Genomic DNA, 142,432 nt, shown 5'->3' with positions numbered 1-142,432 from the left:
TCCCTGGTGCTACATAGGCAAGCATACCGGGGGGTCTCCTGATTCTTTGAGACCTCCTTGTCCCATCAACTATTCCTTCAGTTTCAGACACTCATTGGGACACCTCTGGTGTACATGACGAGGCTTCCCCCGGTCTGTCACTCGTGCCTTCCTGCAAACCGGATCCCTCTGCTCAGCTTCATCCCCAGTTACTGTGGAACCTACACCCCCTTTCTGGTCCAGCTTCAAGCCTGTCTGAGCACCGCTAATCCCCCCCAACACACCCAGGATACCTGCCTCAGTGTGGGAAAGGTTGGGAATCTCTTCCTCAGATTTTGGGTAGTTGGCGAAAGGCAGCATATCTCACGACCCCTTTTCCTCATCCTCCGAGTCCTTCTGTCTCTCCATGGTGCCGCAGAGTCCTCTTACTAGGTGCAGGGACCAGGTCAAGCTCTGGGTTAACTCGCAACTCTTGCTCCAAAGGTACAGGGTGCTTCTGATGCAGAATCCTGATAGTGCGTAACTTCCAGCTGTGAGCCAACGTTTGCTTCCCAGGTAGCCCCAGATTCTTTATGAGTACTCGGTCTCCAGGCATGCATTAGGAGAACCTAACTTTTTCATCATACCTCCTCTTATTTCTTTGATTCTGCTTGGTAGCCGAGACCTCAGCTAATTCATAAGCCTTTTTCAGCTCCCTACTCATATTGGACACATATTTCAGATAAGTCTTCTGCGGTAGATCTTCCTTGCCAGTCTCAAAACAGAGGTTGACGGGCAAACTTTCCTCGCGCCCAAACCCTACCATAACTTCCCTGTCTCACCGGAACGTACCGAAGGAGAACTCCACAACTAACAAACTCTACCCGATCTACACCATTTGTTCGGGGGAGATGCCAATTGATATTAAAATTTCCCACCATGAAAACTGTTATTTTTATACCTTTCCACGATCTGTTTCCCTATCTGCTCCTCGATATCCTGGGCGGCCTATAAAAAAACACCCAGTACAGTTATTGACCCCTTCCTGTTCCTAACGTCCACCACCGAGTCTCCGTAGACAATCACTCCATGACGTCCACCTTTTCTGCAGCCTTGACACGATCTCTGGTCAACAGTGCCACGCCCCACCTTTTTGCCTCCCTCCCTGTCCTTTCTGTAACATCTAAAACCCGGCACTTTCCTGCCCTTGAGCCATCCAAGTCTCTGTAATGACCACTACATCGTAGCTCCAAGTTCTGATCCATGCCCTAAGCACAACCGCTTCGTTCATAATACTCCTTGCATATCACACCAACATTATTTTCCAGTGATCCATTATCAAAGCTTACCTCCCTTTCACTCTGTATAACTGAAAATTAATTTTGGTATTCTGCTTTATATTATCGGATAGTCTGTCCCCATATTTCATCTTTTTCCTTTATTATTGCTTCGTATCTGCCTTTTGTTGAAATTTAGAAGCTTCCCAATCATCCAAGTTCCGATTTACTTACCTGCCTTTCTGCCATTTCATTAGCAATTATGTAATCCTTTACTTCCCATATCAGCCACGGTTTCCTGCCACATCCATTTGGGAACTTCTTCCTCTGCGGGGCATATCTATCGTGCGCTTTGAGAACTATTCCCAGAAACTTCAATCATTTCTCTCCCGTTATCCCCGCCAGTATCTCTCTGCAATCTACCCAGGCAAGCTCCTCTCTTATGCCTTTGAAATTCCCTTTATTTCGTTTCCAGACAGATACAATGTGAGTCATGCTTCTCCCTCTCAAATTGCAGCAACATTTCAGTCACATTATGATTCCTAAATGTACCCTCTCATTCAGCTCTTTCCTGTATTCCCTGCCCTTTTGAATTCTGCCTCTATTGTGCAATTTAACTCTTCAAGTTGCATGCAGGTGTACCAAATTATTGGCTTGTCCTTGCGTGCACTCATGTTACATCCATCATCTACTTGTAATCCGCCAGGCCCATCCTCAACTCTATTATACTGGTTCACAACCCCTGCCGTATTAGTTTCAACCACTCCCCGCAATTCTAGTAACCACCCCCACAAGAATATTGGTCCCACTGGGATTCGTGTATTACTCGTTCTTTTTGTGCAGATCATGCCTGCCCCAGAAGAGGTCCCAATGATCAGAAATCAAAATCTTTTGCCCCGCTTCAAGTCATTAGCTACACATTTGTATGGCAACACGTTCTATCCCTATCTTCAATGTCTCGAGGTATAGGGAGCAATTCCTAGATTACTATCCTTGAGGAAATGGTTCTTAGTTCTTTCCTAACTAGTCGTATTCCTTTCTCATGTTCTCCTGTCTTTATCTAGCTATGTTGTTGTTTCCATCATGTACCAGGACTTCTAACTGCTCACCCTCCCTTTTCAGGATGTTGGTCACGCTCTTCGCTGAGTATTTTCTAAATGTAGATCAATAGAAAAATCGAGGAGAAAAGGGACTTGTACGTCCTTGTGCAGGTTTCCCGAAAGTTTAATTTGCAGTTCATGTCTGGTGGGCAAGACAAATGCGATGTTAGCATTCATTTCAAAGAGACAAGAACATAAAGAAAAGGAAGAATGTAAATTTGAGACTTTTGAAAGGAATGGAGAGGCCTCACAAACGACAGTGGAGGCCAGGTCATTAAGGTAAAGGCTAAGATTCTTGATTACTCAGGACATGAAAAGAATCGGAGAGATGGATGTAGATGAGGGATTTAGCGTAGATATATCAGCCATGGTGAAATGGGAAATCGATGGGTCTAATGGACAAGTTCTGCCTCTATATCTTATGGTCCGATACTCTAAATTTGGGTGAATAAATATTCACTTTCAAATAAGATATCCCTTCGATCCTTGCAGGAAGTTAATTCAGACATTGCAGGCGCCTTGGCAGAAGTATTTAGGATGTCTAAGCCACGTGTGAGGTGCGAGGGGTTAGCTTCCATATTTGAAGAAAGTCTCTGACGATAAGTCGGGGAGGCAGGTGAACCTGACGTCTGTCGTTGTTAACTTATTGGAAGACATTCTAAAGGACAGAATACATAAGTCTTTGTATTTCAATGGCAATATTTCAAACTGGGATTGCAGATGACACCAAGTTTCAGAGTGTGATCGGACAGCGAGATAGTTCATCAGAACATGGGGCGTGAGTGGAGCAGCTGGATATGGGGGTTTGGACACGTTGCCAATGGAGTGTCATGCAGACAGTTGTGAGGTGTTGCACTTTCCCAGGAAGTACCAGGCTAGGGAGGGAACTTCTTCAATCCGAGGGCAGTGTGTGTGTGGAATGAGTTGCCAGAGGAAGTGGTGAATGCAGGTTTAATTGCAATATTGAGCAGAGACTTGGACAGATACACAAATGGGAGGAGTATCACAGGCAATAGTCCTATTGCAGGTCACTGAGGCTAGGCCGGAAAACAGGTTGTCAAAGTTTGGAAGAACCAGCCATTCTGCTTATGTGTGTGGTGTTCTATAAATCTACATCCTATCCGTAAGAACGTCTGCAGTAAATTCCCTACCTCTGAATGGAGTCCAGCTTTGCCAGGATTATTCATCCCCTTTCTTAAACAATAGAGTATCATTCATCGTCGTTTTTCTGAGATGTTGTTCATGGCTCGAGAGAACACAAATATATCCATCAAGTCCCTGTAATCTCATCTCTTGCCCCTCTCAATAATCTGTGATGTATCACACCAGGCTTCTGGGAATGATTCACTTTATAGCTCTTTAAGAGACCAAACAGTAACTCTTTAGTGGATAAGTTCAGGATAGGAAAGGGTTAGTTATAAACACTTACAGCAGGGCAAAGAACCTTCAGCTCTGTGGCCACATGACTGAGATGTAAATTCAAACAAATTCTTGCCCGACAGGAGGTGGGAGAAACGGAGGCGAGTCGGACTATTTTGCGGGGCACCTGCTCGTCATGCAATAGGTAGGCAGAAGGGCCATTGCCATTGCGGAAAGGGAACGGTCTCGTCTAAAACGTCCACTCTCTTCCTGTCAATTGATGCTGCCTGTCCTGAATAGTTTCTTTAAATGCTGCATTCAGTTCATCATATACAAGGAATATTTTCTGCTGAAAGTCTCCAGATGAGATTTCCTGTATTGTGAGGTCTTGCCAGATTGGTCAGTGTGTTCTACAGCGTTGATCTACAGATGGATCCTCGGACAGGAGTTCATAAATCACTGAAAGTAGCTGCACAGGATGATGGGTAGCGGTCACGAGTAGTCGAGGCACTGAGTTCCAGTGTGAGGTAGTTACTCCGCACTTTAATGGATCTCTAGTTTAATCGCACCTGAACTGTTGCAATTAAATTATAGAAAAAACGTTATGGAGGTTTTGGACGGTGGTATACAAGGTTATTGCCTAGATAATGAGAAATCAGACAGTTTTTGGATTTTCTCAGCGGCAGCTGTTGAACTGAGGTTGTGGGGTGGGGAGGCGCGTAGCCATCTGGGAGTTGTAATTATATTTCCTTTGCTCCTATTTCGCTCCTCAACTCTGTTCCTCAGCCACAACAAACATCGCCCGAAGAGACTAACCGCGGGCTGGCGACCACCGACCGAAGCAAATCGATGTACTCCACAAAGGCGAGGGAGCAGAAGTGGTTGTGCTGAGTTTGGGGCAGATTTGCACGCGGCCTGTCGTAGCTCAGATCCACGTTTTCCCCAGTTGTCAGGGACTGAGATGCCTGTCGTCAAATATGAATACATACGACGGTTAGTTCATATGAACATCAGTCAGGGAGAGTGATCTTGTACACAGATAAACAAAACGATGATAGTTTCTTCTCTTCCCAGTCGGAGAAGAGACTATGAAATCAATGGATCTATGTCGGCATGACAGTTCTCTTACTCATGGTGCTTTACAGCTGGATAAAATAAAGTTTGTGATGTTTAGAACCGACCTGGTGAATTCTGCTGTTCAGTCGTCACATCAAACTGTGGAAATTGAAAGTATTTTGAAACCTGCAGAAAAGTATCTTGTTATAACTGATGTTATGTGGGAAGCAGTAAATGAAGCACTGAAGCGTGCGGTGTCTGAATCCCAGTCTACATTATGGGAATAAAATATTGCAGTGCTACGCGAGAAGCCCGATTTCCAATGTTCCATACTCTAAAAAACATTATATCTGACTTGCGGAATCCTCCCGATGTTATGTGTATTCAGGAATCCTGGTTCTCGCCACGAAATTCAATATTCATAATAATTCTGATACAGTTAGAGATCCAGCTTTAGTTTTGAACATATTGGCTGTCGTGAGCATGTTGGACGTTATGGGTGATGAAAGATCCGGGAGTGACATTTGCCTGTCTTTATAAGCCGTTGTTTAGATTTATATCACGGTCAGAAGCCACGGTGAGAACGTGATTTTTTTTGTTGAAGCAAATTGGGAGGAGTTTAAAGCTTTATGTGATCAGCGTCGGTCAGGGCTGAAGGTTGAGTTTGATGTCGATTTTTACAATGAAATGGAATTTCACATTATTCATCCAACAGTATCGAAGGTGGTTCCTATTAAAAGGGAATTCATGGGAGAAAGGCTGCACCATGGTGGACTGAAGAATGCATAGAAACAATTAGGGACAGAATTAAAGAGTTCAGGCAAGTTAAGAACTACCAGTGACCTTATCAATAATAAAAAAGGCTACAGGCTGTGCTGAGGAAAGTGTTGAAGACTATGAAAAGTGTTTACTGGAGGGCATATTGAGATTATTCTGGAAGGGATATTAAATTTAGGGAACTTTGGCTAATGATTAAAGGAAATGTGGAGTACGGTTCGTAATGATCCTGATATTTCAGTACTGATTGATGAGGCTAACATGATTGCTACTCAAATAGAGAATGTTGAGTTATTGGCTGTGTCATTTGCCGCGATTCATAAACAAGATAATTTAAGCGAAGAGGTTAAAAATGCAGTGCGTACACTGGTGTGTTGGCAGTCAGGTGTAGCAATGATAGTATCAGTGGTTAAGTTGTCCATGTGTGAATTTAAGAGGGCTATTATTAATGCAGGTCAGACGTCTCCAGGAAAGGATGATATATGTTAGTGTATGATTAGACATAAGAAATCAAACTCTCTTGAGCTAATATTAATATTTTTGATTAATATTTGAATGTTAGGCAATCATTCTTCCTCGTGAAAAATGGAAAAACTTCAATAGTAGGGAAATAAATTTGTGCCGAGAAAATTTACACGGACTGTTTGCTGGGACTTGATGTTCGAAACACGATGGGACATTTCATTGATGAATACAGTGTGATATGTGTTATACAGTTCGGGAAAATGCAGACAATCCTTGTCCAATGTGTTTGTGTAAGACCCGTGCTGGGGATAAGTAATAAAACGACAGCAGTTTGCTAGCTGGCGTCTGACACACAAACACAGAGAGAAGTCACAGAGATACACAAAAACGAACAAAAGCGCCTACACACACACACACACACACACACACACACACACACACACACACACACACACACACACACACACACACACACACACACACACACACACACACACACACACACACACACACACACACACACACACACACCTACACGTTCCAATCTAATCTGCCTCGGCAGCTCTCCGTAAGTGACCTAATTTACTCCAATATTTTGTGTCTGGCAAATGGTTCCTTTGAACTGCATTTGGAAACACATTTAATCGGCAGGTCACCCGAAGGTTCAGTGACGTTAATTAGGACAAATTGAACCTCACAGATGTTCTATAATTATTTCACGCAATTACTTACAATCTGTCAGCATGGGGATTGCACTTGACTGCCGTAATTATCGTGTAAATAACTTAAAAATCTCTAATTTTAAATCTGTTGAAATCTGTCCCTTTGGAGTTGCTGAATGGTATTAAAAACCTCAGGCATGTGCTGCCTCAGTATGACATTCCGAGTGATCGTCTGAAGCACGGGAACAAATGACTACACAGAGAAAATGTCTACAATTTTGGATACGTACTTGAGTGTGGAGAAAATATTGTACCTGCTCATTGTCGTCATTGGCGTTCCTGGTGAGTCAGCAGAGCAACTCTCGTTCGGTATTTCTGTGTGCTAGCCACTGTGAATCTGTTCATGACCATTTTGCACGCTGCTAAATTTCTGACCGTTGTACAAATATATATCAGTGATAACAATCCTGTCAGTTCAACTTTCTGAATTTTCATATTTAATGACAGAGCAAAACTGAATCTCTGTCTCTGCACTTTTTAATATATTTTTTAATTAATTTTAAGAGAATTAAATAAAATGAATAGAATAACAGAGTAATGAAAATTACTATTAGCCCTTCCCCCCTTAACATCCCTGTTAAAAAAAAGAAAAAAGAAAGATGAAAAAAAGGATTTCCTCGATATCGGAGGATCCCCACATGCTCCATGGAGTACAAAGTAACTTTAGTATATATCTTTATTTTTTTTTTCAAATAACTAATAATTTTATCTTCAAAGGACGTATATATTTAATCCTTTTTGTAGATAGGGGTGCCAAATTTACAAAAATATATCAAATTCGTTTCTTAAATTATAAGTAATTTTTTCAAGTGGAATGCAGCTATATATTTCATTATTCCAACTGTCCATAGTTAAGTATGAATCTGGTTTCCAAGTAATTGCAATAACTTTTTTGGCTACTGCCAATGCAATTTCTATTTTAAAAAATTCTGATATTTATTCAATTTAGGTTTCGGTATTATCCCTTCAATATCGCCTAATAAAAATAATATTGGGCTATGTGGCAGTTGTATTCCAATAATTTGTTTCAGTAAAAGTCTTAGATTTATCCAAAAAGGTTGAATTTTAAAACAAGACCAAGTAGAGTGTGAAAAAGTACCGATTTCTTGATTACATCGGAAACATTGGTCAGATAAATTTGGGTTTAATCTATTTATTTTTTGTGGTGTAATATATACCTGATGTAAAAAAATTGTATTGTATTAATCTAAGTCGGACATTTATTGTACCTGACTCTCCTCTGACTGGAACGGACTGGGACATTGTCCCGGCCTTTAATGACACCATATCCAGAGCTGTCCCAGTGTTGCTATCCGGGAAGGTGAGACAGGGCGGCTTTTAATGTGACTCAGTCTAAATTTGCAACAATGATGGGGACAGGCAGCTCTCTAGCAAGGGTGATTGGGAGAGTTTTACATTGTTAAGTCACTGTTTCTGAGTTACTGATCAGGGTGAACCGTGGTCCCATGTTTCACGTCTCCCTGTGGGGTCTTTAGAGACGGATTCCACAGCTTGTTGGTCAATGACTGGGTCTGATTACCTGAACCCATGTCCAGAATTTATCCACTGACGGAGCCACTCATTCCTGGTTACTAACGTCGCTGCTTTCGCGCTGAGACACGTCATGAATTGGAACACGGCTTCGTCCTGAGGACGGTCTCGGCTACAAACGAGAGTTTGTTCAATTCAATGGATGCTGCCTGAAGTGCCACCTCCTCCAGTATCCTTTATCGGCCCCATCAGATGCAGAGTTTCCAGAGGCCTGATCAGTCACGGTTAAATCTGTGAAATCGGCCACATCACCAACTGGATTCGGGAGACCACAGATCGTTGCTGTTCATACTGCTCGGTTTTCTCGCCGCCGATTCCTCAGCTCGTCCTATCTCCATATTGAAGAAGGCAGGTCAGAGACACGATAACCCGTGTCTGATTTCCACCTTATAAAGTCTCTAGCCCCGGATCTTTATCTGAATCTCGATCCCGTGTTACGACCCGGAGAATGTGCAGAGGGTAATGTTCTCTTCCTTCGCTCACTCTCACACTCACTCTCTCTCTCTCTCTCCAGTGAATTTTATGACAATTGTAATACTATACCGCGGAAAGTGCGGCCTCTCTACTTGCACCACTCGCTACCTTTTAGCCATGGCAACAGCGGATCTCCTGACCATTGTCATCGAGGTCATCTTGATTCAAACGAACGTGCATTATTTCCCGGTGAATTTCCTGGACATCACCCCTGTGTGCAGTGTTATCGATGTACTGAGGTACTCAGCCAGTGACTGCTCTGTCTGGTTCACCGTCACTTTCACCTTTGATCGGTTTGTAATTATTTGCTGCACGAAGCTGAAAACGAAATATTGCACCGGGAGAACTGCGGCTGTGGTTCTAACAACAACTGGCGTACTGTTCTGTCTGAAAAACCTTCCGCGATATTTCACGTGGGAACACTGGATGATCACCGACAATATTCCTTGGTTCTGTGTTGCCTTGGAGAATTACTTCACTGACCCCGGGTGGGTAGGATACGACTGGCTTGATACATTTTTAACCCCATTACTACCTTATGCTGGGATCATACTGCTCAACACTCTGACAGTCAGGCACATTTTAGTGGCCAGTCGGGTCCGTAAGGGTCTGAAGGGTCAGAGCAAGGGGGAGAACCGCAGTGACCCAGAGATGGAGAGCAGGAGGAGGTCTGTGGTTTTACTCTTCACCATCTCCGGCAGCTTCATCCTCCTGTGGATGACATCCACTGTAAATGTCATATATTATCTGGTTTTAGGAAAAGGAATCGATTTCAATGACTCTGAACGGATCTTTCACTACGTCGGAATTTTCCTGAGGGGTCTCAGCTGTTGCACGAACACCATTATTTACTCGGTCACACAGACGAAATTCAGGGAGCACGTGATCAGTACCGTAAAATATCCGATCACTTCTGTGCTTCAGTTCATTAAGAAAGCCACCTCCTGAGCACAAGTCAATGGCAGCCACCGTGCCCCCATTTCAGGCTCCAGCATGTCAATTTCACCCTCAGTTGTAATTCCCGGGCGGTTGTCTCATCGACTGACATCTCCGTGACATACATTAGTGGTGTGTGTGTGTGTGTGTGTGTGTGTGTGTGTGTGTGTGTGTGTGTGTGTGTGTGTGTGTGTGTGTGTGTGTGTGTGTGTGGGGGGGGGGGGGGGGGGGGGGGTGGTTAATTGTTGGCGGCAAGCCACCATCCTGCCGATCCTGTACCCCCGTGGCCCAACCAGATGTCAGTGAAAGAATTACTCCGGAATTTCGACCATCCATTGGTCAGCGAATATGTCAATCTTTTCCCATTCACTCCTATCAACCTCAGTCCGACCTTGTCGCACTGTTCAGTACTGTTTGGCTGATCGAATATCAATCAAACTAGGTTGGTCCGTCCCCTTGAATGAACAGTAACGTAAAAGAAAACAGGGCTAGATTTGAATAAACGCTGGTGGACACTCCAACCTCAAGGCGCATTCCTGCCACTAAATGGACTGTCATACGGTACTGGGAATTTGTAAATAAAACCTTCACTCAACAACACACAGAAAATGCTGGTAGAACACAGCAGGCCGGGCAGCAGCTATAGGGAGAAGCACTGTCGATGTTTCGGGCCTGCTGTGTTCTACCAGCAATTTGTGTCTGTTGTTGTTTGAATTTCCAGCATCTGCTGATTTCCTCGTGTTTGCTCTTTAAAAACCTTCACTGCTTATTTTATTTTCTGAAGAATGGTAAATTAACCCAAAATCCCTACAGATTATATTCAATGGGACAAAATGCTGTGAATTAAATTAAAATATCTTCCGTAACTTAAGAGCGTTTTTAAGTTAGAACTATTCACATTAAAAATTGTATTGAATCGTGAATTTTATTTCTTTCTATCTGATATGTCTCACACTGAAATAGTATGTGTGCAACTTTATCATAATGACAAAATCTACACGACCTAGAATATTGTTTTCCAACATGACATAAGGAATAATTAAGCCAAGAATGACCAAATCTAAGTCGCGTCTATATTATTCCTTCCCTTCTTGTTCAACCGCCTTTTCCCATCAACTTAAATTTTTTACTTATTCCGTAATACATTAAATAAATTACTATGATATGTTAACCATTTGATTAGACCCCTTGTACCCATTATGCCAAAAACCCATAATTGTTAATCCCACAAATCCTTTGCCTCTAATTTCTAAGTGGAAGGTCCATGTCCAGAGTTGAATTTTAACAGTTTTTCTGCAAAACAGTCAACCCGCTCCTTCCCCCAACTCCTCTGTGACCAAGGATCTTTAAGAAGCTGACAGGTAAATCCATACGTTGTATATGGAATTACATTTGATGATTTTATAACAGTAAATCTGAACTAGAGCAAGAATGAGCTTCAGCTCCGGAAAGAAGTTGAAGAATAGAATTAAGAGAGCTAGGGAAATCTGAATGTCTTGGTGATCAGGATTAAGGAAATGGTGGCCTGAGCAGTGTTGAGCAGGGTTGTATGGGAGACCGGCAGTTGGCCAAGCTGCAGGCCTTCCCCTCTCCACGGCACCGATGTTGTCTAAGGGAAGGGCACTAGGACCCATGCAGCTTGGCACCGGTGACGTCGCAGAGCAATGTGTTGTTAAGTGCCTTGCTCAAGGAAACAAGCTGAGGCTCGAACCAATGACCTTCAGGTTACTAGTCTGATGCCTTGCCAACACGAGATTAAGGAAAACCACATGGTAAAGTATGTGAACAGCAAGAAGTTGAGCCGTGTCAGAATAGGAACAGTCAGGTGCAGTAGTGGAAGCGTGTGCATGGAATCGGAGGAGGTAGCAGAGGTACTTAATGAGATTAAGAAAAAGGGTGTGTTCAGGCTTTTGAAAGGTATTAAGTTAGATAATTCACCGAGACCGGATGATATATACCACCGCCTGCTGTGGGAAACGAGGAAAAAGATTGCTGAGTCTCTGCTGATGATCTTTGCATCACCACTTGGGTGGAAGGAAGTACCGGAAGAAGGGAAAGTTGCAAATGTTGTTTTTTGTTCAAGAAAGGGATTACAGAAAACCCATAAAATTATTGACTAGTGACGTGGGTGGTTTGTTGGAGAAGATCCTGGGAGTCAGGATTCGTGAGCCTTTGGTGAGGCATAATTGGATTAGCGGCAATCAGCATGGCTTTGTCAAGGACAGGTCGTACATTAGGAACCTGATATAATTATCTGACAGTGAAACAAAACTTATTGGTGAAGTCAGGGCAGTGAAAGTACTGTGCATGGATTTCAGTATGGCTTTTGATAATGTTCCCCGCGCAAGGCTCATTCAGAAAGTAAGGAGGTGTGGAATCCAATGAGACCGTGTTATGTTTATCTTGAATTAACTTGCCCACAGAAGGCAAAGGGTGGTTATAGATGGTTTATATTCTGCATGGTGTATAGTGACCGGCGGTGTTCAGCAGAGATCTGCTCCGGGATCTCTCCTTGTTGTGATTTTTTTAAATGACCTGGAGGAGGAAGTAGATGGGTGGGTTAGTACGTTTACTTATGACACAACAATTAGCGGTGTTGTGGATAGTCCAGAGGGATGTCAGAAATTACAGCGGGACATCGATAGGATGCCGAACTGGGCTGAGAAGTGGCTGATAGAGTTCAGTACAGGTACGTATAAAGCGATTCATATCGGTATGTCAAATTTGAGTACAGAATATAATATTAATGAAAAGACTCTTGGCAGTGTGGAATATCAGCAGGAAATTGGGGTCCTTGTCCATCCAAAAGGTACTCAAAGATGCTGCGCAGAGAGTCAATGTTAAGAAGGCGTATGATCGGTGAGCTTTCATCAACCCTGGGATTGAGTTCGAGAACGTGAAGTACCGTTAAGTCTAAATAGGAACTTAGGTAAACCCCATTTCTCGTCAATTTACGCAGGAAGAATGTGGATAAATTAGAGTGCAAAAGAGATTTATAAGGATATTGCCTAGATGGAAACGTATTCCATATGAAATATGCAAAGTAAACACGACCTTTTCTTTTGGACCGACGTTTGAGAGTAGAGATCTATACGATGATGAGTGGTATTCATCGTGTGGATGGCCAGATGTCAGAGAGATCTGATGTCAGTGTGGGGGATGTCAGAGATGCGGAATAAATAAGGTCTTTTAAGGGGTTTTTCGATAGGTAGGTTGAGCTTAGTAAAAAAAAATGACGGGTATGCGGTAGAGAATTTTAGGCAGATTCTGGAGTAGGTTACATGGGTGGTATAACATTGTGGGCCGAAGGGTCTTTAATGTTCTGTAGATTTCTATGTTATATGTTCTATGTTGGACACCCTTATCATTATCCCACGATTGCACCATTACAGCGGGGCCTATGGCGACGGGGAGAAGAATTGGTGTTGCTTCGCCTCTGACTCGAGTACTCCAGTCCCCGCAACGAAAGCCGTGAACTCTTACTCCACCTTTCTAGGTTAATCAAGTCCTTCCAGAGGCGGCCGACCAGAGATGCTCACAGTTTTCCAGATGTGGTCTCAACAGTATAGAGCAATACAGCAGGAAATCAGGCCCTGCTGCTCACTGTGTCTTTCTGAACCAATCAACCTGGTCATTTGATGCCTTGCCAAATCAATCCTTTCAACCTTAGCTAGGTCCGCATCCCTCCATTCTCCACACATTCATCTGGTATCTGACAACCTCTGTCACATCTGCCTCTTCCAACGCCACTGTTCTGCATTACCTGCGCCCACCACGACGAGTATTAAAGTCAAAACTTTCAACGCAGATCTTCTTTGAATATTCTGAGTCAGGTTTAACATCACTATCTGACTAAAGTGTGTCTTTACAGCAGCAATGTCGGGAAAAGGTACAGAACATCCACTAAATTACACACTGCAGAAACAGTGGAAGAAGGGACTATTGAGATACTGTTCGTCCTTTCTCATGAAATATGTGCCATCTGATCTTATAAAGTTCAACCTTAGAGAATAGAATGCCGACTATCCACACTGTTTGTGTCTCTCAAATTCCTATAAAGTATGTCAGACATGTTCCAGTCTTAGGCGCTCCGGAGGAAATTTCCCTATATTGTCCAATCTCACGTTATTCAGGCAGTATCCTGATAAACCATTTCTCCTCAACATCCAAATCCTCAGCTTTAAACTACAGATTTATACAACTGACACAACTGCGTGACACTGGAATCAGCAACTGTGAATTATGAGCTCAGATTCAAAGATCCCTCTGCAGACCAATACAGTCATCTGCAGTGATTGGTGCTCCCGAGGTAGCGCCCCGTATACCGGTGAAATACGATGTAGGTTGGGAGACCATTTCACCGAGCACCTGAAAGAAGAGATATCTGCCATTGGCCACCCAGTTTAATGCCACTTCCCATTCCAATAAGTCAATTCCTGGCTTCCTCCACTGTCGCGACGTGGCCGTATTCAGGTCGGAGGAACGACACCTTATATTCTTTCGGGGTAGCCTCCAAGCAGATTGCATAAAGACGATTTCTCAATCTTCCGGTAATGGCACTCACGCACTCCTTCACCAAGCCCCATCCCCTTTACCGTCTCACTCCTTATCTCCTTGCCCGCCAATCGCTTCCCTTTGTGGCTTCTACCTGTTTTTCTTTCTGCCATCGTTTTCTATCCTCACCTATCAGACTCCCACTTCTCAAGCTCTGTATCTCTTTCACCAATCAGCTTCAGCAGCTATTTATTTCAACCCTTCCCCCGGGAAGCTCACTGGCCGATCTCTCTGAACGCTATCCATCCCGTCGAGTCACCTCTATTGTCACCTGCAGCAATGACACCCCATTTTCCATCTTCAACCCCACACCGCTCCCTCACTGAACCTTCGCTGACTGACCTCTCCGACCAACGCCTAACCTCCTACAAACAGCTCCGTATTAACCGTCAGCTCCCCTCCCCATCGCATCATCAAACCCACACCGCTCCCTCACTGGACCTTCGCTGACTGAACTCTCCGACCAACGCCCAACCTCCGACAAACAGCTCGTATTAACTTTAGCTCCCCTCCCCATCGCATCATCAACCCCACACCGCTCTCCCCCAGGCCCCTCGCTGACTGAACTCTCCGACCAACGCCCAACCTCCCACAAACAGCTCGTATTAACCTTCAGCTCCCCTCCCCATCGTATCATCAACCCCACACCGCTCCCTCACTGGACCTTCACTGACTGAACTCTCCGACCAATGCCCAACATCCCACAAACAGCTCCGTATTAACCGTCAGCTCCCCTCCCCATCGCAACATCAACCCCACACCGCTCTCTCCCTGGACCTTCGCTGACTGAACTCTCCGACCAACGCCCAACGTCCCACAAACAGCTCCGTTATAACCTTCAGATCCCCTCCCCATCGCATCATCAACCCCACACCGCTCCCTCACTGGACCTTCACTGACTGAACTCTCTGACCAATGCCCAACCTCCCACAAACAGCTCCGTATTAACCTTCAGATCCCCTCCCCATCGCATCATCAACCCCACACCGCTCCCTCACTGGACCTTCACTGACTGAACTCTCCGACCAATGCCCAACCTCCCACAAACAGCTCCGTATTAACCTTCAGCTCCCCTCCCCATCGCATCATCAACCCCACACCGCTCCCTCACTGGACCTTCACTGACTGAACTCTCCGACCAATGCCCAACCTCCCACAAACAGCTCCGTATTAACCGTCAGCTCCCCTCCCCATCGCAACATCAACCCCACACCGCTCTCCCCCAGGCCCCTCGCTGACTGAACTCTCCGACCAACGCCCAACGTCCCACAAACAGCTCCGTTATAACCTTCAGCTCCCCTCCCCATCGCATCATCAACCCCACACCGCTCCCTCACTGGACCTTCACTGACTGAACTCTCCGACCAATGCCCAACCTCCCACAAACAGCTCCGTATTAACCTTCAGCTCCCCTCCCCATCGCATCATCAACCCCACACCGCTCCCTCACTGGACCTTCACTGACTGAACTCTCCGACCAATGCCCAACCTCCCACAATCAGCTCCTTATTAACCGTCAGCTCCCCTCCCCATCGCAACATCTACCCCACACCGCTCTCCCCCAGGCCCCTCGCTGACTGAACTCTCCGACCAACGCCCAACGTCCCACAAACAGCTCCGTGTTAACCTTCAGCTCCCCTCCCCATCGCATCATCAACCCCACACCGCTCCCTCACTGGACCTTCACTGACTGAACTCTCCGACCAATGCCCAACCTCCCACAAACAGCTCCGTATTAACCTTCAGCTCCCCTCCCCATCGCATCATCAACCCCACACCGCTCCCTCACTGGACCTTCACTGACTGAACTCTCCGACCAATGCCCAACCTCCCACAATCAGCTCCTTATTAACCGTCAGCTCCCCTCCCCATCGCAACATCAACCCCACACCGCTCTCCCCCAGGCCCCTCGCTGACTGAACTCTCCGACCAACGCCCAACGTCCCACAAACAGCTCCGTATTAACCTTCAGCTCCCCTCCCCATCGCATCATCAACCCCACACCGCTCCCTCACTGGACCTTCACTGACTGAACTCTCCGACCAATGCCCAACCTCCCACAAACAGCTCCGTATTAAACTTCAGCTCCCCTCCCCATCGCATCATCAACCCCACACCGCTCCCTCACTGGACCTTCACTGACTGAACTCTCCGACCAATGCCCAACCTCCCACAATCAGCTCCTTATTAACCGTCAGCTCCCCTCCCCATCGCAACATCAACCCCACACCGCTCTCCCCCAGGCCCCTCGCTGACTGAACTGTCCGACCAACGCCCAACGTCCCACAAACAGCTCCGTATTAACCTTCAGCTCCCCTCCCCATCGCATCATCAACCCCACACCGCTCCCTCACTGGACCTTCACTGACTGAACTCTCCGACCAATGCCCAACCTCCCACAAACAGCTCCGTATTAAACTTCAGCTCCCCTCCCCATCGCATCATCAACCCCACACCGCTCTCCCCCAGGCCCCTCGCTGACTGAACTCTCCGACGAACGCCCAACCTCCTACAAACAGCTCCGTATTAACCGTCAGCTCCCCTCCCCATCGCATCATGAACCCCACACCGCTCTCCCCCAGGCGCCTGGCTGACTGGTTTCTCCGAACACCACCACACCCACCTAATCGCCTCCATAGGCACCTCCACCCCGCACTTCCTACCGTCAACCACACGCCACTTCCTCCCTAGACGCTCGCTAACCGGTCTCTCGAAACGTCCCCCATATCCTGCAATCGCTCCATAGCACCTCAATCACCCCCACATCTTACGACCGTTACTAATCGCATTTCCGAGCCTCCACCCTTACTTTAGCCTCAACCCTTTTCTCTCCCGGAACAGACATTTATCACTACCTACCGCTCTCACTCTCAGCCTTCTCCTCCTTGTCCCGTAGTGAATGCTCCTCTCTCCACAGTGAACATTAATGACCCTGAGTCCCACACACCCACCCGCCCCGTCCTCCATCCCTGGTGTTATTGTCTCCGAGTGAGACGGGTTCGGTGACTGGCCCCGTGGTGATTTACAACCCTGGGACTGGAGGTGGAGGAGCGTGGGAAAACAGTCTGCTCCGGAATGGGGGAGGCCCTGTCCGTTAACCGGCTAATATTCACCTAAACTCTGCCCACACCGACCAACGCTCCAGACCAGAGTACTCGCACGGCAGGTGATATCATCATTACGGGAGATTGTTTAGCCCGAAGGGCCCTTGAGATAAATCCGACTGGGGACATTCTCCATGTCGGTGTGCCCCTGCATTCCCACACCCCCACATCCCAGCCGGCTTCACCAGCATGTGGTAGTTGCCTCAGTGTGGCTCGGCGTTGGCAGGGAATGTTTCAGCAACTGCATTGTCTGCTCTGGGACTAGGCTGCTCTATGCGCTCGGTGGGGCTCCACAGACCTTCCAAAGGCTCGCCGGTACCGAATACAGCGAGTTTCTGTCAAGAGACGGAGACCAGTTTAATGCAAACAGCGTCAGCTTTATTGAGTTATGCAGTTGGATGCAGTAACGGTTGTACTACGGCGGGGTGGCGATCAGCGGATAATCTACAGTCAGTACCGATACCAGAGAATGCGAACACCGGAAAACTTTAACCCTTTCCCATAATCAGAGCACAGGAGAATTATTGTAGTTACATCGAGACAGCGGCAGATCACATCGCACACCCGCTGCCCGTTCTGCCCGGTGTGTGCACTGCTCCAGTGCCGACAACCCGGGCGGTGAGACAGAAGTGCCCAGTGGCCGCCATCTTCCCCATCTTCCCCGAGGAAACCCAAACATCCCTTAAAACCCCAAGCGTCAACCTGCGTGACTTAATGTTTTTAACGTGTTCCGGATCTCACACTTGCACCAGGAATGCAAAAGACCCGGGAGCAGGACACATCTGTCTGTTCCCGACATGGGCACTGCTTTCTCAGGGCTGCTTCCCTTATCAACGCGGTCCGATGTTCCTGGGTCAGTGGAGGACCATGGTGGCCGGAAGTCCGAGAACTGGGCTTCTAATCTAGCCACATTGCGGTTACTGTGAGAGTGGGTTATGATCCCTCACGTGTTGGTTACAGGTTGCCGAGGCCAGGCTGGGTGAACTGGCCAGTGCCGTGATTACTGAATAGCGGTATGGGAACACGTTGTTAGTGGAGAGCGTGCCGAAAGCGGTGATTGATACGAAGCAAGGCGGGCGATCCAGGGTTCGTCCTCACATGTGTGGGCAATCCATTTCGCCAGTGGCAGCGGACCAGACCTCGTTACTGAAAGGTGAAACAGAGAGAGGTGAGGAGAACTTTCCTCAGTGCAACCGCTGTCCCTTTATTGACGGGATTGTTTTGGTCAGCAGAGAACCGATCTGAGAAAGCGGCAGTGCTTGGCCGGGTGAGTGTGGAGAGCCTGCGGCACAGATGCTCTGGGCAACGCATTCCTACAGTTAGAGAGCATGGAATCTACGATCAGAAAAGGTTAAAATATCGCTAGGAAGGAGATTAAATACCCATGGCGTTTCCCACATATGTGGGAACTGAAGGATTACGTGTGTCACGACAGGACCGATCAGGAATAACTGAGGAAACATGGGCCTGGTTTCGGAGAGGTAGGAAAGGTCCTTAATGAATACTTTCTCTCAGTATTCACGATTGAGAAAGATCTTGACAAATGTGAGCAAACTAGAACAGGCTGATATGCCTGAACAGGTCGACGTTAAGTAGGATGATTGCACGCAGCATAAGGAATAAAATGGACGATCTGAAAATTCAGCTGCAGATTGGCAAACATGACGTTGTGGCTATCTCTGAAACTCGGCTAAAGGATGGCTGCCATCGGGAGCTAAACGTCCAAGGATATACGATGTATCGGAAAGATAGGTTAGTAGGCAGAAGGGGTGCTGTGGCTCTGTGTATAAGAAATAATATTAAATCATTGGAAAGAGGTGACATAGGATTGGAAGGTGTAGAGTCTCCACGGGTTGAGTTAAGAAATGGCAAGGGTAAAGGGGCCCTAATGGCAGTTATATACAGGCCTCCAAACAGCCTGTTGGTTTACCAATTACAGCAGGAGATAGAAGATGCGCGTCAGAAAGGCAATGTCATGATAATCATTGGAAATATTAACATGAAAGCGGATTGGGAAAAGCACGTCACTACTGGACCACAAGAGAGAGAATTTGCAGAATGTTTAAGGGATGGCTTTTTACAACAGCTTGTTGTTCAGCCCACTATCGGATCGGCTGTGCTGGTTTGGGTGTTGTGCAATGATCGGAGCTGGTAAGAGAGCTCAAGGTTAAAGGACCCTGAGGGAACAGAAATCACATTATTATCAAGTTCACAATGATATTTGAGAGGGAAAAATAAAATCCAATGTGTCGGTATGTCAGTGGAATAAAGGAAATTACAATGGCATGGGAGGGTAACTGGCCGAAGTTGACTGGAAAGGGACATCTGCAGGAAATAAAAATAAGAATACATTTTCAAAGGGAGGAAGGACACTACCGTGGCTGACAAGTGTAGTCATAGCCGAAGTAAAAGCAAAAGAGGGGGCGTAAAAGGAAACCACAGCTATTGGAAAGATAAAACAATGGGGAGGTTTTAAGAACCTGCAGAATTAAACAAAGAAGGTCATTTGGAAGGAAACGATGAATTACAAGAGGAAGCTGGTGACTAATATCCATGAAGATACTAATAGCTGTTTTAAGTACATTAAGGGTAAAAGAGAGTCGAGGGTAGATATAGGATTGATAGAAAATGACGCGGGAGATATTGCAATGAGAGATGCAGAGATGACAAAGGAACTGAATGCGTATTTTGCATCAGTGTTCACAGTGGAAGGCGTCTGCAGTATACCGGACATTCAGGAGCGCCAGGGAAGTGAAGTTTGTGCAGGAAAGATTACGACTGAGAAGGTGCTCAGGAAGCTACCTGCTCCTGGACCTGATGGAATGCACCCTCGGGTTCTGACGAATGTAGCGGGTGAGATTAACCATATAATCATATAACAATTACAGCACTGAAACAGGCCATCCGGGCCCTTCTAACCGGTGCCGAACGGTTACTCTCACCTCGTCCCACCGAACTGCACTCAGCCAATAACCCTCCATTCCTTTCCTGTCCATATACCTATCCATTTTTTTTTAAAGGACAATATCTAATCTGCCTCTACCACTTCTACTGGAAGCACGATCTACACAGTTGCCACTCTTTGAGTAAAGAAGATCCCCCTCGTGTTACCCCTAAACTTTTGCCCTTAACTCTCAACTCATGTCCTCTTGGTTGAATCTCCCCTAATCTCAATGGAAAAAGCCCATCCTCGTCAACTCTATCTATCCCCCTCATAATTTTAAATACCTCTATCAAGGCCTCCCTCAACCTTCTGCGCTCCACAAATAAAGACCTAACTTGTTCAACCTTTCTCGGTAACATAGGCGCTGAAACACAGGTAACATTCTAGTAAATCCCCTCTGTACTCTCTCTATTTTGTTGACATCTTTCCTATAATTCGGTGACCAGAACTGTACACAATACTCCAAATTTGGCCTCACCAATGTCTTGTACAATTTTAGCATTACATCCTAATTCTCAATATGCTCAATTCTTTAATTTATAAAGGCCAGCATACCAAAAGCTTTCTTCACCAACCTATCCACATGAGATTCCACCGTCAGGGAACTATGCATCATTATTCCTAGATCACTTTGTTCTACTGCATTCCTCAGTGTCCTACCATTTACCATGTGTGGCCTATTTTGATCAGTCCAAGCAAAATTTAGCACCTCACACTTAGCTCAATTAAACTTCAATAAATGAAGTTACAATCTATATCATCGCTGTGGTCACTTTTTTTTATTTTTGAAGGGGGCACCTGGATTTGAACCAGGGACCTCTTGATCTGCAGTCAAATGCTCTACCACTGAGCTATACCCCCACATTTTTAATGCTACAGATTGTGGAGGCATTAACGATAACCTTTCAAGAATCCATAGATTCTGGCGTACCAGATGACAGAAAAATTGCAAACGTTATTTCACAATTTAAGAAGGCCTGTTAGCCAGTTATCAGTGGTTGGGAAGTTGTCGGAATCGATGTTAGGGATGAGATTACGGAGTACCCGCAGGCACATGACAAGATAGGACAAAGCCTGTATAGTTTTCTGAAAGGAAACTCCTGCGCGACTGGTCTGGGTGCCGGTTACCACTGGTGATTCACCGGTGCAGCATAAGTGAGGAGCGGGTAGTGTCGAGGAAACAGAGGGCTTGCAGAGCGACTTAGATCATTTAGGGGAATAGGCAAAGAAGTGGAAAATGAAATACAATGTTGGAAATTATATGGCCATGCATTTTGTAGGAAAAAATAAACGTGCATACAATTATTTGGATGGAGAGAGAATTCAAAATACAGAGATCAATGGACTTGGGATTTATTGGGCAATATACCCTGAAGGTTAGCCTCCAAGTTGAAACGTTTCTGAGGACGTCGAATGCACCGTTGGCATTACTTTCTCGATGTATAGTATATAAGAGCAGGGATGTGATGTTGAGGCTCTATAAGGCACTCGTGAGACCACATTAGAGTATTGTGTGCAATTTGAGGCTCTTATTTTAGAAAAGGTATACTGCTATTGGAGATGGTTCAGTGAAGATTCACCTCAATGATTCGAGAAATGAAAGGGTTACCGTATGAGGAACATTTGGCAGCTCTGGGGTTGTATTCCATGGAGCTCAGGAGAATGAGCCGGATATCATATAAACATTCCGAATTTTAAAATGTCTAAACAGATCAGATATGGCGAAGTTATTTCCCATTGTAGGGCATTCTAGGACAAGAGGGCACAACTTCAGGATTGAAGGACGTCCATTTAGAACTGAGATGAGAAGAAATTTGTTTCGTCAGAGGGTGGTAAATCTGTGGAATTTGTTGGCACGAGCGGCTGTGGAGGCCAGGCCACTCGGTGTATTTATGTCAGGGATAGATGGGTTGTTGATTAGGCAAGGCCTCAGAGGTTATGGGGTGAACAGACAGCGTCGTGAGAATGATGGATGTTTGGGATCAGTCCATGATTGACTGGCGAAGCAGACTGAATAGGCCGTATGGCCTACTTTTTTCTTATATCTTAAAGTCTTAATACAAGATTTCAAAACCAACATAAAAAACAAAAGAGCAATTGAGTAATAAAAAGTACAATTGAGCAATATAAGTTGGAGGTTGGAGTACTGGAAAGGCATTATGAAGGTAAAGATAGAGTACGAAAGTAAGCTGACTAACAATATTAGCAAAGTTACCAAAATTTTCCTCTGATACATAAAGTAAGAAAAGTAGCGAGATTGAACATCGGATCGTTGACAGCACTGCTGGAGATGTAGCACTGTGGGACCTTGAAATATCGGACGAACTAAATAGTATTTTGCATCAGTCTTCAGTCTGGAAAACACCAGCCGCGTGATGGAAGTTATAGGTGTCAGGGGTATGAAGTGTGTGAAGTTACCATGACCGGAGAGAAGGTAAGTGTCTAACTCGTGTCTGAAGGAAGACTGGAGGGACCAGATGCTGTACACCCCAGAGTTTAAAAAGCGTTGGCTGAAGACATGGTGGGTTATTAGTGATGATCTTGCAACAACCACTCGGTTCTAGAATTTTTTCGGAAGAGTGGAAAATTGCAAATATCACTTCACACTTCCAGCATGGAGAGTCAGAAGACACGAAAAATCTAAAAAACAGGAAGATTCTAAGCCGCTCATTCTGACCACAGCGGATGAGAAGGTGTTGGCGTCAATCATTAAGGATGAAGTCTCAGACATGATGAAGTAGACCAGAGACAGCATGGTTCCGTCAAGGGAAAATTTGGCCTCAAAAATCTGTTGGAATCACTTGAAGACATAACAATCCGGCCGAGTTAGGCTCATTTGGTGTCCTCTACACCATACAGTCTCCCTCAGAGGTCTATGTGTCTTTAGTGAAAACAGCAGCCAAATCATAGTGAGGGACCTCGTCCGTCTCCTGCGGCATCGGGACCGAGGTGCCAAAACATCATTACTCTTGAAAACCAAGGTTATTCACTCTTGTTGTCTCTATCTTTATTTCTGAAAGGCCCATACGAGCTTTCTACGCTCCAATTTTCATTTCTCAACACGTCCCATGCCCCAGAAAACATCCTGCCTCAATCGGCAACAGATAAATGTGTTTCAATACCGTCCAAATTGACCTTCCCCAATGGAAAATCTCAACGCACGGACTAGAACGATCTTTTTACCATATTTACAATGAAACCAATGGCATTGTGATCACCAGTTACGAAGTGTTCGTTAAATCAAGCTTCTATCGCTTGTCCTGTTTCATTTACTTCACGATAGCAGATCAAGTATCGAGCACGCTCTCGTTGGTTCATCAACGCACAAAAGAAAAAAAATACCCTGAACGATCACCTACCCATCTTGTCCTTTACAAGTGTGGAATTAACATTCAACGTGCGGAATGTTAAAAACACCTACTCTCACAACCGTAATGCTCCTGCAATACACAGCGATTTCTCCACAAAGTTGGCCGTCTAAATACTCTTGACCATTGGGTGGTCAGTAATCTATCCCCATTAACGTGATCATACCTTTCCTTGTTTACGGTTTCACCCATTGCGCGTCTGTCCGTGCCTTTGAGCGCGTTAAACGACCCCGCGGAGGAGGGGGACCTGGATTAGCCGAATTCAGCATCTGCACTGACGGAAGACAGCCGAGAATTTTCCCTGACCATTAACTCTACTCTCCTCCTTTAGTCCATCCCGCTCTGTCACTTCTGAAGCAAAGGAACTCCGAAATACTGAACTGCCGGACCAGACTCTCCTGCAACCCAGTATCATTATCGGCTGAGATACCATGATTCCAGGTTTTGATCCAAGCAGTGAGTTCACCGGCTTATTCTCAGATACTTCTACCACTGAAACATACGCACCTCAGGCCACCAGTCGGACCTTGCTCAATGATTGCATTCCTGACGTTGTGTGAGATCTTATCAACATGTCTGCACAATTTCTGCATTAGCTGTTCTGGCACCCTGGTTCCAATTACCCTGTAAATGTAGTTTAAGCTTCATCATGCAGCGCTAGCTAACTTTCCGACACGATATTACTACACTTCCAGTTCACACACAAACCGTCTTTATCCACAGGTCTCAGCTTCCCTGGAAAAGAGATCCGTACTCGAAAAATCCTATGGCCTGTCTCCTATACCAAACCCTTAGCCACGTGATAATCTGTATCATATTTCCATTTCTCGCCTCATTAGGACGCGCCACGTGTCGCTGTCACAACCCCGAAGATCCTGCCCTCCTCCTCAGCACCTAACTCTCTGAATCTCCATTGCATAAAGTCGTCACTCCGATGTCATTGGTACCTAAACGGACCACAACCGCTGCCTGCTCACGCTCCTGCTGAAAAATATTCAAGATTTGATCCAAGTTGACCCTGACCCTGGCACCCGGGAGGTAACATACCATCCAGGAATCTGTCTTCCCCTTACCTTTTGAGTCAGAAAAACAGACTCAGTGCCAGAGGTCCGACCGCTGTGGCTTTTCCCTACCAGGTCATGCAACCACAAACCGCATCCAGATGTTTCTGATGGTGATGGCCATAGGGATAGTCTGCACTGCCTCTTTAAATCCTTTCCTCTTCCTGACTGTCCCACAGTTCCCTATGTCCTGCACCGTGGGTGTATCTACCACTCTATGTGTCCTAGTCCATCACGGCATAGGGTGGATTGTTGCAAGATGCAGCTGTGTGCACTTCTCGCGGGTGTCGTCATCAGGAACTCCGGAGGTATCCCCGCCTCCCACATCCCGCGAGGAGCCTTCAACTTAGACGGTGGCTGTACGCTTGTCCCTGTCTTACTTTAATGTGTTCTGTGCCTTTAACACTGGATCTGAGAACCAGAGCGAATTACGTTCTGTTAAGCGTCCCATCTCTCAGAAAGGCCGCTGCTCTAACGTCCAAAAGACCCTGTTTCCGTCTCCATTCTCAGATTAAACATTGACCTACAAACCTACATTCTGACTGTCATTGAACCTTCGCTTTATTCCAAATTCATCAGATTATTGGGCCCTATAGTCTACTTTCCAACATCCATCTGTAAAGCAGCGTTGCCGGCTATAATTGAACCTCCTGCGTTCAGTTTCTGTTGACATTGTTGCGATCAATTCCCACACAGTTTTTAGATTCAGTCCTGTCTATAAACGTTTATTTCTCCGCTTCCCTAAATGCGAAAGCGATGACTCTTCCAAGCGTTCTCATCCATCTCAACAAACGTCCTTCCCAAATTCTTGCCGAGACGCGTCTCACGAGTCTTCGAATTGTAATATTTTATAGCTTTACTTTACACAGAAGTTGCCTAACCTGAACAAACTGTAACACTCTCGCTTTCATTTCCGATTGGCAGGATGATATATGTGTTTGAGTGGATATGACTTTCCTTACAAATCAGGCATTTATTCCGTTCTCAAACTCACATCAAAAGTTGTCAGGGTGGCCGAGTGGTCTAAGGCGCCAGACTCAAGGGATGAAAGTCCTTCCGACAAACGGGAGTGTTCTGGTCCCAATCTGGGGTCGTGGGTTCGAATCCCACTCCTGACAAAAATTGTCTTTAAGAATTCAATCGAGGCGACGTTGTTTCTGCAAACAAAACCTGGGTTGTTGAGGTGGATTAGAAAAACTGTTGGAGGATAAGATTATGTTTTTGACACTGCTCATCGTATTGCAACAGGTCACCGAACACCGAATTCTGAGTGAGTGATTTATTCAGAAAAACATTTCACGGTGAAGCATCTCGTCCCGAAACGCCGACTGCTTACGCTTTTCCACAGATGCTGCCTGGTCTGCTGAGCTCCTCCTGGCATACTCAGCTATCAATATAGAAAAGTTTCTGAAGTGAAATCATTGGTTGTCAGATTATTCAATGGATGGGCATGTGAGCGTACATTATCACCTGTTGATCAAAGGTCTGATTGCTGATGGGTAGTAACTGTTCTTGAACGTGGTGGTGCGAGTCCTGAGGCTCTTGTACCATCTACCCGATGGCAGCAGCGCAAAAAGAGCATGGCAGGATGGTGACGACCTCTGACGGTGGATGCTGTTTTCCGATTACATCATTTTATGTGGATCTGCTTAATGTTTGGGAGTGCTTTTCCCGTGATAGACTGGGCCGAATTCACTAACTTTTTAAAGATTTTCCTTCAAAGGTACGGTATTTCCGTACCACGTCTTGTTGCAGACAGACAATATACTCTCTACGACACATCTATAGAAGCTCATCAAGGTTTTTGATGTCATGCTGAATCTCCGCAGTCTCCTAAGAAAGTAGAGGAAAGAGTTATACCAACAATTTAAAGTTACTGACGCGCCCCGCCTCTGATCCTCCAAGGAGAACTGGCTCAAGGACCTCTGGTTTTCCCTCTGCTGAGGACAACAATCAGTCCTTGGTCTTGCCGACATAGAGTGGTAGGGTGTTGGCATATCTTGTTTAAAACGATCCCCTCTTAGTTGAATTGTATGCCCTAAGAGGGGATCGTTTAAAGACATGTAAACCCTGGAATGGAGATAACTTCTGCGTACTCTACCATTATCTGTGCCTGAAAATCTAAGAAACTTCTATTAGATTCCCCCTCACCTCTGATGCTCCAGAGAAGAAGAACAAGTTTGCCCAAACTTTCGCTATTGCACAAACCGTCTAATTCAGGTAGCATCTTGGTGATGCTCTTCTGCACACTCTCCGAATCCGCGTCATGCTTTCTCTGGAGGATGGCCTGAACGGAGTGCAGCACAATTCCAGTGCTGTGATGCTGTACGCTCTGATTCCGCACATGCTCGGCAATCTGAGACCCTCTCATCAAAGCAGTCATTCATAATATTCTGAAATACAGATGTTTATCTGGCATGTGGAGAGAGTGCTGCAGGGGATGTCAGGGTGGCCGAGTGGTCTGAGGCGCCAGACTTAAGGCGAGTAAGTCGCTTCCTAGTAAACGCGAGTGTTCTGGTCTCCAACGCGTGGGTTCGAACCCCACTCCTGGCAAATACTCTGTTTTTCACGTGCTATTATTTATAATGCAATCACTGTAATTTTACTGCAGCGATCAAAGCGTAGTCTGTTTGGGAGTATGAGAAAGACGCAATTAAGATAAAGATTTTGTTTTAGTCACAACAGAGAGCAGAACAACGGGTTACATGAGTTTGATGAGAAAAAGGCCTCGTTGAAGAGTGTCTGTGTCACCTTCTTAACCGTGGCTGTTGTTTGGACAGAATGACATTGGGGCCATTCAAACACGTTGTTGGTCTCTATATCGAAACGGCATTTTACATTGTCGTTCTTAAGCGTACATCTGCCGTGGAGCTCCATAACGTGTGTTTAATACCTTTCTGCATTTGGGAATATCGGATTGATCATTCCGGACTGGATTATATTCACTTTCCGTTGTTTAACAGGCCACTCTTCCTTGTTTTGCAATGCAGATATTTTAAGTCGTACAGCATGGAAAATAGCCTGCGGCCCAATTGATTCAAAGTTCAGAGCAGAAAGTAAATTTTGCATCACAGCATATCTATATACATATATCACCATTTGCAGCAATGGGATTGACATTCCTGCGGGCATCCAAGAAACACAATAAAATCCATGAAGGGCCGCACTAACAGGACGGTCAAAACACTCAATGTGTACAATACAGCAATCTGTGCAAAGTCAAGTGAAAGAATAATGATAATAGCAATATTAATTGTTATTTTACACAATAATCCAGGGCGACCATGAAGCTCACTGGAGTTTGTTTAGATTTAACCTCTCTCAGAGACAACCAGATGAATTACACATTGACAGAGGATCGAATATGCACGATTTGAAATTATTCACGTAAAGTTGAAACACTTAATACAGATAGTAAATATGATTTCAAAAGTTATAAAAATAAAATCTGGACAAAATAAGCGTATTAGATTAAACGTCCAGACAGTAGCAATTGAGGTAGCATAATATTTAACAGAACAGCAGGGTACATTACAACTGATAGATGAATACTCTTATTTTATATGTTAATGACTTGGATGCTGGAATTGCTGATCATACAGACAGGTTTGCGGTCCAGATGAAGATTGGTGGAGGTGCAGGAAATCTGGAGGAAGTAGAAAGTCTCCAAAATGACAGAGGAAGATGAGGAAAATGGGCAAAGAAGTGGCAGACATAAAACACAGGCACGAAATGTATGGTGCTGCACTTGAGCAGAAGAAATAAAATGGAAGACTATTTTCTAATCGTAGAGAAAATTGGAAAAATCTGCGGTGCAAAAGGACTCAACGTTGTTCGTCCAGCATTCCCGGAAGGTAAATATGCATGTTGCGAAAGTGGTGAGGAAGGCCAATGCGATGTTGGCGATCATTTCCAGAGGAATGGAGTATGGATGCAGCGATGGAATTTTCAGGGTTTAAAATGCACTGATGAGGCCTTACCTTGAGTACTGTGAGCAGTTTGGAGCCCCTTGTCTGAGACAGGTTGTGTTGTCACTGGAGACGGTTCAGAGGTGGTTTAGAAAATTATTCCCGTGTTGAAAGCTTTGTCATGCGAGAAGCATGTGATGGTTCTGCATCTCTACTCAGGGGAATTCAGGAGAGTGAGTGGTTCGCGCATCAAATCACCCCTTGGACAGTCTCTATCACTCGTGTCACCCAGCTGACTACGGGACCGTCTCTCCCCGTGTCTATCACTCGTGTCTCCCGGCTGCTTAGGCGCTCCTGCTCCATGACAAAACTCAGCTTCCCTCTGTTTCATCAGCTGCGGATGCATGTCAGGAACCCCCGCTGGAACCAATCGGCGAGACCTCTCTCGGAAAGGGATGCCCTCGGTTGCTCTAATACTGTGGCAAGTACGCTTGGAGAAATCAAACTCAGAACTGCCAGTGGAAAAGGCGTCTTCGCGTTCCAACACGTTATCAGTTAATCTCCATTTCCATTCCTCGAACATTTCAGCAAATGTAGGGTTTCCGGTCGCTCTAGTTGCTCCCAGAACGTAACATGACAGGTTTAGACAGGATGCACCTCACAGTTCCTCCTTTCCGCTCATCATCCTACTTAGCAGGAACTTGCACCTTCTAAAAAGCAGCTCTGAACACATGGTGAATGGACAAGGTGTTCAAAAAGTTCTCTCTACTTCTCTCTTTGCTTGCTCCTTGGAACCTTCTCACAAGAATAAAAAGTTCCATCCGTTTCCATAGTCTCAGTTACTCCAACATCTGCTTCCATAAATGCCAGCTTCAACGAAAATTGTATGGGTACTTATCAGTACTAAGCCCCGGAATTCCAAGGGCACTAACAGGCACCAATGGCAAGTACGTGGACACCGATTGTAAATGACACTAGAAGACACTAAGATAAGACAGCACAATACAAACCCTTCGGCGCTCGATTTTGAGCCAAACCATATATTTCTTTCATCCATTTGCCTGTGCAAGAGGCACTTAAATACCCCTAATGTTTTAGCCTCCACCACAATCCCTGGCAAGTCATTCCAGGCACTCACAACCCTCTGTGTAAAAAACAAATACCCCTGATGTCTCCCATAAACCTCTCTCCCTTAAGTTAACTGTGTATGTATGCCCTCTGGTGTTTGCTATTCGTGCCCTGGGAAACAGGTACTGGCTAGCACCTTATCTATGCCTCTCATAATCATGTAGACCTCTATAAAGACCCCTCTCATCCTTCTATGCTCCAAAGAAAAAAGTCCCAGCTCTGCTAACCATGCCTCATAACACTTGTTTTCCAATCCAGGCAATGTCCCTGTGAATCTCCTCTGCACCCTCTCCATAGCTTCCACATCCTTCCTATAATGAGGTGACCAGAATGGAAAACAATACCCTAAGTGTAGTCTCACCAAAGTTTAGTAGAGTTGCAACATGACCTCTCTACTCTTGAAATCAATCCCCCTATTAAAGAAGCCTAGCATCCCATAGGCCTTCTTAATTATTCTATTAATCTGTGCAGCGACCGTGAGGGATGAATGGATTTGAACCCCAATGTCCCTCTGTTCATCCACACTCTTAAGTAACCGACCATTAACCCTGTACTCAGCCTTCTGATTTGTCCTTCTGAAATGCATCACCGCACACTTAATCGGATTGAACTCCATCTGCCACTATTCTGGCCAACTCTGCATCCTGTACATACCCTCTTGTAACCTTCGACAACCTACAGCTCCATCCATAACTCCTCCAATCTTCGTGTTATTCCCAAACTTACTCACCCATCCTCCTGCGTCTTCAGCCAGGTCATTTATACACATCACAAAGAGCAGTGGTCCTAGGACTGATCCTTGCAGCACTCCACTAGTCACCGACCTCCAGGCGGAATACGTTCGTTCCACAACTAACCCCTGCTTTCCTCCGGTAACCATTTTTTTATCCAAACAGCAAGGATCCACTGATCCCATGCCTCATGACTTTCTGGATGAGTCTCTCGCGGGGTACCTTCTCAAATGCCCTGTTAAAATCGATGTAAACGACATCTACCGCCCTACCCTCATCAATTTATTTTGTTACCTCTTCAAAAAACTCAATTGGGCCCGTGAGGCACGATCTTCCCTTCATAAAGCCATGTTGACTATCCTTGAGTAGACTGTACTTCTCCAAATGCTGGTAGATCCTATCCTTAATAATCCTTTCCAATGGTTTGCAGACCACCGACGTAAGACTCACCGGTCTATACCAGGTCTCACCAGGTTTCTCTGTTACCTTTTTTAACAAGGAAACTACATTAGCCGTTTTCCAATCCTTCGGCACCTCCCCTGCAGCCAAAGAGGATTCAAAGTTCATAGCTACTGCTCCAGCGATCTCTTCTCTCACTTGCCACAGCAACCTGGGGTATATCTCGCCTGGACCTGGGGATTTGTGGTTTTTAAGAAGATCCAACACTTCTTCTTCCTTAATCTCCACATTCTCCAGCACACAGGCCTGTTCTATTTCGACCTCACCCTGATCAAGATCCTTTTCACTTATGAATACTGAAGCAAAGTATCCATTTAGTAACTCTCCAACCTCCTGCGCCTCCAGGCACATGTTGACCTCTTTATCCTTTTGCGGCCCCATCTTCATTCTTGTCATCGTTGCTCTTCACATACGCATAGAACACCTTGGGGTTTTCCTTAATCCTAGATGCCAAGGCCTTTTTATGCCCCCTTCAAGCTCTCCTAAATCCTTTCTTAAGCTCCTTCCTAGCTATCCTATATTTCTCATGAGCCTCTCCTGCTTCCTGCTTCTTCTTTCTAACATATGCTTTCTTCTTTCTCTTGACGAGTTGCCTCACATGTTTTGGCAGCCATGGTTCCCTTTTCCTACCACTTTTTCCTTGGCTCAGTGGGACAAACCTATCCTGAACCCAGCACAAGTGTTCCTTAAACTTTCTTCACGTTACTTCTGTGCTTTCACCTTTGAAAATCTGTTTCCAATTTACTCCCGCTAGTTCCCGCCTCATCCCTTCAGTTCGCCATTCCCCAGTTACGCACTTTCCCATTGCCTGTTTTTATCCTTTTCCATAGCAATGCTGAAGCCAAGGGAGTTGAGGTCACTCTCACCAAAATGCTCTGCCACCTGATCAGGTTCATTACCTAGAACTCGATCCAGTATGGCTTCTCCTCTCATCAGCCGGTCCACATACTGTATCAGGAATCCTTCTTGAACACACCTGACAAATTCAGCCCCATCTATCCCCCTTGCAGTCAGGTGGTGTCAGTCAATATGAGGGAAGTTGAAATCACCCATAACTACAACCCTGTATTTCCTGCACCATTCTAAAATCTGCCTGCTTATCTGCTCCTCGGTGACCCGAGGGCTATTTGGGGGCATATAGACTACTCCCAGCACACGTGATTGTTCCTTTCCTATTTCTGACTTCCACCCTGACCGACTCAATGAACACGTCCTCCCTTTCTATAGACGTGAAACTATCCCTGACCAGTAATGCTACTTCCCCCCGCCCCCCCCCCCCTTTCTACCTCCCATCCTATTCCTTTTAAAACACCTCAACCTCGGTACCTCCATCAGCCAATGCTGTCCTTCCTCAGCCAGGTTTCAGTAACGGCCAGTGTCATAACTCCACATACTGATCCATGCTCTAAGTTCATCCATTTTATCCCTAATACTCTAAGCATTGAAATAGACACATTTCAACCCCTCTAAGTGGCTACATTTATGTTTTATCGCCTGCCTGTCCTACCTCACTAACTCAGAACACATAGCATCATGCCCTTGTCCTTGTACCCTAATCTCTGCACTCACATTCTGATTCCCACCCCCTGCCAAACCAGTTTATACCCTCTCCAACAGCTCTAACAAACCTGGCCGCCAGGTCCCTTTCCAGTTCATGTGCAGCCGGTCCACTTTGTGCAGGTCAGACCTTTCCCAGAAGAGATCCCAATGTTCCAGAAGTCTGAACCCCGGTCCCCTGCACCAACTCTTCAGCCACTCATTCAACTGCCATGACTTCCAGTTCCTCCCCTCTCTGCCTCGTGGCACAGGCAGCAATCCTGAGATTACCACCCTTGCTTTTTAACTTTTATATTAACTCTCTATATTCCTTCTTCAGGACCTCATCCCTACTCCTATCTATGTCATTGGTCCCCACTCGGACCACAGCTGGCTGCTCACCCTCTTTCCTGAGAATACCGAGAACTCGATCCAAGATATCATGGACCCTGGCACCAGGGAGGCAACACACCATCGAGGATTCTCGATCTTTCCCACAGAACCACTTATCTGTCCCCCCAACTAAAGAATCCCCAATCACTACTGCTCTCCTCTTTTCCCTCCTTCCTTTCTCAGCAAAGGGGCCAGTCACTGTGCCAGAGACACAACCACTACAACTTGTCCCTGGTAGGTCATCCCCACCAACAATATCCAAAACAGTAAACTTACTGTTGATGGGAACGGCCACAAGGGTGCTCTGCGCTCTCTGTCTATTCCCCCTCCCTCTCCGGACAGTCACCCAATTAGTTCCCTGTCTCCTGACTTTTAGGGGAGACTGTCTCCCTGAAACTTCGATCTATTACTGCCCCTGCCTCCCGAATGATCCGAAGTTCATCCAGCTCCAGTTCCCTAACTCGGTTTGACAAGAGCTGAAACTGGTTGCTTCTCTTGCTGGTGTAGTCATCAGAGACAATTGTGCTGTCCCTGACTCCTACATCCTACAATCGGAGCACTGGACTGCCCTATCCACTGCCTCCATCAACAACTCCTAAGTTAATTAAATTAATTAAAGAACCTTACCCGGCCTTACCCACTAGGAGCAAGTTCGTCCTCCGCCTCTGCTCGCCAAAACCTTTCGAGTCAAAGCCTCAAAGCTCCACTGCTGCTCTGGCCCCACTCACTCACTGGCCACTCCGCTTGAGCTACCCCTCTTTTTATTTGTTTGTTGAGCTATTCAATTTCCGATTGCCCAATCAGACGGCTTGGTCACCTGACCTCGACAGCCCAATCAGCTGCTTTCTGCGGAGTCTGATCTATTCAAATCTTTTCATTATTATTGTCCAAAATAACAAGAGTACATCGAAGTAAATAACACTTACAATGTGTCAAGGAAAAAAAAACATTGTTTTAAAGATTGAAAAATATGGTGACACAAAAAAAGAAAAGGAAAAAAAAAACACTAAAGCAAAGAAAAGTGAGGAAAAAAAATATTAAGAACTCAACCCCGGAGCCATGCGTCATACAAAAAGCTTCTAAAGATAACCATCAAACCGCCAGCAAGAAAAAAAAATACAATTAGATCGTGGAGAAAATTATCAATGAACTCAAATGGTAATAACGAGAAAATGAACCCCTTTTTTTCTCAAAATCAAACACAGGTTCAAAGGTTCAACTTCTAATTTTCTCCAAACTAAGACATAGCATCACTTGGAAGAACCATTGTAACAGAGTGGGAGCCGACGTATCTTTCCACTTCAACAGAATTGCCCTCCTAGCTATCAATGTAACAAACGCAATAACATGTTGGTCAGACAAAGAAATAGCTTGGATATTTTGAGGAATTATTCAAAAAGTACAGTTAATTTGTTAGGTTGTAAATTAATTTTAAGTGCTTTAGAAATTGTAGAAAAAAACTGACTTCCAGAACTGTTCCAGTGTAGAACAAGACTGACACATGTGTGTCAGTGTAGCTGTCTCAGTTTTACATCTATCACAATAACTATCAACATCAGGAAACATTTTAGACAATCTCTCCTTCGTCAAATAGCAATGATGTACAACTTTAAATTGTATCAGTGCATGACTAGCACAAATCGAAGAAGAATTAACCAACTTCAGAACCCATGTCCAGTCCTCCGTCATAAAAGTCAAATTAAGTTCCAATCTTGTTTAATCTTAAATAAAGGACACTTATCCCATTGTGATAGTAATTTATAAATTCTTCCAATGGAACCCTTCATCAAAGGGTTCATACTTGTAATAGTACCTAACAAGCCGGCATTCAATATGTAAGGAAAATTAGTTAAATGTTTTTGTAAGAAATGTCTAACTTGAAGGTATTGTAAAAAGTGTGAGTACGAAAGAGAATATTTATCAACTAATTGTCTATCTTCTTTAAATAGATCCAAAAAAGAATTAATACCTTTATTTTCCAAAGTAAAAAAATTGGATCACTCAAAGAATGCTTTAAAAAATTATAATAAATTAAACTACAAAGTTTAAATTTTTTAAGATTAAAAAATTATGGAACTGGAGCCAAATTTGTAAAGAATACTTAATCACAGGGTATAAATTTAAATTAGCAACTTTAGCTAATTGTATAGCTAATTGTAAAGCAGCTCCCAATAACGAGGTTAAATAAAACTGTTTCTCAGCTTTCAATTCCAAATCTACCCAAATTGGCCGTTCATTCTTATCAACCCAGTGCAACCAAAAGGACATATATTGCACATTAACAGCCCAGTAATACATTCTTAAATTAGGTGAAGTAAGACCTCCATCCTTTTTCAATTTTTGTAAGTGACATTTACTAATTCTTGGTCTTTTATCATTCCATATAAAAGATGAGATAATAGAATCAATCTGATCAAAAAACATCTTCATCAAAAAAACAGGGATATTCTGAAATAAATATAACAATTTTGGTAAAATCAGCTTTTTGACTATATGGATGTGACCAACAAGTGAAAATGTAAGTGGGTTCCATCCACTAAATAAATACTTCATAGAATCTACTCAGGGAACAAAATTAGCTTTGTAAAGATCCTTATTTTTTTTAGAGATTATAACACACAAATATCTAAAAGAATCCATAATGTTGAACGGAGTATTACCATATATAGAAACAGATTCATTTAAAGGAAACAGTTCATTTTTATTAAAATTTATTTTATATCCTTAAAAACCTCCAAATTCATTAAATAATTTTAACAAGGCAGGGAGATTCCTCGGGATTAGATACATAAACCAGAAAATCGTCAGCGTAAAGAGAAATCTCATTCACAAGAATCCCATGAATATCTTTACCTTCACGAAGAGTGATACCAAGGGATTCTAATTTTAAGTTAAATAACAAAGGACTTAATAGACAACCTTGTCTTGTCCTCCGTGAAAGCTGAAAAAAGAGATCTACAATTATTAGTAATAACAGAGGCAATAGGAGTTTTATATATCATTCTAATCCAATTATTTAAATTAACACCAAAACCAAATTTCTCTAAAACATTAAATAAATATTTCCATGCAACTCAATCGAACGCTTTTTCAGCATCGAAAGAGAAGACACATGATGGAGTTTTAAAAGAAGATGGGTATATAATGTTAAATAATCTCCAAACATTTGAAAAGGAATAACGGCTGTCTATAAAGCCTGTTTGATCTTTAAAAATAACTTTACCCAAAAATTTTCCAACCAATTGGCCATTATCTTTGACAGGATCTGAGCATCAACATTCAAAAATGAAATAGGCACAATCCAATTTTTTTATAAAATTCTACAGGGTACCCATCAAGTCCAGGGGCCTTACCAGATGGCATTGAAAAAATAGCTTTATGAATTTTGGCTTCGGTAATTTGGGCATCAAGAGTTTTTTGACCCTTAACAGAAATTCGAGGAAAAACAATCCTTCGTAAAATAAAATAATTTTAGAAGAATCTACTGGAAATTGAGTTTTATAAAGTTGTATAAAAATCTTGAAAAATCTTATTAATGTCTTCATATTCCCAAGCCAGGGTACCATCTTTCCTACAGATTTTCAAAATTTGCCTTTTAGCTCTGGCCATTTTTAATTGAGATGCAAGCAGTTTGTTATTTTTATCTCAAAACATATAAAATTGACTTTTTAGCTTAAGCAAATAGCCTTCAATAGGAAGAGTTAATAATAAATTATATTGTGATTGAAGTTCCATCCTGTGTTTAAATGTCAATATTAGGGGAAATCGCATAAATAATATCTAAGTGTTTAACTTGTTTGGTAATCTGATCTAATTCTACTTTAGTTTGTTTTTTCAGGTTAGCAGAATAAGAAATGATCTGACCACCTAAAAATGGTTTAAATGTATCCCATATGATTAATTTAGACATACCCCCTATAACATTAAAAAGAAAAAAATTATTTTACCTGGTTTTCAATGAAGCTAACAAAGTCTGAATTCTGCAATGATGTCTGAGACAGGCGCCAAGGTGGGTGGGCAAGGATGGCATCATCAAATTCGAAAGACACACTGAAAGCTGCATGAGCAGATACAGCGATAGTGTCATATTCACAATTCTTAACACTAGGCAAGAAGTAAGGGTCAACTATAATATAATCGATCCTTGAATATTTTCTATAAACATGTGACAAAAAAGAATATTCTCTATCATCAGGGTGTAAATACCTGCATAACTCAATCAATCCGAAAATCAGTCAAAAAGGAATCAATAAGTAATGCGGAGTGATTTGGAAGTTGCTGGTTGGTTGAGCTCTTGTCAATCAAAGGATTTAAACAAGTTAAAAGCCCCGCCCATTATCAACATATATTCATTTAAATGAGGCAGTAAAGCAAATACATTTTTTTTTAAAAAAATCATCTGTTAGGACCATACAAATTGACCAAAACAGCTTTTCTGTTACAAATTACTCCTTTAACAATTAAAAATCGACAACAGAATCTGACTTAATGTCCTCTTGAATGAATGAAATATTGGATTTAATAAAAATAGACACTCCCTTAGTTTTACTTTGAGAAGTGGAGTGAAATTGCAAACTCTTCCATGATCCAAAAAACCTGTTTTGATCTCCCGCCCTGATATGTGTCTCCTGGGCAAAAATTGTATCATGTTGAAATCGATTAATGATTTTAAAAGTCTTTTTTCATTTGATAAGATGATTTCAACCACATACATTCTAACATATTACATTGATCTGCTTAGATTCCATACTATAATTTTATTCTACTTTACACATGCGCCGAGCACATACCAATATGGGATGATCAAAAATGGTGGCGATGGAGAATACAACCACACAGAAAACACACATGCTCCGGAACCACCCAATGGGAAAAAAAAACCCTAATTCTAACCCCATCCCACTCCCCCCACAGCCCAGAAAAAGCAGGAAACCTATGATAGAAAACACAGCCAAGACTGCGCTGTCTGTCTGAAAAAAAAGATTAAAAAAGGTTCTCTATCCCTCCCCCAGTTAAAAAATGAAAACCACTGACCTTGTAAGAGGAACGGCAAAGTCTCAACAAAGGAAAATGTTTACATTCCAGCATCTACAAACTATCCCATGTTTATATTTAATCTTTTTTTAAACAAAGAGGAAACCAAAAAATTGTTATCTCTTAAAAAGTAAAAAACAGCTCCATCTTAAACTTAACATTAAATCCCCTAAAAAAGCTTTAAATTCAGTTATAAGATGCAATAATATTCATTATATTAAAAACATTCCAATATATTGAAAATAATTTTAAAAAATAAGCAGTTATTAAAATCTAAAACATATTACCTAGAGAAAACAAGCATAGTGTTTAATAACAGATCAACACAATCTTTAAAACTAATATTATACAAATAATTGAAACCTCTGCTAAGTATATATAAGAGAAGCAAATAGCCCCATTAGTAGGAAAAACTACCAGTTAGTTAATTAAGAAAAAAACACAAAAAATATCAAACCAGATATTAGGTTAAAGGAGTAAGTCCTTTTATGTTCTTTTTCTCTGTCGAATGTCCAAATAACCATTTAAACAGTCATAGCTGAACCATAAATCTTCTTACCAAAAAAAACAATGATATGCAATAATAAACAAATCTCCTAATCTTCTTTTAATAGTCTCTTAATGAAATGTCCAAGTAGCCTTCATAAATCTTCTTTCCGAAATGCTATTATGCAGATAATATGCCAGACAGTTCAATCGGCAGTCGCAGCAGCTATAGTTTAAACAAACGGCAGTGCAACTTTAGGATCACAAAATGTACGAGGAGGAGAATCAGGAGGAAAAACTTTCATCCTTGTTGGGTGACGCAAGGAAGGAAACAATTTCTTATCATATGCCTGTTTCATTACCAGAGCAAATTTTAATCTTTGTTCCATTACCTCCTTAGAAAAATCTTCATAAAAACCGAGCTCAGATGTCTCAAATCTAAAAACTCTGTTTTCTTGCCTGTCACATTATTTGACCTTTAATCCTAAAATAATGAGAACAAACCAGAACAGCCCTTGGTTTATTTGGATCTTGAGATCTCGAAGTAAAAGTTCTGTCTGCTCTTTCTACAGTAGGCGGCTGTGATAGTATAGAAAGAAATAAGGTATGAAAAAGCTTACCAATGTAAGCAGTTAAATCTCCATTTTCAACTCCTTCCTGCAGCCCAACAATTTGTATATTCCTTCGGCGAGACCTAGTTTCCAGGTCTATAATCTTATTTCGATATCATTCCAAACGAGCTTTACTTTATTTTACTTTCAAGCAATTTTTGCTTAATTATCTTCAATTCCTCTTTGTGTGTAGTGACTTGAGCTTCCAGATCCTTAAGTTTTCCCAGAAATGACATCATTTCATTACTATTCTTTTCAAGTTAGTCTTTAAATGAACTGCGTCCAAGCCATATCTTCAGCCCACAACGGCATTTCATCAGATCCTTCCTTTTGCATCTTTCCTTTCCTGTTGCCTTTATCACTAGGTTCAGACAAGTATTTCCCACTCCTCAAAGATATGTTGTTCCCCTTCAAGAATCAGCAACTGAAGATATTAAATTCAGTTTAAACTAGGGGGAAAGGGACAAAACTAGGAGCAGCTCAGAAACTGCTGTTACTCCATTCACAGACAGGCGCAGCCTCCAGGAGCTATTCAAATCTTAATTGCACAATCCATCTGCCAAAACTACTTGAGCCAAAGCCTCAAAGCTCCACTTCTTCACTGGCCACACTCCACCCCAGTCAATATTAAACTCCAGTCCCATTAAAGGTGAATATGCAGTAGAAGAAACTCCTCCCATGCCCAGAACTGGATGTGATGAGCAGCAGCAATAATTGCAGAGTTCAGCACTGATAGTCACTCTCAAAATTGCTTTAGCAACAGTGATGGACAAATATCCAGCATGCAGCTTATTGAAACTTTCTCCCCAGTGTGAACCCGGTAGTGTGTCACAAGTGTAACATGCTGTGAGATTTCACTGCTAATGTAATGGTCTCTCTGTTATGTTTCACTGCTGAGCTAATGGTTTCTCTGCAGCAGCAATGTTTAGCTTATGACTGGAAATAACAGGGTTTTGGAGTGCCTAGCTATCCAATGAGAGAGATATTGTTCTTTCCTGTGAGTCTGGAAGGTAGATTTTCACAGTCTTTTGCCAGGGAGAGATGAGAAGACACAAATGGAAAGAAAGGGCCCTTTTACTTTTCTTTGTTTCCTTTACTAATCTTATAGTCAAAGTAAGAATTAAATACCGTAGCTCAATTGTTTAATCGCAGATTGTGTACGATTTGTTATTTTTGGGGTACTGATTTGTAACAGGGGACACATCCTGCAGCATTCACACAAACGAGATTTCTTAGGTTTGGCCAAGCTCAGGGGCTATCACCCCCTATATTAAGTTGTTAGCTGAAGCAAGAGTTACATAAGGTTAAATGACCTGAGTGAATCGCTCCCCACATTCACAGCAGGTGAACGGCCTCTCCCCTCTGTGAACTCAATGATGCACATTTCGTTGATTTTGCTGACAGAATTACTTCCCAAAGTCTCAGCAGCTGATCGGCCTCTCTCCTGTGTGAACTCGCCTGTGTGTCTGTAGATGAGATGACTGAGTCAATCCCTTTCCACACACTGAGCAGGTAAACGGCCTCTCTCCAGTGTGAACACACTGATGTCTCTGTAGGTGGGATGATCGAGTGAATCCCTTCCCACAGTCTGAGCAGGTGAACGGCCACTCCCCACTGTGAACTTGCTGGTATGCCATTCGGGTGGATGATCGAGTGAATCCTTTCCCGCAGTCTGAGCAGGTGAACAGCCTCTCCCCAGTGTGGACTGACTGATGTCTCTGTAGATGAGATGACTGAGTGAATCCCTTCCAACAGTCTGAGCAGGTGAACGGCTTCTCCCTAGTGTGAACTCTCCGATGTGTTAGTAGGTGAGATGACAGAGCAAATCCCGACTCACAGTCTGAGCAGGTGAACGGCCACTCACAAGTGTGAAATCGCTGATGTACCATCAGTTGGGATGAGCAAGTGAATCCCTTCCCACAGTCCAAGCAGGTGAACGGCCTCTCCCCAGTGTGAACTCCCTGATGTACCATCAGTTGGGACGAAGAAGTGAATCCCTTCCCACACACTGAGCAGGTGAATGGCCTCTATCCAGTGTGAACTCGCTGATGTACCTTCAGTTGGGACGAAGAAGTGAATCCCTTCCCACAGTCTGAGCAAGTGAATGGCCTCTCGCCAGTGTGAACTGACTGGTGCATCATCAGCTGAGATGACTGAGTGAATCCCTTCCCACACACTGAGCAGGTGAATGGACTCTCTCCAGTGTGAACTCGCTGATGTACATTCAGCTTAGATGACTGAGTGAATCCCTTCCCACAGACTGAGCAGGTGAATGGCCTCTCCCCAGTGTGAACTCGCTGATGTACCTTCAGTTCAGATGACTTAGTGAATCCCTTCCCACAGTCTGAGCAGGTGAACGGCCGCTCGCCAGTGTGAACTGACTGGTGGCTCAGAAGGTGAGATGATTTCGTGAATCCCTTCCCACACACTGAGCAGGTGAATGGCCTCTCTCCAGTGTGAACTCGCTGATGTACCTTCAGTTCAGATGACTGAGTGAATCCCTTTTCACACACTGAGCAGGTGAATGGCCTCTCTCCAGTGTGAACTCGCTGATGTACCTTCAGTTTAGATGACTGAGTGAATCCCTTCCCACAGACTGAGCAGGTGAATGGCCTCTCCCCAGTGTGAACTCGCTGATGTACCTTCAGTTCAGATGACTTAGTGAATCCCTTCCCACAGTCAGCGCAGGTGAACGGCCGCTCGCCAGTGTGAACTGACTGGTGGCTCAGTAGGTGAGATGACTTAGTGAATCCCTTCCCACAGACTGAACAGCTGAACGGCCTCTCCCCAGTGTGAACTCGCTGATGTACCTTCAGTTCAGATGACTGAGTGAATCCCTTCCCACAGTCTGAGCAGGTGAACGGCCTCTCTCCAGTGTGAACTGACTGGTGGCTCAGTAGGTGAGATGACTTAGTGAATCCCTTCCCACAGTCTGAGCAGGTGAACGGCCGCTCGCCAGTGTGAACTGACTGGTGGCTCAGAAGGTGAGATGATTTCGTGAATCCCTTCCCACACACTGAGCAGGTGAATGGCCTCTCTCCAGTGTGAACTCGCTGATGTACCTTCAGTTCAGATGACTGAGTGAATCCCTTTTCACACACTGAGCAGGTGAATGGCCTCTATCCAGTGTGAACTCGCTGATGTACCTTCAGTTGGGACGAAGAAGTGAATCCCTTCCCACAGTCTGAGCAAGTGAATGGCCTCTCGCCAGTGTGAACTGACTGGTGCATCATCAGCTGAGATGACTGAGTGAATCCCTTCCCACACACTGAGCAGGTGAATGGACTCTCTCCAGTGTGAACTCGCTGATGTACATTCAGCTTAGATGACTGAGTGAATCCCTTCCCACAGACTGAGCAGGTGAATGGCCTCTCCCCAGTGTGAACTCGCTGATGTACCTTCAGTTCAGATGACTTAGTGAATCCCTTCCCACAGTCTGAGCAGGTGAACGGCCGCTCGCCAGTGTGAACTGACTGGTGGCTCAGAAGGTGAGATGATTTCGTGAATCCCTTCCCACACACTGAGCAGGTGAATGGCCTCTCTCCAGTGTGAACTCGCTGATGTACCTTCAGTTCAGATGACTGAGTGAATCCCTTTTCACACACTGAGCAGGTGAATGGCCTCTCTCCAGTGTGAACTCGCTGATGTACCTTCAGTTTAGATGACTGAGTGAATCCCTTCCCACAGACTGAGCAGGTGAATGGCCTCTCCCCAGTGTGAACTCGCTGATGTACCTTCAGTTCAGATGACTTAGTGAATCCCTTCCCACAGTCTGCGCAGGTGAACGGCCGCTCGCCAGTGTGAACTGACTGGTGGCTCAGTAGGTGAGATGACTTAGTGAATCCCTTCCCACAGACTGAACAGCTGAACGGCCTCTCCCCAGTGTGAACTCGCTGATGTACCTTCAGTTCAGATGACTGAGTGAATCCCTTCCCACAGTCTGAGCAGGTGAACGGCCTCTCTCCAGTGTGAACTCGCTGATGTACCTTCAGTTGGGATGAAGAAGTGAATCCCTTCCCACAGTCTGAGCAGGTGAATGGCCTCTCTCCAGTGTGAACTCGCTGATGTACCTTCAGTTGGGATGAGTAAGTGAATCCCTTCCCACAGTCGAAGCAGGTGAACGGCCTCTCCCCAGTGTGAACTCGCTGATGTACCTTCAGTTGGGACGAAGAAGTGAATCCCTTTCCACAGTCTGAGCAGTTGAACGGCCTCTCCCCAGTGTGAACAGACCTGTGCACCTGTAGGTGGGATGATTGAGTGAATCGCTTCCCACAGACTGAGCAGGTGAATGGCCTCTCTCCAGTGTGAACTCGCTGATGTACCTTCAGTTCAGATGAGCAAGTGAATCCCTTCCCACAGTCTGAGCAGGTGAACGGCCGCTCGCCAGTGTGAACTGACTGGTGGCTCAGTAGGTGAGATGATTTAGTGAATCCCTTCCCACACACCGAGCAGGTGAATGGCCTCTCCCCAGTGTGAACTCGCTGATGTACCTTCAGTTCAGATGACTGAGTGAATCCTTTCCCACACTCTGAACAGGTGAACGGCCGCTCTCCAGTGTGAACTCGCTGATGTACCTTCAGTTGGGATGAGCAAGTGAATCCCTTCCCACAGTCCGAGCAGGTGAACGGCCTCTCCCCAGTGTGAACTCTCTGATGTACCTTCAGTTTAGACGAAGAAGTGAATCCCTTCCCACAGACTGAGCAGGTGAACGGCCTCTCTCCAGTGTGAACTCGCTGATGTACCTTTAGTTGGGATGAGTAAGTGAATCCCTTCCCACAGTCCGAGCAGGTGAACGGCCTCTCCCCAGTGTGAATTCGCTGATGTACCTTCAGTTGGGATGAAGAAGTGAATCCCTTCCCACAGACTGAGCAGGTGAATGGCCACTCCCCAGTGTGAACTCGCTGATGTACCTTCAGTTTAGATGACTGAGTGAATCCCTTCCCACAGTCTGAGCAGGTGAACGGCCGCTCACCAGTGTGAACTGACTGGTGGCTCACTAGGTGAGATGATTTAGTGAATCCCTTCCCACAGACTGAGCAGGTGAACGGCCTCTCTCCGGTGTGAACTCGCTGATGTACCTTCAGTTGGGATGAGTAACTGAATCCCTTCCCACAGTCCAAGCAAGTGAACGGCCTCTCCCCAGTGTGAACTCGCTGATGTCCCTTCAGTTGGGACGAAGAAGTGAATCCCTTCCCACAGTCTGAGCAGGTGAACCGCCTCTCCCCAGTGTGAACAGGCCTGTGCAACTGCAGGTGGGATGATTGAGTAAATCCCTTCCCACAGACTGAACAGGTGAATGGCCTCTCTCCAGTGTGAACTCGCTGATGTATCTTCAGTTGAGATGAGCAAGGGAATCCCTTCCCACAGTCTGAGCAGGTGAACGGCCGCTCGCCAGTGTGAACTGACTGGTGTCTCAGTAGGTGAGATGTTACAGTGAATCCCTTCCCACACATTGAGCAGGTGAATGGCCTCTCTCCAGTGTGAGCTCTCTGATGTACCTTCAGTTTAGATGAGCAAGTGAATCCCTTCCCACAGTCTGAGCAGGTGAACGGCCGCTCGCCAGTGTGAACTTGCTGTTGTGCCATTCAGTCAGATGATTGATTGAATCATTCCCCACAAATTCAGCAAATGACCAGCCTCTACCCAGTGTGAAATGACTGGTGTGTCCACAGGTGGGATAACTGACTGAATCCCTTCTCACACTTACAACAGGTGAATGGCCTTGTCCCAGTGTGAACTTGCTGATGTACCTTCAGTTGAAATGACCGAGTGAATCCGTTCCCACTGTCTGAGCAGGTGAATGCATTCCCCCCGTCTAAAATGACGGGCACGCCAGTTGTTCTGATGATCGAGTGAATCTCTTGCTCCTCTTCTTAAATATCTGGACAGAGACAGCAAAACTGGCGTGTTGTGTTCGAGTTTCCTGGAGACAAATTCCTTGTCATATTTAACCTGTAAAAAGATTTTCAAAATCGATCAATGGGTGTGGGACAACATTTCAGATGAGATCACTTGAGTTATCAAGGTGTGCTCTGGCATCACACTGTTACAGTGAAGTTCAACCCAAGTTGGAGAGAGAAATCATCTTCTAACTGGGCACAGTGCTGGCCAATCAAACTCTCTGAAGCTCTTCCTGTCTCTATAACATAGGGGCAGTTCTGCCATCTCCAACCTGTGATCTGGCTCAGTTGTCTCTCTCCATTGGTATTATTCCCTGTTCCCAATGAGCTGCATGGGTGCCTGGTCCCACAGGAACTGAAACACTCTCTACACACCCACCACTCTCCGTGTAAAAATATTTACCCCTGACATTCCCTCGGTATCTATTTCAAAGCACCATAAAACTATGCCCCCTTGTGTTAGCCATTTCAGCCCTGGGAACGAAACCTCTGACTATCCACACGATCAATGCCCCTCATCATCTTATCCACCTAAAAAAAAGGCTCTAAACATAAACAAGGAAATTATACATTGCTTTAAGGATTTATTAGAAGTCTACAAAACTATGAGGGAAACGATAGGTTAAATGCCAGCAGCTCTTTCCACTGAGGTTGGGTGGGATGACAACCAGAGGTCGTGGGTAAGTGGGGAAGGTGAAAATTTAACAGGAACATGTGGAAAAGCCCTTCACTGAAATGGTCGCGAGAGTGTGGAATGAGATGCCAGCACAAGTGATGAATGTGAGCTCGGTTTCACCATTTAAAAGAAGTTTGGATGGGAGCCTGGATGGTAGGGGTATGGAGGGCGATGGTCCCGGTGCAGGTAGACGCATCAGACAGCTTAAATGTTTTTTTGGCATTGACTATATGGGCCAAATAGCCTGTTTCTGTGTTGAACTTCTCCATGCTTCTATGATGGAGAAGCTGGTCTAACTTGCTTCGAAGGGAAAACAAGTAGGAGTGACAATGGAACAGCAATGGCTGGAGTTTCTGGGAGCAACTCGGGAGCTGAGTGATCGATACTTATGAAAGACATGGAAGCATTGGAAAGGCAGGAGGACACAACCATGGCTGAAATGAGAAGCAAAAGACAACATAAAAGCCAAAGAGAGGGCAAACAAAAGAGCAAAAACTATTGGGAAGCTTTTAGGTACCAACAGAAGACGACTAAAAAAAAAGTCAAATGAGCTCAGGAATTGGAATGATGATTAATGAGTCAGTCGTTAATGAGTCTTGGTAGCACCCAACAGTCTGATGCATTTAGAGGAACAAAATATCCGGGGCCTCAACATCTCTTGAGAACCAAGGTTCCCTGCACCAGTTACCTTTCAACTTTTATTTTGGCAGGCACATACAAACTCAACACCCTCAAAATTTCACTTCTGAAGGCCTCCCGCTTACAAGTACTCCTTTGCCAGAAAACAGCCTGTCCCAAACCACACTTGTCAGATCCTTTCTGATACCATCAAAATTGACCTTTCCCCAGTTTAGAATCTCAACCCGTGGTCCAGACCTCTTTTTCCATATTTACTTTCAATTTCATGGCATTATTATCACTAATTTCTGTCAACAGCCCTGGATCATTTCCTAACAGCTTATTGCACACTTTACATCGGGAATTCTACGTCCTGATTAAGGGCACATTTGACAAACTCTACCCCATCTAGTCCTTTCACAGTGTGGGAATCCCAGTCAATATCTGGGAAGTTAAAATCACCAACTGAATCAACCTTTGTTTCTTGGCATGGTCTGTGATCTCTCTACAAATTTGTTCCTCTAAATCTCTCAGACTGTTGGGTGTAACCAAGTCCCAGTGATGGCTACAATATCGTAATTCCCTGTCCTGAGCTCATCTGGCTTTCCTACGATGCTTCTTGCATTGTGATATACACAGCTCAGCACATTCATCGCACCATGCTCAACCATTTGATTGCTGACTCTGTCTGAGGTCTGAACAACATCTGATTGGTGTCCAGAAAACAACCTCTCCCTGACTGGCACAAAAACAAAGGAGCTGATTGTGGACGACTATCACCCCCTCCAACTCCTGGATGATCAGGAATTCATCCATTTCAAGTTCCAACTCCTTAAAGTGCAGGGTTACAAGCTGCAGCTGGATGCACATCTTGTAGGTGAGGGCATCAAGGACACTGGAGGTCTTCCCACCTTCCCACCAATGTCCCCTCTAACTTGTAATGACCAGTGGGCACATAAATCTCGTAATGTGCATTTTTTTACCCAGTGACAACATGTGCACAGAGTATTTTATATAGAGAGGTATTCATTTTAACAGCTAGCAAAGCATTGTCCATAAGAACTTTGATCTCTGAGTTAGATCAAGTTCATCTGCACTCTCACACAACCTATGTAGCAGGCCTGTAACGGGTAATGAAAACTTTTCTCACCAGAGCTTTTGCACGTTGTCCATATGCGGTTTGCTTGCTAAATTACACTTTAAAATGTCAGATTTCCAAATATCACTCCACTTCTTCACCCTTGTAAATTCTCCAGCAACTTCTGCATCGCCATAATACACACAGGTAACATGAGTATTTCCCCTGAGCACTCCTGGGGAATTGAGGATATATAACAAAATAATTTTGAACCTCTGCAACCTCTGACTAAAAGAATAATTGGGACTGAATAGGAATTTTTGAACTTAAGTAAACTCTGTCTTCAGCGGTTAACTAAGACAGGCTCATTCCCAGTTCTCTGTGGCTTGCAGAGAGACACACTGAGAGCTGATAAAATTATACATTGTAACCTTATTAGTTGATAACATTATACATTATACCCTCATTAGTTGATAACATTATACATTGTACCCTTGTTTGAGTAAAGGGAGGAGGACTCGCTGAAAAGGACAGGAATGAACATCCGTCTGTAACTAAGTCAGGGCCTCGCAAAGGGAATAACTGATAAGGACAGAACAGTACGTGCATCTGCAATTAAAACCTTTATTTAGTGAACTCTCTTATCTAAGTAATTAAGTTTTGCAGCAACAGACTTGGTGAGCATACCAGTTCAAATAACATCTTGCAAATAGTAATGTATGGGGCTTACTATGTATAAATACACGACTGTAACCTGACTGAGTCAGTCCACTTATCAGATGGTGGTAGTGCTTACGTGCCTTCCCTTTGACAACTGGGTCTCAAACTCCTACAGCAGAATGCGCAATAAACTGTGGTGACGATAGCTGGTCTCTCGTGTTTTATTCAGATTCAACTTTAACATTTGGCGTCACAAACAGGATCCCAATATAGGGAGTGCCAAGCAGACGGGCTGAGTAAGCGGCTGGACCACTCTGGGGACTGCGGAGACCGACCAGACACCCAATAGGCATTATGTCATTCTCCGTTAGTTCCTTTCGAGGTACGGTCCCTCGCCCAAGCTGATCGCATACCTTGACGGGATCGGATAAGAATCTATTGGGAGACTCGTATAAGGTGGGCAAAATTTTACTGAGGAGGCAGATGGGCCGGGTAAATTTTAGTAAGTGGGCAGGAGGTGGTCCCAGGTAAATTTATCAATTTAACTGGAGGTGCCAGCCGTGTAAATTTATCTGATTGTTAATTGAGCAGAAGGCTTTGTGCCGGGTAAAGAACAGAGGTCAATTGCAGTCAAGTGGTATGAGTGGGACAACAGCAGCCCAACACAATATGTGTGAGAGTTTTCCAGACAAGGGAAAAGATTTGCGCATGTTGAGTGCAGCACTGAATAAGAAATTGGGGAACAAAATCTGGCCACTGGGGGGAACCTGGGATATTACCTCATGAGAACAAGCAGAAAATTTGCTAAGGAAAAGGAACTGTGGAAAGAAGTGGAAATTACTGAAAAGGGAATGGAAGGATAAGGCAGATGCAAAGTGGAACAGTACAGTATTAGCAAGTTGGTGGAATAATGCATGTGACAAAGGGATAGAGGTATGCACTGCAGAAGGAACGCCAAAGGTTGGGAGAGGCTAACAGCGGAGCATGAATGGGTGGATGGGCCCCGAAAACGAGAGCAGGGAAAACAACGTAAGCAAATCAAGGCCGGCCTAGATAGGAGAGCAGGGCAGGAACATCAGTCTGAAGTTCGAACTGATAGGGAAACAAGGGATCCCGAACCCATGTCTGGCATACTGACCCTGTTTGAGGACAGTGACTGTGATGCTGAGTGCATAATGTGACTCCACAAGATTTATTCGCTCTGCTGCATGATTCTCTCAGCTGATGAGGGGCGGAAACGGAAGGCAGAACTGAGATACCAAACCTACCTGGAGTTACAGGCGGGAATCCATAATGAGAATGAACAGACAGACCGGATCATTCAAGCCTTGGAAATGTCTCTCCAGCAACCTGTAAACATCACTAAAGTACGTCAAAGCAAACCTAAGCCTGGAGAATCGGGACCAGTCTTTTGGGAGCGAATTATGGCCTGCTAGAGCACTTTCACAGGAGACCGAGTCTTTAATGATGGGAATCTGTTCCCCAGTGTAAAGCCTTACTGCTCCAATGCTTACCAACTAAGTTAGCCAACATGATTAAGACAAATAATATGGATTGGCCTGACAAAGACCAAAATGGAATGTGACGAGCTTTGACCCGACTTTCGAATCCCGATCGACCCCGAAGGGAACTAATATTAAAGGTAAATATGCTCAGCGGGAAGAAGGACGCGAGCGGGCTATATCTGGGGATCAGAAATGGGAACAAAAACATACCAAGGGACAGGTGGGGACAATAGCCCATTTAGAAATTGACAAAGGATGCTTCCAACCAGGAGTATCACCCCTCAGGAAGAGCCCAACGTAATATTGCAGGTTGCTGGAATTCCGTTTATTATTGATATGGGGGTAACCACATCCACTCTCGATCAGGAAATGGTATCAGAAAATGGAAAACAGCTATCAGACAATCGGTCTGTCTGGGTTCAAAGGCAGGGCACGTACGTATTCACGCACCCAGCCACGGCAGGTGGAATTCCAGGGGAACCAGTGTGAGGTTTCATTTACTGTCACCACCAGTCGGGTGTGTAATCTAGCAGAGAGAGACTTGCTCTGTCCGTTGGAAGTCGAGATTCTCTGCGTGGACAAGGGTGTCACCCTGGGACTAGTGAACGACCGACATCTTCCCCAGTTACTGACACCCGCCCCCCCAGTGGTGGGCACTTAATCTGGACTGCGTTTGAACCCCTTCTGCCAGCGGCCGACCGTCATGTGACTCTGTGCTATGACCCTCCGGGGTGCTCAACTGAGGAAAGCCAATACTATGCACCCCTCGAGGGACAGAAGTTCCCAGTCACGGTGATTGGAGAGGTTAAAGGAAAGGAGGTCAGCGCATTACTGCCTGAAGTTCCGGATTTCCTTTGGCGACAGACAGGACTGGTGCTTCCCTATATCACTGTCTGGGTTTGCCCTGGGTTAAAGCCAAAGAGCCCAGAGTTCAATTCAGAAGGTTCAAAGGAACATCTAAACAAGCCTGATGCATTTTGGAAACAAGTCCTGTGGACTGATGAAGTTAAGATAGAACTCTGTGATGGCAATGAGAAAAGGTAAGTTTGGAGAAAAAAGGGTGCAGAATTTCATGAGAAGAACCCTTCTCCAACTGTTAAGCACGGGGATGGATCGATCATGCTTTTGGCTTGTGTTGCAGCCAGTGGCACAGGGAACATTTACTGGTAGAGGGAAGAATGAATTCAATTAAATACCAGCAAATTCTGGATGTAAACATCAAACTGTAAAAAAGCCGAAGATGAAAAGAGGATGGCTTCTGCAACAAGATAATTTTCCTAAACACACCTCAAAATCCACACTGGACTACCTCAAGAGGCACAAGCTGAAGGTTTGCCCAAGGCCCTCACAGTCTCCCGACCTAAACATCATCGAGAATCTGTGGATAGACCTCAGAAGGGCAGTGCATGCAAGACGGCTCAAGAATCTCACAGAACTAAAACCCTTTTGCAAAGGAAGAATGGGTGAAAATCCCCCAAACAAGAACTGAAAGACTCTTAGCTGGCTACAAAAAGCATTTACAAGCTGTGATACCAGCCAAAGGGGGTGTTACTAAGTACTGACCATGCAGGGCGCCCAAACTTTTGCTTCAGGCCCTTTGCCTTTTTTGTTATTTTGGAACTGTAAAAGATGGAAATTAAAAAAAAAGTTTCCTTGCTTAAAATATTACTGAAATGTGTGATCTTTAACTTATGTCTTTTGGAAATCAGTTCAACTTTTACTCGTTTAACAGTAACAGAAACTTTGACCGGGGTACCCAAACTTTTGCATGCCAGTGTAATTGAGCAGGCCTCCTTTGAATCGGCTGTCTCTGCCCAGAAGGCTGAGCTGTTTGCTCTGACTCCTGCCTGTATCCTAGCAACAGACTAAAGTGTGGACTTTTACACAGACTCCCGTCATGAACTGACTACGGGGCTTTGGGGATTCCTGACTTCCTCTGGCCACCGCATTAGTAATGCTACCTTTGTGAACAACTTACTCACCGCTCTACAGCTACCTCGAGTTTTGACTATTATTAAATGTGCTGCCCATACTGGGGAGTGTGATGAGATGTTCCAGGGTAATGTTAGGGCTGATGCAGCGGCCAAACAGACAGCCATGAATCTCACACTTTTAATCCCCTGGGGAACCCAGCAAGCTCCTATTAGACAAAATCTAAGCACGGGTATGCCAGACATGGGGGAAATACGTAACTAACAGGGGGACGCCCCTGAAGGAGAGCGCAAACTATGGTCCCAAATGGGTTGCCACCTCGAACCTCAGACCAATTTATGGGTGACCCCTGCGGGACAGGTCTGTGTTCCCTCTGTGTTCTTACCTATTTTTATAGATCATGTACATAATTATACACGCTTGCGCAAGGAGGAAATGGTTAATACATTATTACAACCTTGACTTCCAGAAAGCAGCTGAAAAACGAGCCAAAGCATGCTTAAACTGTAAAAAAAAACAAATGCTGGAAAGGGGATGCCTTGTGGTTCCGGAACTACCCCGTTGCCTGGTGGATGTTTTTCTTGTTTGCAATTTGATTTTATAGAATTACCTAGAGTACATTGTTATAGGTATTGCTCAGTGATAGTAGATGTATTTAGCAGATCGATTGAAGCTGTTCCTACAACTAATGATACCACTATGACTGTTGTGAACATATTGCTAAAAGAAATAACTCCTCACTATGGACTTCCAGAAATGATAAGCCAGGACAATGGGCCAAAATAAATGAGGAAATCTGTAAAGAACTTGCTATAAAACAGCAGTTCCATTGCACCCATCATCTGAAAGCAGCGACATATGGAACGAGCCAATGGTACTTTGAAAGATAAGTTGGCAAAACTTACACAAGAAACTGGATTGACCTGATTGAAGGTTTTACCCTTAGTCCTATTCCATATGAGAATCACGCCATCAAGTAAGAAATCACCGGCAGAAATTATCTACGGGAAGCCCATGAGAACCCATGGGGACCCTGACCTTGTTTGCCGCTCCTCCCTGAGAGCTTACCTGCAACATTGGATATGCATACCTTGGGGGAGGAGATGGGAAAATACTTATGCAAATTAACAAAAACTCTCCAAAGCTTGCATTCACAGGTACGACAGGCCTATCGAGAGGACGAAACCCAAACTAAAGGTGACTACTCCACTATCCAGCCTAGAGAATTGTCCTGCTCAAGAACTGGGATGGTAATGTTACAAATGTGACGCAACTCTGAGGGGCCGAAGGGTACAAAGTCGCCCACTCCTTTTTGAGAATCGTAAGATCGCTATTAATTCGGGTCTGAGACCCAGGAAATGAGAGAGAGACGTCCAGAATACACAGGGTTTGGAATGTGTCCTGACCTCAGCGAAACGGAACCACTGATAACGGCCATTGTCTCTTGGAGATGGAATTGTGTATTGAGTACTGTACTATTCATTGAAACCCCTCAGGGGACAACCAGAGTGGGCTGGTTGAGGGATTGCATCATCCCAACCTGATTGACACCTGAGACCTCGTTAGTAAGGATAAAAGAGGGTCTGGGAAAAAACCCCTTTAGACGCACCAGGAGAAACGCTAGAGATCCCGTGACAGCGTTTGATAGCGACAGCCGGTGAGGGCTCGAGTGCGTCCTCCCTTGCCAGGGTCGTGGGCTCATCACGGAAGAACGGTTTAGCTAAAGGAGAGGCCACAAGTGAATGGCCACACCAACGAGACTCCGACGGATCGAAATCATAAAAGGAAAGCCGGCAAGTTTTTCTCCAAATCTCTCTCTCTCTCCAACCATTGCAACCCAGCGGTCCCCCAAAGGCTGCAGCCTGCAAGAACTGAGTGAACTTTATATTTCCATCGGACAACACATTATCCCCCAGACAACGATAGAGCTATTTCTTATGATTATTATTATACCCACACTTTTAGATTTAGTATTGACGATGTATATTATCTGTATATTTGCATTGTGAGTATATTTGCATTGATATTATTTTTGTGTATTTTTACTAATAAATACTGTTAAAAATAGTACCATCAGACTTCAACGGACGTCTCCATCTTTGCTGGTAAGTGACACAGTTATGGGGTTCATAACAGTAAGAAGTTGGGACCGAGGTGGAGAGGACTGTACCAAGTGCTACTGACAACACCTCCTGCAGTGATGGTGGAAGGGCAGCTCCGGCGGATACATCGAACGGACTGTAAACACGTTACTGGCAGAACTGATAAGGACTGGAAAATGTACTGGTTAATGCTGATTTTAATGACCCTAAGGGAACCTGCCCCTGTCTCGGGAGGCCCCCAGTTTAACACTTTCCTGTCCCTCTGCCACACCTATGCTGAGCAAGTTGAGCGGGGAGCACATTGGGTATGTGCCCGGATTCTCCAACAGGGTAAGACTATGTCAGTGGTGCCTCTGAATACTAGCGGAGTCAATTCAGTTCTGGTGTTTTCTGATAGCCGTAATGGTAGCATTGTCAATTGCACCATATCCAGGTCTGGAAGGCGAGACTGGGGATGGTGTTGCTTTGAGGGTTGGAGTCGTAGATCTCCTCCACAAGACTTCTCCAAGCTATGGCCGGGGATAAGAGTTACATCTCCAGCAGTGGTTCGTACTACTTGTTGTGTAACCAGAATGAGAGTGCACCTTATCAAGTGGGAAGTAGTAACTGTACCAAGAGTCAAACTTATGATACCCCTGGACCACTAAATGGAGCTTATTGGGTTTGTGGAAATGGGGCCTATCCCTGGCTGCCGGGAGAAAGAACAGGGCAGCGGAATGGAATCACACCCTACCAGACGGGTTCTCGAGGGGGGACGAGGGTTGGAGTGGTTGTTGCTACTTGGCCGACCTTGTGCCACACTTGAGGATCCTGGCTCAGCCTCAGGATCAACCCCATTGGAACAGGCAACGAAGGGGTATAACCGAATCTGAGAGATTATGGATGATTCCCTCTCCCTCCTATGGGGTAGTCAGAAATTCCAGTGAAATAATTAATTTACCAGCCACTCTAGAAGAATTGGCCAATAATACAGCTGGAGCACTGACTGACACTCAAGTACAGGTAACTGAGATGATTGCAATTCGCCAAACAGTGCGACAGAATCGGATGGCCCAAGTCTTTATATTAGCAGAAAAAGGAGGGACCTGTGCTATCATAGGTAAGGAATGCTGTACCCATATCCCTGACGAATCTTCCAATGTTACTGGCTTGTCTAAACACAGAACCCAAGAGATTCCGAAAATTCAAGATGTTGGCAATAAGCTGCACAATTTTGGGACCAGTAAGGCAGGGGGGTGGCCCTGGCCTTTCAATATATTCGGGGACTTCTGGGGGTTGTTTTAGCATTTTGAAGTCTGATTGTATTAGTTTTGATTATTGTCTGCATCCTTCGGTGCCTTTGGCCATGTTTTGTATCATGTTGTAGAAGCAGAACCCCATAACCATATGCCCTCTGCTTTGCTTTTACTTTGGCTTTGAAGGAGATCTAGACCTCATATGGAGCCAGTGATGATTAATGGAGAATGATTGGAGCAGGTTAAGACCTACAAGTATCTGGGAGTACAGTTAGACGAGAAGCTAGACTGGACTGCCAACACAGATGCCTTGTGCAGGAAGGCACAGAGTCGACTGTACTTCCTTAGAAGGTTGGCGTCATTCAATGTCTGCAGTGAGATGCTGAAGATGTTCTATAGGTCAGTTGTGGAGAGCGCCCTCTTCTTTGTGGTGGCATGTTGGGGAGGAAGCATTAAGAAGAGGGATGCCTCACGTCTTAATAAGCTGGTAAGGAAGGCGGGCTCTGTCGTGGGCAAAGTACTGGAGAGTTTAACACCGGTAGCTGAGCGAAGGGCGCTGAGTAGGCTACGGTCAATTATGGAAAACTCTGAACATCCTCTACATAGCACCATCCAGAGACAGAGAAGCAGTTTCAGCGACAGGTTACTATCGATGCAATGCTCCTCAGACAGGATGAAGAGGTCAATACTCCCCAATGACATTAGGCTTTACAATTCAACCGCCAGGACTTAAGAACTTTTTAAAAGCTATTATTAATGCTTTTTGAGATAGTGATTTAGATGCATATCATATTTTTTACTGAGTTAAGTATTGTATGTAATTAGTTTTGCTACAACAAGTGTATGGGACATTGGAAAAAAAAGGTTGAATTTCCCCATGGGGATGAATAAAGTATCTATCTATCTATCTATCTATCTAATGGCAACATCCTCTCCATGTCCACTGTATCCAGGCTTTTCAGCATTCGTAAGGTTTACTTAACCATACATCCCACACCATCCCCACCGTCCCTCTGAACTCCATTGAGCACAGGTCCAGAACCATCAAATGCTCCTCATACATAAAGCTGATCATCCCTGAGATTATTCAGGTCAAACTTGTTAGTAACTGCACTGAACACATTCCCAAGTATAACAGACAATCAGGAAATTTAAACCATTCCAGAGTGAATGGAATAAAAAGAAACTGGATTCACCAGAATCACTCAACAGGTAAGGAACTGCTGTGGGGAGAGCAACAAAGTTAACGATTCAGGTTCACAGTCATTTGTCAGAATGGATTCAAAATTTATCATTTTTAGTGCAGATCTCCAGCAACCTGAGTTTCTGTTTGATTTCCACTGTCTGACAGACAGGTGACAGCGAGGAGGAATTTCCAAACAGTTCAAACACTGAACACTCCCCCCCCCCACCCCAGGTCTATTTCTACTGGTTCAAACACAGACCAGCCCATTTACTCACAGCCTCTCCTTGAGAGGGATGGAATATAAACTCATTCTCTCCTCAGATTAGCAGCATTGCTTCCAAAGGAACTGAACTCCAGAAAAAAAAAACCATTTGATCCCAGAGCAGAAATACTCGCTCAACACCTCGTAAACCTGGGCAGCTTGATCCCCGAGTCCATGTTACTTGGATCTAAACAGGGGTGCAGTGCTGCCGGAGCTCACCGGAGCATCACCCCAGCACCTCTGTAAAAAAATCAAAATAAACAAGCGGGGAATTTAACAGCGGCTGCATATTAAATTGAGGGAATTTTACGGAAGCGGGGGTTAGGGAGAGGGGTTGGTGGCTGGTGAGGAAAATATCACTAATAACATTAGCATAGGATATTGGATTGTTTTTGGTGAAATCCTGGAGCTGTCACTGTGGTGGTCCGTGGATTACTCGCTAATACAAAAGTAAATTTTTCTCACTAACAACATTATGGCTTCTAAGCAAACAACATTATTTCACTTGCTTGATAATTAGATTTGATGATAATTAGAGAATGCAACCATGCAATACTTTGTCTTATTATTAAATTAAGTATTATATGTTGTATTGTACCAGTTATATACTGAAATGCAGTGATTGGCTATAATCTTGTTAATGTCTTATTTAGCACTGCATTTCTGTGGAGCTCTGGAAATCATATATATTTCTTTCATCTTGGTATAGTGGTTGACATTATAAAAAGCGCTATTCATTCATATATATATATGTATATAATACACACACACACACACACACACACACACACACACACACACACACACACACACACACACACACACACACACACACACACACACACACACACACACACACACACACACACACACACACACACACACACACACACACACACACACACACACACACAATCTGTGTACCTGCTCATTACATGAATGGGACAAGGAAGTTGCCCAGTACACGAAAGGAGCAGGTACACAAATACACAAATTGGGTGACATACTAGCGGTGATTGATAAGTTTGTGGCCTACGGTGAAAGGAGTCAATTTTACAAAACCTAGCAATTTTCAATTATCTGTAACAGAAAAAGCACAAAACTGATTAACTTTCTGCATAATCACTCAAAGAGTTGAACTGCACGTGCAGGTACCGAGAGCTGTATAACTTTCAGCCGCGAACTTATCAATCACCCCTCGTACAGCTCAGGTTGGGGGGAGGAGCTACCCAGACAGAATAGAAGGTGCAGATCCTGGACTTTGAGGATGGCTTTAACTTGGCAGAAGAGGAGGTGATGGATTGACACGTCGGAACGGGAATGGGAATGCGAATTGGAATGAAAATGTTTGGACACCGGGAAGTCCCGCTGGGAGCGGACAGTTCAAAGGTCAGTTTATTATCAAAGCACGTATCCATGAAGAACTCTTGCAGTTTTTTTTCTTCTCCAGAGAACCACAAAACAAAGAAAGAGCATGAAAGTCGTTCAGAGAGAAAAATCAAACTCCCACCCCACCCCCCGCATCAAAAAGAACGGCATCCCGATCATCAACCCCCAAAACCCACCCCTCCCGCACAAAAGGGAACAATAACATCGATCCGCCCCCCAAGAAAACAACCCTACCCCGCACAACTGCGCAGGAGCTGGTGTCACCAGTGTAGAGGCGGCCGCATCGGGAGCAGCGGACACAATAGGCGACCCGGGAAGATTCACAGGTGAAGTGTCGCCTCACCTGGAAGGATGTTTGGACAACGGAGAGAGTTCGGCCGTCCGGCCCTTTCACTGTGACTCCCTGAACTCCACATCAAATCCGTCCAAACGAATCTGGGCGAACTTTAATGACCAATAAATATAAATCCTGTCAGCGATCAGCTGTCTGAATGAATGACTGACTTTAAAGAGGAAGGGGTGTCTATGGTCCACATTGTCAGGGTGTTGAGTTTACCAGGAGACAAAGACTGCAGGGACGAGAGGTTTTCTGTTGACTGTGTGTGGACCCCGCTGGCAATTCTGGTGTTGTGACCCGAATCGAGACAAACACCACGCTGCCCACTCCACCAACAACACTGCACAGCCGGACACATAACAGGGGGCTTTACATCTCACAACACTGGATTCAGTGATGAAACCCGTGATTAATGTTGTTGTCCCACTGAAATCATCAGAAACGTCCATTAAGGTGTTTTTAATTACAAGCGCTCCCACACAAGTGCAGCCAATGTTTCTGGATGTGTGACCCATTTATGTGAGAATTTAGCTTTTTGATTCATCAGAGCTTCCCATAAATATGTACAGTTCAGCTAAGCTTCACTCCAGAATTTCCAGAGCAACAACCCAGTCAAATGGTTCCACACAATTAAAATGGTTTATTACATTTGTATTAATTTTAAATTTTGTACAACCTATTTAATTTAACTATAGAATATGTATATTTTTGTAATTCATAGCTGTTAAAATCTATTGTTATGAGTTAGGTTCTACTGCTGCCGCAGAGACAACAAATTTCATGACATGTGCCGGTCTGATATTGATTCTGATATTGATATGGGAGACCCACCACCGGTCACCTGATCCCAGTTACCGCAGATCGTAATGCGAGGCTGAAGCCTTTTCTATTTATTGGTATTCCTCAGAAAAGTCTACAGTTAAGTTTCCTTCTGTGGTTCCAAAGCAGAAGCTCAGTCTGTCTAATATTTCCACACAATTAAAATGGGGATATTGTTTATTATCATCACGTACTGAGCTACAGTGAATAGCTTGCCTGACGTACCAGCCACACAGATCAATACATTACGACAGTACATTGAGTTGATATACGACAAAACAATAACTGTAACAAAGCATTATGGCTGCAGAGAAAGTGCAGTGTAGATAGACATATGGTGCAGGGTCACGTCGAGTTACATTGTGAGGTCGATTACATTTTATCATTCATTTGGCTTATAACCACAGACAGGAAGCCGTCCTTGAGCCGGGTGGTTCGCACTTTAAGACTTTTGTATCTCTTCCCCGATGGGGGAGCGGGTTTGCAGCAAGAATGTCCAGATTGTGAGGATGTTTGAGTACATGGCCCGCTTTTCCGAGGCAGGGGAAGTGTAGGAAGAGGCCATGGAGGGGAGGCTTGTTTCTCTGATGTTCTCTGTTCTCCAAAGTTCTCTGCAGTTCCTTGCAGTCATGGGCAGAGCAGTAGCCATACGAAGGTGTGAAGTATCGACAAGAAGCTCAGAGACCTCGGCCTTCACCCTGTCTTGTGCAGCTGGATCCTGGACTTACTGTTAGATTGCCAGCAGGTGGTAAGAGTGGACTCCCTCACCTCTGTCTCTCTGACCCTCAGAACACATACCCCTCAGGGGTGTCTCCTTGGCCCCCTCCTTTACTCTCTGTGCACCCACGACTTGTGTCGCCACTCACAGCTCCAATCTGTGAATTAAATTTGTTGACGACACTACATTGATTGGCCTAATCTCAAATAATAACTTTCAATCAATCTCCTGACAACTCGGTCCAAACAAACTTTTCACCCTTCTTCAGGAGATTAGTCAGCGGAAGAGCAATACCAGCAAAGTTCTTACAGAACTTGCGATAATATCCAACCATTCCCAGAAACCTTCCAAGAGCCTTGTTACCAGTCGGAATAGAAACTTCAGAAAATTGCCTGGACTTTTGCCTGAACAGGAGCTAACTTGACTTGACCTACAACATAGCCAACATAGGTCACAGTGGCATGGCCAAATTCACTCTTAGGTAAGTTAACTGTAAGGCTGGCCTGGGAAAGCCTGTCAAACAGCTTTTCTACTGCAGAGATACGGTCATTCCAAGTGTTGCTCCCTGTGACTAAGTCATCAGTATCGGTATCTGTGTGCTCCAACCCTCGAATTACAGAATCAATCATTCCCTGGAATGTTCCTGGGGCATTTTTCATTCCAAACAGCAAAACATTGTATTCGTACAACCCAGATGGTGTCACAAACACAGAAATTTCTCTACCTCCGTCCGTCAATGGAACACACCGATACTCTTTCAACAGATCAGTCTTTGTTAGAAATATAGCTTTTCCAACCTTACGATGCAATCATTCAACCGAGGGATAGGATAGGCATCTGTTTTTGTTACTGCATTTACCTTTCCATAATCAGTGCAAAATCTAGCAGTGTTATGCATATATAGTTTTAAATATATATTTCCCAAACTTGGGTGGGAAATGATACAGTCTTACGCTGGTGTGGTAAGGATATTCAGTTCAGTTCACGGGATTGAAGTGAGTGAGAGATTTGGCATCCAAGTAAACAGGTGTCGATGTTCTCCGAATCTTCCAATTTAGTCAAACGTGACCAACTAAAGAGCTTCGTCTTCAAGTGACAATCTACCAACCCAGCCAAGGGTTTTCAGCAGATTTCACAGGGTTGCTCTGACATGCACTAATAGTCACAGACCGATTCCTCTTAACCGATCCTCAACCCCAAACGCGTGGACATTTTAAACTTCAGTGACAACTCTTCCCACTAGCCTTTGTGTGTCTGCGTGTCCTACGAAACAAACAGCAACACTCCTTTAAATACCATTGTGCTGAACACCAGCTGTCCATCATGCAGGCTCTCCACTCTATCTGTCTCTGTAACAAGCTGCTTGTGCTTGTCTCTCTATCTCTCTCCCTCTCCCTTATAGACATGGTTCTTAAAGGCACAGTCCATAATCACAGGCAATTTACACTTTTCTACATTCATGCAATATGTGTGTTGTTTAATTGGTTTGCCTTGACCAATATCTATGTCATATACTGTGACCGTGGTTTGCTTGGGAATGGCGGGAAATAAATCTTTAAACTTCAGAATTAATTTCTGTTATTGTTGCTTTGGCTGCAGATGAGCCAACTTATTATCAATGTTTTCTTGAACAACCGAGTTCATTAGCCTAACTGGGACCGTGTTTGGCTTGTGAAAAGTCTCAGACGAGTCAATTGTTTCATTCTCAGGGTTGCCAGATTCATATGTTTTGACAACAACACTCACAGATGGTGCCTGCTAGTCAACATAAGGCTTTATCTTATTTATGTGTACCACCTGTGTTATTTTACATTGGTCTGGTCTTTTAATAACATAATTCAGATAGTTAACTTGAGAGACTATTTCATACGGTCCATTGAGTTTCGCCTTAAGTGGGTTCAGCCACATTGGAAATAAGGCAAGCACCTTAACCCCACCTGGTATTTTCTTTCACAAGTCTGCTTATCAAACAAAAACTTCATTGTGTTTCGACAAATCTTTAAATTTTGTCTTACTAGACTACAGGACTGGTGTAGTTTGTTTTTGAACTTCAAAACATAGTCTAAGAAGTTAACATGTACATCCCATCAATCCACTGTTCCTTTAACAAGGTCAAAGGTCCCCTCACGCAGTGACCAACTACAAATTCAAATGGACTAAAGCCCAGTGATTCCTGTACCAACTCTCTTACTGCGAACAAAAGCAAATGTATTCCTTCATCGCAGTCTTTTCCATTTTCAACACATTATGTCTTAATCATTGTTTTGAGGGTAGAATGAGATCTTTCTAAACCCCTTGTGATTCTGGATGGTATGCAGATGATGTAATTCGTTTAGCTCCCAGTTCATAAACTACCTGCTAGAATAATCCAGATGTAAAATTACTTCCTTGATCAGACTGGAATTCTTTAGGTAAACCAAATAAAGTAAAAAACTTGGTAAGAGCCTTTGCCACATTTTAGCTTTAATATTCCTGAGAGGTATTGCCTCTGAGAATCTGGATGCAGTACACATAATAGTTAGCAAATACTGATGGCCAGCTTTAGTCTTTGGCAATGGGTCAACACAATCCACTGTAACTTTGGAAAAGGGTTCACCGAATGCAGGTACAGGCCACAGTGGGGCCACTGGGGTGACCTGATTAGGTTTACCCACAACTTGACAAGTGTGGCAGGTTCTGCAAAAGATCACAACATCTTTCCTCAAATTCGGCCAGTAAAATTCCTTCATAATCCTTTTTACAGTTTAATTCACTCCAAAATGGCCACCTAAGGACATACTGTGGGCCAAAGTTAAATTTTCAGTCCTGTAAACATTAGGAACTACAACTTGGTGAACAATTGCCCATTCCTCACTCACAGGTGTAGCAGGTGGCATCCACTTCCTCATTAACACTCCATCCTTGGGATAATACCCTACTGGCACTTTCTTAATCTCATCATCAGAGAGAGCTGTTTCTTTTAAAGCTTCAATCTCAGGGTCTCGGTTCTGTTCTGCTATAAACTCCTTCCTAGACAGGGATACGTCTTTCTCATCAGACTGTCTACATGAATCCTGTTGAAATAATGAAGGCAGAAAAGTCCCTGACAAGTCAGCATAATCTGAATCCCGATTTTGGCTATCACTGGTATCAGAATCATGCTGCACAGTACTGTCTGCGTCGGCAGACTTTTTAGCCATACTGTGAGTTACTGCGCAGGAAGGATAAATGATAAAATCCATCTGTGGGTCGTCAGTGGTTGGTTTAGTTGTCAACTGCACTACAGGAACAACTTTACCATCTGCCAGGTCATTCCCTAACAGCAAAGTAACATCTTCCACCAGTAAACTGGAGCACAATCTGATCTTAACAGGTCTGGAAACCAACCCTGACTGTAAAGGTACCTTGGGCAATGGCACAAAAACCACGCTGCCCCCAATGCCTTTAATAAGATTTACCTCACCAGTGTCAGTCTCATCACCAAACTTTAGAACGCTGTCTCATATAAGTGACTGAGAAGCCATCAGAGACGCACCTTTTGAATTCTTCAATTACAACCAACTCTTTCAAGCTGTTAAAATCATCATTTATATTTTTATATCTGCACCAGCCAAAACACAAACTTCTCACAAGAAAATTCCATACAAGTCTGGTTCACACATTTCCTTGAATTTCTAAACTTTTGCCTGTATGATTCTGGGACCAACTTGTAAGTTTGAGCAGTCTGTTTCACTATGTCATAATCAGCTGCTTCATCAACTGTCAAAGCAGAATAGGCTTGCTGAGCCTTTCCCTCAATTACACATTGTAAGAGAATAGGCCAACCCTTTTTGGCCACTTTAAACTCTGAGCAACTTCTCAAAATGCTGAAAGTATTTATCAACCTCTGCCTCATCAAGTGGAGGTACCAATTTAACTTCCCGACTGTCCTCAAACTTATCACCAGAGTCTAACGCTAGACCCCTTTTCTGCAATCTCTCTATGTTTTCCAGCTCGAACACCCTCTGTCTTTCTGCTTCCTCCCTCTGTTTTTCTGCCTCTCTGGCCTCAAACTGCCTCTGCCTTTCCGCAGCCTCCATCTTTAACTTTTCTAACTTGTAATGGAGCTCAAGCTCACTAGGTTTACTTTCAAGAAACACCTCCAACTCCTCCACTTTAAACACACCTCAGATACATGATGTTCAGCTATAATCCTCTGCATCTGTGCCTTCCTCAGTGTCAATTTCACCTTAGCAAGTTTAAACCTTTTCACAATACACAACAACACGATCCTTCTGGCGTCCTCTAATGCCTCAGAGGTTGGTGCTTCCAGACATTTATCAACATCCATTGCTGCTGATTTTGCAGACAAATAAATCAAAAGGGATTTCCCCAATGAAATCAATAATTAATTAATCAACACGCCCTCAAATTTGTTCATATCCCAGATGCAGGCCCCAATTTTGTTATGAATAAAAATTTAGAAACTAAAGTTTTAGAAATTAACCAGGAACAATAGACTACTGGAGTCTAGTTTTGATGTTAAAACCACTATCTTTATTAGTATCTACTTACAATAAAGTAAATTAAGCAAGATACTAGCAAAAGTTAACAGTTTTATGTGTATATATGTGTGTGTAAATTGTTACGTACCCCATAACTGGGTCACTTACCAGCAAAGATAGAAAGGTCCATTGAAGTCTGATGGTACTATTTTTAACAGTATTTATTGATAAAAATACACAAAAATAATATCAATGCAAACATACATAATATACGTTGTCAATGCTAAATCTAAAAGCACGGGTATAATAATTATCAATAAGAAATAACTCTATCGTTGTGTAGGGGATAATGTATTGTCCGATGGAAATATAAAAGTCACTCAAGTTCATGCAGGCTGCAGCCTTTTGTTGGAGTCAAGAGAGACAGATGTTTTAAACTTGCCTGCTTTCCTTTTTATGATGTCGATCCTTCGAGAGTTCCGTTTTTGTAGTCGGTCCTTTAGCTAAGCCGTTCCGTGGAAAACTCATCATCCGGGCAAGGATGGACACACACACGTGTCACCACCGGCAGTCGCTATTAAATGCTGTCACGGGATTTCTATCGTTTCTCCTGGTGCCTCTAAAGGGGTTGTTCCCCAGACCCTATTTTATGCTTACTCACGGGGTCTCAGATGTCAATCAGGTTGGGATGATGCAATCCCTCAGCCAGCCCCCTCGGCTCATTCCCTGAGGGCTTCAAATAAATAGTACAGTACTCAATACACAATTCCGTCTCCAAGAGACAATGGCCATTTCCCGTGGCTTCGTATCGCTGAGGGGCCAGGACGTTCCAAACCACATGTGGACTCTGCGTGTCTTTCTCTCATTTCCTGCGTCTCCTGACCTGAATTAATAGCGATCTTGCGATTCTCAAAAAGGTGGGGGCTACTTTGTACCCTTCAGCCCCTCAGAGTTGGGGCACAGGTGTAACAAAATATAACTCCCAAACTATTGAGCTCGGGGAAAACAAGGCTTAGAGTCTTGAGATGGTAAAGTCTGGAAGTTCAGTTCATGCACGGAATAGGTGATGAAAGAGAGATATTTGTAATCCAGGGTAAATGTCGAGAGAAGGCAATTACGTCGAATTCCAAAGGTTCCATTGTGGTGAAACGAGAGAACAGTTGCTGTAGATTTTATGCTTCATCGTTTCAAATCCACATACGAATTATCACCGAAGGTGACTTGTCACAAGGGGTATCGCCTTCAAGTGAATTATCACACCACACCCAGCCAAGCGTTAACACATAAGTAGTCTTCACAGGATACCCCAAATCCGATCCACACCTATGGATCAAATGAGGTGATAACCACACATTCGATGTATGGTGAATCAACACTTAACCCACCTTTGTGGGCATAGGAAAGCTCTAAACAGTGACCCTTGGCCACTAGTTCCCTGGTTTCAATCCTTCCATTTTTCCTCCGTCTTCTCAGCCTGACTCTGAGTGTGAGTCCTCGGTTAAAACCAAACAAGCTTTGAGCGATGTAAACAAGCTGCAAGCCCGACTGATTTGCCTTCTTAATCACTCTCTCTCTTAAAATGAATGTCCTCAGCAAGCAAAAGCAAGGAATTAATAAGAACGTGAACTGACTGGTGTGCCAGTAGTTGGGATGACTGAATGAATCCTTTCCAACATTCTGTGCAGGTGAATAGTTCAGAATGTGTGAACTGACTGGTGTTTCTGTAGGGTGGAGGACTGAGTGAATCCCTTCCCACAGACTGAGCAGGTGAACTGTTTCTCCCCAGTGTGAACTCGCTGATGTACCTTCAGTTTAGATGATTGAGTGAATCCCTTCCCACAGACTGAGCAGGTGAACGGTTTCTCCCCGGTGTGAACTGACTGATGTCTCTGCAGGTTGGATGAATCAGTGAATCTCTTCCCACAGACTGAGCAGGTGAATGGCTTCTCCCCAGTGTGAACTCGCTGGTGTGTCAGTAGGTGAAATGACCGAGTGAATCCCTTCCCACAGACTGAGCAGGTGAACGGTTTCTCCCCAGTGTGAACTCGATGATGCACCTTCAGTTTAGATGATTGAGTGAATCCCTTCCCACAGACTGAGCAGGTGAACGGTTTCTCCCCGGTGTGAACTGACTGATGTCTCTGCAGGTTGGATGACGAAGTGAATTTCTTCCCACAGACTGAGCAGGTGAATGGCTTCTCCCCAGTGTGAACTCGCTGGTGTGTCAGTAGGTGGGATGACCGAGTGAATCCCTTCCCACAGACTGAGCAGGTGAATGGCTTCTCCCCAGTGTGAACTTTCTGGTGACTCTGTAGGGTGGATGAATCAGTGAATCTCTTCCCACATTCTGAGCAGGTGAATGGCTTCTCTCCAGTGTGAACTTTCTGGTGACTCTGTAGGGTGGATGAATCAGTGAATCTCTTCCCACATTCTGAGCAGGTAAATGGCTTCTCTCCAGTGTGAACACGCTGGTGTCTCTGTAGGTGGGATGACTGAGTAAATCCCCTCCCGCAGTCTGAGCAGGTAAACGGCCGCTCCCCGGTGTGAACTTGCTGGTGAGCCATTAGGTCAAATGACCGAGTGAATCCCTTCCCACAGTCTGAGCAGATGAATGGCTTCTCCCCAGTGTGAACATGCTGATGACACTGCAGGCTGGATAACCGAGTGAATCTCTTCCCACATTCTGAGCAGGTGAATGGCTTCTCTCCAGTGTGAACACGCTGGTGTCTCTGTAGGTGGGATGACTGAGTAAATCCCCTCCCGCAGACTGAGCAGGTGAATGGCTTCTCCCCAGTGTGAACTTGCTGGTGTCTCACTAGTTTCGATGCCAAAGTGAATCCCTTCCCACAGTCTGAGCAGGTAAACGGCCGCTCTCCGGTGTGAACTTGCTGGTGAGCCATTAGGTCAAATGACCGAGTGAATCCCTTCCCACATTCTGAGCAGGTGAATGGCTTCTCCCCAGTGTGAACTCGCTTGTGTGCCATCAGGTCAGATGACCGAGTGAATCCTTTCCCAGAAAATCAGCAGATGACCAGCTTCTGACTGGTGTGTCCACAGGTGGGATGACAGACTAAGTGCTTTCTTACACACAGAACAGGTGAATGACCTTGCCCAGTGTGAACTTGCTGATGTACCTTCAGTTGAGATGACTGACTGAATCCATTCCCAATGTCTGAGCAGAAGAATGGGCTCTCCCCTGTGTAAAATGACGGGCGTGCCAGTTGGTCAAATGACTGAGTGAATCCTGCCCCGTAGTCTGATCAGGTAGGATGGTCGATTGGACCCCTTGCTTCACTTCTTAAATATCTAGACAGAGACAGCAAAACTGGTGTGCCATGTCTGAGCTTCCGGGAGACAAATTCCTTCTGATTTTTAACCTGTAAAGAGATTTACAAAATCCATCACTGGGTGTAGGACAACACTTCGGATGAGATTACTTGAGTTGTCAAGGTCTGATCCAGCATCACACTGTTACAGTGAGGTTCCACCCAAGTTGGACAGAGAAATCATCTTCTAACTGGGCACAGTGCTGGTATCTGGAATGACCATCAATTCTCTGATGCCCTTCTTGTTTCTATAGGAATGGGGCATTTCTGCGGTCTCCAATTTGTGCCTTGGCTCAGTTTGGCTCCCTCCATTGGTATTATTCCCTGTCCCTGCTGAGCTGCATGGGTGCCTGGCCACACAGTAACTGAAAAATTCTCACGCAAATAGTCTTTCTTGACGTGCAGCTGGGATTTTCTTATATGTATTATTAACTTAAAGTGCCACAGTTTTAATGCCTTATAAAAATTTCTTGCTGAGATGAATGGTTGGTCCGCACAGCTGTTAAAGGCTCTTGCAGAAAAGTACCAACAAAGAAACAGGCCCTTTGGGCTATCTAGCTTGTGCTAAACTATTTAAACTCCCCACTCTCACACCCCTACCATTCAGGTCCCTACACAAAACTCCTTAAATGTTGAAATCCAGCTCGCATTCACCATTTGTGTTGGCTGCTCATTTTGCACCCAGATGACCATCTGTGTGAAGAAGTTTCCCCTCATGTTCCCCTGAACATTTCACCTTTCACCCTTAACCCATGGCCTCTGGTTGTAGTTCCACACCATCTCCGTGGTTAAAGCCAGCTTGCATTTTATCTATGCCCTTCTATCACAATCAAATCTCCCCTCAATCTTCTACATTCCAAGGAATAAAGTCCTAACCTGTTCAATTTTTCCTCGTAACCCAAGTCCTCCAGACCTGGCAAAATCCTTGTAAATTTTCTCTGAACTCTCGGAACCTCTTTTACAACTTTCATCTATCTACTGTTGTCAGTGCTTTGGTTCATGAAGGCCAATGGGCTGAAATCTTTCTTTCCGTCTCTATCTAACTGTGATACCACTTTCAGTGAATTACAGACTTGTATTCCCAGGTCCCTTTCCTCTAAAACACTCCTCAGTGCCCAACCAGTCACTGTGTAATACCTACACTGGTAGGTCCTACCAAAGTGCAACACCTCACACTTGTCTGCATTAAATTCCATTTTCCATTTCTCAAACCATTTTTCCAGCTGGTCCAGATCGCACTGTAAGCCATGATAGTCTCCCTCGCTGTCCACTACACCCCAATCTTGGTGTCATCCACAAATTTACTGATCCAGTTAACCACACTATCATCCAGATTACTGATATAGATGACAAACAACAACAGATCAAGCACTGATCCCTATGACACACAACTAGTCACAGGCCTCCAGTCAGAGAGGCAATCATCTGCTACCACACTCTGGCTTCTCCCAAAGCCAGTGTCTCGTCCAATTTACTATCTCATCTTGAATGCTGAGTGACTGAACCTTCTTGACCAACCTCCCATATGAGACTTTGTCAAGTGCCTTGCCGAAGTCCATGTAGACAACATCCACTGCCTTGCCTTCATCCACTTTCCTGATAACTTCCTCGAGAAACTCTATAAGATTGGTGAGCCATGAACTACCAAGCACAAAGCCATGTTGTCTATCCTTAATCAATTCACATCTATCCAAATACTTATATATCCGGTTCCTGCACATAAGTTCCAATAACTTTCCCCCTACTGATGTCAAGCACACCAATGTACAATTTCTTAGTTTATTTTTAGAGCCTTTCTTGAACAGCGGAACAACATTGGTTGTCCTCCAATCCTCCACTACCTCACCTGTCACTAAGGATGATTTAAATATCTGTGCTTGGGCCCCGACAACTTCTGCACTTGTCTTCCAAAGGGTCCCAGGGAACAATTTGTCAGGCCCTGGGGATTTATCCATGGCAATTTGTCTTCAGACGGCAAACACCTCCACCTCTGTAATCTGTACAGTGTCCATGAACTTGATGCCGCTTTGCCTCACTTCTATAGACTCTGTATCCACCTCCTGAGTAAATACGAATGCAGAAAAAATCTCCCCCATCTATTTTGTCTCCTCATATGGATTACCATTCTGATTTTGTAAAGGATTATATTTTTCCCTTGCAATCTTTTTGCACTTAACATATCTGCAGAATCCATGAGGATTCTCCTTCACCTTGTCTGCTGGGGCAACCTCATGCCTTCTTTCATCAGAGTTCACTTGAATTTCCTGTATCTCATAAGTAGCCCATTTGTTCCTATCTGCCTGTATGCACCTCCTTTTTATTGAACTGGGAGATGAAAACAAAAGGGGTGATAGAGCTGCATGGTGGGGGGTGGGGGTAAGGGGGGTTAAACTAACGTCTCAGGGGGAATGGATGCCTGAATAACAGAACAGATAGTGGAGGGGTTGTGGAGACAGGTGTTGTTCAGACCTCAGACAAGGTCAGGAATGAAAAACGTTGAGCATGGTGCAGTGTATATGCTGAGCCCTGTATATCTCAATGCAAGGAGCATGATAGGAAAGGTGGATGTGTTCAGGGAATGGATCAACACCTGGAATTAAGATAGTAGGATCTGTCAACTGTGGACTGGGACAGGCTGCTTTATGGCAAAGGTTTGCTTGGTAAGTGGGAGGCCTTCAAAGCGAAATTTTGAAAGTACAAAGCGGGTATGTGCTTGTCAGAATAAAAGGTAAAGATAGAAACTGCAGGGAACCTTGGATTTCAAGAGATATTGAGACCCTGGTGAAGCACAAAATGGAGTTTCATAACAGGGATAGGCAGGCAGGTTCTTATGAAGTATAAAATATACAAGAGAACACAGAAGAGATAAATCAGGATGGCTAAAAGCAGGCATGAGGTTGCCATTGCAGAAAAGATGAAGGATAATCCTCAGGGATTCCAGAGATAGATTAAGAGCAAAAGGATTGTAAGGCACAAAGTTGGTTCTCTGGAAGACCAGAATGGCAATCCACGTGTGGAACCAAAGCAGATGGGGGAGATCTTAAATATGTTTTCATCTCTATTTACTCAGGAGATGGACAAAGGTTCTATTGGAGTGTGAAAAAGCCACATTAAAATTGTAGACCCTGTACAGATTAAAGAAGAGATGTTATTTCACTGTTCAACATAGAACATTGAGCATAGAAATCTACATCATATTCCAGGCCATTCAGCCTACAATGTTGTGCCAACCACATAACTTACTCTAGAAACTGCCTAGAATTTCCCTAGCACAGAGCCCTCTATTTCTCTAAGCTCCATGTGCCTATCTAAGAGGCTGTTAAAAAACCCTATTGTATCTACCTCAACCACCACTGCTGGCAGTGGATTACATGCACACACTATTTTCTAGGTAAAAAACTTACCCTTGCCATCCACTCAGTAACTATTTCCAAGCACCTTAAAACTATGTCCCCCTGTGTTAGCCATTTCAAACCTGGGGGGAAAACCTCTGGCTATCCACACGATCAATGCCCCTCATCACTTTATAGCCCTAAAAAAGGGTCTAAACATCAGAAAGTAAATTATACATTGCTTTGAGGATCTGTTAGAATTATGAGGGTATAGATAGGGTAAATGCAAACAGCTTTTTCCACTGAGGTTGGGTAGGATGACAACCAGAGGTCATGGGTAAGTGGCGAAGGTGAAAATTTAACGGGAACATTTGGGAAAGCTCTTTAATGAAATGGTCGTGAGACTGTGGAATGAGACGCCAGCAAAAGTGGTGAATATAAGACCAGTTTCAACAATAAGAGAAGTTTGATAGGTACTTGGATGGTAGGGTCATGAAGGGTGATTGTCCCTGTGCAAGTAGTTGCATTAGACAGCTTAAATGTGTTCTCAGCATTGACTAGGTGGGCTAAACAGCCTGTTTCTGTACTGAACTTCTCCATGTTTCTATGACAGAGAAGCTGGCCAAACTTGTTTGGAAGGGAAAGGTAGGAGTGACAACAGAGCAGCAATGACTGGAGTTTCTGGGAGCAATACAGGAGCTGAGTGATCGATACATCCCAAAGAAATGGAAGTATTGGAAAGGCAGGATGACACAACCATGGCTGAAATGAGAAGCCAAAACAAACATAAAGACCAAAGAGAGAGCAAACAAAAGAGCAAAAACTATTGAGAAGCTTTTAGAAACCAACAGAAGACGACTAAGTAAAAAGTCAGATGAGCTCGCATGGAATTATGATTTTTAGTCATTAATGAGTCTTGGTAGCACCCAACAGTCTGAGACATTCAGAAGAATAAAATATCCGGGGCCTCAATATCTCTTGAAAAGCAAGGCTCCCTGCACCAGGTACCTTTCAACTTTTATTTTGACAGGCACATACAAACTCTACACCCTCAAAATTTCACTTCTGAAGGCCTCCCACTTACCAAGTACTCCTTTGCCAGAAAACAGCCGTCCCAAACCAGATTTGTCAGATCCTTTCTGATATCATCAAAATTGACCTTTCTCCAATTTAGAATCTCAACCCGTGGTCCAGACCTCTCTTTTTCCATATTTACTTTTGAATCTCATGGCATTATGATCACTAATTTTTGTCATCAGCCCTGGATCATTTCCTAACAGCTTATTGCACACTTCTACGTCAGGAATCCTACGCACTGATTAAGGGCACATTTGACAAACTTTACCCCATTTAGTCCTTTTATATTATGGGAGTCCTAGTCAATATATGGAAAGTTAAATTCACTTACTGTATCAACCTTTGTTTCTTGGCATGGTCTGCGATCTCTCTAAAAATTTGTTCCTCTAAATCCCTCAGACTATTGGGTGCAACAATGTCCCAATAATGGCTACAATATTGTAATTCCCTGTCCTGAGCTCATCTGGCTTTCCTACGATGCTTCTTGCATTGTGATATACACAGCTCAGCACATTCATGACACCATGCTCAGCAATTTGATTGTTGACTCCATCTGAGGTCTGAACAACTTCTGACCAAGCCTGTAAAGATGGGAATCTGTCCCCCCAGTTTAACGCCCTCCTGCTCCAATACTAACCAACTAAGTTGGCCAACATGATTAAACAAATAATATGGATTGGCCTAACAATGACCAAAATCGAATGTGACGAGCTTTGACATCTTGTTGGGACCTGACTATCAAATCCCAATCAACCCTGAAAGGAACTAATATTAAAGGAGAAGATGTTCAGTGGGAAGAAGGATGTGAGAGGGCTATATCTGGGGATCAGAAATGGGAACAAAAACCTACCAAGGGACAGGTGGGGCAACAACCCATTTTCAAATTAACAAGCAAGGATGCTTCCTGCCGTGAGTACCACCCCTCAGGAAGAGCCCAATGTAATATTGCAAGTTGCTGGAATTCCAATTCCATTTATGATTGATATGCCGGCAACCACAACCACTCTCAATCAGGAAATAATATTGGAAAATGGATTCCAGCTATCAAACACGACAATCACTCTGTCTGGGTTCGAAGGCACGGAACGCACGTATTCACATACACAGCCACTACAGGTGGAATTCCAGGGGGATTGACAAAAGCCAGTATTATGCACCCCTCTAGGGACAAAGTTCCCAGTCACATTAGAGAGGTTAAAGGAAGAGAGAACAGTGCATTACTGGCCGAAGTTCCGGATTTCCTTTGGCGACAGACAGGACAGGTGGTTCCCCATACCACCGTGAGGGTTTGCCTTGGGTTCAAGCCAAAGAGCCTAGGGTTCCTTGCCTACACCCTGATGAAACAAGCCTCCAGCACCAAGGGAGGCTGGCCAGACTTGGCCGCATGCCAACTCTGATACTGGAAGGACTCAGGTGAAGACAGGACATCTGGTAAGACACTCTTTTAATATTGACCGAACCCAAGAGGCTGTACCCCATCTCTGGGCAATCTCAGGCCATGAAATTGGCCTTGCTTGTTAATTTCTAAAACTGCCCCCCGTCTGGATCACCATGAAAGAAGGACAGACTCTCCCATCCACTCTGCAATATCCCCTCAAGCACGAGGCAATGTTTTATGAGAATGGAAGCCCTTTTGTGGATCCAGCAGGGAAACAATATTCTGGTGATGCGATAGTGACGGACAGTGAAGTAATTGAGCAGGCCTCTTTTGAAGCAGCTGTCTCGTCCAGAAGGCTGAGCTGTTTGCTCTGACTTGTGCCTGTATCCTAGCAACAGTTAAAAGTGCGAACAATTACACGGACTCCCGTTATGCATTTGGAGTTGTACATGACTACCGGGCTCTCTGGGAACATGGGGATTCCTGACTTGCTCTGGCCACCCCATTAGTAATGCCTCCTTTGTAAACAACTTACTCACCGCTCAACAGCTACCTCGAGTTTTGGCTATTATTAAATGTGCAGCCCACACCCGCATGGCCAACCAGGTCACTAAACTCAATGCTTCAGCAGATTAGACAGCGAAAAGTGCTGCACAATCCTCGATAGTTGTAGTCTCCTCGGGTCCCCATCAAGCAATCCTCCATGACTCAAGCAGAACGAGTTTGCCAGACATGTGGGAGGTACGTACTTTTCAGGGGGACGCCTCTGAGGAGGAGTGCAAGCTGTAGTTCCAGGTGGGGTGCCAGAAAGACCCCGACCGAGGTTTCTGGATCACCCCAGCGGGACTGGTTTGTGTTCCTACACAGTTTTTACCTATATTGGTCAATTATTCACACACCTGGAAAAGGAGGGAATGGTTGTTAACCTGCACCCTGCACACCGGGTACGACTCCCTTGACCATTTTCGTGTCTACAAGTTGATGTTACTGAATTGCCTAGAGTACATTGCTATAGATACTGCTTAGTTATTATAGATGCACTTAATAGATGGATTGAAGCTATTCCAACTACCAATAATACTGTTAAGACTGTTGTGAAGGTATTATTATGGGATATAATTCCCAGGTACGGCCTGCCAGAGATGCTGAGCTCTGACAATGGCCCACACTTTGTGGCGAAAGCAAGCGAAGGAGTGTGTAACAAACTAGCTATCAGGCAACAATTCCAGTGTGTACACCACCCACGGGCCGCTGGCTTAGTGGAAAGTGTCAATGGCACTCTGAAGAGTAAATTGGCCAAACTAACAGCGGAGACTGGACTCGCGTGGATGAAGGTCCCACTGTTAGACCTATTCTACATGAGGGTCACCCCACAGGGGAAAACAGTGTTGTCACCAGCTGAAATCATTTATGGACGGCCCATGAGGACACCCTGTGGACCAAGACCTTGTGTAACATTGTTCCCAGAAAGTCTACCAGGTAAATTGGATATGCATACCCTCGCGGAAGAGATGGGGAAATACATATGCCAACTAAACAAAATTTTCCAAACATTACATTCACAGGTACTACAGGCTTACAAGGAAGAGAACCACCCTGCAGAGAGGAGTGACTATCCCAACATAGAACCTGGGAATTTTGTCCTGACCAAGAACTGGGATTGAGGGAAACTCAGACCTTGGTGGAGAGGACCATATTAGGTGTTACTGACCACTCCACGGCTCTGAGACTGAAGGGGCAATCTCGGTGGATACATCAAACAGACTACAATCGTGTTACTGAAGGAACTGAGTAGAAGGACTCTCTCGGACTAAAGGAAAAAGTATTGGTTGATTGTGGTGTGATGAACCTTTAGGTTTCTTGTCATTTTAAGAGAGAGTGCCTGAGTGACGTCAGCCGCCGGCTTTCTCGGCTCCTGTTTGATTCTTACTGAGAGAGAGGCAGGGGTGGAACTATTTGACTCTGCAGCGTGTTTACACTTGCTCACAGCTTGTGTTTACATAGCTCGCAGTTTGCTTTATTTAAGCAAGGACAGTCAGAGACAGACAGTCAGATGGAGAGAAAGAAAGAAGATGGAAGGTTCGAAATAAAGGACCTAGTGGCCGAAGTTCGCTGTTTGAACTCTCCTGTGCCCACAAGGGTGGGTTGATTATTGATCCAGCAAATACCTGGAAAATACCTGAGGAGGAAGGTAAAGCTGCGCGAGCGCGGGTGATGTCGGCAGCGAGCGCGGGCTTTAAAAAGCGACCCACTTTCAGGAGCGGGCAGCGGAGTGCGCAGGAGCAGAGTGCTGGGCTTTGGCGCAAGAGGACTTCGGCAAGAAGCCTGCTTTTCATTTACTCTGACTAATCTGGGATCAAGTAATGGGGGAGACGGTTAGAGCAGTGGTGTGCTCCGTATGCAGTATGTGGGAGGTCAGGGTCAACACAGTTGTCCCTGATGACCACACCTGCAATAGGTGCATCCAGCTGCAGCTCCTATCAGACCGAGTTAGGGAATTGGAGCAGGAGCTGGATGAACTACGGATCATTCAGGAGGCAGAGGCAGAGATAGATAAGAGTTATCGGGAGGTAGTCACACCGAAAAGACAGGAGGTAGGCAAATGGGTGACAGTGAAGAGAGGCAGGGGGAGCAGACAGAGAGAGAAGAGCACCCCAGTGGCCGTTCCCATCAAAAATAAGTATACCGTTTTGGATACTGTTGGTGGGGATGACCTACCAGGAATAAGCTGCAGTGGTCCTGTCTCTGGCACTGTGGTTGGACCTGCGACTAGGAAGGGGAGGAGGGAAGAGAAGAGAGCAGTAGTGATAGGGGATTCTATAGTCAGGGGGGCCGATAGGAGATTTTGTGGGGAAGACTGGGAGTCTCGGATGGTATGTTGCTTCCCTGGTGCCGGGGTCCGAGACATCTCAGATCGGGTACAGGTTATTCTCGAGTGGGAGGGCAAGGATGCAGATGTTGTGGTCCATGTAGGGACCAATGACGTGGGTAGGATGAGTGAGGGGGTCCTGCGTAGGGAGTTCAGGGAGTTAGGTGCGAAGCTGAAGAGCAGGACCTCCAAGGTAACAATCTCAGGATTGCTACCTGTGCCACGTGCAAGTGAGGCAAGGAACAGGAGGATTATAAAGATTAATACGTGGCTGAGAGGATGGTGCAAGAGGAAGGGCTTCAGGTTTGTGGATAATTGGGCCTTGTTCCAGGGAAGGTGGGATCTGTTCTGAAGGGACGGTTTACACCTGAACTGGAGCGGTACTATCATTCTTGCAGGGAAGTTTGCTACAGCTTCTTCAGGGGGGTTTAAACTAAATTTGCAGGGGGCGGGGATCCAGACTGTGAGAGATGATAGCGAGAGGATGAATAAAGGACAGGTGGGGACTACACGGTTCCAGAATATTAAGTGTGTAGTAGAGGGAGGTGGGGCGGAACAAGTGATAAGGAGGACTCGTGTACAGAGGGATGGCCTGACGGAACATGGAGTTAAATGTGTTGCAAGAATAAGTAAATGTAGGAAGGACAACAAAATTCTAGGGGCGTATAGCCCGATGGGAGTTCGGGGAGCTGGGTTAAGCACAATAGGCAGCGATTCAAACAGAGAGAGGAGAAATGGGTTAAAAATTCTATATCTGAATGCACGAAGTGTCAGAAATAAGGCGGATGAGCTTGAAGCCCAGGTGCGAATGGGTAACTATGATGTTGTTGGGATAACGGAGACATGGCTGCAGGGAGATCAAACCTGGGAAATGAACGTACAAGGGTATATGTGCATGTGGTAAAGGTAATGTCGCAGTAGTTATGGGGGATTTCAACATGCAGGTGAACTGGGAGAATCAGGTTGGTGCTGGACCACAGGATAGGGAGTTTGTAGAGTGCCTACGGGATGCATTCTTGGAACAGCTTGTACGAGAGCCGACCAGGGACAAGACTATTCTGGATTTAGTGTTATGTATTGAACAGGATTTGATAAGCGATCTCGCAGTAAAGGAGCCATTGGAGGTAGTGATCACAATATGATAAGCTTTTATCTGCAATTTGAGAAGGATAAGGGCAGCTCGGAGGTGTCAGTGTTGCAGATGAACAGGGGAAATTATGAAGCCATGAGGGAGGAGCTGGCCAAAGTTGACTGGACGGATAGCCTAGCAGAAAAGACCGTGACAGGTATTCTTGGGAATAATGCACAAGGTGCAAAATCAGTTCATCCCCCAGAGAAGGAAGGATTCAAAGGGGGGAAAGGGGCCTCAGTGGTTGACAAAGGAAGTCAGAGACTGCATAGCATTTAAAAAAGGAAATATGACAGAGCTAAGGTGAGTGGGAGGACAGATGATTGGGAAGTTTTTAAGAAACAACAGAACTTAAATAAAAGACAATACGGGGAGAAAAAAATGAGGTACGAACGCAAGCTAGCGAGGAATACAAAGGAAGATAGCAAAAGCTTTTTTAGGTATGTGAAGAGAAAGAAGATAGTTAAGAACAATGTTGGGCCCTTGAAGAATGAATTGGGTGAAATTGTTATGGGAAACAGAGAAATAGCAGAAGAATTTAATGAGTACTTCAGATCTGTTTTCACTAAGGAAGACACAAGCAATCTCCCAGATGTATGGATGGGCCAAGGACATAGAGTAACAGAGGAAATGCAACATATTGACATTCGGAAGGAAACGGTGATGAGAAGACTGATGGGACTGAAGGCTGACAAATCCCCAGGTCCAGATGGTCTGCACCCTAGGGTACTAAGAAGGTGGCTCTGGAAATTGCGGATGCATTGGTAATCATTTTCCAATGTTCCTTGGATTCAGGATCAGTTCCTGAGGATTGGAGAATGGCTAATGTTATCCCACTTTTTAAGAAAGGAGGGAGGGAGAAAACAGAACTATCGACCTGTCAGCCTGACATCGGTGGTGGGAGAGGTGCTGGAGTCCATTATTAAGGATGAAATAGTGGCATATCTAGATAGCAGTGATAGGATTGGGCCAAGCCAGAATGGATTTACCAAGGGTAAATCATGCTTGACTAATCTGTTGGAGTTTTTTGAGGATGTAACCAGGAAGTTAGACGGGGGAGATCCAGTGGATGTAGTGTACCTCGATTTTCAGAAGGCATTTGATAAGGTCCCACATAGAAGATTAGTGGGTAAAATCAAAGCTCAGGGCATCGGGGGGAAGGCATTGACATGGATAGAAAACTGGTTGGCAGATAGAAAGCAAAGGGTAGCGGTGAATGGGTGTTTCTCGGAATGGCAGGTGGTGACTAGTGGGGTGCCACAGGGCTCGGTATTGGGACCACAGCTGTTTACCATTTACGTTAACGATTTGGATGAAGGCATAGAGAATAGCATCAGCAAATTTGCTGATGATACTAAGCTGGGTGGCAGTGTGACATGTGATGAGGATGTTAGGAGAATTCAGGGTGACTTGGATAGGCTGGGTGAGTGGGCAGATACTTGGCAGATGAAGTTTAATGTGAATAAGTGTGAGGTTATCCACTTTGGGAGTAAGAACAGGAAGGCAGATTAATATCTGAATGGTATAGAGTTGGGTAAGGGAGTAATACAAAAAGATCTCGGAGTCCTTGTTCATCAGTCACTGAAGGTGAATGAGCAAGTGCAGCAGGCAGTGAAGAAGGCTAATGGAATGTTGGCCTTTATTACAAAGGGAATTGCATACAAGAGCAAGGAAATCCTCTTGCATTTGTACAGAGCCCTGGTGAGACCACACCTGGAGTATTGTGTACAGTTTTGGTCTCCAGGGTTAAGGAAGGTCATTCTGGCTGTAGAGGAAGTGCAGTGTAGATTCACGAGGTTAATTCCTGGGATGTCTGGACTGTCTTACGCAGAGAGGTTAGAGAGACTGGGCTTGTACACACTGGAATTAAGGAGATTGAGAGGGGATCTAATTGAAACATATAAGATTATTAAGGGATTGGACAAGATAGAAGCAGGAAATATGTTCCAGATGCTGGGAGAGTCCAGTACCAGAGGGCATGGTTTGAGAATAAGGGGTAGGTCATTTAGGACAGAGTTAAGGAAAAACTTCTTCTCCCAGAGAGTTGTGGGGGTCTGGAATGCACTGCCTCGGAAGGTAGTGGAGGCCAATTCCTTGGATGCTTTCAAGAAGGAGTTAGATAGGTATCTTATGGATAGGGGAATCAAAGGAAATGGGGACAGGGCAGGAACCGGGTATTGATAGTAGATGATCAGCCATGATCTCAAAATGGCGGTGCAGGCTCGAAGGGCTGAATGGTCTACTTCTGCACCTATTGTCTATTGAATGTGTGATTGTCACTTTGTTTGATCCACTGGAGTGGATCTTTAGGTTTGGCAGTATCCTGTGAAGACCACTTGTGCTAACCCTTGCCTGGAGGTGGTAATTCACTTGTACAGGGTACCCCGTGACAAATCACTGTTGGTGATAATTCCTATAATCCATATGGGGATTTTGATGGAGTATCCCATGGCTACCACATTTGTTAACCCTTAACTGGATTTGGGTGTGTTATGTGGTAACCACTTGTGAGAAAGAGATTCTGTGGAAATCACTGTCCGTAATACTTTGTGTGTTGGACCTGGATTGGGAGTACCTTGTGGAATCTACCTGTGTGTTAACCCTTGCCTGGGTGGTAGTTCCCTTTGAAGACGGTACCCCTGTTATCAGCTAGTTTTGGTGATAATTCATATGTGGATTTGGAACAAAGACGGATAAGATCTTCGGCGACTGTTATCCTGTTTTATCACCATGGAACTTGTGGAATTGGAAGCAATTGCCTACTCTCGACATTCACCTTCGATTACAAATATCTCTCTCTCATCATTTATTCCGTGGATGAGCTGAACTTTCATACTTTACCATCTTAAGACTCTAAGCTTGGTATTCCCTGAGCTCAATGGTTTGGGAGTTATATTTACACATATGTACACACATAACACTGTTAACCATAGAACACTACAGCACAGTACAGGCCCTTCAGGCCTCCATGTTGTGCCGACCCATATAACCCTTAAAAAAAATGTACTAAATCCACACTACCTCATAACCCTCTATTTTTCTTTCATCCATGTGCCTGTCCAAGAGGCTCTCAAATAGCCCTAATGTTATAGTCTCCACCACCATCACTGGCAAGTCATTCCAGGGACCCACAACCCTCTGTGTAAAAAAACTTACCACTGATGTCTCCCCTAGACTTCCCTCCCTTAATTTTGTACAGATGCCCTCTGGTATTTGCTATTGCTGCCCTGGGAAACAGATACTGACTATCCACCCTGTCTATGCTTCTCATAATCTTGTAGACCTCTGTCAAGTCCCCTCTCATTCTTCTACTCTCCAAAGAGAAAAGTCCCAGCTCTGCTAACCTTGATTCATATGACTTGTTCTCCAAACCAGGCAACATCCTGGTAAATCTCCTCTTCACCCTCTCCATAGCGTCCACATCCTTCCTATAATGAGGTGACCAGAATTGAACATAATACTGCATAATAAAGTGCAGTCTCACCAGAGATTTGTAGAGTTGCAACATGACCTCTCTACTCTTGAACTCAATCCCCCTGTTAATGAAGCCTAGCATACCATAGGCCTTCTTAACCACCCTATCAACCTGTGCAGCAACCATGAGGAATGTATGGATTTGAACCCCAAGGTCCCTTTTGATTGTTTTGCTTAAGTTGTTATATTATAAGTAGATACAAATAAAGATAGTGGTGTTAACATCAAAACCAGACTCCATGTGTGGTCTATTGCTGCTGGTTCATTTAAATTGCTACAGGTATGTAACAGTGGTATTCGTGTTTATGTCTTTGAGAGGGATCACCCCAGTATCCGGGGTCCCCATGTTAACACATTTCTGTGTCTCTGTCACACCGATGCCAAACAGGTAGAACTAGGGGCCTGCTGGGTTTGTGCCGAAATTCCGCAGCATAGTAAAACTATGCTTCCAATGTCAGTAATCCCGCTCAACCAGAGTGAGGAACTCTCAGCCTGGGCTTTCTCAAATAACACCCGGGGAAGAGAAATGCGGAACTGGGGTCCAGTCAGAGATGACTGTGGCTGTCAGTGTTTTGAGGGATGGTATCTCAGGCTCCCACCAAACGCAAATTCCCAGACTGGGAAACATGCATCCTGGCCATACTTGCAGGTGCCCAGCAGCGGAGAGGAACAACTGAGACTGAGCAATTTTGGATGATCACTTTTCTCTCCTATGGAGTAGCCAGGAATCCACCAAAGATAATCAATTTGGCTACAGCACTTGAGGAGCCGGACACAATACTGCAGAGGCCCTGACAGAAACGCAGGCCCAAGTAACAGAAATATCCACTGAAATGAATGCAATCCGGCAAACAGTCGTACAGAATCGTATGGCTTTAGATTTTATCCTAGCTGAGAAAGGGGGAACCTGTGTTATTATTGACACAGAATGCTGCACCTATATCCCTGATGAGTCTACTAACATTACATCCCTCTCCAAGCACACTGCCAGGGAGATTGACAGCATCAAGAAAATAGGGTAGGATTTACACAGGTTCACCGAAGGGTCGAAATGGTAGTATTTGAAGGCCTGTTTGGTAATATGTGAGGCATGATATTGCATTATGGCTTAATAGTTGTGCATATCATTGTTATAATTACTGTTGTGCACTGTTTTTATCCATTGATAAGTCAATGCTGTACACTGTTGCTTTCTCTGTGAAAAAATTACTGCTTTGTTGATCATGTAATGATCAAAAGGAGGGAGTGGTAAAGTATGTAAAAGGGTTAACACTTCCTTAAACAATAGCGCCTGTTCTTCTGAAAGAAATTGCTGATGATCAACCGATGTACTAAGCCATGCTGAGCCATATTTCTTCTTGAGGGTAGCTAGCTAGGGTTTCTGGATGTTTATCTGAATTGTGCACTCATGTGTAGAGATAGGACAGCTTCAGTCTGTTCTATGTGTGTAAGCCATTATGACTATTTTGTAATTTATCTTTAATATAGTAAATAACTTTGGCTCCAGCCTGCCTTGTGTGGTGGGTATCTGGACAGATATATCTGTGGTGTAAGGGGAATTGTTAGTCAGTTAGTGGATTGGGTGGGAACAGTCATAGACTGTTCCTGTTTGAGTGACTAACTGAGTAAGCCCCAGATGCTTGGAGTAAAGAGTTTGTAGTTATACAGTCTCTGAGTGACTTTTTCCAGATTCGACTTCCACAGAATGGGAGTGGTTTTAAAAGGGCTGGGCTGCTGGAAGCACATTACCAGACCTGGAGTAATTGCAACTGGATCTGACAGAGGCATAACTGGTTCTTCTGGGCACATTCAGTCTCACTCCAACTGTTTCCTACCTTCCTTTTACAGGTATGTAATGTCTAAAGGACCAGTGTTTGAGTAAATGAGACTCACCAAACTTTCTCCTGACTGAATCACTGGATTCTCTGAGTCAGATGGGTTCTCTCCAGTTGATGCTCTCAATCCTCAGGCTGGTTCACTTGTTGATGTTCCCTCGTCTTCAGTAGTGGTTTGCTTCCAGTTGGGGTTTTTCTTCCAATAAATCTCTCACCGCAGGTCTAACTTTAACATGAAAGATAATGAAGCACTTTAACAATAGAAAAGAGAACCAAACGTTTCTGCTTAATGTTACTAACAACAAAACTCACTGAAATTTAAACGTTGAAGGCAGATATAATGATCTCAGTGAACAATCTTTTATTGTCCCTCACACGTCACAAAACGATATGGGATAAGAAGGAGCCATCATTCAGTCATGGTAAGACATAAGACACAGGAACAGAATTAGGTGATTCGATCCAGCTGGTCTGCCCCACCACTGGGCAGATGAAAACATGGCTGATTTTCATTCCAACACCATATTTGTAACCCTGAAACTACTTAGCAATCATGAGTATATTAATCTCTGTCATAAATATACCCAAATGGCAGCCTCAACCAACCTCTGCAGCAACAAATTACATAGGTCAGACATCTTTTCAACAAAACAATAATTCTCAGTTTTAAAGGGAACAACTTTATTCTGAGACTGTGCTGCCAGATCACAGGCTCTCCATCTAATGGAAACATCCTCTCTGTGTCCACTGTATCCAGGCTTTTCAGCATTTGGTAGGTTTACTTAACCATACATTCCCCAATCACCCCCACTGTCCCTCTGAACTCCATTGAGCACAGGTCCAGAACCATCAAATACTCCTCATACATAAAGCCAGTCATTCCTGAGATTACTCTTCTAAACCTCATTAGCAACAACTGTACTGAACACATTTCCAGGAAGAACAGACAGATTGGTACCAGGATTATGTTACAGGTAAAAGCTGTGTTTTCTTTACTGTTCTACTATCACAGAATGATCCGTTTCCAGGTTAAAACAGGTCCATTTCAGGAAATATAAACCATTCCAAGGTGAGTGTAATAAAAAGAAACCGGAATTACCAGAAACGCTCAGCAGGTAAGGAACAGCTGTGGGGAGAGGAACAGTCTTTACAATTCAGGTTAATAACATTTTGTCAGAATGACTTCAAAACATTTTCAGTTTTTAGTGCAGATCTCCAGCAACGTGACTTCCACCGAGTGACAGACTTGTGACAGTGGGGGGGGAGAGATTTCCAAACATAGATTGAACACAATACTCATGGTCTTTTTCTACTGTTGTAAACATGAAACAGCCCATTTACTCACAGCCTGTCCCTGTGAGAATGGAATGGGAACTAATCCTCTCCTCAGATTAGCAGTCATTGCTTCCAAAGGAACTCCAGTAACAAACGCTTGATCCCAACAAGAAATACTCATTCAACACCTCATAAGCCCAAGCAGCTCGATCCCCAGGTCCATTTTACCTGGATCAAAAACTGTGATATCCCAGGACCCATCCTCACAGAGTCACACAACTGAATCTGCCACTCACCGACCCTGAGATTCTCACACAATGTCCCTGCATCTCACACTGGGTAGTGCAATCAGGGATTTCCCTACAACCAATATCCAGCTGCTCAAAATTTCTGCTTCATTTCAGAAGGATGACCATCCAGCGCCATCTATAGAAGCACTAACCAATCTCAAAGCCAAAACACCGACAGTTCCATATGCTGGGAATGCCGATCACGGGATTATAGCCCAAGTACCAACTCTTCTAGTACTCTTTGCTGACAGTCACAGTTTGAAAACAATGCACAACAGAACTGGTACCTGATGACCCTCTGGCATTCCAGCTAACAAAAACCAATTCTGGAAATAACTCAGCAAGACCAAAGGTGCAAAAGAACATTTCACAATGAAGACAAGGGTTAGAAGAAAGATTGCTGATATTTAACATTGAGATAGTGGGATATAGGGTGGACCAAGTTTGCCCCAGATGCTTGATACACATCACTGAAGCTGGGGGAGAGAGAGACTGGACAGAGGTTGAACAAGATGGGCTGGGAATGAGCAGATGGAACCAGGTGGGAGAAGGGTTCAAGGACAATCACTGATGATCCTCCAGCAATACACAGATACTGAATGCATAGTACATACTACTGTATAAAATATTCTAAAATGACAAAGTTTAAACAAACAGCAAGAGCTTTGCCATATATACTTTGACCCTCACCAAATTTTTATCAACACACCATAGAAAGTTTCCCATCCGGACACTTCATGCTCTGCATGGTAACAGCTCTGCCCATGACTGTGAGGAACAGCAGAGACCTTTGGATACTAAACAACATATTACAGAAACCATTCTCCCCTCAAAGAACTCTTTCTAGACTTCCTAGTCCCTTGGTAAAGCAGGCATTGAAATCAAAAATAGAAACATAGTATCACAGAAATTTTACAGCACAATACAGGCACTTCGGACCTCAAAGTTGTGCCAAACATGTCCCTACATTAATTGCTAGGCTTACCCATAGCCCTCCATTTTTCAAAGCTCCATGTACCTATCCAAAAGTCTCTTAAAAGACCCTATCGTATCCACCTCCACCACCGTTGCTGGCAGCCCATTCCAAGCACTCACCACTCTCTGAGCAAAAAACTTACCCCTGACATCTCCTCTATACCTACTCCCCAGCACCATAAACCTGTGTCTTCTTGTGGCAACCATTTCAGCCCTGGGAAAATGCTTCTGACTATTCACACGATCCCCACAATTTGGGATGTTCTCCTTTTTCACCCACCCCAATCAGGGAGAAGACACAACAGCCATAAAGCTCAGGACAAATGCAAGGAGCCTCAGGAAGCGAGGTGAGTTTGGGGAAGTTAACAGGACTCAGTGGCCAACATCAGATCTCCCCAACACAACATGGAGGAAGCATCACCACCCATCTGGGAACTGTGTGCACACACCACATGATCTTACGTCACAAAGCAGAGGGTGGGGCAGATCTGCAGTAAACAGCCTCACGTGACCTGTCGGCAGGACTTCCATTTCAATTCTGCGGAAAAAGACAGCCTGGGCTCCTGGTTTGGATCATTCAATGCAGATTCAGTGAAGCCGACATATTTTTGATGAGCCCAGATAACTGGAAAATAAATGAGTAACTCACCCTCAGTTTGGGGCTCACGGCCAACATCGGATCTCCCCGCTCGGGATCGGTCTCAATACTCACCGATGGGAAAGTGATATCTTCAACCCACAGACCGTGATCCAGGAAGTGAGGATCCCTCCTGATCCCGCAGACGATCCACTTCAGCACTGAGTGGAAAGGAAATCACCATCCATCCGAAGACTGTGAGCATGTGCACAATGATTGTTACATCATCCAGAGGGAGGGGCAGAAACAGACACGCAGATGCTGCCCATCTGCAGTTAAATGGGAGGGGCAAATGTGAACACATAACCGGTGGGGACTCCCAACCCAAGCAGAGCACCCCAACTAACCTTCCACTCTAGACATCTCACCTATCCCAGAAGTTCTGGGAGTCTCCCACATATTGACAGCGGCTGCCTGATGCCCAGAAATTATATATAATATCCGGGAAATGATCTTTTTGAGAGTGAGCCAGCAAGAGGGAGAGAGACATCCTGATTAGTCTCTCTTTGTGCTAAGTAGACCTATCAGTTTTCTCTGTGGGTGGGCTTTACAGTCGACCTCTCTCTCTCTTTTATTGTCCATCGGTTCTGTTCAGTGTCTCAACTAACCTTGAAGGACTGGTGCCAAACTACAAAAGTTTGCCAGTTGATTAGTTCTGACGGAAGCTGTCCAAAGTAAAATCTGTGAGCACAGGACAGTTGAGATTCAAAGAGCTCTGCCAGTTGATGAAGCTGATTTTGGTGCTGCCAAATTCTGATTGTGAAGTAGAAATTGCGTTCAGAATGGCGTGTCACATTAAGGCAGAATTCAGAAGTCTGCTGTCTCACAAAACACTTGCGAATCTGATGTCTTGCAAAATTAACAATTTCATTAACACAGAATGCTGTGAGGTTAAAACTTCTGGCAAAATGCTCTAATTTGCCAAGCAAGCCACATCACAGTGTAAGAAATGTTTGCAAAATAGAAAAGCTCTTTGCATTAGTATTTAGTTATTAGCATTGAGACTGCCTACAAAATACTCTACAAGGAACATATATATATATATATACATACATATATATACACACATATACATATATATACACACACATATATATATATATATATACACACATATATACATATATGTGTGTGTGTGTGTAAATAGATTTAATATGTGATCTAATAAATTGTTGTGCTCTTTCATAATCAAATCTCCTGTATGCATACACACTTGGAGGTCGATGGGGGGAGGTGAGGACTTATGGGGTTGTGAGGGGTGGGGGTGGTGGTGCTACCTCCCTGAAATTAGTTTTTGCAGGGTAGGATGTCTGCCACAAACTTGCCCCTCACATCTCCTCTCACCTTACATGTATTGGACATTTCAACCCCTAGGTAAAGATTTCGTATTTCACTCTATCTGTTCCTCTGGCAATCTTATAAACGCCCATCCAGTCTCACCCCAGCCCGCGCCGCTCTGGGGAAAACAAAACAAATTTGTCCAAACTCTCGTTATAGCTCATGCCCTCTAATCCAGGCAGTATCCTGGTAAACCTCTTCCACACCCTCTCCAAAGCCCCGACATCCTTCCGAGAGTGGGGGCGCCCAGAACTGTATGAAACACTCCAGATGTGGTCTAACTAGTTTTATAAAGCTGCAACACAACTTCCCGACTTTTGAACTCAACGCTTCAACTAATAAAGACTATCATGCCATTTGCCGTCTCAACCACCTGATCAATTTGTGCAGATCTTTCAGGCAGCGATGAGTCTGAAGATCCCTCTGATCATCGACACTGCTCAGGGTTTTGCATTTAACAGAGTCCTGTCTCCCGACATTCCACTCACCGAGCTGCCAAGGGGATCATCACTAATCAAATCTCACTGCGCTTTCTCAAGTCCAGTAGAATTTGTTGCCAAGTGAGAAAGTACGGGTAGGTACAGGCACAGAGATATACTGACGTGTAGCAGATTCACAGGCAAGTACATTCAGATAACACACGGAACATAAAATTGCAATTCTCTGTCAGTAACAATATAGAAACATGTTTAACGTCATCCTGCTAATCGGACCGGAACAACAGGGGCTGAGCGGCGGCTCATCTCAGACGGGTCGGTGTGAAGGTCTCACAACCCGGACCGACCCCGGCAGATACTGTGAAGGAAGCGAGGCGAGGCCGCCAGTTCGGGAAAGTTCATCCCCTCCCCCTTCAGGTTTCACTGATCACCTTGTGTTTCCTTCTCCCTTCCCCACCCCCATCTTTTATTCTCCAGTCCCGCCGAAGGGTTTCGGCCGGTAACGTTGACTGTACTCTTTTCCTAGCTGTTACCCGGCCTGCTGAGCTCCCCCAGCATTTTGTACGTGTTGCTCGGATTTCCAGCATCTGCAGATTTTCTCTTGTTTGAGTTGGGGAAAGTTTACGGGACATCAGAACTCCGCTCTCGAGACCGGCTCCAGTACTCACCGAAGGGAAATTGTTGGTGTCGCCCGGCAGAGAATAATCCGTCCCCGGCTCCACGCCCCGAAGAGCAAAGACCCTCTTCCGATTCCGATCCCTCCACCGACCCGCTTCCACAAAGAACGAGAGAAACACCGACCATCAAGGACTGAGCTTGCGCGATGTCGTCAGCGCGTCAAACGGGCGGAGCCTCGGAAACAAACCCGCAGATACTGCGGATACGCGGTAAAACGGGTTCAGGTGACGGTGGAGGGTCGCCCATGTGACCCAGTGACTCTGCTCCTCTTCCCTCACACTCTGCCCGACCCATGCTGCATTTCCCCACGTTAATTCATTATTTCCCACATTATTTCATGTTTATGTCAGATACATTTTTAATTTTCCCTCTATATCTTCCCCGTCCCCACCCCTCCACCCTACTGGTTACAGAGTTAAGCATTCCATTCCCACCCCAGACACAAAATTCAGACCCAAACCGGAAATATGCAGGTTTCATTTAAATCAGTTTTGTTTATAAACACTGATTTCTATTCACATTTCTCTGGAGTCTCACTGGACAGGAACTGAAACATCAAGTGAGAAACAGCACGAGGAGACAATTCAGCCCCTCTAACTAGCAACAAGATGGCGACTGATCTCCCATCTCAGCCATATGTTTCGGCCCGATCCTCGTTTCCTCGATCCCTTCAGTCCCCACTCATTTGCCGGCCTCTGTTTTCTGCGAGGAAGGTCACCGAGTCTTCACCGCCCTCTGTAGTGGGGATTTACAGACATTCATCACCCTCGGTGTAGAGACATTTCCCCTCATCTTAATCCCAGACAGTCCACCCCCGTTTTCAGAGACTGGGATTCCTGGTTCAACCGGTAATGATGTGCATTTCAATGTGTTCACCTCTCAGTTCTCGATTCTCTAAATGAAAGGGTTATCGCATTTGATTTTTCTTCATATGATGACACACCACTCCAGGGATCAGTCTGGTGAATCTTCATTGCACTCTCTATAACAAATAAGTTCTAACCTCTTTGTTAATCCTCTATGGAATTAATTTACATCTTCTGCAGCCCGGTGTTGCCCCAAACACTCACCTCCCACCCCTGTCACTATTTCCAACTTCCACCTCCCCCTCACCTGGATCTACCTCTCACTCCCCAGCTCTTGCCCCATCTCCACCCCTCACCTCTTTTCTCCGACTATTTCCCGTCCACTCTCAGTCCAGAGGGAGGGTCTGGGCCCTAAATGTTGACGGTCCATTTCCCTCCACAGATGCTGCCCGACCCACTGAGTTCCTCCGGCAGTTTGTTCTTTGGTCTGTATAACCCGTGTTAGTATGGGGAGCCGGATTTTACACCATATTCCAGGTATAATCTCAACAAAGCACTATGTACTGATTGCAAAGCTACGAAATTGCATGTGAATAGCCTCCCCAACCCCAACTCCACTCTTTCTGCGTCACCAGCAGACTGGGACATCTCACATCTCGCTGCCTCCACCAGGACATGAAACTGTGAACAAATGTGGTCAGGGACTGATCTCTGGGTACTCCAAACGCTACCTCCTTCCAGTCTGAAAACGACCCACTCATCCAGCCACACTCTACCGGCAGTTTAACGGTCTCCAATGAAAAAGCCTAATCACCTACCCCTGCGGTTCAATACCATTGCTGACTCTGTTTACCACCGACAGATGCCAGGATGGACATAATAATCAGAAAATCTCTAGTCGCAGCCGTGTAAATAAAATGTGATCTCAGTGGGTGTGTGGCACATGCTCAGAATGGGAAGGAGATAGACAAACTGAGCCAAGTCATAGACTGATGTAGGGGAGGAATGATCATTTTGATTCAGAGGGAAGCAGAGAGTTTGATATTATGCCTGATGCCAGAACTGTGGCCAGTTAGAAGATGAAGTCTTGTTCCTCCAAATTGTTTTGAACTGTGACTGTTTTCTTTCTGAAGGCACCATGGAGACTAAAATTATCTGAGTTGAAATGTTGTCCTTCACCCACTGACGTGCGTTGTAAACTTTTAAAAGTGCAGAAACTTCTGTACACTTTTTGTGTATGGGAATCTCAAACACAACAGCACGTTGGTTCCACCGTATCTGCCAGTTTACCAGCGCTTGAATACCACCGATCCTTCATTGTGGAGGCGGAGATGCTGGAGAAGACAGAGCCCCACTCGCTACAAGGAGAAACCGAACACGTGTCCATGTCCGTGATCTGATTGGATACATTGCCATGACGTTGCAGCATTGTGACATCATTCACTGGGTCTCATTTTGGAAGGGATTCAGTCGGCCGTTCACCAGCTCCGTGTGGGTGAAGCGAGTCATTCAGTTAACCCACCTTGTGATGCTCCAGTGATTTGAAAATAAATAGAGGCCACATTTCTGTCCGGAGTGAGCAAAGAGTTTTACTCAATCATCCCAGCTGCTGCAACACCAGCAACTTCACATCAGGGAGGAAGTTCAAATCAGCTCCGTGTTAAATGTTTAACCATCACGGTGACTGAAGGCAGCTGCAGGATCATGAGGGACTGTTACTGTCAGATTCTGCAGTTCTTGTGGCTGCTCGTCGCATCCAGGACTGAACCCTGGTCACTGAGCATTGGAGGAGTCTGTTCTGCTGATGTTAGCCTTAAACTAGACTGGTGTTTAATATAGTGGAACTGTGAAAGATAAATCGGTTCTGTATCAAATCCCGTTTCTCAGGTACTTACTGTCTCGACCACACTCACAATGTATACTAATGAGGCCACTCGGCCCATCTTGTCCCTGCCCATGTTTCTGTTCCATATCAGTATTTTAAAATCTATCCCTGCCGCTCCCCCCTCACTCCCTCTGTGATGACAGGTTGCAACTAGTCAAAACTCGGTCAGAGAAAAGATTTCCCTTGATTTTCAAGGAATTATATAAATTTAGAACACATCACAAGCCCTTCAGCCCACAATGTTGTGCCAACCAGAAACTGCCTACAATTACCCTACCGCATAGCCCTCTAATTTTTTTAGGGTCCATGTAACAATCTAGGAATCTGTTAAAATACCCCGTTGTATCCCACTCCAACACTGTCACCGGCAGTGCATTTCACACACCCACCACACTTTGTGTGGAAAAACTTACCTCTGACATATCCTTTGCAACTTCTTCCAAGCACCTTAAAACCATGCCCCCTCATTTAGCCATTTCAGATGAGCTTACTATGGTTTTAACGTTCTTCAGAGCTCTGGACTAAGGTGGTTAAACTCATTCTTCCCTGCTCTTTTCAAAGTTTTGTGTCATTTTCACTCATTTCAAAGGATTGTGCCTCAGACAGCTGGATTGTTGCAATGCGCCTCCAAACTCTGACAGCAGACTAGAGAGTGAATGTTCGATGGAGCAGAGTAAGAAACCGGAGTTGCCAGCTTGAGTCAGGGCTTTGGGGCTCCAGAAAGAGATAGGGCTTAGGATTTACAAGGAGTAGGAAGAAGAGGAATCAGACCAGCAGGATGTGGCTACAAATGAAAGATCCGAAACATTTTGAAACTGGTCGATCGAAAAGCAAAAGGATGGTTAATTTCTGCAAAATACTGGTGGAAATTATCAGATCAGGCAGCAAGTGCAAAGAGTAATAAATAGACAACGTTTAGGCTGACCCCCTTTAGCATGTCTAGACTGAGTACTCCTCTGCTTACCTGCTGCCTGAACTGCAGAGTTCCTCCTGCATTTTGTGTGTGTGCGTTTTTATATTTCCAGCAACAGCAGAATCTCCTGTGTTTCCAAACTGCATTTGTAAGAATGTTCTCCTTCGGCATTAGACATGCGGAAAGGTTGCTGTTATTAAGTACATTGTTTATGGGAGCTGTATTTTTGCGTTAAAAGAGCTGCTGAGTTTTCTACACAATAAAAAACCTGAGGTATAGGCATGGAACCGGAGCTTGCAGAAACTTTTAATGGCACCGTGATTACCCAGAATGCTCGGCGTCACTATTTTCGCCATTACTGAAGCACCGATCGAATGCGCAGGCGTCAGGATTGCGGGGCTCCCGAATATCGCGCATGCGCAGTACACAAAAGGCCTCAGGATTTCGGCTCCAGGTAAGAAAGAAATCGTGGCGCGTTCTTTCAGCCCCGAATTCGGGGCAATTGCTCTGGACTCCGGACCACCGTAACCCCGGGACAGTTCTGTTCTTTTCCATCTCTCTCAGCCCAACGATCCGTACACGAGCCCCGGGGAGCTTCCAGTTGATGAGGGAATGGGAACCGATGAGCTGAGCTCCAGCTATCTGAATGCAAGGATTAGGAACTCGGAGAAAGGGAACAAAATCTTTTACATCACCAATTGAGAAAATCTCCTTTGTTCTACCTCCAATCACAATCAAGAGAAAATGTGCAGACATTGAAAATCCAAGCAACACATCCAAAATGCTGGAGGAACTCAGCATTAGTATTCTTTCCCATAGATGCTGTGTGGCCTGCTGAGTTCCTCCAGCATTTTATGTGTGTTGCTTGTTCTATCTCCTGTTGTTTTGAACTTTTGTACCGGTGAGAACATGTTTTCATCCATTCTGTCTGGGTACAGAATGATATCAAACTCTTTTGCCCTGGGCAACAAGTATCTTTCACATCACAAATGTGCCAGACTCCAGTCAGTGCCCTTCCCTTCATATTCATTGGCATTACCAACAATGAGTTCAACACCGTCAGGTGGATGGTTCAGGGGAAATATTTATGTACAATACAGAAACTGGAGTTACCTGTGAGTATTGTGGCGATGCAGAAGTTGCTGGAGAATTTGCAAGTGGGAGGAAGTGGAGTGATACTTGGAAATCTGACTTTTTAAATTATCATTTAGCAAGCAAATCAGATATGGATGGTGTGCAAAAGCTGGAGTGAGAAAATCTTTCATTATCCTCTGCAGTCCTGCTACACAGGCTGTGTGAGAGTGCAGATGAACTCAATCAAACCTAGAGGAGATCAAAGTTCTGATTAACAGTGTTTTGCTAGCTGTTAAAATAAATACCTCTCTATTTAGAATTCAGTGTACACATGTTGTCAGTGGGTAAAAATTGCACAGCACAAGATTTTTTGAAACACCAGTCATTACAAATTAGAGGGGACATAGGTGGGAAGGTGGGGAGACCTCCAGTGTCCCTGATGTCCTCACCTACAAATTGTGCATCCAACTGCAGCTTGTAGCCCTGCACGTTAGGGAGTTGGAATTTGAAATGCATGAATTCCAGATCATCCGGGAGTTGGGGGGTGTGATAGATATGACATGAAGAGAGATGAGTTGCACCCAAGGTGCAGGACACAGGGAACTGCGTGACAGTTAGGAAGGGGATAGAGGTTAAATAGCCATCACAGAGTACTCTTCTGGCCATCCCCTGTAACAACAGGTAGAACACTTCAGAAACTGTTAAGGGGGATTACCTCACAGAGGAATGTCAAAGGGCTGATAGCTGATTTGCTTGTTAGGGAATTAAAACTAACAGAGGTCTAAGATTCTAGTGGTAAGGCTTGCTCGTGCTAGTGTGTGCCGGGGGGTGGGGGGGGGGGGGTTAAACTAAAGTGGAGTCAGAATGCCAGAACAGACAGTGGAGAGGGTGAATTGAAATGACTGATTCCCTTCGTATATCTGAGGAGTAGAAATCTTTACATACTTCTCTATCTAAATGTGCAACGTGTAATATATAGTAATTATAGTAAGGACAGTCAATACAATTGTATCAGCATAAACTAATCAGTCTGATAACTTGGTGGAAGGAGCTGTCCCAGAGCCTGTAGGGCCTGGCTTTTATGTTGTGATACCGTTTCCCGGATGGTGGCAGCTGGAGCAGTTTGTGGTTGGGGTGATCCTTCGGGCCTTTTTGCGCAACTGTCTTTGTAAATGTCCTGAATAGTGGGAAGTTCACATCTACATTTAAAGGTAAAATTTTGAGGGTACAGAATCTTTATGTTCCTATTAGGTTGAAAGGAAAGGTTAAAAGTTTTAGAGCGCCGTGGTTTTCAAGGGATATTGGAAACTTGGTTCAGAAAAAGAGGGAGATCTACAATAAATATAGGCAGCATGGAGCACATGAGGTGCTGGAGGAATATAAAGAATGTAAAAAGAATCTTAAGAAAGAAACTAGAAAAGTTAAAAGAAGATATGAGGTTGCTTTGGCAAGTAAGGTGAAAATAAATCCGAAGTGTTTCTACAGCTATATTTATAGCAAAAGGATAGTGAGGGATAAAATTGGTCCCTTAGAGAATCAGAGTGGACAGCTATGTGTGAAGCCGAAAGAGATGGGGGAGATTTTGAACAATTTCTTTTCTTCGGTATTCACTAAGGAGAAGGATATTGAATTGTGCAAGGTAAGGGAAACAAGTAGGGAAGTTATGGAAACTATGACAATTCAAGAGGAGGAAGTACTGGCACTTTTAAAGAATATAAAAGTAATAAGTCTCCGGGTCCTGACGGGATATTGCCTAGGACCTTGCGGGAAGTTGGTGTAGAAATAGCAGAAATATTTCAAATGTCATTAGAAACGGGGATGGTGCCAGAGGATTGGCGTATTGTTCATGTTGTTCCATTGTTTAAGAAGGGTTCTAAGAGTAAACTTAGCAAGTATAGGCCTGTCAGTTTGGCATCAGTGGTGGGTAAATTAATGGAAAGTATTGTTGGAGATGGTATATATAATGATCTGGATAGACAGGATCTGATTAGGAATAGTCAGCATGGATTTGTGCGTGGAAGGTCATGTTTGACAGATCTTATTGAATTTTTTGAAGAGGTTACGAGGAAAGTTGAGGGTAAAGCAGTGGATGTTGCTATATGGACTTCAGTAAGGCTTTTGACAAGGTTCCACACGGAAGGTTAGTTAGGAAGGTTTAATCGTTAGGTATTAATATTGAAGTAGTAAAATGGATTCAACAGTGGCTAGATGGGAGATGCCAGAGAGTAGTGGTGGATAACTGTTTGTCAGGTTGGAGGCCGGTGACTAGTGGTGTGCCTCAGGGATCTGTATTGGGTCCAATGTTGTTTGTCATATACATTAATGATCTGGATGATGGGGTGGTAAATTGGATTAGTAAGTATGCAGATGATACTAAGGTAGGTGGTGTTGTGGATAATGAACTAGGCTTTCAAAGCTTGCAGGGAGATTTAGGCCAGAGAGATTTAGCGTGGGCTGAACGATGGAGATGGGCAGATGGATTTTAATGCTGATAAGTGTAAGATGCTACATTTTGGTAGGAATAATCCAAATAGAACATAAATGGTAAATGGTAGGGCATTGAAGAATGCAGTAGAACAGAGTGATCTAGGAATAATGGTGCACAGTTCCCTGAAGGTGGAATCTCATGTGGATAGGGTGGTGAAGGAAGTGTTTTGTATACTGGACTTTATAAATCAGAGCATTGAGTATAGGATTTGGGATGTAATGTTAAAATTGTACAAGTCATTTGTGAGGAAAATTTGGAGTATTGTGTGCAGTTCTGGTCACCGAACTAAAGGAAAAATGTCAACAAAATAGAGAGAGTACAGAGGAGATTTAGTAGAATGTTACCCAGAGCTTTAAGACCAAGAACTCAACAAGATCAAAATCCAAGATCAATTTTGATAAAATGTTTAAGGTACCAAGATAAAGAAATGATCTTGAAGGCAGCTACTCAAGGTGCTAAAAAGAGAAATGGGCCATTGATAATAGGAGGAAAAGAGTTTCTTTTTTATCCAGACATAAGTTACGATCTTCTGAAGAGGTGGAAGGAATTTAATCCAGTGAAAAAATCTTTATGGGAAAAGGGCTATAAATTTTTATTGAGCTATCCAGCAAAATTGATAATTTTCCTGGATAATGAAGAAAGAAGTTTTTTCGTTGACTACTGGAAAGCGGAGAAATTTGTACAAGAATTACCTGATGTCCACAAAGAAGTAAAGAATTATAGAAATGAAATGGACTAATGATGAAGACTGAAACAAGGTTGGATTTGACGGCCATTTATAAAAAAAAAGTTGAGTATTAATTGGGAGTAGAGACATTAATTATTTTCTTTTTTTTTCTTCACTAATATATTTTCTTTTTTTTTTGCGGGGGAGCGGGAAGAGCTCCTGATCGATAGCTGCGAGTTTCACGTGTACAATCATGGCGATTGCCATGACCCGTAAAATGGTGGGGGGGTAATGTTGTGTTCTTTTTATTCGCAACATTAGTTGGGGGGTACTTTGTTTTTTTTTGTATATATTAGTTATCTTTCTTCTATTTTTCTTCTTTTTTGCCTGGATGGTTGGGGAGAAACTCATAGCAACATGGAGAATTTTAAAGAGTTCCCAAGGTATTATGAATGATTAATTTACTTAATTTTTTAAGTTCTAATGTTAATTGAATTAATGGACCTGTGAAAAGAAAAAGAGTTTTAACATATATTAAGAAAATGAAAGGAGATATAGCTTTTTTACAAGAAACACATTTAACAGAAACAGAACATAAGAAATTAAGAGGGATTGGGTTGGAAATGTCATTGCAGCTTCATTTAATTCAAAATCGAGAGGAGTTGAAATTTTGGTTAATAAATCTTTACCAATTAAAATACAAAATATAATAATTGATTCTGGGGGAGATATGTGATTATACATTGTCAATTTTTTTCAGAATTATGGACTTTTATGAACATTTATGCACCAAATGAAAATGATGCAGAATTCATACAAGATGTTTTTTTGAACTTGGCTGATGCACATGATAAAATATTAATAGGTGGAGATATTAATTTTTGTTTAGATCCAGTTTTGGATAGGTCAACTAAAATTGCTACAAAATCAAAAGTAATAAAACTAACTTTATCATTAATGAAAGATTTAAACCTGATTGATATATGGAGGAAAATTAATCCAAGAGAAAGAGATTATTCATTTTATTCAAATAGACATAAATCTTACTCAAGGATTGATTTTTTTTATTATCAAAAAGTATTATGAGTGAAAAGTGTGGAATATAAAGCAAGAATACTGTCAGATCATTCCCCCTTGATAATGACAATGATAATGATGGATAAGGAGGAATCGATTTATAGATGGAGATTTAATTCAATTTTATTAAAACGTCAAGATTTTTGTGATTTTATGAAAAAACAGATTCAATTTTTTTTGGATACAAATTTACATTCAGTTGAGGATAAAATTGTATTATGGGAAGCGATGAAAGCATATTTAAAGGGTCAGATTATAGGTTATACATCTAAAATTAAGAAGGAATACATGGCAGAAATAGATCAATTGGAAAAAGATATCATAAAGTTAGAAAAAGAATCTCAAAGATATATGACAGAAGAAAAACGAAGACAACTTGTTAATAAAAAACTACAATATAATACACTCCAGACATATCATACAGAAAAAGTAATTATGAGAACTAAACAGAAATATTATGAATTAGGTGAAAGATCACATAAAATTCTTGCTTGGCAGTTGAAAACAGAACAGGCTTCTAAAACAATAAATGCAATTAGAACAAGTGTAAATAAGGTTACTTATAAACCTTTAGAAATTAATGAAACTTTAAAAAAAAATTTATACTGAACTATCAGAATCACAAAATAAGATTGCTGAGATAGATAAATTTTTATCACAAATAACCCTTCCAAAATTAAATTTGGAAGAACAGAAAGGATTAGATATGCCATTTACATTAAAAGAGGTTGAAGAAGCTTTAGGATCATTTCAGAGTAATAAATCCCCAGGAGAAGATGGTTTTCCTCCTGAATTTTATAAAAAATTTAAAGATTTATTAATTCCACCTTTTATGGAATTAATATATGAAATGGAAAGAATGCATAAACTCCCACAATCTTTTTTAACAGCGATCATAACTGTATTGCCAAAAAAAGATAGAGATCCTTTAAAACCAACATCATATAGGCCTATTTCTTTGTTGAATACAGATTATAAAATAATAACAAAAATTTTATCTAGAAGAATATCTAAATATTTACCAAAATTAATACAATTGGATCAAACAGGTTTTATTAAAAACAGACCATCAATGGATAATATAACCCGGTTACTTAGTATAATTCATTTGGCACAAAAAAGAGAGGAAATGAGTGTGGCAGTTGCTTTGGATGCAGAAAAAGCATTTGATAGATTGGAATGGGATTTTTTTATTTAAGGTATTGGAAAAATATGAGTTAGGAAAATCTTTTATACAATGGATTAAAACCTTAAATACTAATCCTCAATCTAAAGTAGTTACAAATGGTCAGATTTCAACACCGTTTTGCTTAACGAGGTCAACTGGACAAGGCTGCCCATTATCACCTGCTTTATTTGTATTGGCAATAGAACCATTAGCTGAATTAATTAGAACAGAATCAGACATTGGGGGCTTTAGAGTTGATCAAGAAGAATATAAGATTACTTTATTTGCTGATGATGTTTTGATTTATTTAACAAACTCATTGCAATCTTTGCAAAGATTATCTTTTAGATTGGAAGAATATGGGAAAGTATCAGGGTACAAAGTAAATTGGGATAAAAGTGAAATTTTACCCCTTACCAAAGGAAATTATGATCAATGTTGATTAGTAACTCAATTTTGATGGTCAATAAATGGGATAAAATATTTAGGCATTAGAGTTGATAATGATGTAAAAAAATTATATAAACAAAATTATTTGCCATTATTAAAAAAAATAAAAGAGGATCTTGATAAATGGATGATGTTACCAATAACATTAATAGGTAGAGTTAATGCTGTAAAAATGAATATATTTCCTAAATTACAATATTTATTTCAAACTTTACCAATACAATTACCTCAGAAGTTTTTTCAAGAACTGAATAAATATGTAAGGAAATTTCTTTGGAAAGGAAAGATGTCAAGAATATCATTGGAAAAATTGACATGTAAATTTGATTTAGGAGGGTTACAACTTCCAGATTTTAAGTATTATTATAAAGCAAATCAACTTAGATTTATTGCGTCTTTTTTTGATGAAGAAAAAATGGCATGGATTAGAATAGAATTAGATAAGATAGGAGAAAACATACCAGAAGATTTTATATATAAATGGGAATCCAAATGGATACGGGGGAAAAAACATCTCCTATATTAAGACACTTGATTGATTTATGGAATAAGGTAAATATGATAGATAGATAGATAGATACTTTATTCATCCCCATGGGGAAATTCAACTTTTTTTCCAATGTCCCATACACTTGTTGTAGCAAAACTAATTACATACAATACTTAACTCAGTAAAAAAAATATGATATGCATCTAAATCACTATCTCAAAAAGCATTAATAATAGCTTTTAAAAAGTTCTTAAGTCCTGGCGGTAGAATTGTAAAGCCTAATGGCATTGGGGAGTATTGACCTCTTCATCCTGTCTGAGGAGCATTGCATCGATAGTAACCTGTCGCTGAAACTGCTTCTCTGTCTCTGGATGGTGCTATGTAGAGGATGTTCAGAGTTATCCATAATTGACCGTAGCCTACTCAGCGCCCTTCGCTCAGCTACCGATGTTAGATGAGATAAAGAAATCTCTATTAGCAAAAAGAACTTTAATTCAAAATAGGTTTATTCCTTTTACAATGGATAATAAACTTTTGCTAATTGATTCCAAAAGGGGATTAAATATATAGGTGATTGTTTTGAAGGAGGTATACAACAAGTGTATGGGACATTGGAAAAAAAGTTGAATTTCCCCATGGGGATGAATAAAGTATATCTATCTATCTATCTATCTATTGATGTCGTTTGATTAATTAAAAAATAAATATAAAATATCAAATAACACTCTTTTCTGTTATTTTCAATTAAAGGCTTATTTACAAGAAAAGTTGGGTCAAACAATGTTGATGCCAAAATCTAGTGAAATAGAAATATTAATTCAAAAAGGAAAAATTAAAACATTTACATCTTGTATGTATAATTTGATTCAAAAACAGACAATTAAATCAGGAATTCATAAGTCAAGACAAAAATGGGAATTAATTTGAATGTTAGAATTGATGGAAAAAACTGGTCAAGATTAGGTTCTGATAGTATGAGAAATACAATAAATATTCGACTTAGATTAATACAATATAATTTTTTACGTCAATCATATATAACACCACAGAAAATAAATAGATTAAATTCAAATATGTCTGACCAATGTTTTCGATGTAATCAAGAAATTGGTACTTTTTTACATTCTACTTGGTCTTGTTTTAAAATTCAACCATTTTGGATAAATCTAAGACTTTTATTGGAACAAATCACTGGAGTGCAACTCCCACATAGTCCAGTATTATTTTTATTAGGAGACATTGAAGGGACGATACCGAAACTTAAATTGAATAAGTGTCAGAAAAAATTTATAAAAATTGCATTGGCAGTAGCCAAAAAAGTTATCACAGTTACTTGGAAATCTGATTTATATTTAACTATGGATCATTGGAATAATGAAATACATAGTTGTATTCCACTTGAAAAAATTACATACAATCTAAGAAATGAATATGATATATTTTTGAAAATTTAGCTCCCATACCTACAAAAGATAGGATTAAATACATAGGTCCTTTGAAGATAAAATTTTAAAGTAATTGGGGAAAGTAAAAATAAATCTTAAAATTATTTTGAACTCCATGGAGCATGTGGGGATCCTCCGATATCCAGGCAATCTTTCTCTCTTTTTTTTTCTTTCTTTAGATAAGGGTTAAGAGGGGGAGGGTTAAGGGGAGGGTTAATATTATATTTCTCACTATTTTATCATTACATTTATTCTTCGTAATTTTCGAAAATTTTAATAAATAAATAAATAACACAACTTCACGTGGAAAATCTTCAAAAAAGCGAATGTCTGAATTCAGATACTGAAAAGGTCTTTTTTTTTCTCACAAGCTTAATAATACGTTCTTTGTCTCTGAAACGGAGAAAACGCACAACAATATGTCTGTTTTTACCTTGATCCAAAAATTTTAAAGTGCCGATTCTGTGAGCCATTTTAATATCTGAAGGCTGTAAGCAAACCTCTGGAAATAAAGACTGAAGCATTTTTTGCGAAATAATCCAGTGTGTCAGCCAATTCTGATTTCTCTTTTAATCCAACAATTCGAATATTGTTCCGATGTGATCGAGCTCCAAGATCAATGATCCTTTGTTGGGCTTTTTCCAAACGAGAAGAAACGTCCAAAGTATTTCGACTAACTTCTTTAAGATCAAGGCTCAATTAGTCAACTTTTCCTTCGATTTTCTCTTTTAGTTGAGTTATCTCAATGCTGATATTGCTGATTTGAGATTTTAGTCTCTTTACCCGGGAGTGGGTTCCTCCGAGAAATCGTCAGTTTTCTTAATTTTCCCATTGCCCGGGTCCGTATTTCTTATGGCGCTTCTGAGAGTGGCCATAATTATATCTGATCCGACTGAATAAAGTTGAAATTTCTAAGTATAAATCCGAAAAGGGAGAGATTAAAGATGGACAAGAAGCGGCTGTGTCCGACATGTCCATAGCTGGGAGGCTGAGTCCCCTAGAGGAACAAATGTGTAGGTAGATCACAGACCATGCCAAGAAACAAAGGTTGATATGGTAAGCGATTTTAACTTTCCAAATATTGACTGTGTCTCCCATCCTGCAAAAGCACTAGCTGGGGTAGAATTTGGCAAATGTGTCCTTAATCAGTATGTAGAATTCCCAACATAGAAGTGTGCAATATGCTATTACGGAATGATCGAGGGCTAGTGACAGAAATTAGTGTATGGGAACACTTTGTATTTAGTGATCATAATGCCATGAGATTCCAAGTAAATATGGAAAAAAGAGAGGTCTGGGACACAGGTTGAGATTCTACATAGGAGAAAGGTCAATTTGGATGTTAACAGAAAGGATCTGAAGTATGGACTGGGTCAGGATGTTTTCTGTCGAAGGAGTACTTGGTAAATGGGAGTCCTTCAGCAGTGGAATTTTGAATCTGTGGAGTTTGTATGTGCCTGCAAAATTAAAAGTTGAAAGGTAACTGGTGCAGGGAACCTTGGTTTTCAAAAGATATGGTGGCCCCGGATATTTTATTCCTGTAAATGCCTCAGACTGGTAGGTGCAACCAAGACTCATTAGTGACTACAAATCATAATTCAGTGCCCTGAGCATACCTGATCTTTATTTTAGTTATAAACATATAACGATTACAGCACGGAAACAGGCCATCTCAGCCCTTCTAGTCTGTGCTGAACGCTTACTCTCACTTAGTCCCACTGGCCCGCACTCAGCCCATAACCCTCCATCCCTTTCCTGTCCATATACCTATACAATTTTACTTTAAATGACAATACCGAATGTGCCTCTACCACTTCTACTAGAAGCTCGTTCCACACAACTACCACTCTCTGAGTAAAGAGATTCCCCCTTGTGTTACCCTGAAACTTTTGCCACCTGACTCTCAAATCATGTCCTCTTCCTTGAATTTGTCCTACTCTCAATGGAAAAAGCCTATCCACGTCAACTCAATCTATCCCCCTCATTATTTTAAATACCTCTATCAAGTCCCCCCTCAACCTTCTACTCTCCAAAGAATAAAGACCTAACTTGTTAAACCTTTCCCTGTAACATAGGTGCTGAAACCCAGGTAACATTCTAGTAAATCTTCTCTGTACTCTCTCTCTCTATTTTGTTAACATCTTTCCTATAATTTTGTGACCAGAACTGTACACAATACTCCAAATTTGGCCTTACCAATGCCTTGTACAACTTTAACATTACATCCCAACTCCTATACTCAATGCTCTGATTTATAAAGGCCAGCATACCAAAAGCTTTCTTCACCACCCTATCCACATGACATTCCACCTTCAGGGAACTATGCACCATTATTCCTAGATCACTCTGTTCTACTGCATTCTTCAATGCCCTACCATTTACCATGTATGACCTATTTGGATTATTCCTACCAAAATGTAGCACTTCACACTTATCAGCATTAAACTCCATCTGCCATTGTTCTGCCCACTCTTCTACCTGGCCTAAATCTCTCTGCATACTTTGAAAACTTACTTCATTATCCACAATGCCACCTACTTTAGTATCATCTGCATACTTACTAATCCAATTTACCACCCCATCATCCAGATCATTAGTGTATATGACAAACAACATTGGACCCAATACAGATCCCTGAAGCACAGCACTAGTCACCGGCCTCCAACCTGACACAGTTATCCACCACTACTGTCTGGCATCTCCCATCCAGCCACTGTTGAATCCATTTTACTACTTCAATATTGATACCTAACGATTAAACCTTCTTAACTAACCTCCCGTGTGGGACATTGTCAAAGGCCTTACTGAAGTCCATATAGACAACATCCACTGCTTTACCCTCGTCAACTTTCCTTGTAACCTCTTCAAAAAATTCAATAAGATTTGTCAAATATGACCTTCCACGCTCAAATTCCTGCTGTCTATTCCTAATCAGACCCTGTCTATCCAGATAATTATACATACCATCTCTAAGAATACTTTCCATTAAATTACCCACCACTGACGTCAAACTGACAGCCCTATAATTGCTAGGTTTACTCTTGGAACCCTTTTTAAACAATGGAACCACATGGGCAATACGCCAATCCTCCGGCACCATCCCCGTTTCTAATGACATTTGAAATATTTCTGTCAGAGCCCCTACTGTTTCTACACTAAGTTTCCTCAACGTCCCAGGGAATATCCTGTCAGGATCCGGAGATTGTTGTCTTCTGTTGGTTTCTAAAACTTTCCAATCATTTTTGTACTATTATTTACCCTCCCTTTGGCATTTATGTTGGCTTTGGCTTCTCATTTCAGTCATGGTTGTGTCCCCCTGCCTTTCCAATGCTTCCACTTCTTTGGGATGTATTGATCACTCAGCGCCCGAATTGATCCAAGAAACTCCAGCCATTACTGCTCCATCGTCATTCCTACCAGTCTCCCCTTCCAATCAAGTTTGGCCAGCTTCTCTGTCATAGGGACATGGAGAAGTTCCATGCAACAGGCCATTTGGCCCGTCCAGACAATGCTGAAGATTTTTAAACTCTCTGATGCAACATCCTACACTGGGATCACAGCCCTTCATACCCCTACCACCCAGGTACCCATCCAAACTCCACTTAAATGCTGAAATTGAGCTGGCATGAACCACTTGTGCTGGCATCTCATTCCACACTCTCACAATCGATTCAGTGAAGAGCTTGCCCACATGTTCCCCTTGAGTTTTCACCTTCCCCACTTACCCATGACCTCTGGTTATCATCACATCCATCCTCGGTGGAAACAATTGCTTGCTTTTACCCTATCTGTACCCTCACAATTGTGTATGCTTTGAACAAATCCTCAAAGCAATGTATAATTTCCTTGATTATGTTTAGAACCGTTTTTAGGTGTATAAGATGATGAGGGGCATTGATCGTGTGGATAGGCAGAGGCTTTTTCCCAGGGCTGAAGTGGCTAACACGAGGGGACAGAATTTTAGGTTGCTTGAAAATGTGTGCCAAGGGGATGTCGGGGGTAAGTTTTTCACACAGAGAGTGGTGGGTGTGTGGAATGCACTGCCAGCAGCGGTGGTGGAAGCGAATACAATAGGGTATTTTATGACACCCTTAGACAGGTACTCGGAGCTTAGAAAAATAGAGGGCTATGCATTGGGGAAATTCCAGGCAGTTTCCAGAGTAGGTTACATGGTTGGCACAGCTTTGTGGGCTGAAGGGCCTGGAATATGTTGGAGACTTCTATGTTCTATGTTAAACAGCGAAACATAGAAAACCTACAGCCTTTGGCCCACAAAGTTGTGCCGTACATGTGCCTAACTTAGAAATTACTAAGGTTACCTATAGCCCTCTATTTTACTAAGCTCCATCTAAAAGCCTCTTAATATACCCTATCGTATCCGCCTCCAGCACTGTTGTCGCACACACTCACCACCCTCTGAGTAAAAAACTTACCGCTGACATCTCCTCTGTACCAACTCCACAGCACCTTGAACCTGTGTCCTCTTGTGGCAGCTATTTCAGACCTGGCAAGAAGCCTCTGACTATCCACACGATCGATGCCTCTCATCATCTTGTACAACTCTGTCAGGTCACCTCTCATCCTCCTTCGCTCCAAGGAGAAAAGGCCAAGTTCACTCCACCTATTCTTATAAGGCTTGCTCCCCAATCCTGGCAACATCCTTGTAAATCTCCTCTGCACCCTTTGTATGGCTTCAACATCCTTCCTGTAGTGAGGCGACCAGAACTGAGCACTGTACACCAAGTGGGGTCTGACCAGGGTGCTATATAGCTGCAACATTACCTCTTGGCTCCCAAATTCAGTTCCATGATTGATGAAGGCCAATACACCATACACCTTCTTAACCACACAGTCAACCTGCGCAGCTGCTTTGAGTGTCCTATGGATTCGGACCCCAAGATCCCTCTGATCCTCCACACTGCCAAGGGTTTTACCATTAATACTATATTCTGCCATCATATTTGACTTGCCAAAATAAACCACTTCACACTTCTCTGAGTTGAACTCCATCTGTCACTTCTCAGCCCAGTTTTGCATCCTATCAATGTCCCACTGTAACCTCTGACAGCCCTCCACACTATCCATAACACCTCCAACCTTTGTGTCATCAACAAACTTACTAACCCATCCCTCCACTTCCTCATCCAGGTCATTTATAAAAATCACAAAGAGTAGGGGTCCCAGAACAGATCCCCGAGGCACAACACTGGTCACCGACCTCCATGCAGAATATGACACACCTACAACTACTCTTTGCCTTGTGTCATTCATTGAAACAACATTGGCTGTTCTCCAATCCTCTTGTACATCCCCCCATCACCAAGGATAATTGAATTATCTCTGCTAGGGATCCCGACAATTTCTGCACTTGCCTCCTGTAGGGTCCGAGGGAGCACCTTGTCATGCCCTGGAAATTTATCCACTCTCATCTGCCTCAGGACAGCAAACATCTCCTGTTCTTTAATTTGTACAGGGACCAGGATTTTAATGCTGCTTTTCCAAACATACCCATAGACCCTGTGTCCATCTCCTGAGTAAATAGAGGTAAAAAAAATTAAGATCTCCTCCATCTGCTTTGGTTCCACACGTGGGTTGCCATTCCGGTCTTCCAGATTGCCTTGCAATCCTTCTGCTCTTAATCTATATCTGGAATCCCTGAGGATTATCCTCCATCTTTTCTGCGAGGGGAATCTCATGCCTTCTTTTAGCCATCCTGATTTACTTCTGATGTGTTCTCTTGCATTTCTTATACTCCGTAACAACCTGCCTGCCTATCCCTGTTGTGCAACTCCATTTTGTCCTTCACCAGGGTCTCAAAATCTCTTGAAATCCAAGGTTCCCTACAGTTTCTATCTGTATCTTTTATTCTGACAAGCACATACCCACATTGTACTTTCAGAATTTCACTTTGAAGGCCTCTCATTTACCAAACACACCTTTGCCATAAAGCAGCCTGTCCCAGTCCACAGTTGCCAAATCCTAGTGTCATAATTCCAGGTGTTGATCCATGGCCTGAACACATCCGCCTTTCCTACGATGCTCCTTGTATTGAAATATACAGGGCTCAGCATATTCACTGCACCATGCTCAACGTTTGTCATTCCTGACCTTGTCTGAGGTCTGAACAACACCTGTCTCCACAACACCTCCACTATCTGTTCTGTTATTCAGGCTCCCATTCCCCCAGCAACTTTAGTTTAAACATCCATCCCCTACCCCCACCTCCCACCATGCAGCACTATCACCCCTTTGGGTTTCATCTCCCAGATCAATAAAAAGGAGGTGCATACCAGGTACAGGCAAATAGGAACAAATGGGGTACTTATGAAGTACAGTGAATTCAAGTGAACACTTATGAAGAAATACAAGAAGGCAAGAGTTTGCCCCAGCAGAGAAGATGAAGGAGAATCCTCAGGGATTTTGCAGATATGTTCAGAGCAAAAAAGTTGCAAGGGAAAAAATAAATCCTTTGGAAGATCAGAATGGTAATCCATATGAAGAGACAAAATATATGGGGGATATTTTAAATATTATCTTTGCATCTGTATTTACTCAGGAGATGGTCACAGAGTCTATAGAAGTGAGGCAAAGCAGCACCAACTTCATGAACACTGTACAGTTTACAGAGGTGGAGGTGTTTGCTGTCCTAAGGAAAATTGCCATGGATAAATCCCTAGGGCCTGACAAGTTGTTACCTGGGACCCTGAGGAAGTCAAGTGCAGAAATTGTCGGGGCCCAAACACAGATATTTAAATCATCCTTAGTGACAGTTGAGGTACTGGAAGATTGGAGGACAACCAATGTTGATCCGCTGTTCAAGAAAAGCTCTAAAAATAAACTAAGAAATTGTACTTTGGTGAAATTGACATCAGTAGGGGGAATGTTATTGGAATGTGTGTGCAGGAACTGGATATGCAAGTATTTAGATAGATGTGGACTGATTAAGGACAGACAGCATTGCTTTGTGCATGGTAGGTCATGTCTAACCAATCTTAGGGAGTCTCTCGAGGAAGTTATCAGGAAAGTTTATGAAGAAAAGGCGGTGGATGTTGTCTACGTCGACTTTAGCAAAGCATTTGACAAAGCTTCATATGGGAGGTGGGTCAAGAAGGTTAAGTCACTCAACGTTCAAGATGAGATAGTAAATTGCATCAGACACTGTCTTTGGGAGAAGCCAGAGTGTGGTAGCAGATGATTGCCTCTCTGACTGGTGTGCCACAGGGATCAGTACTGGATCTAGTGTTGTTTGTCATCTATATCAGTAATCTGGATGTTAACATGGTCAGCTGGATCAGCAAATTTGTGGATGAAACCAAGATTGGGGTGTAGTGGACAATGAGGAAGACTACCATGGCTTGCTGATCTGGACCAGCTGGAAAAATGGGTTGAGAAATGGAAAATGGAATTTAATGCAGACGTGTGAGGTGTTTTACTTTGGTAGGACCTTCTTACACAGTGACTGGTTGGGCATGGAGGAGTGTTGTAGAGGAAAGGGATCTGGGAATACAGGTCTATATTTCACTGAAAGTGGTGTCACAGTTTGATAGGGACGGAAGGAAAGATTTTGGCACATTGACCTTCGTAAACCAAAGTACTGAGTACAGGAGATGGATGTTATGCTGACATTGTACATGACATTGGTGAGGCCTAGTTTGGAGTATTGTGTGCAGTTTTGGTCTCCAATCTACATGAAAGATGTAAAAGAGGTTGAAAAAGTTCAGAGAAATTTCGCAAAGATGTTGCCAGGTCTGGAGGAGATGGGTTAGAAGGAAAGATTGAACAGGGCAGGACTTTATTTCTTGGAATGGAGAAGATTAAGGGGAGATTTGATGGAGGTGTACCAACATTATGAAGGGTCTAGATAAGGTAAATGCAAGCTGGCTTTTACCACTGAGATGGTGTGGGACTACAACCAGAGGCCATGGGTTAAGGGTGAAAGGTGAAATGTTAAGGGGAACAAGAGGGGAAACTTCTTCCCGCAGACAGTTATCCAGGTGTGGAACGAGCAGCCAGCGCAAGTGGTGCATGTGAGCTCAATTTCAGCATTTAAGAGTTTTGTATAGGTACCTGGATGTTAAGGGTATGGGAGTAGCCAGATTAAATAGTTCAACACAGACTAGATGGGCCAAAGGGCCTGTTTCTGTTGTACTTTTCCATGACTGTGACAAGAACATGAAATAATACTGATATTCATTCAATTCCTCTTAACTGCTGTGGAGACCAACCATTCATCTGGGCAGGGCATGTTTAACATTGATTTAAAACTGGCACTTTACATTAACAGAACTTGAAAGACATTCTCAGCTGAACGTCAACAAAGGCTATTTCTGTGAGAGTGTTTCAGTTACTGTGGGGTCAGGCACCCATGCAGCTCAGTGGGAACAGGGAATAATACCAATGGAGAGAGTCAGACTGAGCCAGGTCACAGATTGGAGATGGCAGAAATGCCCGATTCTTGTAGAGACAGGAAGAGCATCAGAGAGATTGATGGTCATTCCAGATCCCAGCACTGTGCCCAGTTGGAAGATGATTTCTCACTCCAACTTGGGTGAAACTTCACTGTAACAGTGTGATACTAGATCACACCTTGACAACTCAAGTAATCTCATCTGATATGTTGTCCTACACACATTGATGGATTTTATAAATCTTTTTTCAGGTTAACAACAACAAGGAATTTATCTGTGGGAATCTTGAACACTGTTGTGCTGTCGCTGTCCATGTATTTAAGAAGTGGAGTGAGGGATTCACTCAATCATCCTTCCTGCTCAGACTGTGGGGAGGGATTCCCTCAATCATCTGACCGACTGGCACACCTGTCATTTTATACATGGGAGAGGCTGCTCACCTTTTCAGATTGTGGGGATTCAAGGTCATCTCATGAAGGTACATCAGCAAGTTCACACTGGGACAAGTCCATTCACCTGTTCTGTGGGTGAGAAGGGATTCAGTCAGTCATCCCACCCGTGGGCACACCAGTCAGTTCACACTGGGCAGAGGCTGATCATCTGCTGAATTTGTGGGGAAGGATTCACTCGGTCATGTGACCTAATGACACACCGGCGAGTTCACACTGGGGAGCGGCCGTTCACCTGCTCAGGCTGTGGGAAGGGATTCATTTCCTCATCTCAACTGAAGGGACATCAACGAATTCACACTGGAGAGAGGCCGTTCACCTGCTCAGACTGTGGAAAGGGATTCATTTGGTCATCCCAACTGAAGGTACATCAGAGAGTTCACACTGGAGAGAGGCCATTCATCTGCTCAGTTTGTGATAAGGGATTCATTTTGTCATCTCACCTACTGAGACACCAGTCAGTTCACACTGGAGTGTGGCCATTCACCTGCTCGGTCTGTGGGAAAGGATTCACTTCGTCATGTCACCTACAGAAACACCAGTCAGTTCATTCTGGAGAGAGGCCATTTGCCTGCTCAGACTGTGGGAAGAGATTCACTCGGTCATCTGAACTGAAGGTACATCAGCGAGTTCACACCCGGGAGAGGCCGTTTGCCTGCTCAGACTGTGGGAAGGGATTCACTTTGTCATCTCAGCTACTGAGACACCAGTCAGTTCACACTGGGGAGTGGCCATTCATCTGCTCAGTCTGTGGGAAGGGATTCATTGAATCATCCTCCCTACAGGGACACCAGTCATTTCACACTGGGAAGTGGCGGTTCACCTGCTCAGACTGTGGGAAGGGATTCAATCGGTTATCTCACCTACTGCGACACCAGTCTGTTCACAGTGGGGAGAGGCCGTTCACCTGCTCAGAGTGTGGGAAAGGATTCAGTCAGTATTCCAACCTACAAGCACACTGGTCTGTTCACACTGGAGAGCGGGCATTCACCTGCTCAGACTGTGGGAAAGGATTCACTTCGTCATCTAAACTGAAGGTACATCAGCGAGTTCACACAGGGGAGAGGCCATTCACCTGCTCAAACTGCGGGAAGGGATTCACACAGTTAGCTAGCCTACAAGTACACCAGTCAGTTCACACTGGAGAGAGGCCGTTCACCTGCTCAGAGTGTGGGAAGGGATTCACTCTGTCATCTCAACTGAAGGTACATCAGCGAGTTCACACCGGAGAGTGGCCATTCACCTGCTCCGACTGCGGGAAGGGATTCCCTCAGTCATGTCAACTGAAGGTACATCAGAGAATTCACACTGGAGTGAGGCCGTTCACCTGTTCAGACTGTGGGAAGGGATTCACTTTGTCATTTCAACTGAAGGTACATCAGAGAGTTCACACCGGAGAGAGGCCGTTCACCTGTTCAGACTGTGGAAAGGGATTCACTGAATCATCTCAACTGAAGGTACATCAGAGAGTTCACACTGGAGAGAGGCCGTTCACTTGCTCAGACTGTGGGAAGGGATTCTCTCTGTCATCTCGTCTACTGACACACCAGTCAGTTCACACCGGGGAGAGGCCGTTCACCTGCTCAGTGTGTGGGAAGGGATTCACTCGGTCCACCGACCTACAGAGACACCAGCGAGTTCACACCGGGTAGAGGCCGTTCACCTGCTGTGATTGTGGGAACCGAATCACTGAGTCAACTAACCTTGTGTAACTCTCGCTTCGGCTAGCAGCTTATTATAGGGGGTGATAGCCCCACAGGCCGGCCAAAAAGAAATCTCGTTTGGGTGGATGCTGTGTGATGTATCCCCTGTTACAGATCAGTACCCCGAAATAACAAACAGTGCACAATATGCGATTAAATGATTGAGCTTTAGAATGCTTACTTTGACCATAGGGTTAGTTGAGAAAATAAAGAAAGATAAAGGGCCCACTCTCTCCATTCACGTCTTCGCATCTCTCCCTAGAAAAAGAGCACGAAAATCTCTCTTCCAGATTCACAAGAATGAACATTTCTGTCATTGGATAGCCCTGCACTCCAAAACCCTGTTATCTCTCGTTGTAACCTAAACATTGCTGTTACAGAGAAACCATTACCTCAGCAGTGAAACATTACAGAGAGGCCATTATGTGAGCAGTGAAACCTTACAGCATGTTACACATATGACATTCTCCCAGGTTCACACTGGGAGAAAGTTTCAATAAGCTGCATGCTGGATATTTGTCCATCACCGTTGCTGAATGCAATTTTGAGAGTGACTGTCGGTGCTGAACTCTGCAATTATTGCTGCTGCTCACCACACCCAGTTCTGCACCCTGGTCACTGGGCATGGGAGGAGTTTCTTCTGCTGTACATTCACCTTTAATGGTACTGGAGTTTGATATTCTGCAGAAGTGACAAATAAATCAACTCTATTTTGAACTTTTTCTTTGGTACTTAGTGAGTTCATAACACAACTAGTGTACAGTAGAGAGTCAGCTGAGGCCAGCTGGACCATGCCAGTGATCCTGTTCTGCGATAGGCCTTTTGAATCCTCCCCTTTTTTTCACTTCCTGCTCCCCCTGTGGGATAGGTTCCAGTCACCACTCTGTGGGTGAAGAGATTTCCCTTAAATTTTCTGTAGACTGAAGAAGTCAAGCTGACTGCAGTTCTGTCTGAGATGTTCTTTGACCCTCAAATCTCTGGACTGAGGAAGAATGACATTGGGAGTTAATCCCCTTATTCAGGGATCATTTCCACATTATGAGTAATTTTCCCTGCTTCTAAAGGGTTGTTAGAAAGCACCACTGTCCTCTAAACACTGAAAGCAGAATGGGAAACCATTACTTGGATGTTCAACGGAGCAGGGTCAGATACCAGAGGCGGGTCAGCATAGGGCAGAGTTTGGGGCTCTGGTCGTTGGTCTGGGTAAGAACGTATGATGAGGAGAAGGGAATTAGCAGCGGGGCGTGACAACGAATGACAGACTAGCAACATTTGGATGATAATTGGCAGAGAAAATAATTCGCTTGTCTGACTGATGACACAAACAATGCCTGTAGTGAGGTGCCCCATTGGTCGAGGCACATGTGTGTGTTGAGAATGGTTATATCCATTGAGGGAGTTGTTCCTGCTTGTTTATCCTGTTATGTTATATCTGGATGTTTATTTTAGATTATGCTATCTGCAATGATGTATTGATTAATCATATTAATTGTGAGATTCTGTCCCTAACTGGATCAGGCTTGAATTTATGGTGCCTTAATAAAGTTACTGTGGTCATTCATGACTTTGTATTTTAAAGCAAGATTTTGGTGAATGATATTTGCCACTTGATTGTACCTGCATAAGTAATCAGATTCAGTTAAACTGCTGCAGAATCCCAGAATGTGTTGGATTGTGTCTGGTTTCTCTGCATTTTCTGCTTGTATTGCCTTGTTTGTTTGTATTGTATGTATTTTTTCTTTTTTTTTCTTTTTTGTTCATCATCTTGTTCTGTATTTCTGCAAGGAACCCCTCTGTTTTTAGGAAGAGGTCTCCAAATCTCAGTCAGGTGCTCGATGCTTCCTTGTCAACATCTAGTCTGCTCAGATCGTTGGGATGCCTCCCATGGAGGGTCATACACATTGCACTGGTTAATGCTTTCTTCCCTATAAATGATTTATTTTTCTGAGTTCGCCTCTCATTTAAGTTTTCTGGTCTGTATTTCTTATCACAATTGCATTTACACACATGAAGCATTCAATAATGTTTATTTTTGATAAAAAAATATATACTTAGAAGTTGTATCTGACTGTTGTGTGATTTTTTTTTCATGTGTTATTCCTCTTCCTCCTCCTGTCCAAGGTAGTGTCAGTCTAAGTGGGTTTGAGTGTAAATAGTCTTTTCTAAAGTTGTCATTTCAGTTCTTATATATCTTTGTAAATTTTACTGATTGAAATGGGACCAAGGTATCTTCATTAAAAAAAGTCACTGTCAGTATTGATGAAAGAGTTTATTGCCTTTATTGTTTTTATTAACTATTGAGCTCTGCTTGGCAGGCAGTGAGATTCTGTGGCTCTGTTGGTAAAATAAGTAAAATCATTAGAAAGAGGTGGCCTAGGGTTGGAATGTGTAGAATCTCTGTGGGTAGAATTACAGAACAGCAAATGTAAAAAAAAAATCCCTGATGGAAATTGTACAGAGACCTCATAACAGTAGTAAGTATGTGGTCCACAAGTTACAATGGGAAATAGAAAATGCTTGTCAAAAGGGCAATGCTGCAGTAGTCATGGGGGGTTGTCATGCAGGTGATTGGGAAAATTAGGATGGTGTTTTGGTCTGAAGAGGAGTAATTCCTAGATGCCTACAAGATGCTTTTATAAAGCAGTTCATGTTTGACACAACTTGGGGATCAACTATTCTGGATTGGGTATTGTAATGAAGTGGAATTAATTAGGTCACTTAAGTTCAAAGAACCCTGAGGGGCAAGTAATTTTAATATGATCAAATTCACCCGACATTAGAGAAGGAGAAACTAAAGTTGGATGTGGAATACAGAGAATTAGAGAGGCATGAGAGAAAAATTGGTCAAAATTGATTTGAAAGGAACACGGGGAAAACAGAGCAACAATGGCTGGAATTTCTGGAAGCAATTTGGAAGGCACAGGATATATACATCACAAAGAGGAGATAGTATTCTAAAGGTAAGGTGACAGAACCGTGGCTGATGAGAGAAACCAAACACAACATGAAAACCACAGACAGGGCATGGAGCTAAAATGACTGGGAAGTTAGAGGATTGGGAAGCTTTTAAAAACAAATAGCATGCAACTAAAATAATTAAGAAGGAAAAGATGGAATACATAGTTGAGCTGGCCAGTAATATTAAAGAGAATACAAGATTTTTCTTCAGAAGGAAGTGGATATCGGACCACTGAAAAATGATGCTGGAGAGGTAGTAATGGGGTGAGGGTGCAAGGTGATGAACTGAATAAGTCTTGTACATCACTCTTAGCTGTCATAAAACTGGCAGGAATATGGAATACACAGATGTTAGTGGTCAGAATGTGTAAAGTTACGTTACTCGGGAGAAGGTTCTTGGGAAACAGTCTGAAGGTAAATAGGTCACCTGAACCAGATGGTGTACACCCCAGAGATCTGAAAGAGGTGGCTGAAGAGATGTGGAGGCAGTAGCAATGATCTTTTGAGAATCGTGAAAGAAATTATATCCTAAGTAGTTTTTTTTTCCTTCACTACTCCCCCTCTCCCGGTTTCACCTATCACCTACCCCTTCTTCCACCCCTTTCACCCCAACACTTCTTCCTCTGACTTTTTTCCCCCAGACCTGATTAAGGGTCTTGGCCCGAAACGTCGTCTGTTTACTATTTCCCATATATGCCGCTTGGCCTCCGAGGTTCCACCAACATTTTAGACAATAGACAATAGATGCAGGAGTAGGCCATTTGGCCCTTTGAGCCAGCACTGCCATTCAATGCCATTGTGATCATCCACAATCAGTACCCCGTTCCTGCCTTCTCCTCATATCCCTTGACTCCGTTATCTTTAAGTGCTCTATCTAACTCTTTCTTGAAAGCATCCAGAGAATTGGCCTCCACTGTCTTCTGAGGCAGAGCATTCCATAGAACCGCAACTCCCCGAGTGAAAAACTTTTTCCTGAACTCCATTCTAAATTGCCTAGCCCTTATTCTTAAACTGTGTCCTCTGGTTCTGGACTCCCCCAACATCAAGAACATGTTTCCTGCCTCCAGTGTGTCCAATCCCTTTCGTCAATGCTTTAGATGCAGGCATTGAGAATAACATCAGCAAATTTGCTGATGTTACTAAGCTGGGTGGCAGTGTGACATGTGATGAGGATGTTAGGAGAATTCAGGGTGACTTGGATAGGCTGGGTGAGTGGGCAGATACTTAGCAGATGGCGTTTAATGTGAATAAGTGTGAGGTTATCCACTTTGGGAGTAAGATCAGGAAGGCAGATTATTATCTGAACGGTGTAGAGTTAGGTAAGGGAGAAATACAAAGAGATCTAGGAGTCCTTGTTCATCAGTCACTGAAGGTGAATGAGCAAGTGCAGCAGGCAGTGAAGAAGGCTAATGGAATGTTGGTCTTTATTACAAAGGGAATTGAGTACAAGAGCAAGGAAATCCTCTTGCATTTGTACAGGGCCCTGGTGAGACCACACCTGGAGTATTGTGTACAGTTTTGGTCTCCAGGATTAAGGAAGGACATCCTGGCTGTAGAGGAAGTGCAGCGTAGATTCACGAGGTTAATTCCTGGGATGTCTGGACTGTCTTACGCAGAGGGGTTAGAGACTGGGCTTGTACACGCTGGAATCAAGGAGATTGAGAGGGGATCTGATTGAAGCATATAAGATTATTAAGGGATTGGACAAGATAGTGGCAGGAAATATGTTCCAGATGCTGGGAGAGTCCAGTACCAGAGGGCGTGTTTTGAGAATAAGGGGTAGGTCATTTAGGACAGAGTTAAGGAAAAACTTCTTCTCCCAGAGAGTTGTGGGGGTCTGGAATGCACTGCCTCGGAAGGTAGTGGAGGCCAATTCTCTGGATGCTTTCAAGAAGGAGCTAGATAGGTATCTTATGGATAGGGGAATCAAGGGATATGGGGACAAGGCAGGAACCAGGTATTGATAGTAGATGATCAGCCATGATCTCAAAATGGTGGTGCAGACTCGAAAGGCCGAATGGTCTACTACTGCACCTATTGTCTATTGTCTAATCTTATATGTTTCAATCTGATCCCCTCTCATCCTTTAAATTCCAGTGTACACAAGCCCAGTCGCTCCAATCTTTCAACGTATGACAGTCACGCCATCCCGGGAATCAACCTCGTGAACCTGCGCTGCACTCCCTCAATAGCAAGAATGTCCTTTCTCAAATTTGGAGACCAAAACTGAACACAATACTCCAGGTGTGGTCTCACCAGGGCCCTGTACAACTGTAGAAGGACCTCTTTGCTCCTACACTCAACAACCGTTGTTATGAAGACCAACATGCCATTAGCTTTCTTCACTGCCTGCTGTACCTGTATGCTTACTTTCAGTGACTGATGAACAAGGACACCTAGATCTCGTTGTACTTCCCCTTTTACGAATTTGACACCATTCAGATAGTAATCTGCCTTCCTGTTCTTGCCACCAAAGTGGATAACCTCACATTTATCCACATTAAACTGCATCTGCCCACTCACCCAACCTGTCCATGTCAGGAGCGGACATGGAATGGACCCAAATGCAGGACGCAGGCTATGAAGTACTAGGGGTAGGACAGGATGGGGATGCCATGGCATGCATGGGGTAATGCAGGCGGGGCTGGATCCCGGAGGTCAGGCGAGGCAGGAGGATCCCAGAGTTCGTGGCAGACAGGAGGATCCCAGAGTTTGTGGCAGACAGGAGGATACCAGAGTTCTTGGCAGACAGGAGGATCCCAGAGTTTGTGGCAGGCGGGAGGATCCCAGAGTTCAGGCAGGGCAGGAAGATCCCAGAGTTCAGGCGGGGCAGGAGGATCCCAGAGTTTGTGGCAGACTGGAGGATCCCAGAGTTTGTGGCAGGCAGGAAGATCCCAGAGTTCAGGCGGGGCAGGAGGATCCCAGAGTTAAGGCAGGCAGAAGAGATCTCAGGTCAGGCCACATAGATCCCGGGTAGGGCTGCCTCCCAGGCAGAAACACGGAGGCCTGGGCAAGGTGTGGGGCACAAGCCATCAGAGGTGAGGGCTAGGAAGGGACTGAACTACCTGTAGGGCAACGGCAATGGCTTGGCTTACCTAACGGGAGTAACGGACAGGAAGGGACAGAACCACCAGAGGGGTTACAGCGATGGTCTGGCTTAACCGATGGGGGTAAGGGCTGAAATGGTTGCCTCAAGAGGACAAAGGTTTAAGGTGCTGGGGAGCTAGTACCGAGGAAATGTCAGGGGTACGTTTTTCACTCAGAGAGTGGTGAGTGCGTAGAATGGGCTGCCGGCAACGGTGGTGGAGGCAATACGATAGGGTATTTTAAGAGACTTTTGGATAGGTACATGGAGCTTAGAAAAATAGAGGGCTACGGATAAGCCGAGCAATTTCTAAAGGCAGGGACATGTTTGGCACAACTTTGTGGGCCGAAAGGGCTGCAATGTGCTGTAGGTTTTCTATGTTTTAAAAGCAGAACATTGATCTCAGAGTATAGTCTGCGTCTACTACCCATTAATTTGAACATGGCATGTGACACCCACCTTCTAAATTCATGTACAATGTTTATCTATGTCATCTGATGGGCATTGACATTGTTGAAACACTTCTACGAACGGAGATTCTTACAAGCGAATTGATGCATCATCGGTCTCTCCACACGATAATGAAAACTTGCAATTTGCTTTTCAGTAAAAGATCTGAATAGGAACAGTTGTTAAAAATGTCTGCCTGATATCTTTTGTTTTTACTTTGAAGGGATTAGCATTTGTTGGAATATGGTTTTGTTGTCTTGTAGTTCTCATTGTTTTTCAACCGAAATGACAACTTTGATATCGAATTCCATCTGATTTTTTTAAAAAATTTTATGTTTTCTTGATATTTATGTTGGACGATGCAACATTGAACGTCCGTAACCATTAAAGGTTAACGCTTGCTGAAACCAACCTCCGTCCAATTGAACGCCCTCCCAAACTGTGCCCACACCCCTGTTAGGGTAGCAAAAACACTTACGAAAATGAACGAGATAAATTAATTGATAAAGGAATGTAATTCATTTCCAGAGTTTGAATGTCATAATTTATTCATTCCATCTGTGAGTATTAAGCATAATAAAGAATATCTTTTGCAAGTTATATAAGAAAAGGACAAACATCAACTTAAGTAGTTTCTGACCAAACACGGAGGTCCAATCAGCGGATTCCAGAGGTGCGATCAGCCTTGGGAGCAGAGGACATTGAGGAGGTGATTCGCAGGGCGGCGAATCTGGTATTAAAAGGGAGTTTGTGGACATTCGAGAGATCCAGTCAGTGTTGGAACAGAGATGTTTGAATTAAATAAAAGTATGGAAGGGGCAAGGGACGGCATTGTCTTGTGTAGGTCCCCGGTGTGACTAGGGGCTTCATACTTTGTCTCATGAGGCGTGGACGAAAGGAAACAGAGGCCAAAGAAATACATTAGAGAACTTGGTCGTGGTTGCCCATTGTACAAAGCAGGCAGGAAGGTAGTGGAATGCTCCTCCTGTAGGATGTGGAAAATCATGGAACCTCAGGATCTCCCCGATGACTACACACGCGAGAAGAGCAGCCAACTCCAGCTCATGAAATACCGCATTAAGAATCTGGAGCTGGTGTTGGGTGAGCTTAGGACCATCCGGGAGACAGAGCATCTAATAGATAGAACTATTAGCCAGGTCGTTACACCCAGAGGGCAGAATTCGGGCAATCGATGTATGAACACCGAGAGAGGTAAAGGAAGAAGTGAGTAAGTGCAGGATCTTTCTGTAGCCGTTTCCCTCAGCAACATGTAAACCCCTTCGGATACTGCTGAGGGCGATGACATAGCTGGGCACTGTGGTCGGCTCTGATCCTCAGAACGGTACGGTGTATTCAAGCGGAGCAATAGTCATAGGTGCTTAGATAATTGGGGGGGGGGGGGGCAGATGGGAGATTCTGCGGCAGCAAAAAGGACGCCGGACTAGTGTGTTGCCTCCAGGATGTCTCCGGATGTTTGCAGAATGTTCTTGAAAATGAGCCAGAGGCCGCGGTAGATGTTGGTACCAATGACACAGGCAGGAGAGAGGTAGAGGCCTGGGCAGTATGTTTAGAGAGTTAGGAGGGAGGCTGAAGAGCAGGACCTCCAAGGTGGTAATCTCCGGATTACTCCCGGTGCTAGGAGCTAGAGAAGGTCACAACAGGAATATAGGCAGATGAATACGTGACTGAGGAGGTGGTGCAGGGTTTCATGTTCTCAGATCATTGGAATCCTCTCTGGGAAAGGAGTGGCCTTTACAAGTGTGACGCGAGGCATGTGAACTGGAAGGGAATCAATATCCTGGAAGGGAAGTTTGCTGACGCTGAGGTGAAGAGGCAGAGGATGGGGCGGTTGCCGCAGAAGGAATGACAGATATTGAAGTACTGAGCTCGATGGTTGGAAATGTGACTATTTTAATGCAGGTCGAACCATAAACAGGGCAGGGCGGATGAACCTGGATCAATACGTTAAACTATGATATTTTGGCCATTACCGAATGTTGGATCTCTCGGGGCAGGAATGACCGCTGAGTGTTCCGGGAGTCAGATGTTTCAAAAGGGGCAGGGAGGGAGAAGAAGAGGCGGGACAGTGGTACTACTAATCAGGGCTATTATCACGGCTGCAGAAAAGGTGGAAGTCATGAAGGGACTGTCCACTGAGACATTGTGAATGGAAGTCAGAAACTAGAATGGGATAATAACTCTACTAGTTGCTTTTGTCGTCAACACCCCAACCCCGCAAACAGAAACATTGAGGAACGGATGGGGAGGCAGACTCTGAAACGCTGCAATAATAATAGGGTTGCTGTGATGGGTGATTTTAACTTTCATAATATTGACAGTCATCTGCTTAGAGCAAGGAGTTTTGATGTAGTGGAGTTTACTAGGAGTATTCCGAAAGGTTTCCTGACACGATATGTCGGTAAACCAACTGCAGGAGGGGCTGTATATGATCTGGTACTGGGAAATTTAGCTCGGCTCGGTGGAAGAGCGTTTTGGAGGTAATGATTGCAACTCTGTCTCCTTTACCATGGTGCATGAGCGAAATAGCAGCTGACAATGTGCGAAAACAGTTGATTGGATTAGCGGGCGGAATATGATGTCATTAGACAAGATCTTGGGAACCTAAATTGGGAGCAGATGTTCTCAGGGAAATTCATGGCAGAAATGTGATAAGTATTGAGGGATCATTTACATTGCGTTCTGCAATTGGTATCTTCCACTGAGGCAGGAAAGGATGATAGTGTAAAAGAACCATAGCGTACAAAAGTTGTAGAAAATCTAGTTAAGAAGAGAAGAAATGCTTCTGAAACTTTCAAGAAATTCGGTACTGTTTGAACTCTCGAAAAATTATAAGGGTGCCAGGAAGCAGCCCAAAAATGAAATTAGGAGAGCTAGAAGGAGCCACGAGAAGGCCTTGGCAAACAGGATTAAGGAAAACCCAAGGCATTCTACAAGTATGTGAGGAGCAAGTCGATGAGCCTTGTGAGTATAGGACCAATCAGGAGCGAAAGTGGAAACATGCGCATGGAGCTGGAGGAGATAGCAGAGGCCCTTTAAGAATACTTTGCTTCAGTAGTTACCAGTGAAAACGACCTTGGCAATTGTGGGGAGGACTTACAGCGGACTGAAACGCTTGAGTGTATAAACATTAGGAAAGAGGATGCACTAGAGATTTTGAAGCTATTAAGTTAGATGAGTCGCTGGGACCGGTTGAGTTGTACACCAGGCTACTGTGGGAAGCGAGGGGGGGGGGGGATTGCTGAGACACGGGCGGTGATTTATCGGCAGCAAGAACGGGAGAGGAGCCATTGGATTGAAAGGTCGCAAACGTTGTTCTTGTGTTCAAGAAAGAGAGAAGAGATCACAAATTGTAGATCAGTGAGTCTTACTTCAGTGGTGGGCAAGTTATTAAAGAAGATACTGAAAGGCAGGATTTATGAGCATCTGGAGAGACATAATCTGCTTAAGCATAGTCAGCATGGCCTTTTCAAGGGCAGGTGCCTAATGAAACTGAATGAATTATTTTGAGGATGTAACAAAGCAGATTGATAAAGGTAGAGCAGTGGATACTCTAAGGATTATAACGATTTCAGTAACGCACTTGCTATGGTCCCCCAAGCGAGGCTCATTCAGAAAGTAATGAGGCGTATGATCAAGGAGACATTGCTTTGTGGATCTAGAATTAGCTTGCCAAAAAAGGGAAGGGACTATTGTCCATGGTTCATATTCTGCATGGAGGGCGGTGACCAGAAGTGTTCTGCAGTGATCTGTTCAGGAACCTCTCCTCTTTGTAATTATTGTAAATGACCTGGATGAGCAAGCTGAAGGGGGAATCGGGGGTTAGCAAGTTTTCTGAGGATACAGAAGTTGGTGTTGTTGTGGATAGTGTGGAGGTTTGACAGAGGTTACAGCAGGGCATTGATAGGATGCAGAACTGGGCTGGGAAGTGGAAGGTGGAGTTCAGCTCAGATGTGTGAAGCGGTTCATGGCGGTAGGTCAAATTTGAAGAAAACATACTATTAATCATAAGAGTCTTGGCAGAGTTGCGGATCAACGAGAGCTTGGGCTCCGTCCCCACAGGACAGGCAAAGCTGCTGCGCATGTTGACAGTGTTAATAAGAGGGCGCAGAGCGTGATGGTCCTCATCAGCCGTGGGATTAAGTGAATTGAAGAGCCTTGCGGTAATGTTACAGCAAGGGAAGACCATAGTTAGACTCCACTTGGAGTACTGTGTTCAATGCTGATCACCGCACTGCAGGAAAGATGTGTATACCGTGGGGAGAGTGTAGAGGAAGTTTACAAGGAGGTTGCCTGCTGTGGAGTGAATTTCTTATGAGAACAGGTTGAATTAACTTGGCTTTTTCTCCTTGAAGCAAGGGAGGAGGAGAGGTGAACTGATGGAGGTGTAAAAGATGGTGAGAGGAATTGATCTTGTCGATAGCCAGAGGCTTTTTCTCACCCAGAGCTGAAATGGCTGCCATGAGTTGGCATAGTTTTAAGGTGCTTAGAAGAAGGTAGACAGGAAATATCAGAGGTATATTTTACACACAGAGTGGCGGGTAAGTAGAAAGCAGTGCCAGGAAAGGTGGGAGATGCTGATCAAATAGGTTTCTTTAAGAGAGATAAATAGATGAAGCCCGGAAAATAGAGAGCCATGCGGTAGATAAATTCTCGGCAGTTTCCAGAGCAGTTTATATGATGGGCAATAGACTCTGTGCCAAAGACCATATAATGTGCCGTAGTTTTCCGAGGTTCCATGTTTTCATCAATACGTCCGTTACTGGCAATAGATCAATAGAAAATAACAATCTGAAAATCTGCATATTCATCATTCTGGATTGGAGAAAAGGACATGCTGTCAGTGTAATACATTTTATTTGATGTAAAATCAATACTGCCAATAGTAAAATAAGTTGTGCACTTGTTTATAAATTTGGCTGCCAAATAAATCAAAGTCATTTCTTGTTGTATAAAAGGGATTGCAATTAAATGCCAATACCGATAGGAATATTGATTTCGTGCATATATTTAAGTAGCTAGATTTTAAGTGTGCAATGTAATCGCACTGACAGTGACATTAACTTTAAAATGGATTACAAGCATCACCAAAGTATGCTACCTCAATAGAAATGTGCAATTTAATTCAAAACCATCATATGGAATTCTTCCCACATTTATTATAGTAGTTCCATAGCCCTTCGCTAATATTTGAATATGGCACACTTTATTGTGCCTATATTGAACAATTCTACAACAGCGTACTTCACAGACAATAACATATAGAAAGTGCAAGCAAAAGAGGGCACAGTTTGTTTTTCGGTCTTCATCGGCCTGATGTGAAGGATGTGAATAAACCGGCGACGATTCAAGCTGCAAGTGACTTGGAAATCCTGAACTGTTGTCGTTCATTTCATCGTTGCTGTCAGTTGAAGAGAAAACAGGGAAAGCCAGATGCAAGCGAATCTAGGACTGGGGCTCTGTTCGAGAGAAAATGACTGGCGTCAAACTGAGCAAAAAAATCACAGTTTCACCAAACAACACACACAAACTGCTGGTGGAACGCTGCAGGCCAGGCAGCATCTATAGGGAGAAGCACTGTCAACGTTTCGGGCCAAGACCCTTCGTCAGGACTAACTAAAAGGAATGATAGTAAGATATTCGAAAGTAGGAGGGGGAGGGGAAATGCGAAATGATAGGAGAAGACCGGAGGGGGTGGGATGAATCTGAGAGCCGGAAAGGTGATTGGCAAAAGGTATACTGAGCTGGAGAAGGGAAAGGATCATGGGACGGGAGGCCTAGGGAGAAAGAAAGGGGGAGGGGTGCACCAGAGGGAGATAGAGAACAGACAGAATATTGGGCAAAAAGAGAAAAAAAGCGGGGGGGGGGGATCTAAATATATCAGGGATGGGGTACGATGGGGAGGACGGGTATTAACTGAAGTTAGAGAAGTCAATGTTCATGCCATCAGGTTGGAGGCTACCCATAGTTATATAAGGTGTTGTTCCTCCAACCTGAGAGTGGCTTCATCTTGACAGTAGAGGAGGCCATGGATTGACATATCAGATTGGGATTTGTCTATCTGATATCTGATATATCTATCCATGGCCTCCTCTACGGTCAAGATGAAGCCACTCTCCAACCTGATGGCGTGAACATTAACTTTTCCAACTTCCGTTAATGCCCCTCCTCCCCTTCGTACCCCATCACTGATATATTTAGTTTTTCGTTGCCCCCTTTTTTTCCTCTCTTTCTGCCCATCACTCTGCCTGTTCTCCATGTCCCTCTGGTGCTCCCCGACCCATTTCTTGCTCCCGAGGCCTCCCGTCCCATGATCCTTTCCCTTCTCCAGCTCAGTATACCTTTTGCCAATCACCTTTCCGGCTCTCAGCTTCACCCCACCCCCTCCGGTCTGCTCCTATCATTTCCCATTTTACCCTCCCCCCTCCTACTTTCATGTCTCTTACTGCCTTTCCTTTCAGTTAGTCCTGACGAAGTGTCTCGGCCCGAAACGTTGACAGTGCTTCTCCCTATAGATGCTGCCTGGCCTGCTACGTTCCACCAGCATTTAGTGTGTGTTGCTTGAATTTCCAGCATCAGCAGATTTCCTCGTGTTCACCAAACAAAGTAATGTTTAACGAAGAGCACATTGGGAGAATGTTCAATGTGGAGTGAAAACAAATAATTTCTTTGAAATGGCCAATGTTGGCAACAGGCAGTCTGCAATATTTCTGGTTTGCATAACCAGTCCACTTCAACTTTTAAAAGTAGTATATTAAAAGAACAAGTGCAGTGTGAAAATTCACATAGTTCGCTTTAAACTTGGAAGTCATGTTTTGCACGCATCAAAACAGAGCTTCTCGTAAGCCTCTGACGGAAACGATATATTTGTGGAAACAGCGTGTTAAGCAGACACAAAAATACATCAGTAAATACAATGCAATCAATGAATATATATGTCTGGTTACTGTGGATAGGCTAGAAGAAAAGAAAGAACTCGTCTTGTTTGTTCTGAACAATATCGGCAATAGAGGGTTGCAGAATATCAGGACAACCACTGTCCGTCACATTCACACAGTCTAAGGAATAAATTATGGCACCCACAACATCATTGCGATCGTCAGGAACCAGATCAGGGAGCGATTATATATAAAACATTATTTCTGCCGATTGCCGCTGTGCAACAAATTACTTGGGATGTTGAACTATTTTCTCATACTCCAAACTTGCTCATTTATTTCATATTTAAAGGACTATAATTCAAAGTGATTTAAAAGAGGGGAATCAGTCATGTATTAAATTGACTACAGGCTTTAATAACACGTTTCTTGTAACCCAAGATCTTCACAAAACCACGAGATTGTTCAATCACATCAATACGCACAAGTTACGACAATTTTCTTTGCCGGTTTATGATCACAGACAGATTGAACTAAAGTACAGCAAAATGAAAATAAGTGTACCGACCGTGTATACTGGAAAACAAACCTTCTGGGTCTTGTGGAGCATGACATGTACTGTATAGATCGTCGTCGGTGTAATATTCGACTTCACTAATGGAATGAGTGGATCCAGTAACTAAAATTCAATGAAATAGATATTCAAGACATTTACTTGGTATTTTTCTTGTTTTTGTAATGAACACATCATTCAATCATCACATCAATGACAGTATCATCTTTACCATATATGGCATAATCGTTGAATACTGTTCAATAGAAGGTAAAAGGAAGATGTGTGTTCCGCCTTGAATTGATAATAAAACAATCGATACGTGTACATGGAATCGATTTTATAGCTGACTCGTCTGTGTAGTGCTTTTTGAAACGCTATCGTTGACGGATGAAGGTAACTACGGCAATCCTGCTGGAGGAGAATGAGGTAATATATAGATAGAAACAAAGACAGATTGATAAAGTAATACGATGAAAGGGTACTTATCACGGGTCTCCTTTAAGTGGGGACAGTTAATGTTATCGGTTACAGTTCATTCGATATTATAAGTAGAAATAAAGTAAGCTAAAGTGACTGAAGCCGTCATCCAGTTAGCAGAACATGTTCAGATGGAGAATGAGTTCACGTTTCTAGTTAATGTCTTCGTACTAGAATGTGAGCAGGTATGGCCCTGGAAAGTTTGGAAGACTGAGCCATAGTTCGTGGTGGGTAAATTATTCAAGAGGATAGTCTGTGAAGTAATTTATCTGCTTAAATCACGCTTAGAATATCACGCTCACTTCTGGTCAGCTCATTTTTAGAAAGGCATGAATCCTCAGAGACGGTGTAGAAGAGATTTAACAGAATGATGCCCGAAGTAGGGTGCACAGTTTTTAATTACAGATTTTTCGGTATAGAGTGCTCCTCCTCAGAGTCTTTAATCTGATTAAAGGAGGGAGCTACCTTTAATCTGATTCGAAGAAATAATGCAGTGTTGTCAGTGGTAATTTTGCTGGGGGTGAAAGCGTGGAACGCCCTTTCGAGGCTGGTATTGGAGATAGATATATTAGAGCCATTTAGGAAACTTTTTATGTGGCCACGTGTGGTCAGTTGCTTTATGTGAAAGCAACTAAAGAATGTGTAGGATGGGAGAGCAAAATTGATCCCTTTGTAAGTTAACAGGTCGGCACAACATCGTGAGCGTAATGAACCGTACTGTGCCATGTTGCTCCATGTTCAGTGTTCTCTGTTCTACATTCTATTGCCGAACAGAGAAAAGTTTAGAAAGAAGGCTCTTCGAACTTGCTGAAAAAAGTGCTAGTTGTTTCAGGAAAGAAAAAAGGGAATGCCTCTAATACTCTGAAGTACTGGAGACTATATCAGCAGATGCTGGCAGAGTATGCTTCAGATTTGTATTATTCATTGAGGTTCCCGACAATGATCGTGAATGATATCATACCAATCCAGAATCCAGACTGAGATAGCTGAAACCTGGTTCACAGCATCCCTCACAATTCATATCTAATGTGCTATGGAACAATGGATATGCATTTTCATCGTCTATTTGCCGCATCTATTTATGTCCTCGAAGCTTATGACTTAATTTCCCACGTGCTATAAGGTTTCCTTGCCTCTCATCCTGTCTCGCCAATCACCTATCAACCTACCCTCCTTTCCCATGCTCCAGCTCCTTATTTTGGCTTCTGTAGCTCCTTTACAGAGCCAATAAAATGTTTTGGTTCGAAACGTTGACGGTTCATTCTCTACCATAGGTGCACCTTGATCTGCTGAGTTCCAGTAGAATATTGTGTGCTTTGCTCAAGATTTTCAGCATCCCCAGAATCTCTTGTGTTTATTGTATGACACCCCATTATTATTTTTGTTACAATTTCATTTCTGAAGTAACTACACAGCCATGAGTTTTTGTTATTTCTTGATTTTGATAACAATATTGGATGAATTGAGACGGTATCAATTTGTACATCGCGGATTCTGTGTCATAATACACACCTGAATCTTGCATCTCAGAAAAATTCTGGAATGGTGGAATATTCCCAATTTCCTCATAAATTGTTTGGTAAAAGTCAGCAGGTAATCCTTGGCCACTCATTAGTGTACCTAATGAAGAGGGAGTTGAGATGAACATCTGCATCAACGAATTTGTACACGAACATTAGGATTAAACTAAAATTAATTAAAATGACCTTAGTCAAGGTGAAGAGTCAGTGAACGTGATCGTTGAATTGGACTCATGTGTGCGTTATGTTCCTGGCCAATCAACCGAATAAATTTGAAATCAGAAAGACAAAGTACAGAAAGGTACAGAAGAACGAGTATATTTCCGATCATTGTTTCATAATGAATACACGTCACATTTGAATCGATGACCGGTTTAATATTATTATTAGATAGATGTAGATGCCATCAGTATGGCAGCGGATGGAGACAGGATGGAAATTCACACCTCACTTCAGCACATGACAGAGAAAGTTTGGCTGTGTCAACGAAATTTAAAAGCATTGTGAATATAGAATGATAAAATGATAAGAAGATAAAGAATGGGGAAAAATGCATTCTCTTACTTCGATTGGGAGAACCGAATCAGAATATTCGAGGATTCACAACAGATTCTTGAAACTTATACTTCCAGATGTTCAGCGTATGGATGTATTACAGTGAAATAAACAGTAAAGCAGCATATATCCAAATGAGATTTAACCTTGAATTTCCATTACTACATAATGAAAATTAATCATAAATCCACGAACAGTAAGGGACAGTGAAAGCCACAATTATAAATGTCTCACGGAAGTCAAATTAATTTCGAACGAAAGCGGTGAAAACATATTTAATTTAGTCATTTTTGAACAAAAATACTTTATTCGGAATACACCAACAAACTGAAAACGTCACAATAAAAAGTCGTTGTAAAGATTTGTCCTCACCACTGATTGCTGATCGTCTCCATGCTATCGTGAAAAGTATTAATAACTCAATGATGAATATAATTCCAAGAGTTATGCAGACAGTAACCATGATGGATGGGGTCCAGCTTCCAAAATCTTAAAACGAAACGTAAAAACATATATTTCGATAAACGAAAAACAAACACTATAGATCCAATGCAACGAAATTTTGAGCGCTGTTTAATGAATTTAATCAAATATTCAGTTATCACGATTTTTTGTAAGTTATATCCCTATACATTTCATGAGAGAAAGAGCGGTGCGGAGACACAATGTCTCTTTCACAATAAAGCCGGATATGTCAGAAGTATTTCCCAGAGCAATAAACGTTCTCTCCAGCCACCTGGTATCAGATCAGGATAAACATCCCAAGCAACGTTGTGTTCCAGTTCGATTTTCCAGCACATTGCTGGATTGGAACAGTAAGAGGGAAAGTGAGTTTAATTTTATGAAAACATTTCCAGGAAGAAAAAATATTTCAACGTACTTATCCTTGCATTTTTTTTCTTATCCGCCTCTAATGAGCAGAGATTTTGCTAATAATTAGCTAATAATTTAAAAGATAGAGTCACTCTTGGACCTCCACACATTACCTTTCTTCCACCACCCTCCACATTCCCCTCAGCTGTGGTGAGGAGGGAGGACCACAGGGGTTAGGAGGGAACTGTGGGAGGGGAGTGAGGGGTGACATTGTGGGAGGGGGTGAGGAGGGAATGTTGTGGGAGGGGAGTGATCTAACATGATTAACTCAACCCATACGAAACGCAATGGTCCAGAAAATGTTGGTAAGCTGCCGATTATTATCGCTGGCAGTCTGTATGTAACTAGCAGCTGTGGAATTTTTTTTCCCATTCCAAATATGCATTCATAGGCCAGGTCCACATAGCCATGTTGGTCTTTATGAAGTCAGAGCAATACAGAGGAAATGGGATCTCATAGCCTTAATATTTCTTCCTCAATGGGTGCATGGAGGGTTCAAAAATAAGTGAGTACTTGCAATCTTACAGAGCGTCACCAAATCTTGAATATTATTTCGGGTCCAAAATATTATTCAATTATACTGCCGTTGAGCACACATTACATGCTGAGCTGTCGCAGGATGACTAAATACTCATCAGGTCATGCACTCTTAGCGCTGATGTCATCAAGAAGGATATACTGAAGCCTTGGGTCCACACAACTGGGCTCAGGAATAGTTATTATCTATCAACCGCTATGATCCTGCTAGGGTGCGTAACTTCAATTATTCCAGTGGTGAACAGATTGCACAACCTATATTTACTTTCAAGGGTTACATAACTCTTGTTCTCAGTATTAACTTTTACTGATCCATTTGTTCACATGTTTTTTCTGATTTTGCATTTGCGTACTTCATTGCCTTTTGTTATTTGTTATTTTTCCGAGCTTGTTTTTGTGAATTTCTTTAAAATTTCTGTTATATTTCTATGTATGTACACTGAATGTCGTAGGAAAATGAATCTCAAGGCAGTATATGACGATATGTGGATATCTGATAAAAATTTCCTTTTAACTTTCATCTTTACTATCTGCAAACATCAAAACTTTCTCAAGACTATCAAATGCGCAACTAGTTGAATCACAAAAATGTTTGAACGGGAGTGCAGTTCATGTTTTTAAGAATTCTGCATATTCTTGCTTAAAATAATTGGCAAGACGATCGGGATCCCATGCAGTTTCTAAAGCATCCATGGTGAACTTAGCATTTAGGCAATATGAATAATCAATTCTTGATATCTGCAGCATAAATGCGATATTTAAGCGTCAAAAATCCATACCTGAGTTGTTGCGTTCAGTAAGAGTCACTCTGGAACCTGTGTACATATTGAAAAGAAATTTCAACAAAAGCATCTCTATTGGTGTTTATAATTTGATATTTTTAATTATGAAATTAACAAATCATTTGAAGAAAAATTGGAAATGTCAGACAAAGCACAAAGCCTACCAGAACAAAGAACGATGACATCTTCTTTGTGATCACAGTCGTGTTGACCAAATGATGAGGAACGACAGCTGGACAGAGAAGATTCACTTCCGGTGCATTTTACTTCATCAAGCCAGACAGCACCGGCTACCTGGATTATTTTAACATCTTCTGGAGCCCAAAGAGCAAGGCCACACCCTAGCTGACTGCAGACTACACTGGCATCGGCCAGATCCCAAGAGTCGTCACACACCGTGCCCCAAATGTTATTAAACAGTATCTCAATCTTTCCGGAGCAGTTGTGACTGCCGCCAACAAGACGCAATGGAACATCTAGGTATGAAACTATAAAATGAAAATTTATTTAATAATTAGTCTGGGAATCTGAAGTTCGTCAGAGGAAAAATAGAACTAATTATAGAACACAAGGACGCAACCCCGCCCACCATTTGTTAATCCAACACTATGCAAATTATACCACCTCTCGTCTGCTTCATATAATCGATATCGCTCAAATATTTACACTTGCCTACTCCAGCGGAAAGCCTTTTAAAGACGATAATTGTAAATATTTCTTATATCACTCCTCAAAGCCCGTTCCAAGCAAAATCATTCTCAATTTGGGAATAAAGGTTTTTCTCTAACACTTCATTTCAGCCGTCGTTTGTCACCATAAATGCGTCCGTTAATGTTTGGTATGTTTTACAATGTTTCAGACTCTCTACCTGACCTGTCTCACCTAATGTTATGCATCTATTAGGACTAATTTTAGGTCCGCAGAATGAGTCTGAAGTGTTTCCGTCCGTTCATGTCCAGGCAGACTCTGAGTAAGTCTCCTTTATAGCCCCCACATGCTTCTTGAAATGCGACATATCTACAAACACATTTTGCAGTCAATTCACTGTTGAACGACCACGCAACATATCTTATTCTTACTATCAGTGTCCAATTAATGCAGGCAAGTCACAGACCTTCCTCTTCAACTCATACCTCATCACGAAATGCTCAAACACACGATGAAGATACTATCAGCCACTTTTTTTTTTTGTCTTTAGTTCATACCGGCGAAGAAAATAGTCGAACACAGCTCATGCATATTTTTCAACTCCAACCATAAATTGCGGGCTTTGAACATACGTCGTCCTATGTTCTGTCCATTTAACCACTTGTGTTATTTTGGTAATGTAACACAGTCTGCCTTGATGTTTCCTTTCCTCATATTTCCAACCAAATAGTTATCTCTTTCTATTGATCGCAGCCTTTATTCCTCTTTCTATATTGCCCAACAGCCCGACCGCATTTATGCATCCTGCGGTTTACATATATTTACTTCATTTATTTTCACCAAACCAACAAAGTCTCTCACTTTTGAATATCCCCATTACTTCCATCGTTCACTTCCCTCCTTCCCAGGTAATACCGATTCCCAAGTCCGTCCAACTGGTCATAAGGCAATTACTGCATATCATTTATAATCTTGCCAGATAACAAATGCTCCCAATTAATTCCAGTGAACTCCCTCTATCTTCTGTCTGGGCATGGAATTTTTCGCTAGACACTCCCATTTGGCAGTGCTCAACAGGGTCACGGGAAACCAGGATTCCAGTCAATGCGGGCACAATTTCGTTGAGGGCAAAAGGTACGAAATTATAGCGACATTTATACAAGGTTTTCTGATTTCAGCAAAGGCGTTTCGAATTCGTTACCTTCTGAAGGGAAAGAGGAGAATGTGTTTTCTTGCAAGCAGGCTTTTTCAGTGAATCCTTCCGTCATGTTGGTTTCTGTTGGCAAAATAAATATTTTGACGATTTTATACAGAAAGATGTTAAACGTAAATAGATATAAGACTCTCTTATTTACCCTCACATACAACTCCTCCGTCATCCGAATGGTCACACTGGTGTTTTCCCCACGGTTGTGACTCACACTGCCAAAGGGTCGATTCGAGTGTAGTACATTCAATCTCATCCAACCATATAGGTCCGAGTCCCTTTCCAAATTGATCTGAGTCAGGATAAATATATTTTATTGGTCCACATTTCATTTGTTTGCAAATCACTTCTGCAGATTTGGCATCAAGATCCTTGGAGCACACTGTTCCCCAGGTCCCGTTGTACCACACTTCAATTCTTCCTCCGCATCGACTACCTCCGTCCTGCAGGCGCAAGTTTTTGTGCTCTGATAAGGATGCATTTGAAACAAAGGTTTTCGCAAAATTAGCATACAATGGAAAGCGCGTTTGTTCTACTACAGCAAAATAAATTAGCCGTCTTTGTGTGTGTGTGTGTGTGTGTGTGTGTGTGTGTGTGTGTGTGTGTGTGTGTGTGAGCTAGGACAATCAAATAAAATGTGCATATTCAGTAGGAAGTGATAGATTAGCAAAATTAAGCGAAACCAGGAAACACGGAGTGATATATTGTGCTGAATTACTTAAAAGAGAGAAGTGGTTAGTGACTGAAAATTGAGGAATAGCTGACTGAGTGTCTGATACTGGAATCTCATCGGATTCGCCAACAATTGAGAAAGGTAAATATTTGAATTCATTTAGGGAAGAAGTTGAAGAGCAAGGAGAAACTGTCCATCCTCTGTCCTTAACGAAAAGTGTGAATTAAGTTGTTGGAAATAAGTGGACCGATGCAAAAGCGGTACGTGGTTAAACTGTACCTCAGTACCTTATTCTTATGACCGCACCAACTAAATCCAGACTAATAGCAGACTGTGATGAAATAAAGGCGAAATTACAATATTATTTTTATTTATTCTATACCCCGATTCAATAACAGTATTTGAAACAGATTTTTTTTTAAAAAACATTTTATATGTATTCCAGGCATTATCTTTGGAGATTCTAATGTGATCACCTACACTATTTTGAAAAGAAAATAGTGTTTTGAGTTCAGAAAAGCTGACCTCACATGAGCTTCTGGCTTTTTGGCACTTTACTTCATTATGCCACAAGTACACTGATCGTGTTATCTCACGTTTATTCTTCTCTGCGGCATTAAAACTCAATAGAAAATTTGTCTTCTCTGGGCACATTACAACCTTCCAGTCTCAGTATCAAATTTCTATGGTTGGCTCCTCTAGTTGATTTTGTTTCGAGAGGCACTTTTACTTCAGATTTTTTTTTTACCAATTGCTTTAATAAGTGAGAAGCAGAGGTAAAGAAACATGGGGAGAAAGAAGCAGTGGAAATTGAAAAAACAACAACGGCATGTTTTTGAATTCAATTAGTTGTTTTTTTTTTGGATTTTATTACGTGGAATTTGCATCTTCCAGTTTGATAAATTGTATTATTCCGTCTCTCCTGGTTTGGATTGCTATGTTACTTCTCGTCACCAGCTGGCTCTGCTTACCTGTATGTTCACAGCTACTTACTACTGCATGGCTAGGTAATTGAATTTCCTCAGGAGATCGGGCATTTAAGAACCGCTTGGATATTTTAGTCAGGCGCACTTTTCTATGGGTCGAAGGAATTTGAATCAACATCTGGATTCAACATTTGAATCTATCTTTTCTAAGAACGCCTCACAGTGCAGTCTTTCTCACAGCTCCTTCAGTAGTGTAAAGAGTTGGTGAACAATCAGTCAACCATCAAACTGTATCGACGCAGAGACTGGTGATTCTTTACTTGCCTAGCTTGAGTAAAGAAAACGGGGAAACACTGGATCGAGGGCAGAAGAGTTGTTAGGCAGAATCAATACTGAACTCAGGGTGATTAATGTTATGACATTAGTAATGGGAAATATGAGCATTCCAGATACGTAGGGAATAAGTTGATTGTTTCTGCGTAGGTGTGCTCTCACGCATTATCAACATTTTGACAGTTCATCCTGGCCCAAAGGTCTCCTTTCCTGCTTTATTGATTTATTACAATTCCGTAGTCACTGCGTGCTGCAAAAACAAAGAAAAATAAATTTTAACAAACTGAAATTTTCTTTACCAGAGCATGTTAATGTCACAGCTTCTTTTTGACTGCAGTCATGTTCGCCCCATGGTGCTGATGGACATTCCCAGAGAAATGTTTCGTTACCCGAGCATCTCACTTCATCTAACAAAACTGGGAGAGAGCGTCTTCCGCAGTAAACGTGAGTTTTATCCTCCAAAGCGTATCCACAACCCAGTTGTCTGCAGACCACGTTAGCGTCAACCAGATCCCAGGAGTCATCGCAAACCACGCCCCAAGATCCACGGTAATAAAACTCTAGCTGACCAGCACATGAATCTTCACTTCCGGAGAGCCGTAACTGCAAGTGGCCTATCGAACAGTAACATGGAACGTAAATCAATATATTGGAAATTATAAACATCACCAGTTTGTCGTTTCTAAAGATGATTCTGGAATTATTATTATTACCCTTAAAAAGTATTGTGCCGGGATGTAACAATTATTCTGGAATTTAAAAATGTTTGAAATCTAAACATAAGATGTAAAAGTTTGGAAGAATAGAACATATCGAGAAGCGTAGAGTTGCTTCTCTCATTAAGGATGGAACTCAGCGGCTGGTATTTGGACGTTTTACCACATCTGCTGCCTTTCCATTTCCCTGCCTTTTGCACAAACGAGGAAACTACAAGCCAGTTAGCCTGATCTCAGTGTTTGGAAATATATTGAAGTCTATTATCAATGAGAATGCAGAAGATAAACAAATGTCTGACAAATCAGTTGTAATTATTTTGAAGAAATAATAAGCAGGATAGACAGAGGGGAATCGGTTGATTTTGTGGTACTTGGATCTTCAAACGGCCATCGTCAACTGGCCACACATGTGGCTGCTTAACGAGTTAGAGCCCCTTGTATTAAAGGAAATATCCTAGGATGGGTAGAACTGTCGCTGATTGGCAGTAGGCAAGGATCGGGAATGAAGGGACTCTTTTCTCGTTGGCCGTCGGCGACACGTGGTGATTTTAGTGATTTTGGACCAATTCATTTTACGTTCTGTGTCAATGATTCGGATGATTGTGTTGATGACTTTGTTCAGAAGTTTGCAGACAATATGAAGGTAGCTGGAGGCTCAGTTAGATTTGAGGAGGTGACAGGCCACAGAATTACAAATTTTTCTTAAGAGAGCAGACAAAAAATTACAGATGCAGTACAGTTTCGGGTAGTGTATGGTCATTCCCTTTTCTAGAAAAAAAAATGAAAGGTTTGACTGTTTCCTAACTACTGGAGAGAAAATACAAAAAAGAAAAGAAGCGCAAAGGGGCTTGGGAGCACTTGTGCAGGATTCTCCAAACGATAGTGAGCTTGTGGATATTAAGGCAAGTGCAATGGATGTAATTCTGAGATTATTTGAAGCTCTGGTGAGACCTCACTAGTAATATTCTGTGCCGTTTTGGGCCACTTATCTCAGAATGGATCTGCTGAAAATGGAGTGGGCCAAAGGAGGTTCACTAGAATGTCATTTCATAAGAAGAGCGTTTGATGGCTCTGGGTTGTGTTCACCAGAATGACGGGTGACCTCATTGAAACCTATCGGATGATGAAAGGCTTTGACAGAGTGGATATGCAGAACATGTTTCCTGTGTTGTTCACGTCTGAGACCAAAGGACACTGCCTGAGAATATAGGACAATACAGCTGTGTCATTGTTGATTATCAGCGAGGAGGAGATTTTGTTTTCGATCCTACCTGGTGTCCCCGATGAGGAAGTCAATAATCCAGTTGCAGAGGGAGGAACAGAGACCCGGGTTATTGATCTTGTTTATTAGTTCTGGGAATTTAGTACAAAAATAAATCTATTATCAATGTACGTATATGTCAGCAAAAAAGAACGACGCAGAAATTCGCCAATTTAGTAAATTGCTTTCCACTTCTTTTTGTAGGATTTCTCTTCAGTAGAATTGATTTTCCTATATTAAGCTCTGATGTAGCTTGTTAATATACTTTCTACTACAAACCTTTCGAAGTTTGTTAAATACCATGCCGAATCTTCGAAATCTCCCAGGAGACTTGGGGCTTTGCTGTGCTTTCGCTGTAATTTCAGTTAAGTGTTGCGTCTAGGACAGGTTCTCCGAAATTATAACAGGGGGTAATTTAAATTGATGACCCTCTCCGCATCTGATGCTCTGTGGAGGCCTGACTCATGGACTGCTGGTTTCCTCCTCCTGAACTCAATGCCTCCAATTTGTCATGCTGACGTTGAGGAGGAGGTTGGTGCTGTTGTACCACTCCTCCTGATTTTTAATATCCATTTAAAATTCTGTTGTCTCACCAACTTTGTTTCGGCGTTCGTCAGTTGTGTCGCCAGCAAATTTGACTATGGCAGAAGTGTAGTTTAAAGCGAATGAAACACGAAGCTGTTCTCACAAACTTTTGGATCACCAGTGCTGATGGAGATTTTAGACTAGACCTTGTTGTCATTCAGAACATATTGTCTGGGTCAATTGTATAAGTAGTTATTGGGGTACCGACTTCAACTTTCTGATCAGTTGTAAGGGGATGGTGGCATTTTATGCTGAGCTGCAGTGAGGAAACAAACCTGTAATGTGTGTATCTTTGCTGTCCCGATGTCCCCGGATTGTATGAAGTGCCAACGAGATGACATCTTTAGTGGACCTATTGCTCCGGTAGGCAAATTTGCGATGTCATGGTCCTTTCTGTCAAACCCCACTTTCCTATTTACCTCCGGAATTGGGCCTCAGTCCCCTCGTTTAACTTCCAATCATTCTGAGATTCCACTAACTACACACTCCTGCTTTCCATCAGAAAATGCAGGATAAAGACAACAAGGAGCTGCCAGTTCGTTGTCGACTCCGGTGTGAGTAACCTCGTTCCATTGTTCTAAGGACCGTCAGTTCTAAGTCTAACATCGGTCCTGGATTCTCTACAAACCCAGGACTCCGGGTAAAGACTCTCCTGGATACCGATTCCATGTTCGCTACGTCAATAACGCCTCCCGAATCTGTCTCCGCGCCCGTGTTCCTCACTTGGGTATGTCCACCGACACGCTGTGTAACACGGACATGTCTCCTCTGAGGCAGAAGTTGATATGTTCCATTAAATTCTCAAAACACTTCCTCATTGTTGCTGTCATTGTAACTGACCGATAGTTCTTCAGGCAGATCATCAGGTTCTCATAAGAAATCGGTATGTGAAATTTACTTGTACCTCTATCAGACTGTCGAAACAAGATGCTAAAGATCTTCCTGAGCACGCCAGGCAGTTGATCAGCTCGGGATTGAACTACTTGGCCAGATATCCCTTCTAGTCCGGATGCTTTTGGTGAGTTTGCCCTCATGAACGCTAATTGCATGTCAGCCTCACAGACTTAAATCACAGAATTATCGGGGGCTTCGGGAATTCTTGATGTCTCCTCCACGTTTTGACAGTCAAAGCGGGCATAAAATGGATTTAGCCCATCTGGAAGCGAAGCTTTTTGTTGACTACGTCGCTTGATTTTACTTTGTGCAAACCCTGCCAAACTTGTCAAGCTTCCTTCATGGATTTCAGCAAGGCATTTAGAAAGGTACACTAAGCAAGGCTTAATGAGAAAATAAGGAGACAGGGGATCCAAGGGGACATTGCTTTGTGGATTCAGAACTGGCTTGCCCACAGAAGGCAAAGACTGGTTGTAGATGATTCCTATTCTGCATGGAAGTCGGTGACCAGGTGTGACTGACGGATCTGTTCTTGGACACATACTCTTCGTGATTTTTATAAATGCTCTGGAGGAGGAAGTGGAGAGATGGGTTAGTAGTTTGCCGATGAGCCAAAGTTTGGGAGTGTTGTGGATTGTGTAGAGGGCTGTCGGAGGGCACAGTGGGACACTGATATGATGCAAAACTGGATTGAGAAGTGGCAGATGGGGTACAACCTAGATAAATGTGAGATGGTTCATTTTGGTACGTAGATCAAATACAATAGCAGAATATACAGAGTATTAATTTTAAGACTCTTAGCAGGGCGGAGAATCACAGGGTTCTTGGGGTCCCTGTCCATTCGACAATCAAGCTGCTGGACAGTTTTTCTCTGTGGTTAAGTAAGATTATGGTGCATTTGGCGTTCATAAATCGTGGGACTGAGTTTAGGAGCCGAAAGGTAATGTTGTAGCTATATAGGAAGCTGGTCGTACCCCACTTGGAGTACTTTTCTCAGCTCTGGTCGCCCCACTACAGGAAGGATGTGAAAGGCATAGATGTTGCCTAGATTGGGGAGCATCCCTTATGAGAATAGGTTGAGTGATCTCGGCTTTTTTCCCTTGGAGCGCCGAAGGATGAGTTGAAATGGCTAGCACGGGATTACCTTAACACTTTTAAGGTAATTCGAAGTAGGTACAGAGGAGATGACATGGGTAAGTTTTTTTTAACGTCGAGTGTGGTGACTGTGTGGAATGGGTTGCCGGCGACGATGGTAGAGGAGGATATGGTAGCATCTTTCAACATTCTCCTGGACAGGTACAATTACCTCAGAAAAATAGAGCACTGTAGGTAATTAACCCTAGGTAATTTCTAGGGTAAGGATATGTTCGGCACTGCTTTGTGGGCCGAAGAGGCTGTATTACGCTGTAGCTCTTCTATGTTTCTATGATTCATGCTTATTGTGGAAATGTCCTTCTCCCCTTACATTTCTTCGTGGGCATAGTCCCATGGCCACTTGTAACTTTCCTGCTCACCGGTCTTGTATTCCTCTTATCCGGCCCTCGCCAATTTGCGAATCTCATGTTTCATCTAATTTTTCGCTTTGCGAAAGATTCTGAGTGATTTAGTACGTCCACACTGGTCTATAATTAATTATATGAAGTATGTAAGAGCCATGGTGTTTTCATTCAGATCCATAGATAAGTTCTTGAACTCAGCTCAGTCCTCCAAAGATAAACATCTCATAGCTGTTGCTTCTGCCTCCCGCGACGTCCCCTTTTCTGTCCAAATAGATAGCGCTTATCTGCTTGTCTGCAGGTACGAGAAGGGTGACTGCTAAATCCGATTTACCGAAATCCGTTCTGGTCATGGAACGACATTTTCCACAGTTATATATCCGAATATACAAACTACACGAACGACAAATTAAGAATTGCTCAGGTAGATCGCAGGAAGATTCTGGCAGCGATGACAACAGATGAGAAAAGGCTGAAGTTTCTGGTCCGGATAGGCAGGCCAGATATGTCCCGCAAAGGAAGAAATACTCAAATGGCAGGAGTAGGCAACTGTGTCTTACAAAGGAACTTATGGAATGCGTAAAATCCAAGGAAGTGATATATGAAGTAGCAAAATTGAGTCAGAAATTGGATGATTGGGAAGATCGTAAATTCCAAAAATAGGCATCCAAAAAAAAACTCTAATGGAAACATGAAATATGAGAGCAGAACAGCCAATAACATAAAAAGGATAGCGAAAGTTGTTTCCTTTCAGTTGTCTGAAGTGGGAAAGGGAGATGAACGCTCATATTGGACCACGGGAAAATGACGCTGTGAGGTGGGAATTTGAGACAAAAATAGCAGATGAGCTTAATATTTATTTTGCATCTGGGGTGTAATGTGATGGCACCAGCAGTGTACTAGCAACCAGTGAGCGTCCGTTGGCAGGAAAGAGTGCTATTTCAAACGAAAAATGCTTGGCAAACACAAAGGTCTGAAGATAGCTGAAGCAACTGGACGAAATTGACTAAATCCCGGAATTCTGAGAGAATATGCTGAAGAGAAAACAGATGTATTGGTCGTGACCTTACAAGAATCATTTCATTCTGGTATGGTCCTGGAGGACGGGATGATTGTAAATATCACTCTAAGAAAGGAGGAAGGGAAAGGAGAGAGAATTATAGTCCCGTTTACCGATCCACAGTGGTTTGGAAAGTGTTGGATTCTATTATATATGATGGTGTCCCAAGGTACTTGGAGAATAATGATAACATAAGTCAATGTCAGCATGTTTTGTGCTGAAGTAAATCTTGTCTGATATACATGTTAGAGTTCTTCGAAGAAGTAATAAGCAGAGTGGATAAAGGTGAGGCAGTGGATGTCATTTACCTGGACTTTCCACGTCGTTTAATAAGGTGCCACGCATAAGGTTGCTTAACAAGATTAAATCCTATGGCGTTTAGGAAAGGAACGGAGACGGATAATGGAATGGCTGATAGGCATGAAGCAGGGAGTGGGAATGGAAGCGGCCCTTTCTGATTAGTTGCCAGTGACGCACGGTGTTCCTCAGGGGTCAGTATTGGGACTGCTGCATTTCACATTGCTTCAGTGATTCAGATAATGGATTTGATGATCAAAGCTTGCTGATATTACGAAGAAATGTGCAGTGGTATGTAGTGCTGAGAGTGCAAAGTGCTGGCAGGAGGATTTAAGCAAATTGGAAGAATGGGCAGAGAAAATTGCAGATGGATTACAGTGTAGAGAAATGTATGATAACGCATTTCGATAAAAAGGAGCAATATGCGGACTATTATCTAACTGAGGAGAAGTTTCAAACATCAGAGGTGCAGAGGGAATTAAGAGTACACGTGAAAGACTACCAGAAGTTAATTTAGAGTTTCAGTCTGTGGGAGCAAAAGACGAATGTAAAGTTGACATTTCTCTCAAGTGGAATAGAATATAAAAGCAAGGAAATAATATAGTACACTAGACAAACGGCACTTGGAGTGTTCTCAGCAGTTTTAGCCCTGTCTCTCTGAAAGGGTGTGCTGATATTGCAAAGAGTGCAGAGGAGATTGTCGATGATGATTCCGGGAAGGAAGGTGTTAACACTTGAGGTTTGTCCGGCAGGTGGATCTATACTCACAGGTATCTCATTGATATCTACTGAGTGTTGACGGGACAAGATAGGGTGGGTGTGGAGAGGATGTTTCCTATGGTGTGGGTATCCAGAAGTAGATGCAGAGCCTCAGTTTTGAGGGGCGCCCGTTTAAAAGAAGGGTACAGAGGAGTATGTTCAGCCATCTAGAAGTAAATATTTGTAATGATATGCCACAGACGGCGGTGGAGGCCAGGTCGGTACGGAGAGTTAGGGCGGAAGCTCATCGTTACTTGATCAGACAGAATATCAAAAGATATGGCCAGAAGGCAGGTGTTTGGTGTAGATTGGAATCCGAGATCAACCTTGATAGATGCGTCGCAGATTCGATGGGCTGAATGGCCTAATTCTGGTTCTATGTCTTTTTTATGTGATAGCATCAAATTTGCTCACAACCTGCTGCAGCTTTCAGGATGAACCTATCAAAACTCAAAGTGCAGCAAAATATCACTGATGGAACAAATATTACATTCAAAAGTCAGCGTAGTGACGGCGACAAGTACTAAGTAAGTCAAACAGGAAGAAATCTATCGATCACTACATGAAAATCAGCTAGAAGGTAAGACTCACTTTCGCTAGATTCAACTCATGAAGACGTAAAAGGACAGCATTTCTGTTACAATGGTGTTGAACGATGAAATGCAATCGCCAAACGTCAGCTGACCTGGGTATTGCTACCACTTGGTGTGCGGACCTTGGTAAGTCTGATGCGATTCGCATACTGTGTGACATCGCTTGTGATTGAACTATGTCACATCTCCAGTCAGGTTGATCGTAAAAATGGTTCTCAATTTAATTGTACAATTGGCAGATTGCGTCCTGCATTGTCGATGACTAGCATGCATCTGGGCATGGAGAATATCAGTAATAGAACTGCATGTGTCTCAAAGGCTGCACTGAGCTACAAGCCAGTTAAGAGTCTATGCATTGTAGTGATATATTTCGTTTCCTCTTTCTGTCACTCCCACGCCCTGTCTACCGCAATGGAATATCATTGATTTTGCAAGGACGTTTCAGTTTAGGTAGCTGCGTGCGTAAAAAAGACAATATGTGCATTATTCATGATATTTACAACGGATTTTCCTGTCAACGTGTCACTCGTTCGTATTTCATTTTCCCTTTGTATACCGATTGATATTCATCACATTTATGTTCAGGGCAAGTATCACTATTATATAAAAGAATAGCACTGAATGCACAAGTATACAAACAAACTATTTCATCCCATACATTGACACATCAAGACTAGAGTTTCAGAGAAAATCTACGGAATATGGCAAACAATTAATGTTGGTTCAAAATTAATATCACAAAATTGATCTCTTTCAGACACTCCTGGTGACTAGACAATCAGATGCACAAAAATAAAATAATAATTCCATGAAAATTGTTATTAGTGCACGGAGAAAAATATCACCAAATTACTTCATTAAAAGTTGTAGCGAAAAATATTAGAAGTAAAAGACAATTACTTCCGTCGTACTTGAATGTTTATTTGAGTCTTTATCCCTAATGGTTCCGATCAGAAAAAATGTCAGGCGTCAGTACCATCGCTTTGTTTTGCACTTTCTTGCAAATTTCTTTTTTCAAATTCCCCCTCCAGAATCTCTTCCTTGCGCAACTGAATGCTCAATTTCCATCTTTTGGAACATAGAACAAAGAACATAGATGTGCCCAGCGTGTAACCCACTCTATAAACTGCATATAAATGCCCTAACACATAGCACTCTACTTTACTGAACTCAAGGTATCTATTTAAGAGTCTCTTAAAAGACCCTATTCTATCCGCATCCATCACTGACAGTGCACTTCATGCACCCATCACACTTTGTAATAACATACCCCTTACATCCCCTCTATATCTACTTCCAAGAACCTTAAAACAATGCCCCGTTGTAGTAACATTTCACTCCTATGAAATG

At 43.4% G+C, this 142,432-nt stretch overlaps 3 protein-coding genes, 1 long non-coding RNA gene and 2 other non-coding genes across 6 annotated transcripts; 2 read left to right on the top strand and 4 right to left on the bottom strand.

Moving 5' to 3' along the window:
- Positions 1-21,066: 21,066 nt before the first annotated feature.
- trnac-gca (transfer RNA cysteine (anticodon GCA)) lies at positions 21,067-21,138 on the bottom strand. Its single transcript has one exon. It is a non-coding gene; the product is annotated as a tRNA-Cys (tRNA).
- Positions 21,139-25,710: 4,572 nt separating this feature from the next.
- Positions 25,711-25,824, top strand: trnal-caa (transfer RNA leucine (anticodon CAA)). The gene is made up of 2 exons: positions 25,711-25,748; positions 25,790-25,824. It is a non-coding gene; the product is annotated as a tRNA-Leu (tRNA).
- A 15,129-nt stretch (positions 25,825-40,953) lies between these two features.
- On the bottom strand, positions 40,954-44,662 carry LOC140723334 (uncharacterized). Its single transcript, XM_073037929.1, is given in 1 exon segment — positions 40,954-44,662. A coding segment is annotated over 1 exon segment (3,558 nt). The 5' UTR covers positions 44,578-44,662; the 3' UTR covers positions 40,954-41,019.
- A 20,677-nt stretch (positions 44,663-65,339) lies between these two features.
- On the bottom strand, positions 65,340-66,856 carry LOC140723326 (uncharacterized). Its single transcript, XM_073037923.1, has one exon. The coding sequence runs from the start codon at positions 66,854-66,856 to the stop codon at positions 65,567-65,569; it is 1,290 nt and encodes a 429-aa protein (XP_072894024.1). The 3' UTR covers positions 65,340-65,566.
- A 66-nt stretch (positions 66,857-66,922) lies between these two features.
- LOC140723335 (uncharacterized) lies at positions 66,923-88,110 on the bottom strand. The gene is made up of 3 exons (XR_012097867.1): positions 87,913-88,110; positions 82,351-82,518; positions 66,923-67,249 (listed from the first exon to the last, which is right to left on the bottom strand). It is a non-coding gene; the product is annotated as an uncharacterized lncRNA (long non-coding RNA).
- Positions 88,111-91,961: 3,851 nt separating this feature from the next.
- Positions 91,962-113,172, top strand: LOC140723336 (uncharacterized). The gene is made up of 2 exons (XM_073037931.1): positions 91,962-91,980; positions 109,045-113,172. The coding sequence occupies exon 2, from the start codon at positions 109,437-109,439 to the stop codon at positions 110,892-110,894; it is 1,458 nt and encodes a 485-aa protein (XP_072894032.1). The 5' UTR covers positions 91,962-91,980; positions 109,045-109,436; the 3' UTR covers positions 110,895-113,172.
- Positions 113,173-142,432: the final 29,260 nt, after the last annotated feature.

The sequence above is a fragment of the Hemitrygon akajei genome, unplaced genomic scaffold (genome assembly GCF_048418815.1).
Source record: "Hemitrygon akajei unplaced genomic scaffold, sHemAka1.3 Scf000109, whole genome shotgun sequence".
NCBI classification, from domain to species: Eukaryota; Metazoa; Chordata; class Chondrichthyes; order Myliobatiformes; family Dasyatidae; genus Hemitrygon; species Hemitrygon akajei.
The sequence above is the reverse complement of the archived record's forward strand: the minus strand, read 5'-3'. Positions and strand labels throughout refer to the sequence as shown.

What these genes read in the sequence shown, in the direction of transcription:
- LOC140723326 (XM_073037923.1), bottom strand. Translation starts at nt 66,856, where the DNA reads ATGGCACACAAGCGAGTTCACACTGGGGAGAAGCCATTCACCTGCTCA.
- LOC140723336 (XM_073037931.1), top strand. Translation starts at nt 109,437, where the DNA reads ATGACACACCGGCGAGTTCACACTGGGGAGCGGCCGTTCACCTGCTCA.